This window comes from Syngnathoides biaculeatus, chromosome 16 (genome assembly GCF_019802595.1).
Source record: "Syngnathoides biaculeatus isolate LvHL_M chromosome 16, ASM1980259v1, whole genome shotgun sequence".
In the NCBI taxonomy this organism is placed as follows: Eukaryota; Metazoa; Chordata; class Actinopteri; order Syngnathiformes; family Syngnathidae; genus Syngnathoides; species Syngnathoides biaculeatus.
The window spans coordinates 15055451-15168185 of NC_084655.1; the positions used below are offsets into that span (position 1 = coordinate 15055451).

The window sequence follows — 112735 nt, forward strand, 5'->3', positions numbered from 1 at the left end:
AGCTGAGAGTAGCACAAGAAAAATATGGTTTTTGGGTGGGGAGGAAGGAAAAACCCATATATCAATATATATACTGTACACATACTGAATGATAATGAGCACATATTTACCACACATACTCTAAAGGCCCAATGGGGAAAAATGTCTGTTTGAAAAGAGAGAACAGATTTTGACCTTGGACCTTCAGATATCCAGCACCCACCTTTAGCCATTTTTTTAAATTTCCATTCCCCCCCCCCAATTATCTGCCATCCAATGAAAAAGCAATTCATTGTTGTCCCTTTCTCTATATGTTGCTGGCATAGATCTAGTGAAGAAAACAAGTATTTGAGCACCCTGCGATACTGCAAGTTCTCCCACTTAGAAATCATGGAGGGGTCTGAAATTTTCATCGTAGGTGCATGTCCACTGTGAGAGAGATCATCTAAAAATAAAAATCCAGAAATCACAATGTATGATTTTTTTTTTTAACAATTTATTTGTGTGATACGTCTGCAAATAAGTATTTGATCACCTGAGAAAAACAACGATAATATTTGGTACAGTAGCCTTTGTTTGCAATTACAGAGGTCAAACGTTTCCTGTAGTTGTTCACCGGGTTTGCACACACTGCAGGAGGGATTTTGCCCCTCTCCTTGGCCACACAGATCTTCTCGAGATCAGACCGGTTTTTGGGCTGTCGCTGAGAAACACAGAGTTTCAGCTCCATCCAAAGATTTTCTATTGGGTTTAGGTCTGGAGACTGGCTAGGCCATGCCAGGACCTTGATATGCTTCTTACGAAGCCACTTCTTGGTTTTCCTGGCAGTGTCCTTCGGGTCATTGTCATGTTGAAAGACCCAGCCACGACCCATCTTCAATGCTCTGACTGAGGGAAAGGGGTTGTCCCCAAAATCTCACAATACATGGCCGCGGTCATCCTCTCCGTAATAGAGTGCAGTCGTCGTGTCCCATGTGCAGAAAAACAACCCCAAAGCATGATGCTACCACCCCCATGCTTCACAGTAGGGATGGATGCGTTCTTAGGATGGAACTCATCATTTGTCTTCCTCCAAACACGGTAAGTGGAATTATGACCAAAAAGTTCAATTTTGGTCTCATCTGACCAGAAAACGTTCTCCCATGACTCCTCTGTATCATCCAAATGGTCCTTGGCAAACTTAAGATGGGCTTTGACATGTCCTGGTTTAAGCAGAGGAACCTTCCGTGCCATGCATGATTTCAAACCATGACCTCTTAGTGTATTGCCAACAGTCACCTTGGAAACGTTGGTCCCAGCTCTTTTCAGGTCATTGACCAAGTCCTGTCGTGTAGTCCTGGGCTGATTCCTCACCTTTGTAAGGATCATTGAGACCCCACAAGGTGATATATTGGATGGGGCTCCACTCCGATTGAGGTTGACTGTCATGTTTAGCTTCTTCCATTTTGTAATGATTGCTCCAACAGTGGACCTTTTTTCACCAACCCGCTTGGCAATTTCTCCGTAGCCCTTTCCAACCGTGTGGTGTTGAACAATTTTGCCTCTGGTGTCTTCGGACAGCTCTTTGATCTTGGCCATGTTACAAGTTTGAGTCTTACTGATTGTATGGGGTGGACAGGTGTATTTATGCAGCTAACGACTTCACACAGGCCCATCTGATTCAAGATAATACATGGAGTGGAGGTGGACTTTTAAAGGCGGACAAACAAGTTTTTTGAGTGTCACAATTCTAGCTGATCGACAGGTGTTCAAATACTTATTTGCAGCTGTAGCACACAAATAAATGGTTAAAAAAATCCTACATTGTGAATTCTGGATTTTTCTTTTTAGATTCTCTCTCTCACAGTGAACACGCCCCTACAATGATCATTTCAGACCATGATTTCTAAGTGGGAGAACTTCCAATATAGCAGGGTGTTCAAATGCTTATTTTCTTCACTGTCGGTGTACAAAGATATTTTCAAATTCACCTGTAAAACTGGATCATACCCGATGAGCTCTCTCGGCACACTGGTGTGAATCACACTTCCAAGTAGATAACCATTGAGAAATCATAACAAAAATGACATACATGCATGAAGGTAAACAACGGGTACATTTTAGTATTCAGCCTTAGCGCAGGTCTCTGAACTCTTAAGATTTGAATGTTTTTAACTGATAACAAAGATAAATGAAGCAGGCTAATGTTTACGCTCAAGTTAAAGTGATCATTTGGCAGCGTCTGCTCGTTTTGGCCACAGCGCTCGATTCCTGGGAACCGCCGTCAGGTTCGCACTTGTCGTTTTGTTCCCTTCCTGGCGGGCTCGCCGCATCTTTGAGCGGACTGCCCCTTTAATCATCAGTGGACTCCATTTTGGCAGCCTTGTAATGAAGCCGCTGGTGGTGATAAAATGGAGGGAACTTCATCTTCCTGCGCCGGGCTGCAAGAGGGACCGCAGGAGACGCGTTTTCCACCGCTGACCCTTCACGACGTGAGTGTGTGTTTGTCTCTGCACCTTTTGGCTCATTAAATATTTGCTGACATGGTGTGTGCGCATGCATGTGGCGACGCAGAGCAGATCCAGTTTCAGTGAGAGTGCCGCAAACCCAAGGTTCTGAAACCTTTCAGTTCCTGCCCGAGGCCCGACATCAGCATAACATCAGCACCTGCTGGAAGAATCTTCTCTTCGGACATAAACACACTCAGGAAGTGTATTTCTAGGTTGCATGCACACTGTCTCTTCCTCTCTCCTGTTTCAGCAGCACTCCCTGCCCCTGAGTGTACACACACACACACACACACACACACACACACACACACCACACACACTTCTGTGGGTGTGTTAGCAGGAAGGACTGTTATTGGCTCACATCAGAAGAACAGAGATTTCCCATTGGCTGACACTTCTTACTCTAAGGGAGGTGTGAGTATGTGTGGGTGCCATTTCTGGTTGGCTCACTTCATTTTTTTTTTGTGGGGGGGGAAATAATTTTTGCCTCCATCCAGGCAGGTGCGTGTGTGTGTGTGTTTCCCAGGAGACAGGTGTCTAAGTGAGAGGGCGTTCAAACGAAGCAGTGCGCAAACAGTTGAAAAGCTTTATTGTAGCGTATATTCTGACTTCCAGAATGTCACAGCATCAGACGGGGTTCGTCCTTATGTTTTGTCACAATGCGGGGGGGGGGGGGGGGGGTCATTGACAGGTACTCTCAACATAGCAGTTGTCATTCCGCCTGTCAGTTTATTAGGCAAACTGACACCTAAAAAAAAAAGAAGAAGAAGCACCTCAAAAGGATGTACAAAACTGGCTGCCGATCTTCACGTCACTGTCAGGTGGATTCAGTTTTTCTGAAATGGAGCAAATCATATCAAGCCAGCTTGATGCAAATGACTTTTCTGATTCGGATGGTTTGTTTATCGTACATGTGCAATTTTTGGAACTTGCGGTTTCATTCTAGATGCTCAAGTATCAACTAACCCTCCATATGTGTTCTTCTGCGCTTGTCCTCACGAGGGTTGCATGTGACCTGGAGCTTTTCCTAGCTGACTCTTAAGTGAGACTCAGAGTCCATTCGGATCTGGTCCCCAGCCAATTGCAAACATTCACCGCCACATTCTTAACCATGGACAATTTCAAGTCGTCATTCCTTTCCATTTTCTAAGCCGCAAAGCAGGTTTTTGTGGTAGGAAGCCATTCAGAGTCCAGTACAAGTACCCGTAGAACACAATGGCAGCCATGGGGTGGATATGCAAATTCCACACATTCTGTTTCCAGGGCCTGAATCAACATTTGAACCCAGAACCGGTCCACCATAAGGCAGAAATGCTGTCCACTAGGCTACTGTACTGCCATATAAGTAGAGCTATAAAGGAATCAACTTTTTTTGTTTTGTCAGGCTTGGGCATCAGGTTAGGATCCATCCTGGACGCCTCCCTGGGGAGGCATTTCCCACTCGGATGCCCTGTCTCTCAGCTAGCCTTGGCCCCTATAACCCCATATCAGGGGTGTCAAAACTCACATTGTCGGCATGGAAAACCGGCCCCGCCTTTGTGGAGTTTCGTGCCTGCGTGGATTTTTTTCTGGGCACTCCAGTTTCCTCTCACATCCCAAAAACATGGATTTATTGGACACTCTAAATTGCCCCCAGGTGTGATTGAGGGTGCGGTTGTTGTCTGTCTCCATGTGCACTGCGATTGACTGGCAACTGGTCTAGGGTGTACCCTTGTGAGGATAAGTGGCTCAGATAATGGATGGATGGAAAGACATTGTTTTTCCTCAGAGGGCTGTTATGACTATAAAACCATATACAGTAGTAAATGTTTCATTGCCCCATCATAGTATTACAAATACGCAACAAACAAGTTTTGAAATCAGATTTTTTTTCTGTAAAAAATGTATTTGGTCATGGAAATATGCTCCCAATATCTCACTATTATTTAGTACTCAGGAAGATTTCAAATTTTGTGGCAGGTTTTGGCAAGAATGGTGAACGTAATGATTTAATTTCACAGGCAACATGAAGTGATGCAGTGGGCCAGATCTGGCCCCCGGGCCTTGAGTTTGACCCCTGTGAAATAGATTGTGTATAATGCAGAGAGATTGTAAATAATGTTGTGAATGAAACATTGCAGTCTTTTAGGCATGTTTACTGGTCACGCTGTCTCTAATAAAAACATTTGTGCCAACTTGGGCTTTTATCACCAAAGTAAACATGCGCATGATTTTTTTATGACTGCGGAGAGGCAGCGCAAAGGGGGAGATTCATGGACGTGATGAAAGGCTTGCACATAAGTGCGGTTGGAACAGAAGATGCAAGAGGACAGGGAGAGATGGAAGATGACTCGCTGCGATGACCCCTGAGTACTCAGGGAGGGGGAAAAAAACATTCTTTTATTTTCCTACATTTTAGGCACAGGTGGCAAAAATACTCTGTACAGAGTCTTGTGGGAGGGGAAAAAAAACATTCTTTTATTTTCCTACATTTTAGGCACAGGTGGCAAAAATACTCTGTACAGAGTCTTGTACAGAAAGTGACAATTTTTTTTGGTCACACAATTAAATGGCCAATGTGCTGCTCGTGTTCCCACGTTGACCACTAGAGGGCAGTATATGACAAAAATTGATATACAGTACTATTCATTGAGGATTAAAATCAGTTCATGTCATTTTTCACAATATGACGTGGCTCTAGACTACGTTTATACCGTCTACATGTGTCGCCGCTACTTTACATTGCTCAAATCTGCGCTTTGTACCTGACCGAGCGGCTAATATCACAAAAAAAAAAAATAATAAAAAGAGTCACTCGTATCATATCAAGGCTCCACCACTGCAAAAACCCAAAGTAAAAATGCGCTCTTAGTCAGTTATGTACATTTTTGGCTAACTTGGCACAATTAAAAAATAAGCACACAAAATATTTCCTGTCTGATGAACTTACAAAGTGCTGTGATGAGGAAAAAAAAAACCCGTTTCATGATAAAATCAACATCTGCGTACCGCTCCCCTTATTTCGATCTCTGTACATCCCGTTGGAATATAACACATATATAAATATGAGAACTAAATAAAGCATTTGGATGACATCTCCATTCACGACGTGCCTTTCTCTGCACGTCCGCTACTGAGCACCTTCGTGCAATGGGTGTGCCGCCCACCCGCCGTGGTAGGAGATCACTGCGCGATAGCGACGCTCCCTTCACAGCCCTCCTTGCCCTCCTCCTCCGAGTGCGTCTCGGCGCAGGCGGCGGGGCGCGCCGGCTCCGCGGGGCCGTCGGCCGCCTGCCGCCCGCGATGCGCGCCGGCGAGGGCCGAGTAGTAGAGTCCGCTGGAGGACTCGATCATTTGGATGAGCATGAGGCTCCGGTGAAGGCGCTGTCCTCCTCTCTGGCGCCGGGAGTGCTGCAGTTTCCCCCACGAAGTGAAATAAATCCTCAAGGCCTGGGCGCTTACCTCCATAACTGTTGATAGCAAACCAAAAAACATCCATCTCGGTATGTATTAACACAATAATTCAGTCGTAACAATATTTTAAATAATAAATAAGACACAATTATTAATAACAATGATAACCTCATGCAGTTTCCTTACCTTTAGTGCCTGGCGAAATTTCCCATCAGCGGAACGCGTTCGTCCGCTTCGAGCATTTGCAAAACGCGCTCGTCACACCACGTACGTACGGATGCAACTCACCTTTTAAACTTTGAAATCCAACGCGCCCTTGTGACGTCATAACTGATCTGGGGGGCAATGTGACGCACGCGCATTCAGCTGTGAAGTATGTAACTCGGCCCTTTTCGGGTGACTCCCGCTGGCGGGTGGTTTTCCACTTTGAAGTTGTACGCAGGATAGATGGCTCGCGTTCTTGAAGGAGAGGCACTTCTTGGCTATACTCAGTCATCGTTACCCACTTCTGAAGTAAATAATTGGCTCAAAATAGCGTGCATTGTTTAAAAAAATACAAGACGCTAAATTCTCCCAAAGATTCTTAATATTTAATCACTACAGGATAGGAAACACATATACTGAAACCAGAGGTCTACACCACATAAAACTACAAATATCCTTACTCTCGTGGTATGAGACTGACGAGAGAAAGATTTTTTTTTTTTTTTTTTTTCAAATATAGAAGTTTACACTCATTTCGTCAGTAACACAGTCCCGTTGTCTTTAAACTGTTTGACTTGGGCCAAACGTTTTTGGATGTCCTCTCTCGCAGCTCCCAATTTGGCCCATTTCTCCTGTCCTGGCTGAATTGCTGTAAGTAACCGAGTCAGTTTGTAGGCTGCCTTGCTTGCACTTGCCTTTTCGTGCCTGCCCGTAAATTCTCAATAGGGTTGACATCAGGGCCACTCCAAAACGCTGACTTTGTTGTCCTTGATGGACTGTGCAACTGGTTTGCCAGTAAGACCAATAATAGCCATTCTGACAGCCGCATTGTCTTAACCCCTGGCTTGACACGCCCCTCTCGCTGTATTGTCCCACAAGCAATGCTGGTTGTCAGTACCGTGCGCTTGGAAAAGTTAATGTTACGAAGAAAATGGACCTCAGATGCGCTTGGGGAACGTGCAATTCTGATGAAAGATATCCTGCCAGGTTACAAGGGGCCCGGTTGATTCATTTTCCAAAGCTTAAAACACGGTCGACGAACTGTCTACGATGGATTCAAGGCTCGCGGAAGACTGTACGTGCAACTAAATATGGACGATATCAACAAACACAAGGCTGTATGTTCGAAGGTAAGAGAAGTGTCTTCTCTGAGTTTGATTGAATTATTATCAGTGCTTTATACATTGCAGGAGAACGACTTTCACTTTGTTAGCATATCACTGACCTGCTGAATGAAGTACGTCATGTGTTATGCCGAAGAGTCGGGTTAATGATACATAAATGCGCCATGTCATGCAAGAGAAAAGTCTAGTTGCCCATTTGTATCACATCGGACTTTTAAGAGAGTGCACTGGGTTCCATTACGAGCCAAGTCAAATGAATACACCCACTCACTTATAAAGACTACAATGATATTACTCGTGATCTTTTCAAGTAAAAAGTACTCATCCTGCTTTACATGCACAGTACGATTCCACTATTTTATCCGGTTGGATTTCAATATTAAGTTTGTGAGGCGTCAAACTTTTTTGCATCGATCGCTGATGTTTCGCTATAACTCTGACATTGTGTCCTGCGCCGTCCAAAGTCTTAATTCCGTGTACATATCCTTGCGTGAAGTAGTTGAGACCTCCCTGTAGAACTCTCTTGGACAAGTCTGACGCATTTGGCAAAAAAAAAAAAACAAAACAAAACATACAGCAATATCTGGAATACGCGGTAGAGAATTGACTTCAAACCTGTTCTGTTCAGTCGCCACTTTGAAAGCTTGTGGGACATGGCTAAGGTTCATTGGCGCCCAAGCTTTAATGAAATGCACCAAGCCCCCCTGGAGCAAAACAACCCCAAAACATGATTCTTCCATCCATTATATTTCAAATTTGTCAGGCTTGCAAAGTTCCCTCTTTTTCCACCAAACATAACAATGCTCATTAAGGATGAACTGTTCAATTTGAGTTGCATCAGACCAAACGACAGCTCCTAGATTTAGAGGTTTTTTTTTTTTTTTTGCCCCTATGTGCATTTGGGAGCTGTAATCAAAGTTTTTTTTTTTTTGGGGGGGGGGGTACTTTATTGTTTCTTTCGGAGCACTGTAATGGCTTCTTCCTTGCAGACTGGCTTCTTCAGTTGATGTGGTCGTCGACACGCACGCTCTGACCACCTTCAGCCAGCATCTCCATAAGATCTCCTGCTCTTTTTGGGTCGATATGCACATTTCGGGGCTTTCGGTGTATCGGAAGAAGCCTGCCACTAAACTCGACAAGCGGAGGTAAAGTCGTAATTACCATGAAACCCCCCTTTCGGCCATCAATATATAAAATAATCCAATGAAAAGCAGCGGGTGGGGCGGTACATGAGGGTGCCTGTCGTCATCATCGTCAGTTGGAAACACTTGACGGTTGTCTTCTTCAGTCCCATGCTGCCCCCTAAAGGCTTATACTCAAATAGCAAACAGTATTCCATTTGATTCATATTCATATCCACTATAGTAACAGTTCACCTGTTAGATACAAACCTTCAAGACGGATTTGAAAGCTTTTATCATTGAATGCTTTTGTCAAGGCAGTACACGGATGTGATGACGAGCTTTCATTGGGCCCCCAAATGACAAAATCTCCCTTTTTAATATTTTTTTTTGTATCCCAGGGAAGTGTTTTAAGCCATTAAGTCTCCTCGATGAAAAAATGTTGTAACCAAGATGGACACTGAAAAAAATGTTAAGTTTTATACAAACAAGCTGGTTTGCTTGAAAGAGGAGCTGAAATGCATTGTGAGGCCAATGGGGTTGGTGCAAATCACACTTATTACAATCACGCATAATTATTTCCATCCATCCATCCATTTTCTTAGCTGCTTACCCACACAAGGGTCGCGGGGAGTGCTGGAGCCTATCCCAGCTGTCAACGAGCAGGAGGCAGGGTAGACCCTGAATTGGTTGCCAGCCAATCGCAGGGCACGCATAATTATTTTTGACAATAAAATAATGAATAAAATGGAAACTTTTTTTTTGGTTTAATTTGATATTGTAGATTTCACTCGAGAGTAGCAATGCCATTATATATTCAACTTTTAGCGTATTGTACATACTTTCTTATTGTTCCCAGCACTAAAAGAAAATTAACTTAAAATAATAAATGCACACACACAGGCAAAAAACACACGAGACGGCAGCAAAGATCCAAATGAGAGTTTAGACTCGTGTGCATATTTGAGATATCTTATATATACATATATGAGATATATATACATTTTACATATACATATATCACATATCTTATTTGGTCTTAAATCATAATTCACTTCCTGAGTCAGATTTTTTAAAATTCATGTCCCAATTGGGTATGTGACCCCCCCCTTGACACGACCTTTTCCATCTTTTTTCTTCCTTTTTTTTTAATGTGTCATACTGGCATGAAACAAGTCTCAATTATTTTGCACTCGCTCATGACGTCATGCTTATGCTGTTCCCAGCCACCAGGGGGCACGTTATCGGGATATCGGGGGATGTTTACAACGTGATTTTTTTCTTTTTCAGTGTTTTTGGGTGTTCATTGCCAGCCGTAAACAGGACCAGATTAATTTGATGGCTCGCAATAAATTGCAATGCGGGGTTTTCTGCATTCTCACAATACAAACGCATCCTTACATTTGTATCTAATGTCAGATAACGAAATGAATTATGAAACTGCCCTCAAACAAAAAGAGACCCCTCTCTTAGGTTCGGATGGAAATGAGTTCACTTCAAATTCAAATGAGTTTATTTGCACAATAATACTATGACGTTATGAAGCAGCTGCAAACTTCATTTATATTGTAATCTAAATGGAAACTCAATTAAAATGTTCATATTTAATGTTTTGTCAAATTCAGTGTCAACGTTGATTTGTTAAAACCCAAACCATAACAATCAAAAGCAGTCCGGCGAACACATTCTTTTTTTCTTACAGTTAACACCCAGACCGCAAATGAAATACAATTAGAAAGACACGACATATTTTTGGATAATATTTCTTGTATGCTCAGTCTTAGTGAGTGCCCGTCAGCTGTAGAGCTTTGCCGACATCTACAAAGTGCGCGCTGACTCTCATCTTTTTGTGCGCAAAGACAAATAGTCCACAAAACCTCAAAAGTACTTCAGAGAGAAAACAAAACACATCATTAAACCAACAAAGCTTGAATAAAATGGAAAGCAGAGAAGGGTAACGAAAAAAAATGGATTCAGCAAAAATGGTTTGAAATGTTCCTTCATTGAATGAAGGATATTTTCATAACTGACTTAGATTTGGTTGAAATTGGCTAGACAGTGACAATCAATTCTGACCTGACCAAATGGCAACAATGTATTTTTTTTTTTTACATTGATGACAAGTGAGATTAAAAAATAATAATTTTCAGGAAACACAAGGAAGGGACTGCATCTTTATGACACAAATAGGAATAAACTGACAAAAATATCATTAGCCCTGGTATGTAAACATCTCCTGAACACAATTGTTTGGTAGCGCTGATCCAGTTCAAAACAATTTCTTTTTTCTTAGTCTCCTTAAAATCTTTCGAACAGTGGTCACCGACTCTTTGGACGATGAGAGCTACTTTTTTTTTTTTTTAATACTGATTAAAATGAAGGCCTACCAGTTTGATACAAACTTCTGCAATAACATGCACAAATTAGCCTCATGTTACGATTACTAATCAAAGATATTCATCTTTACCACTGTGTGATAACAAAAACATTTTGGTTGAGCTCAAAATTGTACAACATTTGGAGTGTTTGACTTGAGAGGTTGCACATTTAAGTTAGAAATGAAAAAAAAAAATCAACATTCACTACACGAAGAACACAGAGCAGAAGCTGTCGGTCACAGATGATCAATATTTTTTTATGAAGAATTTACAGCATAAGGTCAATGTTGATCCACTTCGTATCCTGCTAATTTCATTAGGGTTGTGGGTGAGCTAGAGGCGGGGGTCCGCCCTCAACTGGTCGCCATGGCAACCGCACCCTACAGGTAATCATACAATCTTCAATGAGCTGACGTGCATGCGGGAGTACCCGCGCAAACTCCACATGGTGCAGCCGAAGTCAAGATTCAGACCTCAGACTTCAGAACTGTGAGGTGGCTGTGCTCACCACTTGGCCCACGTGCTACACCAACAATACTGTATGCACTTGAATTGAAATGTCGTCAGCTTCTCACTTGACAATAACAAGTTAAGACAAACTGACCGAAAAAACTAAATTGTAATTTGTATTTTTGTGCTGTGAGCAAAATGTCACTGTCCAGATTTCATCCAAACAACATTTTAAGAGTCATCTTCAACATTTATCTACCGTAATTTCCGGCCTACAAGCCGTGACTTCTTTCATACACTTTCAACCCTGCGCTTTATGCGGTGATATGGCTAATTTGTGCATTTTTTTTCTTAGGCGCAAGGGGGCACTCGAGCGGAAAAGGTAAGACTGAGACCGGTGGAATATATGTGCAGAGGAAGTGACTTTTACCGACCCTGTTAACGCTGCGCTAGCGTCAGCGCTGTGCTAGCGTGTTGCTGCTGTGTTACTGGCGTGATATTTACCGGTAAGTTTTATTTTAACTGGCCCTCTTAGCGTTAGCAGTAGCACGGCGCTAGCTTTAGCCCGGTGCTAGGATTAGCACTAGCGTTAAACTCTTTCTGTGTACCGTCTTTCTTTGAAACACGAGATATTTACAATGTGGGTTTCAATGTGAGCACTCGCAGCTTTAAACAGGTGCGGCGTATATACTGTATGTACCAAATGGTATTTCCTTTACAAATTTACTCAGTGAGGCTTGTAACTCTGTAGGCCGGGAATTACGGTATTTGAATCCCCCCACATGATCAACACAGGGCAATTTCACCTAAATCATCTCGAAATTGTTTTCAATGGTGCATTCAAGGGACCGTGGCCACGAACTTTCCCCAGGTACACAAAAAAGACGTAGTAGTGAACGAATGCCAGTACGTAGAAAATCATTTGACATTGAAAGCCTCCAGAGGAAGGACCACCACTGAAGAGTTGTGGGGGTGGGGGGAGTTCCCATTGACATCCTTGAATTCTTCACTCATCCTGGCTGGAGGACGGCATGATGCTGAACGTGATGCTACATCGCTTCCTTGAAATGGGGGAACGTCACCTTTTCCCGCCGCTGGTGTGACGACATTCAGAATCCCGTCGCGTTGGCGTGTAAGTTGAGCGCGAAGAAGCCCGACTGTGGAGGGGCGGTGAAGCTGTAAGCCGCGTACGCCACCACGGAGCCCACCATCAAGCCCGTCATGTAGGAGACCGTCATCACGTTGCCTGCACACACAAAGACGCCACCTCTCAAATACTGCAGGATTGTACAAGAATTTGTTCTTCTCATGACTTTTGACTTTCGCTCCCAACACCTAAAAGTGTTGAATAACAAAATTAGTCAAAGGACAGAAAATTTGAGACCAGGAGAACAGGAAGGTTGGAGCTGGGTATCAAACCCTGCCCCTCACATCTGTGAGGCAGATACGCTGACCACTCACTTGCCCTCCTCCTCACGAGCCCGACTTGAATGAAACGTGACCCCGTCTTACCTGCCAGCTCCCTCTGTTCCGGCGCCACTTTGCCAGCCGCCTGAATCATGGGCACCGACCCAAAGTAGCCGTTGGTGACGCCCATGAGCAGGGAGAAGAGACACGGCCAGGCGGGGTGGGCCAGGGTGGGGGCGTGTGCCGGGTACACGCACATGATGAACAGAGGGATGAAGACCACTCTCAGGCAGGAGAAGAAGAGCAGGCGACCTCCAGACCAGTCGTAGGGCAGCGCTGCCAGAATCTGAATCAACACATGTTGACGCACAATAACTTTTTTTACATGTTTACCACAAATAAAAAAAAAAAGCCCAAATTGCTGTTTCATAACAGGTGATGCAGCTGTAAAGCCTTGGCCTCACAGTTCTGAGGCCCCGGGTTCGATCCCGGCCATCCCTGTGTGGAGTTTGCATGTTCTTCCCGTGCTTGGGTGGGTTTTCTCCTGGCGCTCTACCTTCATCCCACAAAAACGGTACTTTTATTCTTGGGGTGCCAAAATGGACGTTAAAATCCTCACCTTGCCGACAAAATCCGACATGTTGAAGGTGGCCATGATGAGGATGGGCAGCCACTCCTCTAAGGTGGGGTTCCTCATCTCTGACTCCAGGCCGGGGAACAGGCACAAGGTGATGCTGTAGGTCACCGCTATGGACACCATGTAGGTCCAAATCACACGGGACACCACGTAGCGGTGAAGAATCATGTCTGTTTGGACAGGATGGTGAACATTAACAACTTGAAACACGCAACGTGGAAAAAATTGACCACATGAGATGCGTAGTACAAAGTGTTGAACATACCGCGGACACCAGGCCAGGTTCTTCTGATCTTGATTTTAGGCGCATCAAATCTCACGTACGCCCCACCGGCAAAGTCTTCAATGGCATCTTCTGTTGTGGGTGGCCCCACTCCACCGTTTCCCTCATCAGAGACAATAAACACCTTAAAATTGTGCACTTTTGCAGATTTGGCAGACCGGTTTGCGCTAAGCTGGGCGTTCCAGCACATTGTGGGTGTGTCCTTAGAAATGCACCTGGCCGAGAGACAATTTGAGCGCAAAAAGCCACAGGCTAAACCGCTACTCTAGCACGATTTTGGTGACTTCGGTCAGGGCACAGGCAGACAGACACTGAGCTAGTGGACATACAAATTTAAGTCGCCAGCTGATTCTGTAGACACGCTCATATAGTCGGTTGCCCCACCATGGCCACTAAAGCGACAATGCTCCACTCATTGAGCGTGAGTGCAGCACATTTAAAGGGAATGGGAGGAGCCTTTTTTATTGGCACCAAATGAACCGGGCCGTAAACACACCCACAGATGCTCAGCCAACCCGCTGTCGGATCTGCCGTGCACTGGTCGACACAATGGACCTTTCCGACTGGTGATCTTAAGCTCCGCCCCCCTCATTTAGCTACATTTGCCATGTCCCACAAGCTTCGATAATGGCGACTGAACAGAACAGGTTTGAAGTCGATTCTCTACCACGTATTCCAGAGTGACATGTTGGCGATCGATGCATAAAAGTTTGACACCTCACAAACTTCATATTGAAATCCAACAGGATAAAATAGTGGAATCGTACTGTGCATGTAAAGCAGGATGAGTACTTTTTACTTGGAAAGATCACGAGTAATAGCATTGTAATCTTTATAAGAACGTGAGTGTATTCATTTGACTTGGCTCGTAATGGAACCAAGTGCTCTGTCTTAAAAGTCCGATGTGATACAAATGGCCAAATAGACAAATGCATGACGCTTGCATGACATGGCGCATTTACGTACCACTAACGCGACTCTCCGGCATAAAACATGACACGCTTCATTCAGCAGGTCAGTGACACGCCAACAAAGTGAAAGTCGTTCTCCTGCAATGTATAAAGCGCTGATAATAATTCAATCAAACTCAAAGACACTTCTCTTACCTTCCAACATACAGCCTTGTGTTTGTTGATATTGTCCATATTTAGTTGCACGTACGGTCTTCCGCGAGCCTTAATCCATCTTAGACACTTTGTCAGCTGTGTTTTAGGCTTCGGAAATTGAATCAAGCAGGCCCCTTGTAACCTAGCCGGATATCTTTCACGCAAACGCATCTGAGGACCATTTTCTTCGTAACATTAACTTTTGCAAGCGCACGCTACTGACAACCAGCATTGCTTGTGGGTCAATACGGCGAGAGGGGCGTGTCAAGCCAGGGGTTAAGACAATGCGGCTGTCTGATTGGCTATCATTGTATGAGTGATTGACAGGTCGGAAAGGTCCGTTACTGAGATCGGTCCAACCCACCCCTGGTTGCACAGTTCTGTCGCCCGCTCGTAAAAATACAGCCCCCTGCATCCCGCCATGTATGAAATCCCACTTAGAGAACGTTTCTCACCAGGCCTGTTTGTTTTCTTTCCCTCACACAACATGCTTGAGAAAAAAAATATATACAATGAAACTCGTTACTGTCCAAATGAAAAGAATTTACCACCAAAGTTTTTTTTCCCTTTGTCCCCACCATTTATTGACACAACACCAAAGAAACCAATAACTCACAGTTCATAAGTATACTACTTTACGAGGATCTGTATTTTTGTCATTCATTACGACGACACCATATTGGCTGCATGACTTCACGGCCACAGCTATTAGTCGATCAATGCGAGTGACTGCACACGCACGGGCGCACCCGCACACACAAACAAACTAATCCATTAGTTGATTAAAGGGTCTTGGGAGCCAGAAGCAACCACTCTTCCTGATTACAGCCATAACGTGAAGCACTGCCTTTGGTTCCCCTGGCAACCGACACAAAGAACTCCCTGAGTCATCCCCCGCATGCAGAGGCAAAATGCACACACACACAAACACACGCATCAGTTTGAAGACACAGTCAAACAAAAGTGGGACGTCCCTCTCATAACAGGACAAATGGACAAATACGCGATAAAAAAGGATAGCCCGAGGCAATGCGCGCTCTTTACAAGGCGGCGCATACCTACGTGCACACACACTGGTGACACTTGCGTATCAGCTTGTCCACAGGCGCAAGATGCTACTTCATAAAAAATAAAATGGGAAAAAAAAGCACTCGTTATGAAGCTTTCTCCTCGTTCCTCTTTGACCTTTTCATGTTTATTCATGAGGGCGCTTTTACTCCATGTCGACACCTCCGCCTGCTATCAGAGTATTAATCATCCAAGAGACCCCTACCCCTCATTTCTACATCTTGAAAGCTACATCTGTTTGTTTTTTTTTGGGGGGGGGGCGCATCCAATACTCCAGTGCACCCCCCCCCCATTTCTGGCTCCCTTTCAGCGTTCTTCCACCTGAGCAGCAACCAAAAAGCAGCTGGAGCATAAATTAATTACTCTGTGAGACCCCCGCACCTATAAAGATGCTTGCAAGAGATAAGATCCATCCATTTTCTTTGTGGCTTATCCTCACAAGGGTCACAGGGAGTGCTGGAGCCTATCCCAGCTGTGAATGGGCAGGAGGAGGGGTACACAGTGAACTGGTTCCTAGCCAATCGCAGGGCAGGTAGAGACAAACAGCCGCACTCACAATCACACCTAGGGGCAATTTGGACTGTCCAATTAATGTTGCATGTTTTTGGGATGTGGGAGGAAACCGGAGTGCCTGGAGAAACCCCACGCAGGCATGGGGAGAACAAGCAAACTCCACACAGGCGGGTTTTGAACCCGGGACCTCAGAACCGTGAAGCCAACGCTTTAACAGCTGATCCACCGTGCCACCAAGAGATAAAATACAAAAGAAAATATTTTGGTTCGACGAGTTGTCTCTTTTTGTCATTCCATCGTATATGCTAAAGCAGAGGTCTCAAACTGGCGGCCAGTGGACCATTTGTGGCCCGAGCAATGATATTTTCAAGCCCCTCACCTTATTATGAAAGTTTGTTAGGACGTCCCTCAAGTTTGATATAAATGGCACTTTGAGGTGCTGACGAACCTTCCAATCACGGTGGGGTTTCGGAATCTCAGGGGCATGACATCGACTGGGCTTGATCCAGGCGTAGAAACATTTTTCGATAGGGAATTGGCAACATTTCGGCTTTTTGATTGTTAAGTGATTGGACATTCTCAAAAACGAAACTCGAACCGATAACGCGGAGTTAGATTAACACGCCATTATGAAAAATTCATGCTAATATCGTAGCGGGTGTGGCTAATGTCCGCTATGCTATCTTACAACCGCTAGCACTGCTAATTTATCAAAAGCTGATTCTGCACAAAGATTCTGTGAGTAAATTGAGGTATCATTTCATTTCAGGAGATACACTTTGTGACAATTTTTTTTCCCCTCTCAAATATCTTCCTTGGTCCGACACGGTGGAGCAGACGGTAAAAAGTTGGCCTCACAGTTCTGAGAACCCAGGTTCAATCCCGGCCCCACCTGTGTGGAGTTTGCATGTTCTCCCCGTACCTGTGTGGGTTTTCTCTGGGCACTCCGGTTTCCTCCCACATCCCAAAAACATGCAACATTAATTGGACAGTCCAAATTGCCCCAAGGTGTGATTGTAAGTGTGACTGTTGTCAGTCTCCATGTGCCCTGCGATCGGCCGGCAACCAGTTCAGGGTGTACCCCGGCTCCTACCTGTTGACAGCTGGGATAGGCTCCAGCACTCCCCACGACTCTCGTGAGGATAAGCGGCGAAGAAAATGGAAGGATGGATATGTTCCTTGGTTTGATGAAAAGAAGCACATTTGGAAGTGTAAACACAAGGCCACAACTTACAAATTTAACCTCCTCCGCAGTGACGTCATGATGAACCCTGTAGCCGGTGGAGTTGCCGTGCGGGTCGTGACCTTTGCCCGGGCCTTTTCCCTGCCCGTGGCTGGTGTAGTAGCGGATGAAGCGGGAGCGACGCACCAGCAGGTGGAGAAGGAAGCACAGCATTTCCATGCCGATGGAGATGAGGAAGAAGATGACCGTGTTCCTCCTCTCGTCTTGGATCAGCAGCTTGGTGAAGATCCGAGACAAGGAGATGATGACGCCGGCAGTGCCTGGACGAGGGAGAACGATGTTTAGGTGTGTAGCGACGCTTTAGGGACGAAGATAAAGCCCGTTTTGCATCAGTGGTAAAAAAAAAAAAAAAGAACACATGGATATTTTTGTACTCACTCTCTCCAGTCATCACCCCTTGCGTGTACCTCTTGGGCAGCATCCCCATGTAACCATAGAAACTGGACTGCTGCACTGGAAGGGGATGAAGAAGTGGTTAACGTAAATAGGTGGGGGTTGGGGGGGGGGTTGTTTATGGTCGACCAACGGGGTGCGTTTGACACCGAGGCATTCAGGAGGAATTTACCCGCCTTAATCCATCTCATAATAATACAAGCAATTTCAAACGTGTTGTATTTGTAGCCTTTTGTCAACATGCAAATAGGATGCAGCGGTCGTTTCGGCGAGCGTTTTAATTAAACATCAAGCCACACACTAAACCTTATTGAATATTCATAAGAGGCCATGTTTTCGATCATATCTGATGATTAATAAGTCATTTTCGCTAGCTAGTGTATTAGTTGTGACTTTTTGACACAACCACACAATTGACGCCATGATGGATTTTTAATTTACTAATTCACTATACAAAATGATAGATATACTTTATGGATCTATTTGCGTCAATATGCATGCAATATATGCATAGATATTTGCAATTCAGTCGGGTTTTTCTTGCATGATGCGGGAAAAAAATGTAATCTCCCCATTGTGGGACAAATAAGTGTATTTATACTTTTCTAATCTGGTAGGAGGGGCACAGTGGAGCAGCTGATAAAGCGTTGGCCTCACAGTTCTGAGGTCCCAGGTTCAATCCCGGACCTGCCCGTGTGACGTTTGCATGTTCTCCCCGTGCCTGCGTGGGTTTCCTCTGGGCACTCCGGTATCCTCCCACATTCCAAAAACATGCAACATTAATTGGACACTGTAAATTGCCCCTAGGTGTGATTGTCAGCGCGGCTGTTTGTCTCTATGCGCCCTGCGATTGTTTGGCAACTAGTTCAGGGTGTAGCCCACCTCCTGCCCGTTGACAGCTTGAATATGCTCCAGCACTCTCCGTGACCCCTGTGAGGATAAGCGGCAAAGAAAATGGATGGACGGAAGGATAGTTTGCTTACCTGTACATCCAAAGGCGACCACCCCTACTGAAACCAGGTTGATGATGTAGGCTTGCCTGGTAGTAAATTTTGACAGCCAGACATCAAATACGCCGACAAACACCAGAGGACCCAACGCTAAAATGTAGCCTGCGCAAAGAAAATCGGATACATAAATATGTCAGTATTTCATTTGGGCTTTATTAAGCACTCGAGGCTGGACGCGTCCACAAGGATTTGAGTGGACCTCATTTAGGCTGCAGAGGGCACTGTAGTGCAAGACTGGTGTGGCCAATTTTTGGTTTTGTTTTGTGATGGATTTATTTTTATTGAAAGAAACGGTTTATTTGGAGCACAGGTGTCAAACCCAAGGCCCGGGGGCCAGATCTGTCCCGCCACATGATTTTATGTGGCCCGCAAAGCCAAATCGAGTGTCAATTTCCACGATTCTTGTGAAAACCTGCACCAAAATTCCAAACTGTCACATATCATAAATGATAAAGTTGACATATTAAAAGGATTTTTATGTTACCAAACGTGAATAGTCGAAAAACACATTACCCTTGATTTCTGATTCCAAAACTAGTTCATACATCGATGATTTAAATATGATGAGATGATTAAATATTTTTGTTCCACAGTCTTAACGGCCCTCTGAAACTGGAACGACAATTCGGCCCGCAAGAAAAATGAGTTTGACACCCCTGACTTAGAGCATTGTACTCTGTACAGTTGGTCTGAAAAGGATTCAGGTAGAAGCTTGGCAAAGCTAATATTACGAGGCAGCATCTATTCAGTTGTTATTTTAATATTTAACACACTATATCGGCACCCTGATGGACCGCTAAGTGAGAATTTCTTTTTACAGGGCAATCACGTTTCCTGACGGTTGATCTGATAGCAAAATCTAATTTCGAGCAGCACTTGTGACGATCAGAGATGTTTCTGTGTCATTTCCTGTGTGAACCCACCCACAGTGATCCTGGTGTGCATGCTGAGCCTCTCCACCAGCACGTTGTTGAGGAGGACGGCCAAAAGGGCCACCAGGATGTACGTCAGACTCATGTCAAACACGATGGACGTCCCTGGAACACGCGAGAGGTAAAACTTTGTGTTTGCGCGACGGGCCTAAAACTTCATTCCCGTCGATTTTGTACCTCGGAACTTGTGGTGAAGGTAGTCCACGTCGGTGATGAAGCTGTTGTAGGGCAGCAGGAACCCGACTCCAGCCAATAGCATTGCAAAGTAGATGCCATGGTAACGGTCGTCAGGGATCAGCTCCTCAAAGTCTGAGCGCGAAGGTAGGAGACGAGCGGTTATTAAAGATGGGAATATGAAATCACGGTCGGGGGCCCCCGCACCGCTAGATCTTCATTAGAGTTAATTAAGATGAAGGATGTACACAGGAACAAACAATCTGCTGTATGTTTCATGATGTTGGGGGGTTTTCTATCTTTTATCCGTCTTATAGTTCATCCATACTTCCATTTTCTTTGCCGCTTATCCTCACTGGGGTCGCGGGGAGTGCTGGAGCCTATCCCAGCTGTCAACGGGCAGGAGGCGGGGTACACCCTGAACTGGTTGCCAGCCAATCGCAGGGCACGTCGAGACACACAGCCGCACTCACAATCACAAAATGAATCTTGTTCTTCCTCAAACATCTTTATTGCATTATTTACCATAAATCAACCAATCAGCTTTCAAATGTGATAACAGAATATTAAAATGAACACGGGAAGAAAACAATCGCTCTCGTGCCCGCTCCAAGGGTGCCAATGCCGTTTTCAGCAAAACTGACAGCGTGAATTTTCCCCTCTGACATTCATATTTAGAGGAGCCACAGGGTTGACTGCATTTGTTCGCTTGGAATTCTGATTTTTTTTTCCTCCCCCCCTCTGGCATTCTAGTGTGTGCGCGCGTTCGTATGAAATATGAAGTAATTGACAGCTCGCGGTGGTGTAAGGGAGGCAAATGGAGGTTATCTGATGAGCGTGCCATCGCTGCAATGTCATTAAACAAGCAACACTGCAGTTTCCCGTTAACAAGGTTGCTCCTTCACATCTGCTCGTGCTCATTTGTGTCCTTAAATTCTCTGCTATTTAACGACTGGAGCGAACGGCGAAGTTGAAAGAGAGCCTCCTTTAATGCGTCCCCCCCAGATTGTTACGGCTCTTGTTGTGCTTCGGTGTTCCTTCGTATATATTCAGCCGTCTTCATCCTCATCAGGGCTGCGCTTCAGCTGGAGTCTTTCCCAGCTCACTGCAGCCAAGATGGATGGGGGGGGGGGGGCTGACTGATTGCCAGTCAAGACAAACAACGATTGACACTCACATTCAGCATGTGCAATTTAATCTTGAACCTAGCGTGCATGTTTTCAGGATGTGGGAGGACAACACGTACGCTCCATCCGAATGACGTTCCAACAGGGACTTTGAGGCCCATGCACTTATCCCGATGCCACAATGCTGCGCTACTCAACACTCAACTCATTAACCTGCAGGTTCCCATGAGAATTCTGCGGGACTTCATACAAAAACAAATTCCATTCCTTTTTCCAAGCTCCTCATCCTCACAAGGGTTGTGGCAAAAGGCTGACTACACCCTGAACTGGTCGCCAGTCAGGCGCAGGGTACATATCGGCACTATCGCTGAGCAGGAATCGATCCCACGCTGCCCGCACCAAAGTCATGTACAGTGAAGAAAATAAGTATTTGAACACCCTGCTATATTGCAGGTTCTCCCACTTAAAAATCATGGAGGGGTCTGAAATTTTCATCAGAGGTGCATGTCCACTGTGAGAGAGATCATCTAAAAATAAAAAACCGGAAATCAGAATGTATGATTTTTTTAACAAGTTATTTGTGTGATACGTCTGCAAATAAGTATTTGATCACCTGAGAAAAACAATGATAATATTTGGTACAGTAGCCTTTGTTTGCAATTGCAATTACAGAGGTGAAATGTTTCCTGTAGTTGTTCACCAGGTTTGCACACACTGTAGGAGGGATTTTAGCACACTCCTCCACACAGATCTTCTCTAGATCAGACAGGTTGCTGAGAAACACGGAGTTTCAGCTCCCTCCAAAAATTTTCTAATTGGATTTAGGTCTGTAGACTGTCTAGGCCACACCAGAACCTTGATATGCTTCTTACGGAGCGACTCCTTGGTTTTCCTGGCTGTGTGCTACGGGTCAATGTCATGTTGAAAGTTCCAGCCACGACCCATCTTCAATGCTCTGACTGAGGGAAAGAGGTTGTTCCCCAAAATCTCACAATACATGGCCGCGGTCATCCTCTCCTTAATACAGTGCAGTTGTCCTCTCCCATGTGCAGAAAAACACCCCAAAGCATGATGCTACCACCCCCACGCTTCACAGTAGGGATGGTGTTCTTGGAATGGAACTCATCATTCATCTTCCTCCGAACACACTTACTAGAATAATGAGTAAAAAGTTCAATTTTGGCCTCATCTGACCACAAACCTTTCTCACATGACTCCCCTGTATCATCCAAATGATCATTGGCAAATTTAAGACGGGCCTTGACATGAGCTGGTTTAAGCAGGGGAACCTTCCATGCCATGCATGATTTCAAACCATGACGTCTTAGTGTATTGCCAAACAGTCACCTTGGAAACGATGGTCTCATCCCTGTTTTCAGGTCATTGACCAAGTCCTGTCGTGTTAAAATACTGATTTGCATCTGCATCACACAAATAAATCATTAAAAAAAATCATACATTGTGATTTCTGGATTTTTCTTTTTAGATGATCTCTCTCACAGTGGACATGCACCTACAATGAAAATTTCAGACCCCTCCATGATTTCTCAGTGGGAGAACTTGCAATATAGCGGGGTGTTCAAATACTTATTTTCTTCACTGTATGTGTACCAGTACACAATCAGCTCCCTTACAAAAACTAGTGTCCGGAAATTAGCAGGGAAATGTGGAATTTAATGTATATTGATTGCTCACGGCCAATGTCTTTGGCAAGGTTGTTCAATATTTTGAACTAGAATTTCGCCTATATTGCCGCATATCATCCGGTTTACTTGTAAAAAATATCTTTACACATTTTCACATTACATTCTTTCAGTAGTACGTTGAATTATATGACTGACTGTCTGCGCGAGATAAGCAGTGGAAAAGCCACGGAGCGTATTAAACAATGACCTCTACTGGACTTCAAAATATTCTGTTTTGTGTCTGCACAGTCCGATAGTCACGTACCAGGCTCAGACAGCGCCAGAACTCCTCTCTCTGGGACGTCTTTGCTGATCTCTTCCTCCTCAAGCTGGTAGGAGTCAAAACTGTAGCTCTGCACCACTCCGCTCTCCCGTCCGTCCCTCCATCCCTCCCTGCCTACATCCCTCCATTCGGCTCTCCCTCCATCCTTCCACACGTCCCTCTCCTCGGGCGTCTGCACCGGAGTGGGCCTGCGGCGCTCTGCTCCCGCCACGTCCATCTTCTGCAGCCGAGTCAGACGCTTCGGGGAGCGCGCATGTTGCGCACAATTCCCGAGAGACCGGCAAGCGTGTGAGGCGGAGAGGCACGAAAAGTCTTTCGAAGACGGAGGCGCTGCAAGGAGGCTGAAACCATGGGAACCAAATGTCAAGGTAGAGAAGAAGAGACATCCGTCATGAGCCTTAATAAATGCAGACAGTCTCAGACAAGTCAAGGTTATGTGAGAGTTGCAAGCTGAGTATATGTGTGTGTGTGTGTGTGTGTGTGTGTAGGTGTGTGTGTGTGTGTGTGTGCGAGAAGCCTATTTACTGAGTTCGACAGTCGACAAAGGATGCATGACTGTGTAACAAGTGAACTGAGGTGAATGTGATGCATTCAGCAAATCATGGAAGCATAAAAGCCACAGAGAAAGTGTGTTATGAATTAAATATTGAGCTAAAAATTAACAATCTCATGTCGAGTATTTGCACTCGCTCCCTTTTCTCTTTTTACGGTTCAGACGGGAGGTAGATGCGGTGTATGGATATGGACATATCATGAGGCTATTTGTTTTTTTGTTTTTTTTAGCGGATACAGTATTTGGAAAGTGGATATTAAGTTGAAATTAAATTAAGACATAAATATAAGGTTAAACTGAAACAAAAGGAAAACATGAATTTACAAAGGGGTGAACTTTTGGGTCAATCCTGCTTACTGAGCTCATGTCACAAGAAGTGTACAATATTATATATTAAGGCAGACGGAAGCTCAATGAAAGTGATTGCAGATGATTCCGTCTGCAGTTTATTACCTGCAAACAAAATATAATGTGGACACTCAACACCCCGACCCACAGCACGCCAGCACCTTGCTAGTGTGGCAGCTGGCTTCCGTCTAGCTGAGGACTGTTGAGGAAAACATTACAAGGCAGATGTGCGCCACTGATGTGAGACACGCTCCTGTGTGTCATGTACACACAAACGCTTGCGGGCAGCTGCACAGTCTGCACAGGAGCCGTCGCCCGTTTGCAAGCAGACGGTGCAACGACGACACAAGCAGCTCACTTCGTTTGGCCATGGGTGAGGTGGAGTGTGTCTGAGCTGACGTCCCGAGAGGTGTGGAACACCCTGGACTGGTCGCAAGCCAATCACAGGGGACATGGCGACAAATGACTATTCATATTGGCACCTATGGACATATTAGAAAACTGGCAAGCTCAACAAACAAAAGGGGGTGTCACCTTTCAACAAATAAAGGGCATCTTTATTGCAGCATTAACCATTGCGTTGTCAAAGAGAGCAAAGCAATTTTTTAAGTCACTTTAGATTGGTCACTAATTTGTAAAAAATAACAGCCACATAATGACCAATAGTTTCGATTTGTGAAAAAAACTTGGAATTGATCAAATTAGGTTCGGGACATATTTCAATCTTGACAGCCAAAACACAACATATATGTGCAAAACACTCATTTAGGCAGTCTTTTTGACTAGATACTGTTAAGTTTTGATCCCTTTTCATTTTCAATTCGATATGTGCATTTTGTGCTTCTATGTTTTATGATATTTTTTTATTGTATGATGCACCGTCAGACCTTTTTGTAAAAAGTGATGTTTGAATAAGATTGGCCAACTTGCTTGCTTGCAGTTTAACGACATCAAATAGAAGCTCTGCTTGATAAATTGTGGCTTTCCAAAGATAATAAGAGGCGCTTTTCAAACATTTTGACAGCTCTCAAACCAAAGTGCAACCACAAAATACTGTTACAAGAATATCTATCTGACGTACTGTACAAATGTAGCTTCGATATGTCATAAAAATTACAACAAAGAAACCTTGAAGCGCCATCCCTTGAAATAAGAGGCGAAGTTAGGTTTACTCCCCGGAGACTTTGGTTGGGTTAAAAGATGTTTATTTGCAGCTGGAAAGCCATTCTAATGACCACCAAACGAGGGCGCTCGCGAGCTTTTTGCTTTAAATTTAAAGGCAAGCCTGTGACATTAAATGAAACGCACTGGAAGATTTGCATGGATTTTTTTTTTCATTTCAAATCTTTTCTAACCGTGTTTTTCTTGTTCGTGCATATAGCATATCGTGCATATATATATATAAACACGATTGCTGTTTATTTTCTCATATTTCCCCTCCAGCCTCTCGCGCTCCCTCCAACAATCATTCTTCTTTCACTTATTGTGCTTTTTGACCACCCCCCCCCCCGAACCTCCCACCCGCAAAAACTGCAAAGACAATACCAACAACAGGTTACCTCTGTGCCGCCGATACCCACCGTCTGACCGCCCCTTCTCGCCGGCCCTGGTGCCTCCTCAGTCGGTCACCATGCAGACGGAGCCTCGCTCCTCCTGACGCAGCATCCAGCGGCTGAGGAGCAAGAGGAGAGTGGTTGGATGGGTGAAGGTGAAGCGAGAGAGAGAGAGAGAGAGAGAGAGAGAGAGAGAGAGGGCGAGAGAGAGCTGCTTTGTCGCTGCAATTATTGGAAGTCCTTAAATAAGATTTCAGACTTTATATCATATGTGCATTTGACATTATAGTTGAATTCGCAAGCAAAAACTTGACCATAAATTATGCTTATTTTAAAAATGCATTTTTGTTCCCCGAAAAATCAGTGGCGCGTTGGGGACACTCAACACAATTCCGCTACTGCAGTTTGTCTCACTTTAATCAATGCTTTTCAATATGTTAATACTCGGTGAGTCCACCACCCATGCGTGGGTCGGGACATGTCTTGAGAGGGGAATAATTGGGAGACGCTGCGGCTTCATTCAACCAGCCCCTTAGTCTTTGATTCAATATGTATTTATTCATTATGTTTGAACATGATTTTTGCACTTTGCATAGCCATGTTTTCCACATAATATGTACTGTATACCTCTCCATCCGCCTGTATGCCCATCTATGATTTTTTTAATTTTTTGTTTTGTTAAAATCTTACCAAACCTGGGGTTATACACTACGTTGTTTATAAACAATGTAATTTTTTTTTTTTGGGGGGGGGCACTGTCAATATTTGGGAAGGTACACTCCCTTGGGAATTTCTAGGCAGACTGTCTTCTCTCTCTCTCTCTGGTTTCCATATTTTTTTTTTTTGTTAAAATATTACCAAACCTGGGGTTTTACACTAGGTTGTTTATAAAAAAAAAAAAATTTTTTTGGGGGGGGGCACTATCAATATTTGGGAAGGTACACTCCCTTGGGAATTTCTTGACAGACTGTTTTCTCTTTCTCTCTCTCTCTCTGGTTTCCATATTGTTCATGTCACATGTAGATTTCCGTAGGGTCACTGAACGCCCCACAGCAGGTCCCACCGCTCTCATGAGATTGTTGTGGAAACAGGAGACAGTCCGATAAAGCGTCTCGGTCTGACTGATATGTCCCATGTTGATTGGCCACAGGGGAGGAAAAACAGACATTGACAAATGGAAAGGACACACAGGGGTGGGGGGAAGATGTGGTGCATGACAGACGGATGAACATGAAGTGCATATTAGAAAGCTGCCTTGTCTTCTTTATCCTTCCAGCTTTTCCCCCTCTTGGTTGAGACTCTACCATTGCTTTCTGTATTCCTTGGCATCCTTTCCCGCCCCTGTCTCCTCTGCTCCCAAAATTCTTTCCTCCCATCTCTTCTTATCTGACCGAGCGCTTCTCCGGCCTCCTCTTCCCTCCACCTCCATCTCTCTCTCCATCAGCTTCAAAGAGTTGTCTCTGTGGCAGACCCGCAGGGCACCAGCCTCTTCGAGTGAAATCAAATCATTCGTCTCGCACTGCTTTCCTTTTGCACTCTGTGTGTGTATCCGTGCGTGTGTGAAGTGCACTAAGCCCCAAGGCGGAGCTGCAACAAACAAGTCAAACATAAAAGCGGTGAACAAACGCGTAAACCTGGACAACATGTTTATTTCTTCTTCTCGGTTTACCCTAGAAATGCTTGTAAGTCATGTTGCCTTGCTTCTAATGTTAACTGCCAAAATCAAATGTGTTTTTTCTTTTTATACTTTGGTGTGTGTTCTCGGGGATGGTGGCAATGTGGAATTTTTTGCATTTTTGATATTGCTTCATTTTATTTTTTGATTACACTGTATAGTGTTTTGTGGTGCTCACAAGGCAGTGGGGAACAAATGCACTTTTATTTCATAAGCAGAAGCACAAGCAGACCAATGTGAACTGGCCTAAACCAGTTTGAACCAGTCCAAATGGGTTCGAACCAACTTTAACCGGTCTGGACCAGCTCAAATCAGTTTTAACTGGTCTAAACAAGTCTGAACCATTCGAAACCCATTTAAACCAGTCTGAACCAGTTCCAAGTGCGAGTTATGGTGGCAAAAAAACGTGGTCAATTCGTGACCTTTTTTTGGTATGGGAGGGCGAGGAACGTAACACCTGCGAATAATAAGGGAACACTGGCGCTACGGTGGAGCAGCTGGTAAAGCGTTGGTCTCACTGTTCTGAGGACCCGGGTTCGATCCCGGCCCCGCCTGTTTGGAGTTTGCATGGTCTTCCAGTGACTGTGTGGGATTTCTCCGGGCACTCCCACATCTCAAAAACATGCAACATTATTTGGACACTCTAAATTGCCCCTAAGTGTGATTGTGAGTGCGGCTGTGTGTCTCAACGTGCCCTGCGATTGGCTGGCAACCAGTTCAGGGTGTACACGCCTCCTGCCCGTTGACAGCTGGGATAGGCTCCAGCACTCCCTGCGACCTTCGTGAGGATAACCGGCAAAAGAAAATGGATGAATGTTATTAGAGAGCTTGTCAAAGTTCCCCTGCTAAGTTTACCCAGTTAATCTAAACCTATTTACCATGCTTTGCTTCGAGTAACTTGTTTACTAGTGACTGGTTTAGAATGAAAAGACCAAAGGGTAGGAAAGGACAAATACCAAAATTGGCAGGATGGTGGAAACTAGTTCGATGTCTACCCCACAGTTCTGTAGTTTGCCATTGTTGAGTTTAGAAACTTTTCCGGGTGTTTCCCCCCAGGTACTCTAGTTTGCTCCCACAACTGAAAAACATGCATAGTCATTTTATTTATTTATTTTTTTAAGACTTAGAATTTCCCCATGAGTGTGAATGTGAGTGTTCGTCCATATGTGCCCTGCAATTGGCTGGCGACCAGTTCAGGGTGTTCCCGGCTCCTTGCTCAGAGTTAGCAGACATAGGAGCCAGCGTGCCCGCGACCCTGGAGAGGAAAAGCGGTATGGAAAATGGATGTATGGATGGAATTCAAAGTCCATTTAATTATAAACAGAAGGCTGGGTGTTGGACATTTACAAGTCTTCCATATAATTAAAGTAATTACGGAGAAGATGGCAAATTACTCTAATAAAGGCAAGGGAAACAGCTTTGGATGAAGGCCAAAACCACTTCTGTGCAAAACGTGTGAGTGTATTGATCTGCAGTCCATCTCGCACCCTTCCTTCGTGCCTTGCATTTGACTCACAGGCGACAAAAGTAGATCTCTTCTATTTTTGCAGGTACGATAGCTTATGTTCAACACCGCTGCGGACAGATTTGCTGTTCTTTGATTGATCACTTTCACATCGTTTTCACACCATTTGAAAGTACAATATATTGATTTATTTTTCATAAAAAGCCTTGGCACCCTGTTTCGAATGTCTCTTGTCCAAAGTCAACTAGGATTAAAAAAAAAAAAAAACAAGTTCAACCTAAAAATTAAAAGTTAAAGTACTGTAAACTAAGAAACTAAGTAATCAAACCAATAAACTAATAATTACCAGTTTGCATCTTCTATCGCATTACCGTACTTTGACTCCAATTTGAATAGATTTCACTTTTGGTGTTTAGCGATTGTGCTCGCCCAAGCTTGATTTTTATCCATGTTGCCGTGGTCTAGCGGAAAGACTACAGAACTACATTAGCTCCCACAATGCACCTCGACCAGTTCCCAACATTCTCTGCAGCTCTGCCAGTCGATTTCGACCGGTCAAGATGGCGGACAGACCAGGTACCGTCGCGTGTCCTCTCATTTTTTTTCCACAATCGTGTCAGTTTTGTGGGCTTTATTTATGAGACAATGCGGTATTTGTGCACGTTTGACAGGTTTTATCCGGTTAACTGAACGTGAACGAGTCGGTTTTTTCCCTTATGTGCTTGTTAGACCAAAGGCCTCAGTGGAGTCATGTCAAGGACTTTGCGTGTCATTGCTACAAAACCAAAATATGTACATGTTTTTGGACCCACTAATAGCGCTGGTAGATTAAAATAAAAAGAGTCTAACTTACGACTTGGCTCAAAAGATTTCAGTTATCTGGCGAATTCATGCATTGGTGTCATGGCAGACTTGCATAAAGCCAGGTTTTAAAGACTCGCTTAGTTTAAATCCTATAAAAAAAAAACGAGAATTAGTCTTATTTTTTTAATTTGTGGTACAGTTTAATGCGATGCCAAACTCTAAAAGTAATGTGTGAAAAAAACCAAAACATTCTTTTGCAGTTTTACCATTTCATATCCCCCTATGTAATTTTTAATTAATCAAATTAGAAACTGCCGTTAAACTGACTGAAAATCTTAGATATATTGACACAATCCTGAAATTTGGGGAAAAGTGGGGTACAAACAGGTATTTTTTTTTTTTTAAACATTGTTCCTTGTGATGCTAATTTTGTCCTCAGTGTGTTAATACAGCTGAAGTTTGTGCAGACGGCACTTCCGGGTATGAGCTGATTTCAACAGGTTTTCTAATGGTTTCCTCACCCTAACAGTTCCCATAGCTGAGAAGCGTCTCATGGATGTCAAACTGGGCGAGTTGGGAAGTTGGTTCGGCGCACGCGACTTCACCCCTAATGGCGTCATCTCTGCTGTGCGCAGAGGTACGCGTACCTGCTTTGACTAAAAAAAAAAAAAAAAAAAACACTGCTCACTTTAATTTTACAAATGTAATTTTATTCCCTTTTTGTCACATCATTTAGGCCACGACAGATACTACAACAAGTACATTAACGTGAAGAAGGGAGGCATTGGCGGTGTTGCAATGCTGCTCGTCGGTTATGTGGCTCTCAGCTACTTGTGGGAATACGACCACATCAGTAAGACTCAGCTTTCTGTTTACTTAAAAAGATATTAGCGCTTAAACAAAAAAGTTATCGCGAACACAAGACTACAGTATGCAAAACAGTCAGCGTGGATGAGACTGGCGAGATACAAAAAGGGAAGATGCAGAGTGAGGCTGCAATGATGTGTTGTAGCCAATCAGCTCATGGGATGAATCCCCTCATGCTCTCATTGGTCGACGTCATGCCACGAACAAATCACACGCCTTGTGTCAACGCGTCTTTCTGCAATAAAGCTGTATTTTTGTTTTTGATAGTGTATTTTGGAAAAACACGAGCCCACAAAATGCGAAGTGGCGTGGCAACACTGTATATACAGTTCTATATAAATTGCATACAAGATTATTTCTTTGGCAGCGATGTAACCTTAGTAATCTTAGTTCAATGTTTCCAAACATTCATTGACTCGAGGCACAAACATTTATAGAAATTTCACCCAAGCTTTACTGAATTGTTTGACTTGCAAACCAAATTGATTTTATTGCAATTTACTCACAAATTCACGTGTCAAATCTGGGCCTGCTGTTCAGTCGCACCGAAATCTGCTATTCTGTTATGTATGGAAATTGGTTTGTTACACAGGTTATTTGTATCTTCATCAATTTGGTTCAAAACCATTGAATTGTTCTCAGTCTTCCATAGATGAACAAATGTGTGCAGTATATAGTTTTTGGACAGATATTTGAAATGGAATCCATTCTTTGCCGTACATTAGTTGTTGGGAATGAGTTGTCCACCCTTGCAATTCACCCTCGTAATTTCAAACCTTTAATAATTTATAGGGGAATTTTGGCGGTTTGCATTAACAATGTATTCAGTAGGTCATCTAATATGTACTTTATCTTGACAATGTGATGTTAAATCCTCTCTCGTGTTTTGAGAAGATTTTTAGCGGCAATTATGAATTTTCAGGGGCACTGCCATTTTCATGACCTACGTAGGCGGATGTGACGTGTTACGTGCCGTTCCAAACGCTCAATTACATGGGAGGACACCATTATGCCCAGCGCTGCTCGGCTGTAAATAATGTTGAATAATGCGGGCCGGCTCGTCAGACACTGCGGCATTCCGCCCGAAGAACCATCCAAATATTCACCATTATTTACACCCACAGGTTCAAATCTGTATGGAAGTATTCCTCCGTCACATCTGCCAAAGTAGGTCATATGACTCACAAAAATTGCAGCGCCCCTGAAAATCTGTAATTGTCAAAAATCTTTTCTAAACACTTTTAAATGAGAGAGGATTTAACATCACATTGTCAAAATAGAGTACATATTGCATGACCTATTGGATACAATAATGCAAACCACCAGAATTCCCCGTTAAAGACACTGAACATGTCTGATGCCACATGACATTAAGCATCTGCGCAAACAAGTTCATTGTGTCCTTTTCATGCGCTCACTTCCGTACAGCACTTTGTGCAGAGCAGCCCACTATAACTAATTTGCAAACAATTTTGGGGGAAATCCCGCTTTAATGTGAGCATTGTTTTCTCTTTCCTCGCAGAACATGATCGCTGGAGGAAGTACCACTAACAAGCTCCATCAGACCTTCTGCGATGGACTGTTCAGCTCTTCCGACCCTTTGCTTTCTCAGCCCGTTGTTGAATATGTGACCGTTGTGACCAATAAACAATATTAACAGTGTGGGTTTTGTTTTGTCCCCCCTGAAAAAAAAGACATTGGATATTCTTGTGTAGAATTTCAAATACAACCCATTTTTGAATTGAACATTTATTTACATATTGAGAATGTGTCCTCACATGTCACCTGAAGATGGGCTTCATTTATGAAGTTATGAAACCAGTACTGATCGCTGTGGCTTCTGCTTCTTGTAAGGAGTGATTGCTGGGGTTTGATTTATGAAATAACTGCAAATCTTTAGTACAAAAAGGCTAACAGAAGCACACCCAGTAGAACAAATAGACACAATTTCCAAGAATTGCAAGTATTCCACATGACAATGGTGTCATATTTTTTTTCGCAATGTATAAAAGGCAAGAATACAAAGTGTTGTGAATCTATCTTTGCCTGTGTATATGAGTAGACTGATTGGGAGGGGGGGGGGGGTAATCACAGGTTCTAGGGATTTGAGTTGCGAGGTCAACCTGTAAAATGTCCATCTTCCCTGTTGTCTCATGATACCATGTGTAAGGTCACTGTCCAATCAAGAAGGCAAGATGGCCCTTGTTACACTTGTTGGCGTAGTGGCCTTTTTCTCCGCACTGCACACAGGGGGGTAAAACAAGTGTTAAAAGGTACAATTTGTTTAGCTGCCAAAGCAAATGACCCCGCCTCAATCTCAACTCAATATTTCCCGAAGTGCTCAAAACGGCAAATTTCACGATATATGAACATGGAGATGCACACGATTTGGGTCACCTTGTAGCAGGTAACCTGGTCCAGAGGCCGAGGCCCTCTGATGGGAATGACGTGATTCTGTTGAGTGACAGGCACGGAAGAGTTGTTGTGTGACCGCTGGCCTGGGCTGGCGTTGCTCAGGTGGATGGCTGAGAATGACGAGCGACCCGTGATCGACCCCGTCTGCGGGAGGCAAAGCAAGGAAAAATGATTTGAGGTCGGAATGTTAACTAAAACTGACACGACCGTGATGGCCGTCAAAGTGTGTGTACGTATGCGTCTTAGAGCGCGAGTCTCACCTTTGTCTGATTTTGGTTTTGTAGCGGCAGCGGCGGCTGCTCGGGGGCTCCCATTGGCAATTCAAAACGAGGACTAACAAGAACAAAACAAGCCCCCCCCCCAAAAAAAAAACGTAAATTTCAAGCTAGACAGAGCGGTGACAAACATCTTTTGTTTAGCATGCAATTGACCCCTCCGTGGATATTGCGCAATCTGCGTCACTGACCAATCAGAGGCCAGAGATCTGCATAAACCACGCCCCTTTTTGCTCCCGCCATTTTCTCTGACAACTTTGAATGGTCCAGTCTAGGTTTTGTTAGCGTTTTATCGCGTATTTGGGTTATTTAACAAAAAATATGGTTAAGAGGTGTAGTCACGGACTTTGTAATAGTGACGACAGGTATCCTGAAAGCCCAGTTGGTGGAGTTCGATTCGTACCCTTTCCAAAACCGAAGACCCAGTACGAAAAATGCTTTCGATGGATCAAACTTTGTGGAAGACCGCACCATCAACTAAATCCATCTAATATCAACCGGAACACATATGTTTGCACAAAGGTATGCCTTATATTTGATTTTTAATACACGTCTCGTATAAATGAATGAGACGTTCTCCGCTAGCATAACACTGCTACGTGTGAACGATTGACACACTTATTCTTTGTTGAGCGATATTTAGCGATGATCAGACTGCACAAACGTGTCGCTTTCTTGCCGGCTCGTGGCCGAAGCTTAACCAGACTGTGATTGCACGAAGATATGCCCTATATTTGATTTTTAATACACGTCTCGTATAAATGAATGAGACGTTCTTCGTTAGCATAACATTGCTACGTGTGAATGATTGAATGAAATCAGAAGCATGGCGTCTCTCTCAGTTAAGAATGTATTGTATTGTATTTGCCATTTTTACGAATTGTCTTACGTCAGCGCACGTGGCGTGACGTCACTCCAGGAGGCGTGGTTAAGTGCCCTGTACAGAGGGGTCAATTGAGCCAGTTTAATATTGAATGCAAAATAGATACGTACTGCATAAATTTGCAAGACTTTCCTTCTGGACAGAAACCCAAAAGGTAGTTAACACAAATCACCCGTCTTGTGTGTCTGTGTCTGCAGTCAGGACCTGAAACAGGAAGATGGCCAGGATTTAGCATGACGTCAGGACAGCCAATCATTTTCTTCGTTTATCCCGTTACAGGTTAGCTAAAACCCTGCTATATTGTATTTCTGGCTTTGTGGTCTCGCTATTAAGCAAATTTTTCATGATTGACCAATATATTTTTTTAAACCAGTCAAGGCAATTGACATAAGTAATCTCTTCGGGATCTAAAAAAATTTTCTTGTACTGCATGCATTAATCGTTTTGATAGTTTCACCATTTGTTATCCGTTGCTCTTCCTCTCTTAAAGGTCAAGTGTCATCCCCATAAACATTCTAGAATAGATATTGAAATGAAAAATACATATAACATTATTCACTTCAATGCCTATGTGAAAAAATAAATATGAGCGGAGAGCGCGTCATCCATCCACAAAGTTGCGAAAGTGTCATTCGACATCCAAGTGGTCGCCATATTGGCTGCATCTCCTGCCAGTGACGTCACCCAAGACATTCGCCAGTGAAAACACGCTGTGGCCCCTACTGTGGGAGACGAACACGCGCCTTTTGACATGGAAGCTCTTTTTGAAGAAGAGAACATCTCACAAACGAGTGAAGTGTCCGGGCGCAATATTACCCTATTGTTTCGAGCTAAATTTAGATGATATGCAGATCACGGCCAACCCCCGCCATCCACCTCCGCGCTGCGGTGATAAAAGCAACGCCGCCGTGGCCAAACCGCCTCCCCGTCCGATCCACTTCCGCGGTGGCGATGAGCAGCCGGGCGCCACGACGAGCCACCCCGGCCAACAAGGTCGGCGGCCGGTTCGGCCTTGTTGACAAGGGCGGTGGCGATTCACAAAGCCTGCTGAGGCCTTCCTTGAGCGGCTGCTGCACTGAAGCCTTCCGATGCGCACATCGACACATTTAGGACCCTTGATTTACGGATTATGCCCTCCCCCCCAACCATTATTTTTTTTAGTAGCTCTATACACACTTACCTGTCTTTTGGAACCCACAAAGCCCGTGTCCTTTGCACCTGTGCAACTCATTTTTCACAATGAACCGGATCTTTTGGAGAAGTATGAAGAGCGAATCCATCCTCCCGAGTGTTCGAGCAATATCCAGCAATGCAACGAACCGGCATTTTGGCTAACACGAAGGAACAACGAGCTATCTTCCCATGGGTAAAACTAATAGAAAGAAACTAGTCCGCTTGAACGCGCTACTGCCTCCAACGCCACTTCCTGCTTCTTCTCGAAAACAAATCCCCCGAGAGGATTTTCATGGCGGGAGTTACAAAAAGCTGTACACGTCAAAATCACGTCCTGTGGTGAAAAATCAGATGGGTCCATACCGGCTGCCGTATTTTTCATGAATAACATACTAAAAATCATCCATTTCATGACACTTGACCTTTAACATGTTCTGTTTAAATGTGTGTATTATTTTAAGAGTGTTTGAAGAGACTAAGATAACGTCAAGAAAAAAAAAGTTCAACATTTTCCCCTCTATATTTCTATATTAGATTTTCAATTATGAAAGACTATCTGGAAGACAACCCCCACAGTGGTCATTTTCTAGCTTCTGTGAGATATTGTGACACTTTCATTGGCTGTATATATGTGTTGTTGCAACACTGCTCACTTGATATTACATTTTTGGAATCACAGCCAAATGAACAATTCACAGTCAGCAACTCAGAAAAAAATTGTTGCAGACACTATATAATGGTGTATGTGTGTAAGAGCATACCGTGTTTGCAGAAGCCTCGGTCATACCATGGACAGTCCTTGATCTTGGACTCAGGATCAATGTGAAGGAATGGACATTCTTTGTTGCTACACTCACCTAAAGGAGGAGATACATCCAAAGCATATATATCAATGAAAAAAAAAATCATCACATGGGCTCTTCTGTGCAAGAATGGTCAAGTCCTGTGAACACACCAAATTTGGAGTAGAAATAGCATTCAGGCATCTTCGTCATGTCATACTCGTGGAGGAACTCGCATTGGTCTCCTTTTTTGCAAAGTCCTCTGAGCCAGTGCTTGCATACGACCGTTTTCTCTCCACTGATGTGACGGAAAGGACACATCCCACCTAGATATGCAGAGTTAAAAAAAAGCATGATAAAAATGCATTCAGAAACAGGCAAATAAGATGAAAAATGGAGAGATGCAATACTTGTGGTCGCTGTTGGCTGCACGAAGCACAGTGCTTTATTTTACCTTTCATGCACGCAGCTCTCATGAAGAACTCACACACAGCAGACCCGGATTCTAAGAGGGTGGTTAGGGGGCAAAGCATTGGGGGAAAACAAAAAGCATCAGTCTGAAGTGGTCTGGATTGCACTTGTGCCGATGTCACAAAGCTAGCAGTTAGCATGTGAGAACTTACTGTCCATGCCGGGGAAAGGCAGAGGCTGAGCCCCCAGCTGTTGCTCCACGGCAATCTCCAGGTCGAACTTGATGTGGTCCGCGCTAGCCAGTAAGTCCTGCATGCTTGAATGCGATGAGATCGTCGATTCCCACTATGAAACAAAATGCCTCGGTTAGCTACGTGCTATCGCGCTAATTAGCCGGTCATCTCTCTCCCGCCAGCCGACAACCGAACGCTCGCCAGGTTAGCCCTTAAGGGGCCGGGTAAATTCCCCAAAGAAATCGTAAAACACTATTGTATTTTGTAGATTGGAACACGTGCATCCGGGATTGGTTTTAAAGTTTGTTTTTGTTCACAAGACAACTCCTATCCTAGCCTTAGGCGCGCACATTGACCTTTGACCAATAAACGTCACTTCTGTTTCCTGTGAGTGACGTTTCTTTGTTGTGGGAGGGATTAGCGAAACATCTTAAAGAGTATTACCGCCACCTAGTGGGCTGGAGAAATCATCAAGCTCCACAAGATCTGTCCTGTGGCAGAACCTCTGAAAAAAAAAACATTTACTTTTCTTGACAGGGACCAAACATTGGAATTTATATTTTGTAATCATTGTTGATTGCTTCTTGACAAACATAAAACACTGGATGACACTAAAAATGAATGTTGTTCCACAGTTTGTACTGTGGCAAATTACTTTTTTTTTTATGAATGAGAGGAGATAAAATCTTGGCTCCGGCCTTCCACATGTGTGGAGTTTGCATGTTCAGCACTTGCTGGTGTCGGTCTTCTGCAGGTACTCTGGCTTCGCCCCAGGTTCCAAACACATGCATGGTAGTAAATCTGACAAATTTTATTTGTGTACCTGAGTGTGAATGTTTGCTTGTGTGTTTCCTAAGGTGTACCCCACCTCAGCTTTGGTATGTAGTTCAACATTTATAACCCCACGTGACAATTATTTTCTCAAAGTGCTTTCATACGGCAAATGTTTAGGGGGCATGGATCTCTAAATATAAAATACATACATATGATATTGCTCATGTTTTGTTTAAACTGCAGCAGGGAAAAATCATACCTCAATTTTGAAGCTCTTGTTAGTTTTACATTACATTTAATGCCAGTTGGTTCAAGTTAGATTCAGTATATAATAAGATAGAATAAATAGATAATTCATTTTTCTTCTTTTCCTTTCAGCTTGTCCGTTAAGGGTCCCCACAGCGTGTCATCTAAACAGAATAAAGAAAGAGTGTGGAAATTTCTACAGGCTGTTGGGCATGATCAACACCCCATTCTGCACAGCGACAGACCTTGCGCTTTTCTTTCAGCAATGAATCCAGTTTTAAACATGTTTGCGGATTCGGCTGCCATGATTAAATAAGTCTGATCGTCGTTGATGATCCTGAACGAGGTGTGACTGCGCCCAATGTGCGTAATACTGAATGTACAATGTTAGTAATAAAAATGTTGCTGAGTGCGTGAAATAAGAGGCTAGGCTCCTGAGAAAATGTAGGCAGCCCCTCCTCGCCCCAAACCTACATCAAACCCAGCCTCGCCTGTGTGGAGTTTTGCATCCTCCCCCACCCCCCCCCCCCGTGTGCCTGCGCGGGTTTTCTCCGGTTACTCCGGTTTCCTCCCACATCCATAAAACATTCATAGAAGTGTGTGGACTGTGGACTCTAAATTGCCTGTAGGTGAGAATGTGAGTCCTGCGAACGGTTGTTCGTTTGTACAGCATGTGCCCTGCGACCAGTTCAGGGTGTACCCTGACTCAAAAGACAGCCGGGATGGGCTCGTGCATGCCTGCGACCCGAATGAGGATAAGCGGTTCAGAAATGAATGGATGGATGTATACGTGTATAGAGAGCAAGAGACAGACAGACAGTCAAATAGGCTTTAGGCGGAAATATTTTCATTCAAACATTGAGATGTGTAGTTATGAGAAAGGTGTGGTACTTTATTTGTTGATTTGATTTTAACAGCCAAGTGGGTGTGTTTTCAGCGCATTTAGCAAACGCACAAACAGCATTTCAGAGCAGAGTCAAATGCTCGATTATTCACATTTGTGAAGCCTCATTTTATACATTTGGTGTTATTTTTTTGTAGATCCAAATTTGTCAGGGTTGTTTACAAGGCTCAGTGCTGTGGGAATAACAGAAGACTCATATTTCATCTATTCTACCCACCCAGTGTTGTTTATTTGTGGCAACAACATAAATAGAAAAATAATCCCAGAATGAAAATCCAACCTCATTTGAGGGATACTCATAAAAGTAAGTTTGACATCCACCACCAGCTGCTCCGGGGCGGAGTTAAATTCATCCACACAAGCAATCTTTTCCCAAAAGAGTAACAATTTTATTTGTAAATTAGATGTGCATTAAATACAGAATTGATTTGTACTTGTATTCTGAATATATACGGGAGGAAGACCGCAGTTCCCCCGGGTTTTCCGGATAATGCTAAGGCCGCACGTGGTCTGAGTAGGCAAAAAGTATCTCTCGTATCAAATCTACTCTCCCATAGGAGGGCTGTGAACAGGCTTTTGAAAAGGAAGCAGCCAAGTACTCGAACCTCCTAAGTGATTGCAGGGAGGAAGGATGTCATGTATGGCAATTCCCGAAGAAATTTGGCAGCAGAGGATTCATTATCCAATCAATCTGGAGAATTCTCACGGCCCTTGAGATGACAAGAAAGGGGTGAAAGGCACCGGCTCGTATAAAGAAGAAGGCAACGGAAACAGGAGCGAGCGAGATCGAGGAGTTAAAATGGAAAGCAGGAGATGGAGACGGGCAGTGATTTTGGACACCGCCGCTGACCCGCTATCCGCAGGGTGTGAGGGTTCACAAGGGTCAAAAGACCCGGTGAATAATCACATGACGCCCAATGCCATCGACCCCTCCTGGCCGAAGCTGCATTCGCCAAAGTCGACGAAGTGTGAACAATCGTTTGGATCTACAGTGGAACCTCGATTTAATAGACTTGGGATAGATGGAATTCAGAATAACTTAAAATCATACCTCCCATACAAAGCTTTTCTTTAAAATATATATACGTATTTACAATAATTTTGTACAGTACTATTTTTTTCTATAAGCCACGAAACACAGTAATCTAAAAAGAATTATGCTTAATAATGAAAAAAATAGATAGATACATGGCGCGACAGTTGTCAAAAATGACGATAAGGCAACGTGTAAGTAATAAATTTGTTACAGTAATTCAGTGAACATTAAATGTTAAACGGGTGGCACGGTGGTGCAGCTGTAAAGTGTTGGGCTCACAGTTCTGAGGTCTTTCTCCGGCACTACGGTTTCCTCCCACATCCCAAAAACACGCAAAATTAATTGGACACTCTAAATTGCCCCGAGGTGTGATTGGAGTGCGACTATTTGTCTCGATGCGCCCTGCGATTGGCTCGCGACCAGTTCAGGGTGCCTGTTGACAGCAGGGAGAGACTCCAGCACTCCTGCGACCCTTGTGAGGATATGCGGCTAAGAAAATTGATGGATGAATCAAATCTTAAACGCAAATGAAGCATGGAAAGCTGCAGTAGACAAAAATGCTGTAAGGATATTGAAATTGTGACTGTTAATCATGGTCTAACCAGTTCTGTAATGCACACAAAATTCCTCCCCTCCAAAATTACAGGCAATATTTCCCACAATTATCAGTCCCAAAACATCCATCAGTGTCCGAGTCGTCGCTTTCTACACTTCAGTGTGACCTGGCATGGGGAAATTACCGGCGAAAGCCTCCACTTCTGTCCTGATCTCAGTCACGCAGCGCTGGAACTTCTTGTCCTGGGCCAACGCCAGGATGAAGTCCTTCAGAGTGGCCTTCGGATCCAAACTTCTCTGCACCTCCAGGGTAAGCTCAATGCCTCGAGGACAGGAAAGAAAATATTAAAACCCTGATCCAGACACACATGAGTAGATTATAAACTCGAGGTCACCAACATGCTCCCCACTGGTACCAGGTTTAACTCAAGAACCTTATTACTAGTCATTTGTTAGTCATTAGTCATCCATCCTGCAACCCTTGTGAGGATGAGAGAAGATCGATGGACGGAAGGATTTACACGGCCATCTTTTGACCCTCTGTGAGGCTTTTTGGTGGTTTGTTGTGAAAATAATACCTTGATGAATGAAATCTGCCACCTTCCTAAAGTCGTCTTCCTCCAAGCCTCTGGATGTGAGCGCCGGAGAACCGAGTCTCAGTCCACTGGGGCTCATTGCACTTGTTTCCCCTGCACAAAAAAGTACAATTAGATCCAGAAGAAAAGGGACTATAACCATGTTTATTTTAATTTTTTTTGTGTGATGATTGATGATTTTGCATTTTTACACCCACCCCAAGGATTTTGAATAAAACTCAAGATGTGCAGAACAGAACTATTGTCTGCTTTCAAATTGTTATCGTACAAATTTGATGTGATATTCTGTTTATACATCTTGATTATGTGCGACAGAAAAGTCATCCAAATCAGTCATTGTCCAACTATTGCATTTCTGGACCAAACCGCTGGTGTGATCATTACATTCTATAGAAGCAAGGCATGTAAATAAAACACCAAGCATCATCACTTGTAGTCAACAATACCTGGGCAGGCGTGCTTATTGCAAGAAATATCACAGGCTTCCAGAACTTTCTCGGCCCGTACCGCATCTGTTCCTTTACTGCGCAGGTCCAACAGGATAAGATGATTGTCAGAACCACCTTAACATGAAGCCGGAGTAGCAGAGCACAGAACATGACAGTTAAATAATAAAGAAGTAATGAAGTACAAATACTTTGATTTTTACTTTCACACCCGATATGTGAAAATGGACTTATGTACTTTCTACGCCTTACTTTGTGAGTCTTGTGACTCTTTTCAACCTCCACTAATGGCGCCCCAATGTCAGATTCAAAAGCAAAATACAGTGCCTTGTGAAAGTATTCGGCCCCCTTGAACTTTTCCACCTTTCGCCACATTTCAGGCTTCAAACATAAAGATATAAAATTTACATTTTTTGTTAAGAATCAACAACAACTGGGACACAATTGTGAAGTGGAATGAAATGTATTGAATATTTTATACTTTTATTTAAACAAAAAAAATGAAAAGTGGGGCCTGAAATATTGTTCAGCCCCTTTACTTTCAGTGCAGCAAACTCACTCCAGAAGTTCAGTGAGGATCTCTGAATGATCCAATGTTGACTGATGATGATAAATAGAATCCACTTGTGTGTAATCAAGTCTCCGTATAAATGCACCTTCTCTGTGATAGTCTCAGGGTTCTGTTTAAAGTGCAGAGAACATCATGAACACCAAGGAACACACCAGGCAGTTCCGAGATACTGTTGTAAGTAGAAGTTTAAAGCTGGATTTGGATACAAAAAGATTTTCCAAGCTTCAGTCACTCCCATTTGACGTGCGCGACTGCGCCTGCGCGCCTCCGTGCTCGCAAATCTGCACAGTCGAGCACGAAAAATCACGTGCGTAAAATTTGTTACGAGTAGAAAAAATAGATATTGAAAGACGTCGCTTATTTTGTGTAGTCAAGACATTCATTTACGTTGTTAACGAAACAAGCCTGCCCCAAAAACAACCAGTATTCACCCGAAAACAGGAAATACGAGTTAGCCGTACTGAGCATGTACGGATGTTAGGCCGAAAGCACATGTTCAGAGCTACTTCACGTACTGCCAGCGCATTTACGTCGAAAATCATCAACATCATGAGCCATGTCAAGGGAAATTCAGTTACACCAGGACTGCACATTGCGTCAATTGCGAGGCAGTGTGACGCCATGCCCCCCCAAAGAAGACGTTAGACTATCATCCACATCGTCGCTTGATTCAGGTGTGGCCAATACGTCGAGTGCATGCACATAAAGGCGTGTTCTAGCACGCCAGACTCCTATGTACAGCAGTCCCGCGATGCGTAACCCCCCCCCCCCCAATAATACATCACGATTGCCGACAGGAATGTTTTTTATATGTATCGCTAGCTTGTTCCCACTAACGCCAATTATGTTGAACTAAACTTTCAGCATCTTCAAAACATTGCGGGTATAGACCGTTCGTGTTTATTCCTTGACAGGCCAGTGCATTGAACTTTTCTTCAGATAAAGTTTGTCAGATCAAGAATTTTTATTGATGAAAATTTTCAAATACCGTTTTATATCATAATCTACTAATATCGGTTGAAATTGGAAATGATCATTTCTGAGTTTTAAATTTTAGTTTTCTATTTTAGTTATGTATTTGTTTATTTTATTTTTAATTTACAGTTATGTTATATTAATCCAGTAAATTATTTGAAGGTCTTGAGATTTCATCCCTAATCACACCCGCAACTTAATCTGCGAGGATGACTGACCACACCCGTACATTTTTCAAATGTGAGCGACTGAAGCTTTAAACATCTCAAGGAGCACTGTGCAAGCAATCATACTGAAATGGAAGGAGTAGCAGACCACTGCAAATCTACCAAGACCCGGCCGTCTCTCGAAACTTTCACCTCGAACAAGGAGAAGACTGATCAGAGATGCAGCCAAGCGGCCCGTGATCACTCTGGATGAACTGCAGAGATCTACAATCAGTCGTACGCTGCACAAATCTGGCATTTATTTATTTACGACCAGGAGGCGGGATACACCCTGAACTGGTTGCCAGCCAGCCAGTCGCAGGGCACATTGAGACAAACAGCCGCACTCACAATCACACCTAGAGGCAATTTAGAGTGTCCAATTAATGTAGCATGTTTTTGGAATGTGGGAGGGAACCGGAGAACCCGGAGAAAACCCACGCAGGCACGGGGAGAACATGCAAACTCTCCACAGGTGGGCCCGGGATTGAACCCGGGGCCTCAGAAATGTGAGGCCAACATTTTACCACCTGCTCCACCGTGCCGCCAAAGTTTAAAATATCCAATAAATTTTGTTCCACTTCATGATTGTGTCCCACTTGTTGTTGATTCTTGACAAAAAAAAAAAAAAAAAATATCTTTATGTTTGATGTCTGAAATGTCGCAAAAGGTTGAAAAGTTCAAAGAGGCCGAATACTTTCACAAGGCACAGTATATTCCCTATTCTCGGAATGAGTTAAGTGACTCGTTTGATGTTGTCGGCTCCAAGAATGTTTTGTGGCGAGTGGGTTTTGTCTTGCGCCTGACTAGAAAAAAGAAAAACACACGAGCTTCTAGTGTTCAAACACCCCCGGTCTTATCTCAGAAAACATACCAGATGGGTATTTTTTTTTAAATCAATTATCATTGACTAAATTGGCATTTTGGGGTATTCAGTTCACAACATGTTTTCATGAAATAAAAGTGGAGTCAAGAATACACAGCTATTAACATGTGACATGTCACATGATTGTTTTTTTTTCCATTCTTGGTATGAGAGCTACACAAAGTAAGTAAGAGGGAAACTATTTTGTTGGCAGGGGAGTGTTTTCGTTAATGCAACTGTGCCAAGTTGTGAAAATTGGTATTTCGTAATTGAGAGTAGAAAACGAGTCTTTCATTTTACAGGAATACATAAAAGAACATGTGTGTTGTGTTGTTACAGGGGTCACAGGGGTTGAATCAGTGCTTTGCTTTTACAAGTATCTGTTCTTTTGCTTGAGAACAAAAAGTACAAAGGTGATAACTTTTGCCACCTCAGCAGATGACCCAAAATACAGAAGATAAGAGTTCATTTAAATGCTTCGCTGACAACACAATAGACGGGAAGAAGTTCTTAATGTTCAATGCCAGTTACCGGTCACAATTTTGTAGCCGTGCTCGATGAGGGCAGTGCAAAGCGCTTGGCAGTTGAGAAGAACCTGCATCTGGTACGCTTTAAACTCTGGCGTCATAGCTTGTCTGAGAGCCACAGCAACGCCTGGGGATGTACAACAAGAAAATGTACATGTGAGTACAAGTAGAATGCAGTCAAACGAGTAGCTCTTGACATAAGTCAGAGAACAAAGTCTTTATTATGGGCTGATGAGTTGAAGGACCTGCGATGGAATGGTTGTGAGGGCCGCCCTGCAGCCCCGGAAAGACGGCTTGGTTGATTAAAGACTCGAGATTGTACATTGTGGTCTCCTTCCCGTCTACACTGTGCACACCTGCAGACGAAAAGCCAGGATTGAACAGAATTCTCGAGAACTGCGAAGGCTCGATGACGAAAGAGTTGACCTTTCCTGAAGAATATTAGTCCGGCTCTGCAGCCGCGCAGCGTCTTGTGCGTCGTGGTAGAAACTATGTCGCAGTAGTCAAAGGGGGAAGGCACGACTCCGGCCGCCACCAGTCCACCGATGTGCGCCATGTCTCCCATCAGATGCGCGCCGCTCTCTCGAGCGATCTGCTTCATACGGGCGTAGTTGATGTTGCGGGAGTAGCAGCTCGTTCCTGTGAACGAAAGGAAAAGAAAACATACTTGTGAATTTTCGCTCGTGTTCAAATGCAAAAGGTTTTCCTGAAGAATCCCAATTAATTTCACACGGGTAAGTATGGGTGAAATATTGCAGACTTCATTTAAATGTGATCTTTCAATTTCCTCCCTTAAAAGGACAAAACTGTAAAGACAAACAAGTTGGGAGAATATATGTGAATGCGTGATAGACCTGCAATGATGAGTTTGGGGTGGAAAAGCTTTGCATTTTCTTGCAGTCTGTCATAATCGATGTAACCAGTTTTAGGATTCACCTGAAACCAGAACACGTTTTCTCAACATCTACACACCAATAACAGTTTCATCTGATGTGTGCAGAGAAAGAATAATAATATTAGACTGAAGTGACCAACATTCACTTAACGAAAATGTAGACGAAGAATGCTAATAGGGTCATCTAAATTTCTGCTGGGAAAACAAGGGGAGTATTTTTGGATTGGCGGGACCTGTTTTTAAGAAGGAGGACCGGAGCGTATGTTCCAAATCCAGGGGGATCTGCTCACCCTACCTGGGAAAGCCTATTCTGGAGTACTAGAGAGGAGAGTCTGTTTGTCTAACCGTGGATGTGAGAGGTGGAATTTGATTATTGTTCCGGTCCTGAAACTCTGTGCAAGCTCTACAAGAGTGCATGGTACTTTGCTCAACCACTGCACGAGTGTTTCATGAAATTGTAAACGGCAAGACTGCGATTATCCCCATAGCTCAGTGGTCAGCGCATTGGTTTGGTAAACCAAGGGTCGTAAGTTTGTATCTCACTGGGGCCTCTACTCCCCTAGAGGGGTTGTGTCAGGAAGGGCATCCGGTGTAAAAACTGTGCCAAAAAAATATGAGCGTTCATCTGAGATGTCACGCTGTGCCGACCCCTAACGGGAGAAGCCGAAAGAAGACAGTAGAAGGCATAAGGCAGTGTTCCTAATTGGATTCTGCCAAGGATGTGCTTTCTCAAAGGGTGTATTTTAATTTATGGAATACCAAGACCGCGATTGACTGGCAACCAATTCAGGGTGTACCCCGCCTCCTGCCTGAAGAAAGCTGGGACAGGCTCAAGTCCACCCTTATAAGGAGAAGCGGCTCAGAAAATGGATGAATGGAATACCTATGAACACCCAAGGCATATAGAGGGTGTCCAGTTTGATGGCCTAAAGATATTCATGAAAGATGCGGTCCTCTTAGCCCTTTATCGAGGATTTAGCGTTTGTCGGGCCAGTTCACAGCTGGCTGTCGGGCCTCTAAATCTGAGGCTCGTGTCTGTGGCCAACAGCTGTGTTAGGAGTGTGCTCATCGAGTTGATCTGATTTACTGTTCTCCTGGGGTTCAATAAAGGACTGACAAATGTATCTGCAACTGTCTCTCCTTTTCCCCTTTTAAGGGTTTTACACGTACTTATATTGTAAAAGCCCATTAAAAAACAATTGCTTAAAACATCCTGGATAAAGCGGGGGGAACAATGAATCACAATATGGTGGGGAAACACTGTAGCCAGGTGAGGTGAGTCTGTCGGTTCCTGCATGTGCCTGACGAGGACCTTGGGAGAGACCCAGAATATGCTGCCTTCCAACTTGTCTTAGATCTCAACGCTAGTTTGATTTGGGAAAGCCTCTCTTCCTGCGAACCTGGATATCAATGAGATTTTTTGTTTTTTTTTGGTGGGGGGGGGGGGGGGATTCTCTCCCAAAAGTATTGGAGTACTTACAGGATGTTATTTAACTAATTATTGAAGTGCATGTGAACCAATATTTGTGATCAACCTTGTACGGCATGGACTCAAAGAACATGGACGTTGCAGAGAATTTTTTCTTCTCCGTCCTGAAACCATGTGTCAGGTGACCTCCATCTGGAAGGTCCAAGCCCATGATTCGGCCGTATGGACCCACGATAGCAGTGTAGACAGCGAAGTTGGCAGGTGAACCTTCATGGAGAAGCATTGACATCCGTGAATTGACAGTTCGCAAGGCGAAATGAGGAGTGAGGTGAAAGAGAACATTGTGAAATTAATTTGAGAAATTAGACGACATTAGTTACCTGAATACGATCGCACGTTCACGCCCCATTTTTGAGAGTCCAGACCATAGGCCTCCAATGCTCGCTTTTGACAGAGACTTTCCAGCTCGTCAACATGCTCGGATCCACCAAAGTGGCTGACATTGAGAGCATAAGAGGTTGAATTTCATTACACCTGATCTGATGCCGTCATTGACCGTAGTTTCCTGAACCACTTTAGAAAACTGTTTTATTCTTACTTATGTCCAGGATTTCCCTTGGAGTACTTGTTGCTGAGACAAGATCCCAGAGCCTCTAGAACAGCTCTGCTGATGAAGTTCTCTGAAGCAATCAGCTCCAGCCCATATGTCTGCTTTTCCTTCTCCTTTTTTATGATGGAGAACACCTGAAAAACAAAATTGATAAAACTCAGATTATAAAGGAAACAAAATAACAACTTGATACACAGGCAAACACTACAGTATAGATGAGAGCAGGTTATTATTGCAAAAAATTGAGCTAAATGTAATTGATTCAAGTTTAATCCAATGGGTTCTCTTCATTGAACCCATCAATGAGGTTTAGTCGGCGGCAATCACCTCGCGCTAAAGGATAGAACCCATATTTGACGTTAGAATCTTGGTCGATGAAGCTACAATAACTGGATATGTATTTTGTTTCTGAAATTGAATCAGAAAAAAAAAAAAAACAAAACCCATGCAAGAAAAGGGAAAAGGAAAATCGCAGACCCCGCCACCGTTCGGCTGAAATCGAGAGTGCTACACAATTTAGTTTACTGACCTCAGAGTCGTTGATGGCCAGAGGCTCTAACATCATCTTGTGGTGCGAGTCCCAAGTCTTCTTGGTGACATATTGGCCGTTTGTTAAAGCCACACTTGTTGTTGTTCTTAGACAGTGGCGCACTGAATAGGATAATCAAATAAAACACTTTGATGGAAAATTGTGTACCTTAAATGTCAACTGATTTTTAAAACTCGGGAGTGAATCGCAAATTTCGAAACTTTTACTTTGCTTGATTTAAACGGTTGCTCTTTGAAACAAATGATTAACTGCATTATTCTTATCCGACAGCTTGGTCCCATCCAAGTGGTGGAATTTTTTATTTTCATTTTTTGGTCCAACAATGTGAATAATAAAACACTGAGGGGCGGTTATCAATGGATACTGAAAATTATGCTATTAAATATAGTGATGGGGGATTTATTTAGTCTTTAACATTTCTTCTTATCACTTTTGAACATGATTATCAAGGATCCTATCATACGGAATCTATCTATCTATCTATCTATCTATCTATCTATCTATCTATCTATCTATCTATCTATCTATCTATCTATCTATCTATCTATCTATCTATCTATCTATCTATCTATCTATCTATCTATATCTATCTATCTATCTATCTATCTATCTATCTATCTATCTATCTATCTATCTATCTATCTATCTATCTATCTATCTATCTATCTATCTATCTATCTATCTATCTATCTATTATTTGCTATAGTCTTTGGAATCCAAAAATTATTTTTATTTCCCGTTAACAGCCCCCCCCCAAAAAAACCCTCAACCAGATCAGACATTCTTAACTTTATCAGCTAATTACATTTATTAGTTTGCATTTTCCCAAATTATAGCTTATACGGTCCAACTTTCACCCCAATTTGAAAAACGTGGATTCAGGTTACAAAAAAAATTGTCATTCATATCTAACGTGTCTAATGTGTTTCTGCTTAACTAGTATAAAGATCAGACTTCACAGCTAAAGACTGAATTCAAGTTTATCTAAATACAGTTACTACAAAAAGAAGCTATATGTATACTCGAAGTACATACTGTATATTAAGTCATGGACTGGCAAAAACAGTAAAAATGATTGTATCTGGATTAAAACGATTCATAGTTAATATTGAATAATATATATTCACATGCATTAATAATCAATGCAAAATTTGATGGACTGACGGAAAACAGAAACTCAATCTGTTAATCACATTCTATTTGTGCTGCGAATCGTGATAGGTACTGCATTGTTTTGAGGTGTCAGAGCTTGTCGAGAAATCCAAAGTGGATTTAGTGAAGCCGAAACAAAGATGTGCCACAGAGAGTTGGGTTTCAGGCTTGTGAAAGGGAGGGGCGTCTCCCTCAGGGGCACCCAAGTGGAGAAAAGTAGAGAATATCTTTCTGAAATAAATAACTCAATTAGGAATCCTTTCCAAGTTATATATTTTAAAAAAAAAGCTATTCTACTTGTGTAGCTTGTGTAAACCCGGCGATTTATTACAAATTTCTCAATAATTGCACCCGATTTTCCCAAATCCTAAATCAAATTCTGTCATTAGATCACAATCAGTCATCCATTTTTGGAATTATTATTTTAAACATTATCCAAGAGGCAGCACGGTGGATCAGCTGGTTAAGCGTGAGCCTCACAGTTCGGAGGACCTGGGTTCGATCCCGCCTGTGTGGAGTTTGCATGTTCTCCCCTTGCCTGCGTGGGTTTCCTCCGGGCACTCCGGTTTCCTCCCACATCCCAAAAACATGCAACATTAACAGAACACTCTAAATTGCCCCTAGGTGTGATTGTGAGTGCGGCTGTTCGTGTCGATGTGCCCTGCGATTGGCTGACAACCAGTTCAAGGTGTACCCCCCTCCTGCCCGTTGACAACTGGGATAGGCTACAGCACTCGCCGCGAACCTCGTGAGGATAAGCGGTGAAGAAAATTTTAATGGCTCCCTCACATTCCCAAAACATGCATGTTACGTTAAAGGGGAGTTTGTAATTTTTAAAACTCCATTTTTTTAACCCTTGGTTATCAACTCCCGTGAGGATAAGCAACTGAGATCATGGATGGATGGATGTAAATAACATTTTTACTTATCCAGTACATCCATCCATCTATTTTCTTAGCTGCTTATCCTCACGAGGGTCGCAGGGAGTGCTGGAGCCTATCCCAGCTGTCAACGGGCAGGAAGCGGGGTACACCCTGAACTGGTTTCCAGCCAATTGCAGGGCACATGGAGACAAACAGTCGCACACAATAATCACACCTAGGGAAAATTTAGGGTGTCCCATTAATGTTCCATGTTTTTGGGATGTGGGAGGAAACCGGAGTGCCCGGAGAAAACCCACACAGGTACGGGGAGAACATGCAAACTCCACACAGGTGGGGCCGGGATTGAACCCGGGTCGTCAGAACTGTGAGACCAACGCTTTACCAGCTGCTCCACCGTGCTGCCCTCTTTCATTCAATAACACATATTTTTACCCAAAACACTGATTAATTTTGAAGTCAAGAAAGTCTAGATAAAAATAGAAATTGTAGTTCCATTGCTTAAAAGAAACAAAAAATAAACAAAAAATCGGTTTGGCAACAGATTCTAGTATTGTATTGCAATAGCGAGCGTCACACATTACTTCATTGCTAAAATACAACAGCAATAAAAAAGGGATGAAAAGTGACATTTGTTTCCACACTTGTGTGCCATTCTCATTCGGTACAAATCACACAAAGATATCACAATTCTGAGTATGTCAGTCTTCAGACATCAGCAGTGAGGGCAGTAATAGGTGGGTGGGGAGGAGCCGCGATTGTTTTGGTTTTTATTGTCTTGTATTTTCTTGAGTAATCTTTGTAAATACCACAGGCTTTCTTTGGTATCGGGCCAGTGGTGAATGAAGCACGCAAAGCGACAATACGTCAAGGTGGTCCATTTGGCTGACTGACAGAAAAAGCAGGTGCTGAGGGAGTTTATCGCGCTTTCACTTCCTGAAGACGCGCACCGTGTGTCGGGGTTTTCGTCACCCGGTGCGAAATGTGCGCGGTTGACTGAGACGGAAAGAACACGTTGGAAAAGTCGGGAGGCTTTTGCCAAAGTCAGTGAAGACATGGCGGAAAGCGCTCAGTGGAATTTTCCCACTGCCAAGCCTTCTTTTTAATTGCAGAGACTGAGCTCGGAGACCATGAGAGTCCTCCATAATTCGATAATGAGATAGTTGAGGGCTTTAAGGTCAAATGGCACCATAGTGGCACTCTGAAATGATCTGAAAGTAAGAAATAAATGTCATATCAGTGTGTTGCCACGATGCAATCCTCGGACTATATCTTGAAATTAGCATTTAGTTCACACCACTGTTTTTTTCCCTAGTCAGTCAGTTGCCAGGAAAAAGCACAAACAGAAATAGTTGCAAAAATTCCAGCCACTTCATAAAAATGTGACAAAATCACCCAGATCAAGAGTTTCATCAAATGAAAGGGGGAGGCGGAGTGGCTGATAAGGCAAAAGTGAGGAAAAGAACCACTTTTAAAGGCACCACACACTTCAGGCGGAGTTAGCATTCATTGCACAGCGAATTTACTTTCTTCCTGACTTTATTTTGCACATCTGATTGCAGTTGTTTATCTTTGCGGATTTTACAGAAGAGACAGTAGAGCAGTTCCACGGTGATGTCAACGTCTGCCTTGAAAGCCTCTTGACGAATGTTATCTGGCTCCGCTTCCTGGCACATTTCGGCTTCAGCGCGCCTCTCCTGATCTCTTCTGTGCTCGGCGCAATCCGCACGATAGGATGATCGCTTGGTGGAGGTGGGAAAACCAGGATGGTGCTGGTGGGCGGATGCTTTCTTATGGCTTTGCTATCTTTGTCCCTCTGGTCTCTCTGGACTGCTATACGGTGTTACTGTCCTCTATTGTGGTTTCAGCGAATTGCTGATTTTTTTCTTGTGCGGTACTTTTGCGTTAATGCTTTCTTATTTTTTGTTACACTAACCTGTTGTTGCATATTCACTGATATCCAAACACATTTTTTGCAGTATTTCATGTATTCATGGCCTTAGCCGTTTAGTGATTTATAGACCAGTAGCAAAACTTTAACGTCCGTCGTTCTGAAGCTGACTGTGAGCCAGTGTCCAGACTTTAGAATTGCAGTCATAGCTCTATGTTCTGATCTCTTTCTTCTTGTCAGAAGCCGAGTCATTTTGAATGAGTTGCAGGTTTTCAATGCCCTTTTGAGGGAGTCCACCCAGAAGACCGTTACAATTGTCAAGTCTACTTGAGATACAAGCGTGGATCAGTTTCTCCTGGTCTGCTCGGCTCATTGTAGTCTTAACTCCGGTAATGTTCTTCAGTCGGTACAAGGCTGTTTTAGTGAGTGATCTGCTGTGACTGATGTCAGGTTGGAATCTGTCACCACACTTCAGGGTTGTGGAGGCATGCAAGTCTTCCTATTACAAAAAAAATGCTGTTACATCCTGGAATGCGAATTCCCCATTGTGGTCCCTTCTCAAGGGTTTTTGTTTTTCCTAGCCAGACTGGAAGGTTTTGAATTGCGGACGCCATCACTCATTGTCAACAGTGAGCCTGTGAAGCCCTTCCAGAGTGTTTTGGGGATTAAGGGTTATACAAATAAAGTCAGTGTGAGTTGACTTCACCATGAGACAAAACAAAATATCAATTGTGAGGGGGGCTTCACGTGCATGAGGCAGATGACAACTGCCTGCTTATGCGTGTCGAAATATGACCTAATCTAAGGAGAAAACAGGGGAAGAGGCCCTGTAGCTCAGTGGTTAGAGCACTGGTTTGATAAACCAGGGGTTGTGGGTTCGTATCCCACTGGGGCCTCCACTCCCTGAGAAGGGTTGCGTCAGGAAGGGCATCCGGCGTAAAAATTGTGCCAAACATATTTGCGTTCATCTGAGATGACACGCTGTGGCGACCCCGAAAGGGACAAGCCGAAAGAAACTTTGAGGCCCTGTAGCTCAGTGGTTAGAGCACTGGTTTGGTAAACCAGGGGTTGTGGGTTCGTATCCCACTGGGGCCTCCACTCCCTGAGAAGGGTTGCGTCAGGAAGGGCATCCGGCGTAAAAATTGTGCCAAAACATACGTGCGTTCCTCTGAGATGACACGCTGTGGCGACCCCGAAAGGGACAAGCTGAAAGAAACTTACTTTCTAAGGAGAAAACAGGGGAGCCATCGGATTGGATGAAAGTTTTTCTTCAATTGCATCTCTCATTATTGTCAAAGTGCTTTTCCTGTTTCTGATCTGCTAAAGTTATAAATACATCCAGCCATTTTATTTGCCGCTTATCCTCACTGGGGTGGCGGGGAGTGTTGGAGCCTATCCCAGCTGTCAACGGGCAGGAGGCGGGGTACACCATGAACTGGTTGCCAATCAATCGCAGGGCACATTGAGAAAAACAGCCACACTCACAATCACACCTAGGGGGAATTTAGAGTGTCCAATTAATGTTGCATGTTTTTGGGATGTGGGAGGAAGGCGCCGTGCCCACCCGGAGGAAACCCACGCAGGCACGGGGAGAACATGCAAACTCCACACAGGCGGAATCGGGATTGAACCCTTGTCCTCGGAACTGTGAGGCCAACGCTTCACCAGCTGATCCACCATGGCACCAAGTTATAAATATATGTTATTGAAAATACCGCTCACTCTGAATCACGACTGGAATCCAAATGAGAATGCAAATCCAAATTCAATCTTGAACACAGAGATAGAGGACAATATTTTTTTTAAATTTGCCTGTCCTGGCAACAACAATATTCAGAAGCCAAGTTTAGTCCAGGACCTGCAACTTATGGTTAGCATTCGTAAGAGAGCCACATGGGCCAGTGCCCCTATAACAATGAGCCTTATTTCTTCATGCTATTTATTCATTTTATTAACAGGACTCATTGTTTTCTAAAACATGACGACTGACCGAGGAACATAGACATGTTGTGTATTACATTTTCAGCAATTATAAAAGCAATGCATCATCCCTGTTCAATAAATATTAATGTTGTCATTAAAATAAATTTAAAAAAAAAGTAACACTCGTGCACATTTATCAGGCATTTTTGTGTTCAAGATTACAAGTCTTCTCTGTGTCCCCATGTGTCTTTAGCCCCCTAGATTCAACCCCCCCCCTTTCTCTCTCGTTCCTCTCTCGCTCCTTCATCTTTTCGCTCACAACATCAGCCATATATTAGTGGTCGAGTTACATTCAAAGTCCCCGTTGTTTGGGGTCTTCATGGTGCAGAAATATCAAGTGCAGTGTGATAATTTCCTGAGCGCGCGACTTTCCGCAATCTATAAATAACGTGTTTTATGAGGCTACTGTTAGGTGCTCGCTTGGGTTAGCTTGCTCGAAGCGGGTTGCATGCGCATCTTTGACAAAAACCTTTCACCAGACGCAAAGCCCCTTGGCAAACGCGTCCTCGGGCCCTATCTGGACTGTTTTTTTTTTTTTGACGTTTTTGTTGTTTCTCCATTTGTCTTTTTCTTTTTCTTCTCTTATTGTCTCGAAACCGGCCCCACCCGTCCGCCACACCCGAGCCGGGGGGCACCAGGGGGTGCTAAAGCTATCCAAATGGCATGCTTTTAAACACCGAATGCTATAATTGGTACTGTATGTACTACAATGTAACGAGATATTTATTCCCACCCCCCCCCCGCACCTAAACCAGACTCACTTCGACAACTCCCCGAACATAAACTCAACCCAAATAAAGCAAAAATAATCTAGCCTTGGAATAGCAAATATTTAATTAAAGACATCGTTTGGTTTGACAACTCACCCCAAAATGTTGTTTTGCTTCTAGTAGAGCTGTATTTCACCATTTTGGAGAACATTTTCAAAGGTGTGGCCTGCCCCGTTGCATAAACAATCCTCAGAGCGACTCTCTCTCGCTTTCAGTATGACTAGAGGAACTTGAACAGCGGAACTTCGTAACTTCCACTTACGTACTTGCAGCTCTGGACACAGATGAAAAACACGTTCATGCATATTTTATGCATTTGATATTTTCGGATGTACTCTTACAGCAGTTTCAAATTATTCCGACGTTGCAAAATTGAAGATGTACCACGGACGCCATCGACTTAGTTATTGCAATAACGTTTTAAATATAGGGAGGAAAAAAAACATCCTGACTTCTGCGAACGCCGTTTGATGTTCACTTTAAAAAAATAATAGACGATACATTACCGATTTTAACTACTTTTTAAAAATTCGCATAAGGGTGTGCAGTGCCTTATTCTGTTATTTGATCTGTAAACCTTGCCCATCAAAGTCCGTAGGGTTGGGGTGATCCAAACACCTGATCCATTACTGCACACCAAGTCGGGGCAAACCTAAAAATGCGAAAAATAAAGAAATCGCAACCCTGCTACCCCGTCGGTGTTAAGTGCAGCACAAAAAAAAAAAATACTTTTTTTTGTCCTGTACACCTGTTACAGTATGCCAGACAGACAAGAGCATCTCTTTCCGTCTGTACATGCGGTTCTTTGTAATCAGATTCTTTTTTTCTGAAAATTCAAAGGGAATCAAATTCTAACGGAGAAAAAAAATAACAAGAAACTGGAAAAGATACTTAAATATAAGCGAACAACAAAAACAAACAGGACATTAGTTGTAAGAAAGATGAAAGTACAATAAATCATTCCATCCCTAGTACAATGAGACATTATACAGTAGTGCTGCATCTTGTCAAGGAAGGACAAGACAATACGGGAAGTGACAGGAAAGGACAAAAACTGAAGGGTAAGCATGTAGGACAGAGGCAATAGGCCTGAAGCATGGTGGGAGTGGCTATGTAAATACTAAGCACCTATTAAATCAGGGTGCAAGTGAAAGGATACCCAGTGGGCTCGCATATGTATGAGTTATTGTATTCATCGCAATTAGCGAGGGGCCCCAAACTAAGCGAATAAATCCCACAGGGGACAATCTGCACACTTGCACGTCAATTGATACCATCTCGCACACCCAATAATATTCAGAAGTGATCTGTACTTGCTGCCCCTGCACTGGTGAGGGATGAGGACCCATCCCTCCCAGTCCCACCGCCCCCCAGAGACCAGTGTATGTCATGCATTAACAAAGGAGTCAGGTGTGTTCAATGCAGTGAAAGTCTTTTAATGCAGGGAAAAAAATAATGAAGCTCCTTACAGAAACTCCTACGGCTCAGTTTGGGCAGTTACTTGTACAGATCGATCGCACCAGGTGCATACAGCTCACGCGCACATTTCATTGACAAAGAAGTTGCATTAAAAAAAAAACAAAAACAAAGCATGGATCCCTGGTGTTGACTATTGTACATGATGCGAAGTTAGCTGGGATAGACCCCAGCACTCCTGCGACCCCAGTGAGATAAGATGCTTGGAAAATGGATGGACGGATGATTAATCTCAGAAAAGGATAATCATACTTGGTACACCAATCTGGACAACACATAAGGTATGAAAATCTTTTTGAAACTGATCAATTTGATTTACAGGTTTTAATGAAACATCCAAAGCAGCAGTGGATGGATAATTTAGAAAAAAAAAAAAAAAATGTCTCCTTGATCCAAAACATCTTGATCTGGTTGCATAAGGTGTGTATAACCGTATCAAATATACACATACAAATTCACACACTTCAAAACCGTACTTAATTCTTTCCATAATAATCAGCCCGACAACAACAAGCATCTACAACTCAGGGAGGCCAGGCATGGCAAAATGCCCGGCAAAAGCTTCGACCTCGCTTCTGATCTCGGCCACACGCTGCTGGAAAGTTTCTTCCTTGTTCAACGCCTGGATGAACTCCTTCAGCGTGGCCTTGGGATCCAGACTTCTCTGCATGTCCAAGGTCAGCTCAATGCCTGGAGTAGAAAAAAATTAAAAGGTTAAGGAGATTTTTTACATTGAAATTCTACACTAGACATATGCTATATATATTTTTCTCTTTTTAAAGCAGTCATGGACTTAATTTGACCTTTATAAAGAGCCAGAAGGATTAGCATAGCGAGAAATAAGTACTTTCAGCAAGGAAATTACAAAACTGGGTAGTGAATACAATTTAATAGGAACTGACAATTTTTAAAAAAAAAAAAACTGAGATAACTTAAAATAAGTTAAATAACATTTTATATAACTTTTTACAGTACCACATAGCGCATCACTACCATTATATTGCATTGTTTACTAAAGGGATGCATCAAATTTTGTCAAACTATTTCATTGCAATTGGAGTAAGTTGCATCATAGTTTTATTGTGATCGTATGATATCATTAGCAAATAATTTCCTAATTATAACACCCTCCATGATGGAGCCGCACATCCCTACCTCTGTGAAGGAAGTCTGCGACCTTCCTGAAGTCATCTTCCACCAAACCTCTGGAGGTTAAAGCTGGGGAGCCAAATCTCAGTCCACTGGGACGCAAAGCACTTTTGTCCCCTGCATGAAAAGATCAAACTATAAAAGAATTCTTATATGTGTGTGTATGTATATACACATGCACATCAAACCATACCTGGACAGGTGTTCTTATTACAGGCAATAGCACAAGCTTCCAGAACTTTCTCAGCTCGTCCTCCGTCGGTTCCTTTGCTGCGCAGGTCCAGCAGGATAAGATGATTGTCAGAACCACCTTAAAATGCAAATATAATCACGACGTTCAACACTCAAATTTAAAGCCTTCTGGCCTACTGACAAAGACAAGTGGCATTAAGAATTTCCAATTAATGGTTACCCCTCTGCCCCCATGGCGGCCCCATTCTTCCACCCCCTTCAATTTTCTGTTATTCTCCACTGTTTTTTTTTTTCCTGTTTGAACTTTCCAGTGGTTGCCAGTCGGGCACAGAAACACCTACCAGTGACAATCTTGTAGCCATGCTCGATGAGGGCAGCGGACAGAGCTTTGCAGTTGGCAAGAACCTGCCTCTGGTAAGCTTTAAACTCTGGCGTCATGGCTTGTTTGAGAGCTACAGCAACACCTAGGGGACATACAACAGATACAAACGTGAAATGAGCCGATTCACAGTATCAATATTTTTTCCCCCCACAAATCAAAAAATATAAACGGGACCGATTGTTTTAATTCATTCTAATTCAACTAAATATGACAGATTTTTTTTATAATCTTAATCTTTGATCAAAAATACAAAATTGAAAAGAGGTCCAAAGGACTGAGTTTAATATTTAATTGGACACGTTTACTAGTGGGCGGCACAGTGTAGACATGTGGTCAATCATCCTGGCAGGTCTTATTTTTCCAAACAAAATAAATAATAATTAACACCAGTTGCCAGTTGGTGGCACCGTGGAGCAGCTGGTAAAGCATTGGGCTCACAGTTCTGAGGAGCCGGGTTCGATCCTGGCCCCCCCTGTGTGGAATTTGCATGTTCTCCCTGTGCCTGCGGGGGTTTTCTCGGGGCACGGTTTCCTCCCACATCCCTAAAACATGCAACATTAATTGGACACTCTAAATTGCCCCTAGGTGTGATTGTGAGTGCGGCTGTTTGTCTCTATGTGCCCTGCGATTGGCTGGCAACCAGTTCAGGGTGTACCCCGCCTCCTGCCAGCTGGGATAGGGTCCGGCACTCTCCACGACCCTCGTGAGGATAAGCGGCAAAGCAAATGGATGGATGGATGTTTACTAGTTAGGAATTAAGCATTACTAAAAATACTTGTTAGCCAGCACAATTTAACAAATCAAATGAGATGTACTGTAGTATGTACACAGTACCTTACGTATAGTTGCATAAAGATTGAAAAAAAAAAAAATTTTAAATAATGGTGGTTTTGAAATGATTTGCCTGGCAGTCCACATTTGGTGCGCTGTGCGGATAGAAATGAGTTGAGAAAAATATAAATGGACAGACAAACGGCAATGGAATTGGAACAAGGAAAGAAGAAATCCAGCACTGATTGAACAGTTGCAAAGATTAAATAAAGAACAAAGTGGAACGTCGTGGAAGACCTGCGATGGCATGGTTGTGGGGCCCGCCCTGCAGCCCCGGAAAGACGGCCTGATTGATTAGTGACTCCAGATTGTACAGAGTCTCCTTCCCCTTGGCGTCCATGCTGCGCACACCTGGAGAAAAGCACATGACAATCAAACAGAAAGCTTGATAACTGCAAAGAGTTGATGACAAGAGAGTGTCGACCTTTCCTGAAGAATATCAGTCCGGCTCGGCAGCCGCGCAGCGTCTTGTGTGTCGTCGTGGAAACAACGTCACAGTAGTCGAAGGGTGAAGGAACGACCCCAGCAGCGACCAGTCCACTTATGTGCGCCATGTCCCCCATCAGATACGCCCCGTTCTCATTAGCGATCAGCTTCATGCGGGCGTAATCGATGTTACGAGAATAGCAGCTTGTCCCTGCGAAAGAAAGCAAAGAGTTGTTTGATTTCTCATTTGTGTGTTCATGTGCGAAATGTTGCTTCCACTGAACGACAGTTAAAAAAAAAAAAAAAAAGACAAAACTGTTAATTCAGCACCAAAAACAATAGAAAATTTCCAGTCAACATCGAATTAGGAGTTAGACTAAAATTCACTGTAATATACATTAAAAATATGACATGGGCTGAATAGCACAACAATCTTAAATAAGGACAATACATGGGAGTGCACGTGATGGACAACCTGCAATGATGAGTTTGGGGTGGAAAAGGCGAGCATTTTCTTGGAGTCGGTCATAGTCGATGTAACCAGTTTCAGGATTAACCTGAAACAGGACACAGATTTTTTTTTTTTTTTTTTTTTTAAACAGCCACAACAACAGTATATCTGACATATACAAGGAAATAATAAAGATACACTTAACTAAGCAACGCTTCTTTATCATTTCCAACTAGGCGAATGTGGCTCGAGTGTATTAAATGTAGAGTGAATATTTACACTTCACTACTATTACTACTAAAGCAAAAATCAAACACTGTGTAATTGGACAATAAGTTCTGGACCTAATTGTTCTAGGAAACATTTTTTTTCTTCTTTTCTTAGTACATCACCAGTGCCGACTTGAGATCTTGCTCGTCTAACTAAATATTCATATGTATTCCAGTCAATGTATGTGATCACCTTGTACGGCATGGACTCAAAGAAGATGGACGTTGCAGAAATTTTTTTCTTTTCAGTCATGAAGCCATGCGTCAGGTGACCTCCATCGGGGAGGTCCAGGCCCATGATCCTACCATGCGGTTCCACAATGGCAGTGTAGACAGCAAAGTTGGCAGGAGAACCTTCATGCAGAAGCATTGACATTTTTTCTTACTCAATTTGAGAGACAAACATCAATTTTCTGTACTAGGGTCATGGGCTATCTGGAGCCTTTCCAAACTGTGTTACAGTCCCCACAGACTGGTCTCCATTCAATAGGAACGTTCTTATAAAAAAAATTAGACACCTATGGACAATTTAGAGTCTTCAATTAAACATGTGGGAGGAAGCTGGCGTAAATAGAGAAAACCCCACACAAGCACGGAAAGAACACACCATGCACACTGTGAGTCAAAACCCAATTTTGATCACTGTGGACCAGAGGTGCTAACAACTAGTCCACTGTGCTGACCCTAATTTGAGATATGAAACCATTTTTGTTACCTGAATATGGCTGCACGTTCACACCCCATTTGTCAAAATCCAGCCCATAGGCCTCTAGCGCCCTCTTCTGGCAGAGTCTCTCCAGCTCGTCCACGTGCTCGGTTCCACCATAGTACCTAATTTGAAACCATTATCAATATCAAACACACAGACACACGAGGAAAACTCATTCTCACTGCTTTCCTTATTGCATGCCGTCCAACTGAATTTCATAAATCATTTGACAAACACCTTTACTGTCATACCTCTGACCAGGATATCCTTCAGAGTACTTGTTGTTCATACAAGATCCCAGAGCCTCTAAAACTGCTCTGCTGGTGAAGTTCTCGGAAGCAATCAGCTCAAGCCCGTACGTCTGCCTGTGCTTTTCCTTTTTAATTATAGAGAACACCTGATACACAGACAAAACAACCTGAGTCAAATGCCACTCAGAAGGATGCTTTTATTGATGCGAGATGTAAATGTATGCATTATATTTAATATTAAGCCTGTGAACATTTTATAGATTACAGAGCTGTAACATATAATTTCAATTATTCAGATGACATAAATTCACTTCCAGTCTGAAATCCACACACAAAATGTATGATCTGATTGACAAAGTCACAGAACTGGAGTTTACACTCATGTAAACGCATCAATACATAAAAAGGGTCAGAAAAATATAAACAGCACCAGTTAGTCCATTAGACAGATACATTTGCTGTTTCTGAAGTCACACATTAACACTATATAATGGTTAACCTCTTTTCTAGTGGTGTCTGAGTACTTATTGATCGAATTCCGTGCCCTTCCGTGCATTCAAAATTAGTCACAACGCCTAGCGAAAAGTAGTGACTAACAGATATGGTCACTCATCAAGTTACAGACAGAGAGAATGAACATTTTGTATGGATCTAAATCACTTTTTAACAAAAAAAAAAAAAAAATGAACAGGACACATTTTACAAAAGAATTTTGTTTTAATAATGTGTAGCTTTATTTTTTTTACCCAGCACAACAGCTTAGTGTGTGAACGTGCAGCTGCTGTGACATCATTAATAGACTCCCGTATACTGTCTGAAAACTGTTGTGAATGGGATTACCGTATTTTCCGCACTATAAGGCCCAACTTCAATGAATGACCTATTTCAAAACTTTTTTTCATATATAGGGCGCACCACATTATAAGGCGCATAGAATAGATGCTACAATAGAGGCTGGGGTTACATTTTGCATCCATTAGACGGAGCTGCACTAAAGACTCAATATTGATCCGTATATAAGGGGCACCGGATTATAAAACGCACAGTCGGCTTTTGAGAAAATTAAAAGCTTTTGGGAGCGCCTTATAGTGCAGAAAATACGGTACTATAAAGTTCACTGTATACATACATGGCCGACATGGGGAGTAGGGAGTAATGAGTGAGTGAACGATTACGGACACAAAAATAGTCGCAAGAAGGTAGTATTGGAATGTCACAGTAGTAGTCAAACATATTTACATAATCACCAACCTCAGCATCACTGACAGCCAGAGGTTCCAACATCATCTTGTTGTGAGAGTCCCACATGTCCTTCGTGACATTATCTCCATTTGTTAAAGACATAGTTGCTGTTGTTCTCGCTCAGTGCTGATCTAAACAACAATCATTACAATTTTTATGCAATCTTTTGAGAATCAGACAATGTGATTTAATCATGCAATACACTGCATAACAATGCTAACCAGGGAAGCGTTGTTGTGTGGAAGTCGATCAGTACCGATCATGCAACATGTCCTTCTTCCGGTGATTGAGAGACTCTCAAATGTAGTCTAACTTGTACATATGGTAGCCGTGAATGGCTTTGTGTCTATACAAGCCCTGTTATTGACTGGCGACCAGTCTGGGGTTCAAACTCAGCTAGGATAAGCTCCAGGTCACCTGTGACCCTAATGTGGACAAACACTACAGGACGAACCGATGAGCATAAGTAGGTTTAGGTTTTTGGTCTTCGTTCACACAAGGTTTTATGTCAATGGCCAAAGTACAAAAGCTCCTGTCTGACGGATTTTTTTGATTGGCTGATTTCACGCCTGACAATGAAGCCAACCATGAATTTCACTGTATTGTTACAATATAGACAAAAGCGTTATTTTAACTTAGAAACGATTCTGCAAGTTTAATATGTGTGTGTTTGTGTGTGTGTGTGTATTGATTAATGACCAAAAGCTTCAGATGAAAAGTGTCTGTTCCAACACTCGAGGCTCCGCTGTGTAAACTTTGGATCATTGCAAGAGCAAATACACGAGTGAAATGATTTTTTTTTTTAACTCCACACAGTCTGGTGGCTTGTGTAACTTGTTTTCAGATCACCAGATGTTTACACTAGCAGAAACAAACAAACAAAAACGGAGACTTTCTGGAAGAAGAAGAGAGAAAAAAACACTATTTTCTTTGCTCACCCGACCTGGAAGATCAGCGAACAAACAGCTGGCCAAAAAAAAAAAAAAAAAAAAAAACTCAAGAAAAATATTTTATTTGCTATATTCGTTGAATTAAACGTTGACCAAGGCGGTTTCCTAAACATGTCAACCTATTTCAAGAGAAGTACTGCAGTCCTCAAGTTGAAATGTGTTCGCGCAGTCATTGCAACACATTCAAAGTTCACGTCGCGCAGGCAAACGGAGACGCTCAAAATGCAAAACCCGAGGGCTGATTATTTTATACGAATTATAATTACAAGCATGAACTCGCAATTATTTCCAGGATGCAACCCAAATGTCTCGTCAACGCTGAACTTACCCAACCAAAAAAAAACGGAACGTGACCGTGCTGTCAATTACAAAACAGAACCCGAATCACGAGGCAGCCACGGGGAACTTCGAGGAAAAAAAAAAAAAAAACGATGACGAAAGGCAAAAGTCCGCCAAAGTCCAAACCAATCAAATGCGTCATCTTCTTTGTTTGTTGTTGCATGTGTACTAAGCGCTCTTGAGCGCCGTCCTTATCTTTCCGTGTGGCCAAAACTGTGACCCGCTTCCACTGATCCCCCCCAAAAAAAGACTGGATAGCGCATACACATCCGGCAGTATGTCGATTGGTTGAAGCCAGTTGGCCGCCATCTTCCAAAACGTGTGGAAGACGTGCGTGTTTTTTTCCTCAAAGTTCGGCATGAAGAATTCAAACTGGTCGTGTGAGTTCGACATTTTTTTTTTTTCAGTTCCGGTAACACGAAGGATTTTTAATACGACTCACGGGATTTTTCTCACTGGTAGGCAAAAGCAACAATGGCGAGTATCAACAAAGCGAATTATTGTAGCATGAAATCTCAACAATGCTCCGATTATGTACGAAATCTACCGTTTGAAGTCCGAAAGCGGTACTTCGAGAAGCTGGGATATCGTGACGGTACGTGTATCTTGCCGGATCCTTACAATTTGAAGAATGGATGGGTTGACGATCCGTCTTTGTGGCCGGACATCACTTTCACCGATATATATTTTTACCTCGTCGATGCGCCCGGACAGTTCACTCACGCTAGTCTGAAGGCATACAAGTCCCTCAAAGCCTACGAATACGTCGAAAGTGGACAGATGCATCCCGTGTTTTATTACAACGTAGAGCAGTCGCCGTATTGTTTTTTGAAGACAAAGGTCATCCCTTCTCAGCGACCTCGGGACAAACCTCATCAACCATGGACGTGCTTAAACAAATCCGAGGGGACTGTATACTGTACACACTGTACATGTTTGGAAGGGTAAGATGGTTTATTTCAATTTATTTTTGATTGTGTATACATAGACAAAAATGTTAGTAATGTGGATTGATGATGTTATTTCAGGATACCATCTGCAATACTCCTCATCTGACAGGGACACACAAATTTTATGACATGTGAAAAATTATTTAATTGAAATATTGGATTTGTACCTAATTGTATCTTTGACAAGGTCTTGTATCTTTATTTTTTAGTAATTTTAATTTTTTTTACATGAATAAAGTTGAATATCCATTTTTTTCCCATGTGATTTAACACCGTTGACTTTTTCATTTTGTCATTCCAGTCTAGGTGAGGTATGCAGTCATGTTGCAGCCCTCTTATTCAAGGTTGATGCAACTGTCCGCGCTGGTCTTACATCAACAGCATCCACAGGTGAAGCTTGCAAGTGGAATGCATCATACAGAAAAGAGGTATCAATTTCAACTTAATGTATTTCAGTATAACCGGAAATATTTCTTAATGATGTCATTGTATGAATCCTGTGTTATCTGAACCTGTTATCTGTGTTTTACAATAATGATTTGCTTTTATTTCAGCTCAATCCAATCCCAATTAGTGACATTAATATCATGGGAAGTCGAAAGACTGACATTTCAACGACATCAGCAAGGGGGAAAGCTCTGCTACCAGACAGGAGTACCCTCCAATCACTACGAGATGTTTGCCCTAATGCAGTTTTCTTCAAAACCATTCCTTCACTGGATGATGAAGAAACAGACACGGCAGAGGAAGAAGAAGAAACGAGGTCCTTACCGCCAACCATCACAAGTCTTATATCTGAGGATGATATCACAGAGGATAACATCACATCTGTTTGTGAGCAACAGTGGAATTCCTACAAATGTACCGAGGACCAAATTATTAACCTTGAAATTGTGACAAAAGATCAAGCTGTAAGCCCCATTTGGTACGAACACAGGAAAGGTCGAATAACGGGAAGTAAGGCTCATGACATCTTAGTCATGAAGGCAACAAGTGACCCAAAGAATAATATCATGAAGGTAATGGGATACAACAGTCGGGATATTTCAAAGAAGGCTGCTGTGGCATGGGGCACAGATAACAAGGCACGTGCCAGACATCTTTATTTAAAACAAGCGGCGAGGAGTCATTTCAACTTTGATTCCACGACAATCGGATTGTTAGTCTGTCAAATCAGACCCTACATGGCAGTTTCGTGTGATGGAATTGTTTCATGTACATGTTGTGGGAAAGGATGTGTGGAGGTGAAATGTCCCGACAAACACAGGAATAGTAATATAGCTAATGCTTCAAAAGACAATTTATTTTGTCTTGACAAGGACTTGCATCTGAAAAAAGAACACAGGTACTATACACAAGTGCAATTTCAAATGTATGTCCAGAAAGTATCTTACTGTGATCTTGTGGTTTATACAAACTTAGACATGGCAATTGTAAGAATTCCACGAGATGATAAATTTATATCAACTCTTTTGTCGAAATGTGATACATTTTTCTGTGACCATGTCCTTCCTGAAGTTGTATCTAGAAAACTCGAGAACAGCAGACCAGAACTTAGAGACTTTATTCCTGATAAGGAGCTAGTGGAAAATGTGTGGTGCTACTGTCAGGAGGAGGCGCATGGACGTATGATCATGTGTGATGGTGCTGATTGTCCATACACCTGGTTTCACTACGGGTGTGTAGACATAAGAAGGAAGCCAAAAGGATCCTGGTTTTGTCCAAGTTGTGTGATGGGATAACCAGTGTTGTGTTCTTGCCATTTCACAAGGAAAATTGTCTGTTTTCATTTGCAGTTATGGACAACAAAAACTTACTCATTTTATCATTAATGTATATCACTGAATCTGTTACGAACAGACATATCAAATGGATGTTTACCATTAAAATATTGGGATAGCAATGATGTATAATTCCTTTATATATCATTTCTCACAAGTTTTTCAATCAAAAAAACACAATCTGCCAAAAGAAGATCCCCATGTACTAACGGTGTCAGAAATCCAGACTGCTGAGTGATGACCTTGTCTGAGCTAATTTCTAATCCTATCCAACCTGCTCACTCCGAGCGAGAACCTCAACATCTTCATTTCTGCTCCCTCAAGTTCTGCTTCCTGTTGTTTCTTCAGTGCCACCGCCTCTAATCCGTACATCATGCCCGGCCTCACCACTGTTTTATAAACTTTGCCCTTCATCTTAGCAGAGCATCTTCTGTCACATAGAACACCAGACAACTTCCACCAACTCTTCCACCCCACTTGGACCCGTTTCCTCACTTCCTTACCACTCTCACCATTGCTCTGTATTGTTGACCCCAAGTATTTGAAGTGGTCCACCCTCGCTATCTCTTCTCCCTGGAGCTTCACTCTTCCTCCTCCGCCCCTCACATTCACGCACATATATTCTGTTTTACTTTGGCTAATCTTCATTCCTCTCCTTTCCAGTGCGTACCTCCATCTTTTTAACTGCTCCACCGCTTGTTCCCTGCTTTCACTACAGATCACAATATCATCTGTGAACATCATGGTCCAAGGGGAATCCAGTTTAATCAGCCTATCCAGTACTACCGCAAACAGGAAGGGGCTCAGCGCGGAACCCTGATGCAGTCCCACCTCCACCTTAATTGTCCTGTACTATTCTCACAAATTTCTCCGCCACACCAGACTTGCACATCCAGTACCACAGTTCCTCTCTTGGTACTCTGTCATAGGCTTTCTCTCGGTCTACAAAAATACAATGTAGCTCCTTCTGACCTTCTCAGCAGGTTGGTCTTCTTCTTCGCCTTCATTGTCCCCATGTTCCCCTTCTTCTTGATCAATGTTACTGGTACTGCTAGATAGTTCCAGGAGAATTGATGCAGCGTTGCTTGTTTCTTGCTGTCCTACGCTTTTCATCTTCCCAACGTTGTACTCGCTGATACCTTTCCTTTGACTCATCAGGAATTAACATGGCTGAAGGTTTTATATCCCATATTAACATGTGTGACATAATCAGGATCATTTGGATCATTGCTAGCAAATCCTGCGAATGTAAGAAATTATAAAATTTAGCAACATAATTTCTGCATACCTACAAAACAATCCAGTCATGGAAATCAATTACTACATAGACTTGGCCTCTTATACATTTAGGAGACACTGACAAAAGAATCATGTAATAAAATAAAACTATATTAACTCTTATGATCGTGCCAGGATATTATACTTGTACTTGGTGAATGAACAGTGAAAAGGTCTCGTTGAATATGCATGCAATGCATCAAGTTGATCCCAAAAAAAAACATTCAAATCTTTCTAGACACAATTATATATTTAAGGAAAAAAACCTGAAGAAAAATGATCTCCACAAACCCGATCTCCGCTATGTTCCGGTGCCCAATTCTTTCAGTTGATAGCCTGAAGCCATGGCTGTTTTTGTCCTTCCACGATCAGTATTTGGTGAAATTTTAAGCCTGATCCTTTCACAAAACTGTTTCTACAGCCAACTACTACACACGATATAACCATTGTACTAAAATGCAAAGACTTTCATTCATCAAAACCGAAAAATTAAATGTATAACCTTACAAACCAATGATCGCACTCGCTTACACCTGCTGTGTTTACTTGGCTTTCTGCCTACCGGAAGTTCTCGTCCGATCACGTGATCATAACAAACGACGTCACACTGGCATATCCTATTACCTAGGGCCCGATTTCCGTGACATGTTAACTTTTCCCAAAATATGCTGCGAAGCACTATCATCATAACACAGCAAAAGAAAAGCATTTTTTTTGTCATAACAACATTACATTTTAAGTCAATCAGTTAGATGTTTTTTTTGGAAATAAGGAATCACAATGGGGAAAAAACATGCAAAAGGCATTGTTCATTTGTTGTCTCTGCAATGTCCCATTTCAGACAAAACTTAAAGCTTGTTTCCTCGCATATGAAAATCAAATTCAAGTTGCAGAGTTGTGAATTCTGAAATTCATCAAAAATTTCACAGAAAATTTTTTCTTGCTTATCCACTGATAAAGTTTGAGGCCCCGTAGCTCAGTGGTTAGAGCAGTGGTTTGGTAAACCAGGGGTTGTGGGTTCGTATCCCACTGGGGCCTCCACTCCCTGAGAAGGGTTGCGTCAGGAAGGGCATCCGGCGTAAAAATTGTGCCAAACATATATGTGCGTTCATCTGAGATGACACGCTGTGGCGACCCCGAAAGGGACAAGCCGAAAGAAACTTACTTACTATCCACTGATAAAGTTTGGGAAAATATTTACGTCGCTTTTTCGCGAAGAACCGTCGGCCTATAAGGGTAAAGCAGAGTGAATAGTGAATGACAACAACCGTAAACAAAACTTTGTTCGAGTGAATTAAGCTCATCAGAAAATAAATAAATAAAAAAACTTTACAAACTTTAACAGTGTCAAAGTAAATCTTTCTAACTTACCTGTGGAATGTTTTCTCAGCCACAAAACTGGCAATTAACGCAGTTAATAACTGTCGCTGCACAGGTCGGCATGGTTGTTTTGAGAGTATCAAGATGGCGGCTTCAGTTTTTTTTTTTTTTTTTTTAAGATCAGTCCCCGCTTCTACTACTCCTACTCCTGTACTACTCTCCTGCTTTACGTATTAATAAGATCAGATAGCAGAAACTGATGGATGGCACATCTTTAACTGTATGATTTAGGATTTTCCATCAAGCAGACTGGAAGATAGTCAACAACCTGCAAAAAATGCACTTACCGGTAATTACAATAAATGTACAGTACTTCATTACTTCACAAAATTATAGACTACAATGCATTCCAACATACTCTACGTACACATTCAGTTATCTTACCAGCACTACAACTTTGTCATAAACGCAGGACCTCATTATTGAAATAAAATATTTGCCTCTGCTGTTTTGATCAACAATCAGAAGGGCATATTTACACTATGGTTATGTATTGCACTACTTTCTTTTAGAAGTGCTATTAAAAGCACCGTGTGAGGGTAAGAGGCTCAGAAAATGGATGGACTCATCATACTGTATATTTCTATTATAATAATAGAGACTCTAACTAATATAATGACTATGACTATAATGAATAATAACCAATATAATACAATATGTTCTAATATTTGGCCCTCACATCAGGCTAACTAGAAAATTAAAAAACTAAAATAAAAATAACAACCCTCTAAGTATGACTGCTTAATATGAATGCTATCCATCCATTTTCTTAGCCACTTATCCTCACAAGGGTCGCAGGGCTGCTGGAGCCTATCCCAGCTCTCAACGTCTGAAATATTATTTATTATTATTCTGCACTACTTTTGATGTAAGGTTTTTATTGTTTATTTTTAAGGTTACACGTGAGAATATACAAATTACAATTTAAAATTTGACTTTAAGGTAATCCAATCATCGAAAATGTTCATAATTGAAGTGAAAGTAATCGATGAATTAACTTGACCTGGATCTAGCTTGCTATCTTATAAGAGGAAAAGGACTTTTTTTTTTTTTTGCCATGGCAAGAGGCAAGCAATATCTTCGGAGAAGCTATCATTTCTGGAAAAACAAAACAAAAAAAAACAAACAACAAAAGCACCAACTGCTGTATTGACATCACATTCACACCAGGTGACTCCAAATGAAGGAATAAATGTTTTAACATTTATAGCAATCTGAAAGTTTGTCATGATTCAGTTATGTACAGTGTAAAATCCAAAAGAAACATAGCGCCAATCCTCCAAAACCAAAAGTGGACATTGTAAAATTATCAGTTGGATTCACATCATGTCAAAGCTCATAGCTTCATTCCAACAGGATGTAAAGCACGAGCACCCCTCCCAATCCGGCTCTTTTCCCATGCCAAAATGCACCACCAGTATGGTCAATACTCTTGGTATCATTTTTTTTTTTTTTTAAATAGTCTCCTTTCATATTTTGTCAGTTTATAAAGGTGGTAAAATGGTTCTGATAAATACTCTGCATCATTTTAGTGAGAGGGAGTTTAACCCTTTCCTGGCTGCCGCTGCTGCTTCTTTTGCTTCTCTTGCTGCAAGAAAGAAAAAGAAAAAAAGTATAGGTGAGCGTGTAAATGAGCTCCATATTGCATTTAACATTTTTAAATTATAAATACACTGATGCACAAGATACCAAGTTTGTTGTGTGACCACGCTCATATCTCAACTCAGACTGAAATGCTCAAACAGATGAACTGAAATCCTTTCAATGTCAAACCTTTCTTCTCTTCTTCTTTCTTTCTCGCCGCTTCCTCTCTCTGTTTCTTGATGATGGCAAGGCGGGCGAGGTCAGCTTTGGCCTGGTCCGTCTTCCCCGCTAAATGCATCTTCATGTAGCGTTCCTTTGCTTTCTGCTTCTCAATCTCTTCTCTGTGTGCACAAAATAAACACGTTGGTATTAAACTACATGTTGGAAAGAAATTAATTCTACAATGTTCACATATAATACAGTCATCATAGTCTTGAACTGAAAAATGATAATTTCTTACAACACAAACAGTGCTCCAAGATCTGTATGTCGGCCATATTTGTATACTGCAATATAACAACACTTGGGTCCTTCCAGTATGTTTAAAGTAGGGTTAAGAAGGCATGGTTACTTCAAGTCAGAACCCAACACTCATCCAATCCAGTTACGCTTTCTTAGTATGTGAAGTCACGTGACTAAGAAAGCGTAACTGGATTGGCTGGTTGTTAAACGGTGAATTTCAGACAGCGAATTGCAGCCAGTTGAATCTCAGGTGACTGAAAATATTGCGTTTCAATTTTAAAGGCTGAAATTTTTTTTTATATGGCGAATTTTTCAACATTGAAAAGTTAAACTGAAATACAGCTTTTGGAGATGCGATCACTTTGAAACAATGTGAATTTTACAACATCAAATTTTCAGTGGCATTTTTAATTCAAATCCTGGTGGCACATATTTACTTCCATACATTTATACTTGATCTAAAAGAGACACTGAAGTTAAACAGTTGAAAAGTCAAATATTTTCGGGTTAATAATTCTGGCATATTTTGCCAGAGCTCCCACAGTTTGTGATACAGTACATGGGACATTATTGACAGATATTTTTTTCTTCTCAAAAGTATAGATTTAAAAAAAAGCATGTTCAAAAATAAACAAAATAAAGTTGTAATAATGAAATTAATAAAATTATCTTTAAAAACTGGGATTGGCCTGCAACCAGTTCAGCGTATACCCCGCCTCCAGCCTGTAGACAGCTGTTATAGGCTCCAGCACTCCTGCGACCGTTGTGAGGATAAGCAGCTCAGAAAATGGGTGGATCTTCCATATACCAAGTTTAAATGATTCTTCTTCTTTTCCTTTCGGCTTGTCCCGTTAGGGGTCGCCACAGCGTGTCATCTTTTGCCATCTTAGCCTATCTCCTGCATCTTCCTCTCTAACCCCAACTGCCCTCATGTCTTCCCTCACCACATCCATAAACCTTCTCTTTGGTCTTCCTCTCGTTCTTTTGCCTGGGAGCTCCATCCTCAGCACCCTTCTACCAACATACTCACTCTCTCGCCTCTGAACATCTCCAAACCATCGAAGTCTGCTCTCTCGAATCTTGTCTCCAAAACATCCAGCTTTGGCTGTCCCTCCAATGAGCTCATTTCTAATCCTATCCAACCTGGTCACTCCGAGCGAGAACCTCAACATCTTCATTTCTGCCACCTCCAGTTCAGATTCCTGTTGTTTCTTCAGTGCCACTGTCTCTAATCCGTACATCATGGCCGGCCTCACCACTGTTTTGTAAACTTTGCCCTTCATCCTAGCAGACACTCTTCTGTCACATAACACACCAGACACCTTTCGCCAGCTGTTCCAACCTGCTTGGACCCGTTTCTTCACTTCCTGACCACACTCTCCATTGCTCTGTATTGTTGACCCCAAGTATTTGAAGTCGTCGACCCTCGCTATCTCTTCTCCCTGTAGCCTCACTCTTCCCCCTCCACTTTTCTCATTCACGCACATATATTCTGTTTTACTTCGGCTAATCTTCATTCCTCTCCTTTCCAGTGCATGTCTCCATCTTTCCATTTGTTCCTCTGCATGCTCCCTGCTTTCACTGCATATGACAATATCATCTGCGAACATCATGGTCCAAGGGGATTCCAGTCTAACCTCATCTGTCAGCCTATCCATTACCACTGCAAACAGGAAGGGGCTCAGAGCTGATCCCTGATGCAGTCCCACCTCCACCTTAAATTCCTCTGTCACACCTAAGGCACACCTCACCATTGTTCTGCTGCCATCATACATGTCCTGTACTATTTTAACATACTTCTCTGCCACACCAGACTTACGCATGCAGTACCACAGTTCCTCTCTTGGTACTCTGTCATAGGCTTTCTCTAGATCCACAAAGACGCAATGTAGCTCCTTCTGACCTTCTCTGTACTTTTCCACGAGCATCCTCAAGGCAAATAATGCATCTGTGGTACTCTTTCTAGGCATGAAACCATACTGTTGCTCGCAGATACTTACTTCTGTCCTGAGTCTAGCCTCCACTACTCTTTCCCATAACTTCATTGTGTGGCTCATCAACTTTATTCCTCTATAGTTCCCACAGCTCTGAACATCCCCTTTGTTCTTAAAAATGGGAACTAGAACACTTTTCCTCCATTCTTCAGGCATACCAAGTTTAAATGATTAAATTGTAAAAATAATCAATTGGCCCACCAGCTCTAAAATCAATGTGCGAATGAAATACCTGTAGATTGCACAGTAAATGTATGGTAAAATGATAAAAGTTATTTTACTCAAAGTATGTAGGATTACAGAATTAAGGAATCTAAACACAAAACATGCATAAGTATGTCAGAAAAATTCTGAAAACGCTGTAGCATAAAAAACCCAGAGTACAAATGGTGAATTTTCCAAAGAAGTTGTTAGTTTGAAACATTACCAAAAACACTTTCAGTAAACCTAATTGGTAGTATAACATGCCATATATTTAAACTGAAGTGACATGATGGGGGGGCAAAAAAATGTACACTGATTTTTATGGAAACACACAAACCTCTCTCTCCTCGACAATTGCTTGGGCTCGTCCAACTCTATGTGAGTCACCTTCTTGGACTTCTGAGCGATTCTGTTGGGATTTTCAATTTCTATCAAGCCCTCCACACCTACCCTCTTCCTCTGCAAACACATCACAACAGCTCAAGTTGTGTATTTTTTTAAATTAAAAAAAAAAAAAAAAAAAAAAAAAGAATGACTGTGATAGGCTTGTACCTGTGAACTGTCATCATCACTATCATCTGATCCTGATGCTTGTAACTTTTCCGTAATGTCATTCTGTGCTGCACCTTCATCCTCAGCCTGAAAAAAATATATAGGAAGTCATGCATTTAGCCCATAAGTAAATATTGATATAGACACATTGAATCACGATTGTAAATGCAGTGCATCATCGTGACTGGATTTTACATGACTACAGACAGTGCAGACCTCCATCAAGGTGTAAACAGTTGTTACCTGCAATAAATGATCAGTGGTTTTCTGAACCAGTATACACAGGTGAAAATCTCTTCGAATTATATGATTTGTTTAACTCATTATTAGCAATATTTTTATATTTATTTAAATAATTTGAGGTTTGCTAGACCCTTTTAAAAATGGCACATTCTATAATAATATGTCAATTATATTGGAAAAACAATTATTATTATTCTGTATCAATGCCAGTACCCAGGAACTCAAACACAAATACAAAACTAACAGTAAAAAAAAAAACAAAAAACATGCTCATTTAATACAGGCACACACAAGAGGTCCACATGAGGACCTTGTGTCACATTCATTGTACAAAAGCATCAATATTTGCTAGTTGATGGATTAAAAGCCTCACATTTTCTCCAGATGCCATTTGGACATTCACCACACCCACATTACCCGAAAGGCCACCAGGATTTCAAGTAACCCCCACTCACCCATCCCACTGCCTCTTCAGACGGCTGCCATCAGGGAGGAGACTGCAGAGCCTTCGGAACAAAACTAGCAGGTTCAAAGAGGTTTTTTTCCCCACCAGGATGTTCAACTCCCTCTCTGCTTTGCCCCCATTATCCCTCCCTGGAGCAACCACCACTGATTGTAGACCACAAATTCAATTCGTGCACAAACCACATTTCAAGCACTGTATTTACTTTGCCCTTGCAGCACTACGTACATTACCCAACTGATTATTCTGCTGCAGTTCATAAATGTCTATAGTTTAATACAGTCCACAGCACTCAACTGAATTGTACGTGTGTGAATATATGGGAATTGCAGTATGTTGCATGTTATGCATGTACAACACATCTGACAATAGAGCTACTTGAACAAAGCATGCACGCCAAATGGTATGTAATGGACCCTGGAAGGGGTCTATGGCATTTTCTTTTATAAGACATAAGACTTACCGTCTTCCTCTCCTCCTCCGCCTTCATCTGGGCGTCGATCTCCTCGGGACTTGTGTAGGTCCGTGTGCGACCCTTGTGGCCACCTTTCCTACCTACAGTGAAGATGACAAGCGTGAACAGATTTACCCTGTTTACGACTCATAGTGGAGAAGAACAGCAATATTAGACACATGCAAAGCGTACACGTACATCGGTGTCATGTTATAACGCCACCAAAGCAATCACAAGCGTAAATTGATGCGACTCTGCATGTTCTTAGAGGCATAAATTGTTAGCCTAACGAATGCTACTGCTATATAGAAACATGGAAATTTACGAAACAGTTGACATTTTACACAATCTTCTTACCTCCCTTGGGCATTTTTAGTACGAAATACTGTATATCGATATATGACTAACAATATGGATATATTTAGAAAAAAAAATACACGGCCGAAGTGACAGCTGGCTTCTAAAATTGCAGTGGAACAAAATACAGAACTGCGTTTTGGCCAAAGATTTGCCTGTTCAAATATCTTCAAAATGAAAAACAAAATGATAGGGGCTATTTAAAAAAATTCTCCGAGTAAAAAGCATATATTTTTAAACTTTATCATCTGTATCTGCCATGTTCTAAATGAATAAACAAACAAACCAAAAATCCATTTCGGTTTTCATACCGGCGTTCAATTTATGGCCTAAAGTGATGCAATTTCAACAGAACGACTGAAGGCTATTTACGTCAATATTGTGAAGGAAAATATCTGTAAATATGCCCAAATTTACGTTTGGGAACAAATGAATACCAGGTTAATCTGAAAAATGATTTTAAAAAACATTAAACAAAGACTATTCATACACGCATTGTTATGACGTCATATGTGAGACGAGTTTCTAATGGACCCCAATGACGGCTAAATTAAAGGCCTGAAACGTTTTCGATATCCAAGTAGGAAAACATTAGGTGCATTTGTTCATCTCGGGACAAAGTGTAGGGAAATGCCGAAAGTCAAGAGAAGTCGTAAGCCGCCTCCAGACGGCTGGGAACTAATCGAGCCTACTTTGGATGAGCTGGATCAGAAAATGAGAGAAGGTAAGATGAAACAAGATAATTTGGCCCTTGCGCGCTTCGAGCATTACCGTCTTCTAACGAGTGATCACAGAGAGTTTCTTTGCAACTGTCATGTACAAAACACAGTTGAAACATTTCACTTTGGAAATGGGGTCAACCTGTTAGTTGCTTTCTACCGTTCGATATGGAGGAAATTGATATCCTCTTTGTATGTTTTGCTTCTTCCTAGCTGAAACTGAACCTCATGAGGGAAAGAGAAAAGTCGAAGCTCTTTGGCCAATTTTCAGACTGCATCATCAGCGGAGTCGATACATCTACGACCTTTTTTTCAAAAGAAAAGCCATCAGCAGAGGTAAAGGAGGATGATAATTTATCAGTATTATTTCTCTCTTGACGTAATTACTTTTCCAGTTTACCCAATACAACCTTTTACCAATCGTGATTATGTTATCCCGTCAATGTACTTTGTACACAACTTCATATATCAAATTGTTATAGTGTGATAGATGCCAACTGAATGTTTGTTTTTCTTTGTGCGTGTCCTGTCAGAGCTGTATGAATATTGCATAAAGGAAGGCTATGCTGACAAGAACCTGATTGCCAAGTGGAAGAAGCAGGGCTATGAGAACCTGTGCTGCCTGCGTTGCATTCAAACACGAGACACCAACTTTGGGACTAACTGCATTTGCAGAGTTCCAAAGAGCAAACTGGAAGTTGTAAGTCTCAATGAGTATCTGGAGTTTCACTCATTATGATACAGTAATAAAATAATTTTGATAGTTGTTCTGCCATTTCACTTTTCAGTGTTCATGTCATGAATTTGAAACACGTTTTTAATACTGAACCAGACATAGGGAAGCACAAAATTATCTTTTATACATTTCAGAGACCCACCTGCGTAGACTGAATTTTAACAAACATTTTCAGTGGGTTGCTACTGCTTCATTGTATTTACAGGATGATGTGTAGAAAAACGGTTCTAACCCAATGTACCATTTGTGACATTGTTTCTTTGTAGGGAAGGATCATTGAATGCACCCACTGTGGATGCAGAGGATGCTCTGGTTAGATGTGGAACATCAAGACTTGCCTGGCCTCCATCGTTGCTATCGCACGTCTCAGTCACCTGCTACAGAAACTGTTCTTTATTTTGATCAACATCATTCCCAGCAATCATTTTAGGGCTCTGAAGTATACTGAGAGTGGCCTTTCTGTATTCATTAGTTGCTTTTCCCATGTTCTACTGTCTAAACTCATCTTCAATTCCTCTGAGGAGGAAGTTGTCTTCATGCTCTTTAAGTTGTGATGTATGTTTTATTTCATTCAGAGGGTTAGGTAGTGTTGTTGGTTTTTTTTTAACTTCTTGTAATAATTGGAATAAAACAATTCTGATTGACTTCCTATCATGTTTGTTCACATTCAATACTTGGTAATCTGTCACTTATATAGCCACAAAGAACTGGTTAGAATAGAGGGATTAAATTGTGCATTAATTAAGCCTCTACAGCAAGATTTAAGATACATTTACAGCAAGTATCATGCTAATAGCATAATTTATTCTAAATGAAGTTACTGTTGTCGCTCAGTGACTAGTCATAGTATGTTTTGATGAAAGAATTAAATTGCCTTGCCTACTACTTGGCGGCACGGTGGATCAGCTGGTAAAGCCTTGGCCTGACAGTTCTGAGGACCCGCGTACGATCCCAGCCCCGCTAGTGTGGAGTTTGCATGTTCTCCCCGTGCCTGCGTGGGTTTTCTCCGGGCACTCTGGTTTCCTCCCACATCCCAAAACCATGCAACAACGATTATTATTTTTCAAGTAATGCTACATCAAACACTATGTTCATCATCACAGAAACAACCCACGTGTTTTGGAGCATGTCATGTTTAATGATGTCGGCTATGTTAGTTGTTCACAGTGTCCGGATCATCAATGACTCCTGTGTGCACCAAACATAAGTGCAAAAGTGGGAATGGATTTAAATATTTTAATTGAATTTTTTTTTTTTTTTTACCTAAAAGCATTGATATGTGATATATTCAAAAGAAAAAGTCAATACCATCTATCTGCACCACGTAATACTGCCCCAGTCATGAAGTGATAGAAAATGTACAATAATTATTCAACTGTAAGGACACTGAGTGTTCACGTTAAGCACAATGTGGTATGGCTTGGTCAGATTACATTCACGATTTTTTGCATTCCAGGGAAAAATTGCTAAAACCCCTATGATCAGAAATTGTTTAATAGGTCACATGCAACAAGTGGGGTTTTAAAAAAGTCAAACAAAATTAAATGTTTTTTTAATTTTCCCAAAATAAAAATTTGACACAGCTGAAGAAAGCAAAGTCTTTAAAAACAATGTCGATTGCTTGCAGTAGAAAAAGAGCATCCACAGTCCCACCATGACTATTCGCCCCATGCAGTCACATGTGCCGTAGTGGATACAGAAGTACAGCAACAACACAAAATTAACAACGGAAAAAAGTGTAATATACATGACTGCTGTGGATTTGTTTCACTGGCCGTTTTGTGATTACATCCAATAAAGACCACTGATCAGGCAACAGTAAATCAGATATAACACCCCATTCCTCCTCACCCAAACAAAACTCAAGGATCCTGTCTGTAACAATTCTTTCACCCACCGTAGAGCAGAAACATTCCGCATATAATAATTCAAGGTAGTACAAGACGGTCACATGCTGACGCCACAACAATCTTACACCTTTAAGACAATAGTGAAATTCAATAGATTAAGGTTAAATAGCTTTGTTTCCTGACTGAGAGTCAAACGCCACAGAACATCCACAACAAAGGCTCACAACAGCAGCTTTTGTTTTGCTGTTGTGTGAACGCAGATTTCTCAGGACATGCACTATCATGGGAGCAGAACCGTGTCAAATTCAACAAGGCTGAAACAGCCTCTCGGAATGTTTACTCCCTGTTCTCAACAGCAAAATCCACTTTTAAAAGTCCACTTTTGCGTGTACATTTGGAAAAACGAGGACAATTTTACTACAGGAATGCGTGTTAAAGAAGTCACGCCCACTTCAGGATTCAAATGAACTGCGGGTGAAAAATCAAGAATGCTTTAGCTGAAAAAGGCGGAACAAATTTGCATGGTGCTCATGACGTTTGATAGAAAGGAATATCATCATAAATTCAAGTTCGTCTGAGACCAAATGAGCTATTTCTGTACATGAACAGCAGTGTGAAATTAATTTACTGTAATTAAAAAAATAAAAATACTGTACATATTTGAGTAGGGAGTGATCCTACAACATAAACAGTAATATGCAAATATCCACCTTTTCTCTGTTGAGTCAGGATTGCAGTGTGTGTGCATATTTGAGTCAACATACTTTCATAACTGAACCACTTATTGACATTCACTAGTTTCCTTCATCCTGCGCGCGCACACATGACCAGAGAACAAGGCAGATATGCAGAGATAATACAATAAAATCAGTACAGTTTGATCAAAAATTAACATGATCATAGATCAAGTCCATTAAAAACCAAAAGGGTGGAGTCTCTCTGTAAAAGATCAAATTTTGTATAAAACGCTGGTGGTGTAGTTAAAATTAAAAGGCGCTGCTGCTGCTGCACTGCGGCCGTCAGAACTGTGCAGGTAGTGCAGAGTGATCAGCTGGCTGAGGTAGAGCACTATCTGGCTGTCGTCCTCTCCCAGCCCCAATTGCTCCTGGAGGAAGCAGCGGCGTCGGGCCTCCACGCCCTCCGGCCCCTCTGTTATGTTGACCGGCAGGTGGAGATGATGGGTGAAGGTGAACAGAAAGGCCTTGGCCACCAGACGACACAGTATACTCTGCACGTGAAGGAAGTACGTGGAGCCACGGCGGACGTATGTGCGGTGATCGGCCATGTTGGTGAGGAGTTCGCCACGATAAGGTGGACAGCGCAAGGTCTTCTGGTCGACATCCAGAATGGAAATGTAGCGGCTGTAGCGGGACAATGAGTGCAGCATGCTGGAACCAACAGGAGACGCCAATCTGAAAGACAAATACTGTATATGTTATATACATATATATATTTGTAAGTTGCTCTAGCCCGAAAATACTGTAGCTTATTACGGGAAATCCAATGATCTTTTTTTTTTTTTTTTTTTTCTTCCAATGTGCGATTTTCAATGACTGTTGGGCATTTGTGGTCAAAACAAAACTGGGTGAATTTTTGGCTTTTCATTTTTGTTTGATGTGCCAGTATTCGGTAAGATTTTGCTTTTTCACATTTAAGTATGTCCATATTGTCAAGTAGGGCCTCACCTGACCCTGATTGTCTGACTCAACACTTTGAGAGGCTGCTGGCAACGATCGATTGTCCCACAGCTTGCCAACTATTTGGTGCCTAGCTGGATTTTGCCCATGTTTAGAAACAGGGGTCGGCAACCTTATACGCTGAGAGAGCCACAAACGGCAAATATTTTAAAACGTAATTCCAAAAGACCCATCCAATATTTTTTAAACTAAATACAGGTGTATTCATGGATTTTATGCAAGACCAACACTTTAAGGGTGCAATAAGTCTCTAAATTTATTTAAATAACACTATGCTGTGGCTGACCAATGATGACAAAAGTACTTTTTACCAATAATGCGACTCTTTTGCTGATGGCTTAGTCGTCTGTTTCATACGTCATTAAATTAGACTTCATGCAGCCTTTGAGAGTTCCATCCGTTATTCATGAACGTAGGTTGGTCTTAATATTTTTTTTTTTTAAATGTGAGAAAGACTTTTCATATGCATAGGTATAATCAAATGTTGTCACTAGAGCAATATTGACACGTTGCACTGTGTGGTATGTGACTGGAAGTACGTTCCATGTTTTCACAATCAGCTGGTCTGTAAGTTGAATTTTTTTCATTTGTCCTCACTTATGTGCGCTTGCCAACAATGCTTGCCGACAGAGGCAAGTCTCTATGTTAAAAAAAAAAAAAAAATTCCAGTGGTGTGCAGCGCATAAGCACTCTGTCATTATAAACCACATTGATAGGCTGTTTAAGGACTGTAACATATGTAATTATGAGTGTACCCTTTTAAGAGCAGAGGAGGGGGCGGTGCAAGGTAAACTAGGAAGAAGAGAGTGTGGCTGTCATTGGGGGCCAAGCATCAGGTCGTTGTTAGAGAAAGTTACGTGTGGTGCTAGAATGTTAAAAAAAAAAAAAAGTCAGGCTGACATCTTTTTTTTTTTGGGCCACGCAGTCACGCGATCAACCAGAACTTCCTCGCGATTGATCGCGATGGACACATTGAGCACCCCTGTTGTATACAGTATGTCATTATGAGGACTCTGTGAGACATATGCAACCACCAAAAGAGCCAGGTGTGGCTCGCAAGCCTTAGGTTCCTGACCCCTGGCTTAGAACATGGAAATGCCTTTTTTTTTTTTTAATAATTTTGAATCACAGACTGTCAACCACAAACTAGTTGCCAAACCCAGAACACTGTACGAGTTCAGTGACATCTTTCAGTGTGTGGTAGACCTTAGACACACATTCAACAAAAATGACTGTCATGGGAACGTTGTTTGAGTAAACAAAAGGAGCATTGTTAAATCATCTTTACGCATTAACAAATCAACAAAGAACCCTTTACTGAGAGATTATATTAAATTAATTTTTGCTTGAGTGCTTACCTCTGCAATCCAATAAGTTTCCAACTGTACAGGTCAGTGAGGGTGAAAGGGGAGCACAGCCAAGCTTGTACTCGCTCACCACACTTCCCCGGAGCTGGTACAAACAGGGCCAGAGCTGAAACCAGCCGACGAACTCTCGTCTCATCGGTCCCAAGCACCACCAGGGTCCTGCCACCTAGCAAACACCAGAGAGCCTGCATAGCGAAAGGATACTGTCGCACGAACCTCAAGGCCCCTTGTCCAGCCTTCTTCTTCTGACGCAGGGTCACCTTCCCCCCATTGCTTAGAGGAGAGGCAGTCCAGTCAGAACCAGTAGATGTACTCATAGTACAATCAGAGCCATCTTCAGCAGAGGTATGGGAACCTGCATCTCCTGGGAGTCCAGCTATGTGGTTCTCTGAGAATGGGGATCCCACAGCATAGTCATCCTGGAGTGGAAGTAGGGCCTGGGGCTCCTGGTTGACCACCAGGATTTGAGCATTCTGACGATGGACAGCGAGATGGGGCGCCACATCAGGTGGATTATTGAGTAAACCTTCATGAGTCATACAGCATGCGGCATCCATTGGAACAAACTTGGAGTCCTTCTCGCATCCTTCATCTCTGGTAGATTCTTGTAGCAAAGTCTTGGGTCTCCGGTCTTCAACACTAGCGGCCTCTACCCATTCACTGTTGCTCTCACCATTTAGATACGTTTTGTAGATGCAGTCTGGGGTCAAGTCAGACTCTTGATCCGGAAAGTCTGGTTTTAGACATGTTTGGCTGCTACAGTTTCCATTAGGTTTCTCTGAGCGCTTCTTGGCATCCAGTTGTTGGTCAAAATAAGAGGTCTTGAGATTGTTGTCTTCAAGGTTGAGGTCTCGAGTATGGTTGGTCTCAGAGGCAGCATCAAAAGGCTTTGGATGTTCTGATCCAAGTAAGATAGGGACTGGATGCAAACGTTTGGAGTCGTCCACAGCGTGATTCACAGCACAAAATGGTCTTAATGTTCCCCTTCCATCAAGATCCTCATAGTCGTCTTCACATAGTTCCTCCTCAAAGAGGAAGTTAATAACTCTCAGCTTCTTCCGTAGGGATAGGTCCAAGCGTCGGGTGTGCAGGTAGCACAGGTCACCACGGAAACTCCTTTCTGTTTCCTTCAGGAGCTCCACAGTGGCCTCGTAGAACGTGTTGTCACAAAGTTCTTGGAGGGTCTTGAGGCGCTTGTCAAAACACTTTGCAGACTTCGCTTTGATCAACTGCGGCGTGTAGGACGGCCTGCGTTTGACATGCTCATCTTCATCGTCACCCACCTCCCTTTCGCTTCCGTGACCGTTACGTCCCTGAACATCATCCCCTTCTTTCTCCCCACCATTGGAACAACTCAAGGGTTTAGCTAGCTTGGAATACTTGACAAAGAGCTCCTCACACTCACTCATACACTTCTGACATGCAACGGCGTGAGGGTCTCGGCGGGGACGATGGGGGTATGAGCTGATCTGCCTTAGAAGGTCTCTGTGTTCGTATATGCTCTTTTCCACATTGGCGAGCTCATTTGCCTTTTCCACAGCATGAGCGGAGTACATGCATTGTGGTCCCGCCTCTCTCTGCAGCCCTTCTTCCCTCTGCAGAACAGAGTGAGTGTACCTAAGGGGGCGATGGGAGGAGAAACTTGGTCATCAATCAACACATATACTTTGCTCTATAACTTCTGTTTTTATGAATTAAATGTTAATATGAGGGAATTCACACAGAAAACCCTGGATAAACATTTTTAGCAGACATGTGGGAGGCATGCTTCAAGGGGAAATTCAGTGGTTTGCATTAACAACGTATCCAATAGGTCATGTAATATGTACTCTTTCTTGACAATGTGATGTTAAATCCTCTCTCATTTAATAGTGTTTTGAGAAGATTTTTATCGACAGTTATGAATTTTCAGAGGCGCTGCCATTTTCGCAAGTCACATGACCTACATGGGCGTATGTGACGTGTTACGTGCCGTTCCAAATGCTCGATTACACGGGACACCATTACACCCAGCGCTGATTTCTCGGATTTATCCTCATCTGATGAAGAAATAGCAGTATCGGTTGACCGGGAAGACAGAGCAATACTTCCATACAGATTTGAATCTGTGGCTGTAAATAACGCCACTGAGCGGCTCGGCCGTGAGCTGAGCTCCGCGGAGCAGTGTGAGCGAGCTCCGCTGCTCAGCTGTAAATAATGTTGAAAATTCGGATGGTTGCTCGGGCAGAATGACGTGGAGTCTGACGAGCTCGCTCTGCCAAGCGGTGGAGCCGTGAACTCGCTCCACCGCTCTGTATGGAAGTATTCCTCTGTCTTCCCGATCAACTGAGATGAGAATAAATCCGAAAAATCAATGCTGGTCGTCATGGTGTCACATGTAATCCAGCGTTTCGAACGTCACGTACGCCCACATAGGTCATGTGACTCGCAAAAATGGCGGCGCCCCTGAAAATTCGTAGTTGTTGATAAAAATCTTTTCAAAACACTATTAAATGAGAAAGGATTTAACATCACATTGTCAAGATAGAGTACATATTACGTGACCTATTGAATACATTGTTAATGCAAACCACTGGATTTCCCTTGAAGCGCGACAAGCATAACGTAGTCAAACAGTGATAGACCTTCATTTTTAGTATTAATTAGCAGTCACCACAAACATTTATTAATTGAGACCCATCTCAAAAGGGGCTATTTTTGATGCAGTATCATTACTGAAGTATTAGTACTATTTTGTATTAGTATTTTTACTGGGAAAGTAAACTAATGGTTAAAATGTATGTCCAGTCTTTCTGCATGCAGTTTGAATTTTGGAGTAAGGGTGAACACCCAGTGCTTGCTGGATTTTCTCCAAGTACTGTGGCTTCATTCATTCATCCACATTGCCCTTGTTAGGTTTACTGAACCTCTGAATTGTCCATAGGTGTGACTGTGAATGCTTCTTTGTCTAAATGTGCCCTGTGATTGACCGGCAAACAAATGAAGGTGTACCCCAGCTCTTGAAAAAAATTCAGATGGGATAGGCTACAGTAAATGTGATCTTGAAAAGGTTAAATAGTTTAGAAACTAAAGTATATAGTTGAAGGAGGGCTGCTGGGACATGCTGTCATTTATAACCATTTCTAGTTGTCCAAATGCTAAAGAGTATTCACACATACTTTGGCACAGTTATATTTATCATTATTTCTGATATTTTTTTCCCAACACGCTACACCTTTCTCAACTGAATGAAATTGATCCAACTTCAAAATATGCACAAAATTCTGGACATCTTCTGAATTACTTCAGCAGATTTACAAAATTTGTACTTTTCCTAAACCATTTCATAATTCCATTTGAAAACAATAATAAATTTAATTCACCCTTCTATGTATATTGCTCAAACGATTTCACCCATTCCAACTTCAAACCGTAAAGATCATTCTGTATATCTTGGGATGTTTTAGACATGTTCTCAAAATTACCATATTTTTAGTATTTCATGTTTTCAATGACAATCTGAAATTATTAGCTATATTTGGAAAAATCTACCTTTATTATTTAAATTGAGATTTTCTTTCAGTGTCAAATTCAACATTTTGTTTAAACATGTTTAAAAAAACCCTCTCTGGACCAAATGAAATTTTGCAGAGAGAAAAATCTGATACTTTCAGAAAATGATACTAATTTTCGATTATATTAAACCTGCTGCAAATTTTCAACCCCTGCCCGGAAAGGGTTCAATTAATTGCACAGGATCTCAGTCAGCATCAGCCTTCTACAGAAATTGTAGATTTTTCATTTTCATTATGAAGTAGAATAAAGTCCAGTGTAAGCATGAAAGAGAAGGCTCGTCCATTGACTCAAGACGGGACTTACTCTAGATCTCGAAGCTTTCGCTGAAGTTCTTTGGCAAAAGCTTTGCGGTTCCCAGCCTTCAGGCACTCCGAGGCTTTTGAGAAGTAGGCAGACAGTTCCTGAAATTGTAACATGATCTTCCTTTCATCTACTGAAATGTATGCCATACAGAATGGCCGCACAAAGCCTCTCGCCTCTAGGTCGTAGAGTGTAAGGTGATGGACGTAGGCAAACGCGCCCTCTTTCGAGTCACCCAGTACAACCCTTGAGTCCTCCACAAAACTGAGCCGAGGGTATCCGCTACCAGGGGGGTGCCCAACGAAGGAGGCCTGGTAGTCAACCGACATGATGCGTAGGGAGAAGTAGTTGAGATCGAAGGTGCCACAGACTGTGGGGTCATCGGGAATGGTGAGGAGAGGCTGGGGGCCCACCTGCTCAGAGAACTCCGAAATGAGGATGAAGTCTTTAGTGAACTTGGCATAGGAGGTTTTGGCCCAAGGGTTGGAGTCAGCTGGAGGATGGAGGGGAACGGAGAACTCCTCTGGAATGGCCCACGGGTCAGGCGTGGTCTGACCATCGTCATCCTCTTTTGTGAAAGCCACCACGTCAGGTGAACCTATCATAGTGCTATTGTGGAGCAAGGCATTAGAGACCACACTGTGCGGCTCATCTATCAATTATGAACAAGCTGGCAGGGAGCAGAGGTTAAAGCCAGATAAAGTTAAGTCAGAATGATTATAATAATCACAAAATCTGTGGAAATTTGATCTCAGTGTTGAATTGTGGAGGGGGATCCAGTCCACAGCACAATAAGATCGATATTAAAGGAGTATACGACATGCACGCAGATCAGCGTCCTGCTAACAAAAGTCATTACATAGCGTCAATCCCAGCATCCGGCCAAGCATCAAACCTTTCATGCATTGAACGAGACAGTGAAAAGCAGCTGTTCTCTCAGTCCTCTCTTCACGTCTCCATTACCATCACGTCGCCTTGTTTAATCCACAGATGCGCCCAGGGATCGCACCACTAGCATGCAAGAGCGACATAATCATCACACCGTGAGACTGACGCCATGTTTACCCAGCTGCTGGAGTCGAGTCAGGTGACTCTTCCACCAATCCAATACAAGAATTCCACAACGAAACATTAGTAGCGGTGAAGCTCGATTTTAAGACATGAAATTGTTGTTTCCTCTATTTAAATCGAGTTCTTGTAGTGATGACATCTATGGTGGAGACTGCTGTTGAGGAAAACGTTAATAAAAGAAATACTCAAACTCCTTTCACTGGTGATTATATTGTATTTTTTCCTACAAAAACAGATATTATTGGAAAAAACGAACATCACTGATAAAGTGTTGTTTGTTTTCGGATAGATATCCTCGTTCATTCCACGTGAATCGATTTGTGCCTTAAATTCGTTCGGTCGAAAATTTACAATTACTGACTTTACGACACCTCAACAGATTACGGCAAAATTTGACGGGCGGGCGCGGAGTTTGTAAACAATACAAACTTTCTCTCGTAACAGTTGAAAACACCATCAAGACCTTTTTTGTCTGGGGATTTATTGGGTTACAACGACATTTACGGTAGCCGCGCAGGAGTCCTGAAGTTTTACACAGTGACAAGTTTCATTCTCCAAAGGGTTATTCAGTCTGTATTCGCGCTAGCTAGCATTGTTAGCTAACATGCTAACACTGTGGAAGGACAGTAGCGGGACACTGTGGAGAACAGGCTGCTTTTTGTGAGTAGCGGCAAGGCATGCAAGTAGTGAAGCTCCTGGGAAAACAACTGCTTCGACTGGGACAACGGAGGCCGGGTATCCAGCTGAGGTGTTGTTCTGCGGCGAAGGACTCGGAAACATTAAACGTGATGCCCAGGGGTCAGATCAAGCGGGTTCTCTGCGTAGCCGAGAAGAATGATGCTGCCAAAGGAATCTCCGAAATCATGTCCAATGGCAGGTCCATGAGGGTAACCAGCTTGTTGTCATTTTATTTCTAGACAATTAACTTATTATTACTGCAATATCGGCAATACGTAGTTCCTTGGCGTTTTTAGACAATTTTTGGGGGTGCTCAAGCACCCCTAAACTAAATCCAAGTTGACACTGGCCACGCTATGTCCACAGATCAAAACGCTGGCTTCCAGCGATGTAGGTACCTAATATCAACAAGGATAGGTGTAACGTTTTTCTTATACCTCCCAATGCCAACAAATGATAATAGTGTGTTCCCTTCCACTGTTTATTTTGTTAGGTAGGAGTTAGCTGATGTTTTATCTAGCTGGGAAATGTTTCAGTTGATAAGCGATAGCACCACGTTCCTGTTTGAATTGGAAGGAGAAAGGCTAGAGGATGTAATGTCCATTTGTTAGTTCACACCACATAAAGTGTTAAACTGTGCTTGTTGTAATTTCGTGACTCCACTTGTTAACGGTAATAGCAAAAAACGAGCCATCCTTATCATCTGTCTCTTTATACTTTCATGCACCCTCAGTCTTGTTTGAGAGCTGTGTCGCTGTTTGCGGGGCTCTAATGACCTCTCTCTTTTATTTTTATTTTTTTTTTAAGAGGGAAGGACTGTCCAAGTTTAATAAGATCTATGAGTATGAGTGCCATCTCTTTGGTCAAGTATGTGAACACAATGAAATCCAGATTCTTTTGCATCTTTTTATTTGTTTTCATGTCCCCCCTGACTTTATGTCCACGTCTGTCTCTAGAATGTGACGGTAGCAATGACATCAGTCTCAGGCCATTTACTGGCTCTTGAATTCAAAGCTCCTTATAACAAATGGTAAGTTTGAAAATGACACATCTACAACTTGCCTGTTACACACTTTGGGCAGTACCTCGATTTGTTGATTTTTTATATTTGTATTTTCTGCCCAAAGGCTCAGCTGCAATCCAGTACTGTTGTTTGATGCTGAAGTTGAGAAGTATTGTCCAGATGGCATGATAAAAATTAAGGTATGTCTCGCCAAATAATTACAAAAAAGTTCATTCTTTTCATTGAAATAAATCAGGCACCCTTTAACTCTTTCCTTCTTTTTACGTTCTGTGTGAATTTGATATTTGTTAGTAATGGTTGTTGTGAACTCAATTCCTCTCTCCCTGTCCTTTCTCTGCAGCATACATTGGAAAAGGAGGTGAGACAGTGCCAGGCCTTAATTATCTGGACTGACTGTGACAGAGAGGGAGAGAACATTGGTTTTGAAATAATCAATGTCTGTAAAGCCGGTAAGATTGAAATGGAGCTCAACAATGCAAAGAAGGACCAAGCGATGTTTGGTTGTTAGACTGCTTCATGTTTCAATAGAAGTAAACTTTATAGAATATTGATCATCTTCAGGTACAGTTGTCTATATGCTCACATCTTTGATTAGTTTGTATAAATACTCTCTTTTTAGTGAAGCCTAATTTGCCAGTGTTTCGAGCGAAGTTTTCTGAAATCACCCCCAACTCCATTCGGAGAGCATGTGAGACACTATCACAGCCAGACATCAACGTCAGTGATGCTGTTGATGTCCGCCAAGAACTCGACCTTAGGATAGGTGAGGGGGCAGAGACAAAGATCCTTTCAAGATAATGTGATTCCTCATACGATGTCAGATTTAAGTAGTTATTGGACCGGAAAAATACATTTCTCTCTGAACACATGCAGGTGCATCCTTCACCCGCTTCCAGACTCTTCGCCTACAGAAGATCTTCCCATTGTCTCTGGCCAATCAGCTCATTTCTTATGGCAGCTGCCAGTTTCCCACTTTGGGCTTCGTGGTTGAACGTTTCAAAGCCATCCAGGCTTTCATTCCTGAGACATTCTACAAGATCAGGGGTGCTTGGACACACACAGATTCAATATGGTTTTGGAGGTTTATTCGCTGAGAATTTAAACTAATTTAGAATGTGGATTCATCTGCTTTTGTGTTTCAGTCCTACATGATGTGGAGGGGGACACGGTAGAGTTTGGATGGAAAAGACACCGTCTCTTCAACCACACCGCTTGTCTAGTGCTCTACCAAATCTGCATGGAGGTACAGTACTCTATACACCTGTTTATTAAGGGTTGGACACAATGTTGAAATTTCGATGTGTTGTATGAAATATCACAGTTAGGGTTGGGCATTGAAAAGTGGGAAAAAAAAACGAAAAACATTTTGGTTCCTGGTCCGCTGCCCCTAAAGAAGTAGAAGTGAATACAAAGGAAGAACACGCACAAAGACATGCTTGTGCCCAAAAAAAGCTCAACATTGAGCTAAAACTTCACCGTAGCACCTTTACATTGCAATGAATGAGGACAAAATTCACAGAAAAGTCTCACACTATCACAAACAATTAACCTTGTGCCTCATTGATGGGTAGGAAAAGGAATCAATCTTTTAAAGCATTTGCTTCCATTCATAACCCCCTCAAAAAACAAAACATGTTTTATTAAACATTCATTTTAAACATTTTGCGGACCCTCAATGGACCACTCCTTTTGAGGAGATGATGAGTTAAGATTCAAAACGTTTTGAATGGTATGGTTGTTACTTTGTTCTACTAAAAATTGCACGCAACAAGAAAATTTATGTTTTAAGTTGATGGTTCACAAAATTATATTTTCTCTGCATTGACTGATGCACGTAGGTTTAAGTGATTAGTGATTTTGCCATACATTAATTCCACTGAACTTGAGATAAAATATAAAGGTGATGTTTGTATAACAGTGGCATTCTGATATCTATTTTTCAAAAGTTGAGAATATAATTTGATAATTCCCATCTTGTTTGGCCTTTCTATTTGTGTATTTGTACTATAAACACAAGTTGTGGATTCCGGGTTTAAAGCATGTCTAATCTCAGTATCCGGCATTGATAAACAACAGAGCTGCCATCTGAATTTATGACTGCTTGAGAAGAACACTTACTGTGCATGTGGTGTTTGCCAAATTACTCAGAGCTGATTTGAACATAATCATCAAAGCTCCCTATTACGCCGAGCACACTGACTAGGGTCAGAGACTCAGGATACAACACCCAAATAGCATTTATTTTCATTTTTTAAGAGTCTCAATGTAGCCATGACTACCTTTGTGAGTTCAGCAGTCAGACACACAAACATATTGTCAGCACGCATTAATTTTATTTAATCATTTGCCTCATAACAAAACGTCAACAAATTGCATAGCGAAAAACTCACAAATGGTGTGGGCGGCAACTGGCTGGGCACCGCAGTGCAGGCCCACTGGTCTCTGCCGAAATGCTAACCGAAATTCTTAACAGACACACAAAGTGACATTTTTATAAAAGTAAAAAAAAAAAAAAGTTAAAGTTGTCACACCTGTCACGGCCAACGCACTCGACACGCATGAGCCGCTCCACACCTCTCTCAAACCTCACTGTAGCCAAAGGTAAATCACGCTCTCACACATACAATAAAATTGTACTTAACAGTGTTGTGATATTAACCTGCCATCAAATGATGACTGTTAATATACATGATACAAGTTATGAGGGATACTCCTTATTTTAAATACTGAAATCTGATGCCGTTAACTTTGGAAACAAAATCAAAGTGTGACCCCATGAATCAACTTATTGACTCATTTATACTGACATTTGTAGATTTGGTTTTGTGGAATAATTTGACAACAGATATTAATAAATACTTTTCAGCAAGTACCTTCTACAGAAGGGCAGGAAATGATCAAACACTTCAAAACCCTGTTAAAAGTTTTATAATTTAGTTTTTACTTCGTACAACTAAGTTGTGAACTGAGAGACTATAGAAAAGTAATCCGTTGTTTATTCAATACATTTAAATGTTTGTGTTGAGGTGGTTATTGCCTGGCTGTATCTAACCACCAAGGCATCATGATTGCCGCCCACTCTCCGTCTTCCTGTATGCAAATATGCACATACCGTAATTGCCTATCTGCACCCTCCACTTTTATTGTAGCATAAAAGAAACTACATTTGAATGAAATTTGTTTATAGCTCAACACACTGGTCACAACTTTAGGTACACATGCACATCCTAATGAAACCCAAAACAAGAGATATGTCGAGATGATGATGATGATGATGCCATGCAGGACTAAACCACTGATTACTCCAAATACACAACCGAACATGTGGTTAAGCCACCTGTAAGTATACGCATAACTATAAACCATAATATGCTTGTAATTCCAGGATCCCATAGCAACCGTCACCTCAGTAACCAGTAAGCCTAAGAGCAAATGGAGGCCGCTGCCTTTGGACACTGTGGTAAAGTCAAGCATCCCCCACGCTTGCCTGTTCCTCTTTCATCTTAACAAGCCAGATTTTCTCTTTTCCCGCATCAGGAATTGGAAAAACTGGCTTCTCGAAAGCTGCGCATAAGTGCTAAAGAGGCAATGAAAACTGCCGAAAAACTTTACACACAGGGGTGAGTGTGAGGTACCATTTTTGAAAACACATACTGTAATATTCCCTTTTGTGCCGACAGCATGGAAGCCTTTTACTTTGCTAGTTAAACATTACTCTGAATACAGTGTACCTCATGTTACGAACAACCCTTTTTTTACAAACATTTTAGGTTGCGCACAAACTTTTTGGAGAAAAACAACCTCTATGTACTATATTTAAGTTGCAAACAAACTTGGCATAGGCAAGTGTTCACGGAACAAATTCAATTCATATCCCAAAGTTTCCATTTTATTGTGAAATTTCTTGATGAATTTAACAGAAATATCACATTCTCTTTCTGTGAAGGTTTATCAGCTACCCTCGCACGGAAACAAATATTTTCCCAGAATCCCTTGCTCTTGCCCCCTTGGTGGAGCAACAGATGCAGAGTCCTGACTGGGGGGCATTCGCCCAGCGAGTGCTTGACCAGCCTGGGGGTCCCAACCCGCGACGGGGCAAAAATTCTGACCAAGCCCATCCCCCTATCCACCCCACTAAATACACAAACACATTGCAGGTAGGCACAGGCTGTTTGTTCTTCACAAAATAATACAGTTTTTAAAACCATTGTTGTTTTTCTATTTCAGGGAAATGAAGGGCGTCTGTATGAGTTCATTGTCCGTCACTTCCTGGCTTGCGTATCCCAGGATGCTTTGGGTCAGGAGACTATTGTGGATATAGACATTGCTCGAGAGACGTTTTCCACTTCGGGACTCATGATCATTGCAAAAAATTATCTTGATGTTTATCCCTATGACAAATGGAGCGCTAAGGTAAGAGGAGTGATTGTTTGTGTGTGTAGCATCAAAGATCAACGTATGGAATTTAACTATTAAAGCTACTTTGTTTGTGCTAGGTGATTCCAGTATATGAACAAGGCTCCCAGTTCCAACCCTCTGCCATCGAGATGGTGGACGGTGAGACGAGTCCTCCACAGCTGCTCACTGAAGCCGACCTCATATCATTGATGGAGAAGCACGGCATTGGTACAACAGAAACAGACTCAAGCACGAACAAATAAAGAACATCCATCCATTAGTCGAGCCGCTTATCCTCACAAGGGTCGCGGGAGTGCAGGAGACGGGGTACACCCTGAACTCATCAGACAATCGCAGGGCACAAAGAAGAAAACATTTGAGCACATTATCACATATATGAGGAATTTAAAGTCTCCAATCAATGCATATTTTGGGGATTTGGAAGAACATTCAAACACGGGAGGGGCTGGGTTTTGAACTCTGGTCTTCAGAACTGTGAGGCAGATGCTCTAACCAATCTTCTTCTGTGCTGCCTTTGGGAGAATGTGTTTTACTAAATGGAGACCGTATAAAATATTTATACAGGTTTTTGCAAGAGGTGCGTTGCAGTCTCACATACACTAGGTTAATATTGGTAAGAAACACAGATAAAGGTCGCCAGCCAATCACCGGGCATATCCAAACAAAGACCCATTCTCACTCACTTTCATAACTTCAGGCAATTTACCTACCGTGGATGTTTTTGCAATGTGGAATGAAACCAGAGTACCTGGACAAAACCTACGGTGGCACAGAGAGAACATGCAAACTTCATACATGAGAGGCAGGATGTGAACCTGGTTCCCCAGAACTGTAAGGCAAATGTACTAACCGGTTGGTGTGCCGTGCCGCTGTTGTAATTATATTGAAACTTATTTTAACTCAGTTTTTAAACGCACTGTAAGTGTATTTCAACGGCAAAAAAATGCAATATAAAGGGGCCACGATAGAGAAGCTGATAAAGCAATTACAGGATATTCATTCTCCTAAAAATTGTCATTTGTAATACAAAAAAGAAATTGAAAAAGACTTTTGATCTACCGTAGAGGTATTTTAAACACATCTGTCTAAATGTCGTGATTCTGATCAACAGGCACAGATGCAACACATGCAGAACACATCGAAACCATAAAAAGTCGCATGTACGTGGGCTTGACAGCTGACCAACGGTTTCTCCCCGGGGAGCTCGGCATGGGACTGGTGGAAGGTATCGAGACAAACTGACACTCTCATACTCTTGTGTTGAGTTTTTAATCTACCACAGTTCGTGCCGTCTCTGCCTAGGTTACAACGCCATGGGCTATGAGATGTCAAAACCCCACCTGCGCGCTGAACTGGAGGCAGACCTGAAGCTCGTGTCAGAGGGGAGGAAGGACCGAGGGAGCGTGTTGCAGCACCACATCCAAAAATACAAGGCTGTCTTCGTTGAGTCGGTCCGGAAGGCAAAGAAGTTAGTCACATCCAAGATGAATATCAGCGAAAATTGGCCACCAAATGTTGTCTGAGCTTCATCCAAATCACAAGAACAGAGTTTGATGAAACCAGGGGTGTCAAACAAATTTTTCTTGCGGGCCACATTGTTGTTCCAGTTTCCCTCAGAGGGCCTTTATGACTGTGGAACAAAAATGTTTAATCATCTCATCATATTTACATCGTAAATGTATGAACTAGTTTTGGAATCAGAAATCAAGGGTAATGTGTTTTTCAGCTATTCACATTTGGTAACATAAAAATGCTTGTAATATCTCAACTTTATCATTTATGATATATGACAATTTGAAATTTTGGTACAGTTTTTTACAAGAATCATGGAAATTGACACTAGAGTTGACTTTGCGGGCCACATAAAATCATGTGGCGGGCCAGATCTGGCCCCTGGGCCTTGAGTTTGACACCAGTGGATTAAACTAATACAATGGTATGTTTTCACATTTTTACAAAGCAAACATTCACAGGATAGGGAGGAAAAATGAATAGAACACTTGAATTTAATAAGTGGTTGAACCTAATTTGGCAGCAATAACCTTAACCAAACATTTCCTTTAGTTGAAGATCAGATTAGGCAATGATTGATGCCATCTCCTAATCGTAACCCCAGCCCCTCCCCACAATGGGATGACCAGGTCGGAATGGATGTCGAGTGGGCTACGTTTATCTGCCTGTTGCTGTACAATGTTCGTCACAAATACATATTTGTTTCATCTCAAGTCATTCTGTTGTTGATTTTCTTCAGTGTTTTGGACACATCCTCTCCTGATCTTCAACATTTGGACAGTTGGCCTCGCATTCATTTTTTTTTTTTTTTTTACTGTTCAACTATTATTAATATTAGCTCTGCTGAGAGCTCTTTTGAGAAGGGCGTTGTACATATTAAGTAAGGCTTCTTGATATGTGACAATTCTAAACTGGCGTCTGTATTCTAGTCCCCAGAACAGCTTTAAGCGACCACTCCAACCTCTTTTCATTAATTGGACTTATCAGCTCTGGCAGAGTCACTTACTTTTTCTTCCCTGTCCTATGAATTTTCACGTTATTTTCAATGAAAATATTAAAACATAATGGTGTGTGTCTTATTAGTTTACGCAGGCTGTTTATTCTTTTGATTTAGATGAAGATCAGATGATATTTTATGACCAATTTATCCAGAAATGTAAGGAATTCCTCAGGGTTTACAATTTACATGCAATTTTTTTTCCTCCCACTGTAGCACTACTGCGCTGTAACCTAAAGCGTTAAATTTCTGTTTCTCCCTAGGTTAGATGAAGCTCTGTCGCCGTATTTGGGTGCTGCTCAGGAGATCCATGAAACCGAGCAGCAAGACATGGAGGTTCCACTCCCTGTCAGGAAGTGCCCCCACTGTGGTCGTGACATGTTGCTGAGGAAGCGGAAGGAAGGAAACGGGTGAGACGATAAATTCAAGGAGCTCATGAGGAAACAAATGCCCGATAAAATACAGAATAATATAGACGTTTGTCTCTGTCCACTGTGAGTACAACAAATATTTGATTCATTAAAATGTTCATATTCAATGCTTTTTAGTAAGTTCCTGTCCTGTGTGGGCTTCCCAACCTGCAAAGCAGCTGTATGGTTTCCTGACACGGTGCTGGAGGTCAGCCGAGACGACAGCATTTGTTCCACCTGCCAGCCGCAGCCCGTTCACATGTGAGTACTTCAAACTTTATTTTCAAACCCTAGAAATTGTAGGTGCCTTCTGCAAAATGCTGTATCTGAGGCAAAGTTACAGGCATGAATGAGGCTGCAATCAGGAAGGATATCGTCAGAGCAATCAGGCAATTTATTATTAATTGAGCTCTTTGGCAATGCCGTGGCTTTCAATGCTGCATTATTGCAGGAAAAGTGTTTGGATTGCTGTTTTTTGAAGCTTTTTAACGCTGCAGGGTGTATGAAATACTGGTTCATCTGGCTGAGAGCCTGACAAATAATTATTCGTCTATTGCGTAAATTGTGACCATGTCTGAAGGTCAAAGTATTTATAGCTGTGAAGAACAGCTTTCAGAAAGTCATTGAGATGGCTGAGAACCAATGAGTGCTGAATTGTAGGTAATGATGCACATCTTCTTTGTCTTGATTAGCTAACCATGGGGGGGGTGGCTGTAGTTGATGTATCATATAATGTTCTTTTATGCAAAGCACTAACTCAGAACAATATACGTAAGATCTCTGTAAAAACCCATGATGCAACACGGCAATTATAGATTTCCGTGGAATACATTGACTTGAGATCCACCGCTATGTCAAAATGTCTGTCTTTAAAAGATAATATTGACTGACACTGTCAGAGGGATATTGTTTTATGTTTCCATCCATTTTCTTTGCTGCTTATCCTCACGAGGGTCACGGGGAGTGCTGGAGCCGATCCCAGCTGTCAACGGGGAGGAGGTGGGGTACACCCTGAACTGGTTGCCAGCCAATCGCAGGGCACATAGAGACAAACAGCCTCACTCACAATCACACCGAGGGGCAAATTAGAGTGTCCAATTAGTGTTGCACATTTTTGGGATGTGGGAGGAAACCAGAGTGCCTGGAGAAAATCCACGCAGGCACGGGGAGAACATGCAAAGTTCACACAGGTGGGGCCGGGATCGAACCCGGGACCTCAGAACTGTGAGGCCAACACTTTTCCAGCTGATCCACCATGCCACCTATTGTTTTACGTTTATTATTATTTATTTGGTTTCGCTTGTGTTTTACAACATGGAAAAAAAACACCTGCCAGGATAATTGGCCACATTTCTACACCGCTGCAACACCACAATAAAAAACATATAGTTAAATTAATACCCCATCAATGAAAACGGAGCATTATTCTCTTTTGTAAAAGCAAGGCTTGTTTTAGACCTGACAAAAGTCCCAGCATCAGTGGGTGTTAACCCTGTGACCACATGCCAGTGCACAGTCCAAATATAGGGCGCATTTGGCAAGCAGCAAGCCATAGTGCTTCACATGGGTATCTGTTGCCACAGCAACTCTTCGGATGCACAGACCTAAAAGCTGAACCATAACACTTTTTTTTTTTTTAAATTCACATTTCACCCAGAAACTAATTAGAAAATAGAAAAACTTTGAATGTAGCTTTCTCCTATCACTTTACTGATCACCATGGTAACTTTCCATGTTATCTAAACTTTGTTGTTGTTGTTGTTTTTGTTTTTTGGGGGGTAAAGGTGAATTTGTAAAAGCAGATGTATCTTGCAGCTTAAGCTTTACTGTATTGTTAAATCTTTTAGTAGCAGCTTTATTTATTTATTTTTTTTTCAGCATTTCGGGCGATACGTGTTATACAATGATAAACTCACTAAGAGAATTATTAGGACCTCACCTACATAAGTGCCTGACGGTAAAATAGTGATGCTGTTTAAACCAAGCAAGGTCAGTTCTTTCTGATGTTGCTGGTAAAGCGAGCTGTTTATCGCTGCGGCTATGTTCCAAAACCCACCTGCAAAAGGTGAAAATGCGTGATGTGATAAATAGATAAAATGGTTTTTACCTCTCCCACACATTTCAATTTATTAAAACACACTTTTGAAAGTATTCTTTAGTGCCTGGCCTCATGCTCTTTATCGTACCGTTCCCCAAACAACAGGCGTAGCATTTTTGCATCGAGCTCTGACAGGTTAAGTGATAGAGAATAAAATATTCAAGCACAAGTATATTTTAATGCCAGTATGTTCAAACAAATCTAGCAGAAGTCTGTTAGCTTAATGCAAAAGTGTAGCATAAATGTGAAGTAATGTGAAACGCCTTCAGTGAGCTAATGTAATTTATATAGGTGTCAACAATACTGGAGTTTAGTTGGAGACCTTCTCTGCCTCTCCCTCTTGCATGGTGCATGTTTTCCAGTTGATCTCTCTTCTACCAGGTATCTTGTGGCATAACTTGGTACTACCCCCAAGGCACAACTCAAAATAGAGTCCTGCCTGTACACTGTAAAAACCAATTTAAAAAGCTGTGTACAGGGATGAGAATTTTCAGCGGATTTCAGAGTTTTTTCAGCTGAAAATGTCATTTGTGAAACGTGTAAATTGAGAAAATTTGGGGGGGGGTTAGGGCTTGACGCGGGACGGGGCTGTGATCGAGACCAGCCGCCACCACCTATCGGCAACTCGCGTCGTGAAATTAGTCACAGCTGTGATAGCGGAAAATGACATTGCTACACGTTTGCATTAAATTTGGTGTTTATAATAACGACACCATTCCGATTTCCGGCAGCATTTTGGTGGTATTTCGTCTGTATTTTCACTCTGGTGTTAACATTTCAGAGAGAAGAAATCTGTTTACTACGGCATAGTTTAACTTATAGACGTACGTACGCATATTTTATTGAGCAGTCTGCACGTTTGCCGTTATTGCGAAAGTCTTGGAGCGGAAAGATTAAGATCGTCCCAGGGAAATGAATAAAAACCACAGGGTAAAAAACTGTTTCAGACGGGCATGGCTTGAAAAAAGTGTAACCGTGCAGATAGGAATCAAAACGGTATCAACATGTCTAACCGAACACATACAAAAAGTGGACGTTCCCGGCAAAGTGCTGTGCACTTTGTGTTCTGATGGGACAAAAAAATATCCGGGACCATATCCAAACCAGGAAACACAAAGGTAAGTTGGACGTAAATTTCTCAAATATTATATAACTGATAACTGTTATTACGATTAGCCCTATCTGTCGCACTGGCCCAGTTGATCACACATTTTATCGCTCACTTTTATATTTCAAGATCTCTCTTGCTCATATAATATATATATGTATAAACAATTTACTTGTGTAAGTGCAGTAGCCCATTTGATATAAATTTCACTCAGCCTACCTTTTTATGTCTGAAGTTTGGCAGCATTATTTTGGTTGGTTTGGACTCATATTTTAAGTTTTCAAAATGTTATGATTGTCCTGTATTTAGACTGTTAGAAGTAACCAGAGGTCACCATTTAACAGTGTTTTATAAAAGAAAAAATTGTGGCCAAAGGGGGGCGCACCTGACATTAGATGCACCTGGACAATAAGCTTTACAAAGAACAAAAACAAACAAAAAAAAACATGTAATATGTGTTATTGTAGCTGTAGTTTGTAGTAGGGATTTCATTAAATGCGATAACTTGTGTACAAGTAAGTTTTGCCATTTGCCTTCTGTTGTGTCCTTCAGGTTAAAGTTCAAGTTCCGTCGGGGCAGCATTCCCGCCATCTTGCCTTTAGAGTTTGTCGGCTGCATCGGCGGATGTGACGAGACTCTCCGAGAGGTGCTGGACCTTAAATACCTCAGAGGAGCAGGACAAGGAGGAGTGGCAGCAAGAGAGGACCCCCATCAAAATGCCTTGAGGCCACCACAACCTTGGGCGTCGAGTTCAAACCCGACGCCGTCCGCTCCGCCCTCCGCTCCTTCTTGGAACCCACAACCTCGTCCACCACCAGGGGGCAATAGTATCAGTGCACACAACAACAGCGATGGCATTGTGTGTAACTGTGGTAACGATGCAATCCTGCTAACTGTGCGCAAAGAAGGGCCCAACCAAGGACGGCAATTCTATAAATGCAATTCAGGAGCTTGTAATTTTTTTCTGTGGAAGGATGAGCCGATGCAGCAGGGGCCGCTGCAGAATCATTGGCCTCCACCGCCACCTGCGCCACCGAGAATCTCCCAGCTTCCCCAGCAATCCCTGGGGTGTAGGAACACCAGAGTTGGCAGTGGGCCTCAGGGGGGCACAGAAGGTATGATGTGTAACTGTAATGAGGCCACAGTGACCCGCGTTGTGCAGAAGGATGGACCGAACAAGGGGCGGCTGTTTCACACGTGCGGGAAACCAAGAGACCAGCAGTGTAACTTCTTCCAGTGGGCGGATGAAAACGTCTCACCACAAGGCAAGACACACACATACACATGAGTTTTGTTTGGGGTCTTTTTAAAAAAGATTTTAAAGTGCTCACACTCCTTTTATATATGGAATATACTGGAACCCCAATTCTTCCCAATTTTTACCATTACCGCAATTCCCGGCCTACAGAGCGCACCTGGATACAAGCCTCACCGAGTACATTTGTAAAGGAAATACCGTTTGGTACATACATACGCCGCAGTTGTGTAAAAGCTACAAGTGCCCACATTAAAACCCACATAATACACGAGATGTTTACAAATAAAGACTCTACACAGAAAGAGTTTAAGGCTAGTGCTAACGCTAGGACCGTGTTAAAGGTAGCGCTAACGCTAGCTCTGTGCTAAAGCTAGCACTAACGTTAGCGCCTCGCTAACACTAACAGGGCCGCTGTGACGGTCTGAGTGCTCCCCCGTGCGGAAAAGTCCCCTTGTGATCAATGCGCATGCGTTACTAACGGGGGAACTCAGAGTACGTAGTTGATACTTACTGGGAAATTCCCCGCTCTCATTGTTCCCCTTCTTCTACATAGAGCGAGCTAACATACGTTATATCCTAACCTAAACTTAAAACAAAAGTATACACATATCTGTACGTTCGCTGTGTTTGTCTTTTTGAGACGTCCATACTGAACATGAACACTCGGCGACAAGACGTTGTAGCATGGAGTCGGATGTTCCAGACTGGCCGGAAGTTTACAAAATATATGCGCATGCGCATTAATCACAAGAAGACTTTTCAGCACTGAGAGCGCTCAGACCATCACACCGGTTCAAATAAAAGTTACCGGTAAATATCACTTAGACACGCCTGTAACACAGCAGCAACACGCTAGCACAGCGCTTACGCTAGCGCACCACTAACAGGGCCGGTAAAAGTCACTTCCTCGGCACATATATTCCACTGGTCTCACGTTCTTACCTTTTCTGCTCGAGTGCCCCCTTGCGGCCGTGAGAAAAAGGGCACATATTAGCCAACATCCCCACATAAACCTCACGGTCAAAAGCGTGTGGAAAAAAGTTGCGACTTGTAGGCCGGAAGTTACGGTAATTTGTCCCTTGAGGCAGCCGTCAGCTCACCATCAATTGTATGTGACAAGCATCCTGCTTTGGACAGAAAGAAAAGCTGTCACGACACATCTTCCTGCTTAGAATTAAAGGCAGCACACCTCTTCTGCTCTCTGTCAGGTGCCTTCGGAGGCGGCGAGTTGAACAGCAACAGAAACGGCGTAAAGAAGGGAAGAAAGATAACGGGGGACAAACCAACCGTTGCCAAGAAACCTCGCTCCTGCGGAATCTGCCACATGCCAGGACACACACGGGTCACTTGTCCTCAGCGGTGACAGCAGCACGCGGACGTTTTGCACTCTGTGACTCGACTGTTGGCGTCTTTTCACGTACAGTCCAGAATCTCCTCAAAAAGCTCTTGTGACTTTACGTTTGGCAATTGCGTGCGGACGACAAAGTCAAGTGAAGTTAAGGGTTTTGGATGAGCTGATGAGCAGCGATCATCTCACAATTCCCAGAAGGCAGCAACTAAATGTAACATTTTCAGCACTTAGCATGCTGGCCATATTAAAGTCAGGTCCAAGAAGGAGTTACGGGTTGAAACCCTTTGCGTGGAGCCGCCTGGGGCTGGAAGTTTCAGAAGAGGTAGCAGCTGCCCTTGGCTGGAATTAAACATCCATTCATTGCATTTCTTTTTATTCCTCATTCTGTGAGCATCTTGATTGAGAGCAGTTCCAGCTGCAATTTCTTTTCTTTTTTTGTTGTTTTTTAAAAAAAATAAAAAATTCTATTCAATTTCATTGCCAAATGAGTGTTAATAAATGTGAATGTTTTGCTTAATTCGATTGTTACAGACATTGTTACTGCTACTGAGTTTTGGTTTTGGTTTTATTTCTTTGCACTTTTCTCTGGAAATGATTCATCTCAAGTTTGGTTTCATCCATGACTCATTTGCGTCGTCGACCGCAAGCTCACAGCTAAGCATGTGGACTTAGAATACTTGGAAAAATACTTTTTATCCCCCGTTCCGAATTTGATTAAACTTTCAAGAACTCGTAAAGTGAATTCAGAGATTTTTTTTCCGAGAACATTGTACATGTTTGAAGATAATTACTGAAAATATGAAAACAACAAAAGATTGAACTACTTCGTAACTGAGTGTTAAAATTGCTTTCAACAATTTCAGTTTTAAAAATGTTCTTGGGCATGGCAAAAACTGCACCCAGTGATGCACTTTGGAGCCCGGTATGAGTCAGCCTTCACTCACTGGATTTAGAACTTGAGCTGCTCAGTGACATGAGTCACATCTTCCCCACGACATAATTTCTAATACCGAGACAGAACCCCCCAAACCCCCCAAAAAGTCATTTGACACTACAATTAGCAAAATAGCTTTCATTTCAATTACCAAAGTGAGGAGTCGTGAATGTCCAGAGGAAGCTCGGAGGCCCGTTGGGTCGCAGGCTAGCCGGTTGGTAGCGCCAATTGTCGCGGCGTGGAAAGCCCCGTCGCCGACCCGGCTCAAGCATGCAGCGATGTGTAGGCATAAGAAAGCTGCTAAATAAAGTGGCATCCATTTTTTGGAGGGGCGTGGTGTCTCGCATTCAGCTGACACCCCCGACGGCGTTTGACAGCAGAGACACTGGCTTGATTTTGCATGATTTTCAAGCCTCATTTTTATGTACTTGTCCATTTTTTTTAAAAAAACATTCAAAATGGACATGGATGTTCAAAACTGTGGTGTTTTCAATTTCATTTGTTACTCTCCCTCAGAAAAAATAAGTAAGTCTGTATTGGTTTGTTACTTTTTTTTTAATGAAGACTTTTGGGTGGGAGACAGAGTGAACCTTTCAGATTTGTATTAGAAGTTTTTGATGTGACTCAGAGATTTTCAGTGTGTGTTGTTTTTTTTCCATTATTTTTTTTAGCACATTACAGTAAGAAGAAAATCTTAGTTTTCAGCCTATACAACACCTCACAATTCTGGGACAGCCTTTATAATTTTTATTTTACATGGGGTTTGTTTTAATGAAAAGGGTTTTGGGTGAATTTTTTTGTGTGTGTTTCCTGTGGGTGACGGGCATGAGAAAGGTTGATGGTGAGTATGAATGTCTTGTGTAAGTCAGTTTTTTTTTAGTGAGTGGAGGATATTTTGGTCGGAGTGGGAGATGAAAGGGTTATTTTTGGCTTCATATTTAGGGGATAGATAGATAGTGCCAAACAGATATGAGCGTTCATCTGAGATGTTACGCTGTGGTGACCCCGTAACGGGACAAGCCGAAAGAAACTGATAGATAGATAGATAGATAGATAGATAGAAAAATCAGTTTTTACAATGCTTTGCATTTGAAATGATCTCGGCTGCACTCACTGAAAGTACCGAGGCGAGCGCGCCTGAATCGTATGACGTGTATTCATGGTGTCATTCGAACGTAGAAATGACAAAGCACACTGCGCTTTGGGATGTCACCGGAGTCACGCGTGACTCAGTGGTCGTGTCTCGCGAAGTTTGTGCAGCGAGCTGCAGGACCCGCGGTGTCGTTCGAGATCACGTATAATTATAGGGGGCAATTTAAGGAGAAACGCACGGATTCCCGGTATGGGAAACTGATGCGCTTTATTTTGTTGATCTTCCAAGGAAGCTGCGCTGATCTTACTGGCACGTTCGGTGAGTCACGCGTGACTCATCACGAGTGGGCGCTAATGGTCCTGCAGTGTTGTTGTTTTTTTTTTTGTGTGCGTGTGTGTGTGTGTGTGTGTGCTCCATTCTGCACACACACACACACACGTACAGACACACACACAGTGTCGGTATCCGGGCAGATAACAAGTCATGTGATACGCGAGTCTTTTTATTTTTTCCCGAATAGCAGTAATAAACTCCTTCTTACGGGAAGTGTCAGATCGCTACCTTGTAAGTGTTCTCTGCAGGGAAGCGCGTTAACGTCACCCTAACCCCCATAAAAGTCTCTAAACCGGAGCATTAACGTCATTCAATACTTGCAGAGGAGAACTTGAATGTAGTTGCTCTTAAATGAAGAAAAAAAAGTTTTCTCTTGACTTCTGTTCATCCATCCATCCATCTTCTTAGCTGCCAATCCTCACAAGAGTCGCGGCGAGTTCTGGATCTTATGCCAGCTGTCAACGGGAAGAAGGCAGGGCTCACTCTGAAATGGTTGCCAGCCAATCGCAGCACATGAGGACGAAACAGATGCACTCAAAATCACACCGAGGGGCAATTTAGAGTGTCCAATTAATGTTGCAAGTTTTTGGGATGTGGGAGGAAACTGGAGTGCCCGGAGAAAACCCACGCAGGCACAAGGAGGACATGCAAACTGCACTCAGGAGGGTCCGGGATTGAACCCAGGACCTCAGAACTGTGAGGCCAACGCTCTACCAGCTGCTCCACCGTTCCGCCGTTTCTGTAGTCTGTTTTTTATTTTTATTTTTAATTTTTTGTATTAACAGGAACAGGTGAATGGCCCACAGGCCAACCCCAGCACCTGGTGTTCCCAGGCAGTCTCCCCTCCAAGTACTAACAAGGACCAGCGCCGCTTATCCTCTGAGATCGGAGAAGATCCGAGAGGATGTATAGGGATCGGGCATCGTTTCCACTGTACCTGCATTTGAACTTCTCTTACCTTGTGAATGCACATCCAATGTTTACTTTTTGCACAGCAAGCCGCTCCCTAAGAAGGGCACGAGCGACAAGCGACAAAATTCACAACATTTTCAGTAAAGATGTTGAAATATGAATAGTGTCGAGAGGACTGTTTAGATGACAATTCTAATTGAACGAGAAAATATACATAGGTTTGCTTATGGAACGAGCTGCTGGTTTATATTTTGGCACTTATTCCATTGTTCTGGACTTAAAAATGATGTCTGCAGGGGGAAAAAAAAGACTCAGAAGTGCTTTTCAGGCAGGTTTTGGCCCACCCACATTTAGGTCTTGAACCTGCGTGATTGACACATCAACCTGCTGACGTCAGCCAAAGAATGACAAGCGCATTGCCTTGCACCTTTTCTTGCCTCACAAATCGAGACTATTTGTCTCAATGTCGACCAAATAGCTTGAGAAGAAATCCGTAAATGCTTACAATTCTAAGAGATATAAAATGTGAAAGTTTGGATTTTTTTATTTTTAAACGTTATTGAGTGACAATAATGATGTTTGATATATTTGAGTAGGCTTTAGCTGTCATGTGCAAGGCTGGACCACGGCCAAGAAGGGCGTAGCCTGACCGCCGCTCCTATGACACCCGTCGCCGGTCACAGCTGTTTCACATGAGGCATTGTGATTAGACCATGTATTTAAAGGGGAAATTCACTGGTTTGCCTGAACAGTGTATCCAATAGGTCATGAGATATGTACCCTATTTTGATAACGTGATGTTAAATCCTCTCTCATTTAATAGTGTTTTAGAAGATTTTGATCGACAATTACGAATTTTCAGGGGCGAGTCACATGACCTACGTGTGCAGCTCTGCCTTGTTACGTGCCATTCCAAACGCTCGATTACGTACGACACCATTACGCCGAGTGCTGATTTCTCTGATTTATCCTCACCTGATGAAGAAATAGCGATAGCAGTATCGGTTGATCGGGAAAACGGAGGAACACTTCCATACAGATTTGAACCTGTGGCTGTAAATGTTGACTATTCGGATGGTTCTTTGGGTGGAATGACGCGCAGTCTGACTACTCGGACGCCTAAGCGTGGGACATGAGTGCGCAAACAAAGGCCCCCGGAAATCCAGGCCCACTAAAGACCTCTGGTGCCGCCGCCCAAGCTCGGCTAACGGCCTACCCGCACATCAGAGCTAGGCTCGCGGCCCGCCGACGGAGCTCGCGGCCTGCCTTCAGCGGCGGCGGAGGCCTTTAGCCTAGCTTTGGCGGCAGCGGAGCCGAACTCTGGTGGCGGGGGGAGGCCTTTACCTTAGCTTCGGCGTCCGGGGCGAACGGCCTCCGCCGCTTGGAAGCTCGGCTCGCGGCCCGCTGCCGAAGCTCACTCGTCAGGTTCTGCGTCATTCCCGTCCGAAGAACCATCCGCGGCTGCCAGCCTGGAGCTCCCCGGGGCCGGTGTTTATGCACCTATGTCGTGCGTAGGCCTCCGAGTAGTCAGAGTCCGCGTCATTCAACCGAAGAACCATCTGAATATTCAACATTAATTACAGCCACAGGTTCAAATCTGTATGGATGTGTTCCTCCGTCTTCCCGATCAACCGATTGCACCATTATAGTCCAGTCAAGCTTTTGTTATGCTCTTCACTTGACTCATAGTTATCGGACATTGTTTCTTCTTTTTTTGGATCCTACCTTCTTGGACTGCGTTGTCGTGCACAACTTTAGTTTATAATAAAAGCCACTGAACATCATGCCTTTGCCTGGGAGTCCTGCATTTGGGTCCGCCCCCGCACCGCTGGCCTTTGATAGTGACGCTAATGTACACCATCGTTGAGCCACACCACATTTTCAAGTCGACAAGTATTAACCTCTTAAAATAGATTAAGATGAATCATGTTTACTTGGAAATCCTTGTTTGCTTGACTCATTGACATCACCAAACCTTTGCATTCTTCATTCGCGACGCTTAATATACTCATGATACTGTAATTTGTCCATCTTAGAGTTCAACGCACACGGTACACAGTTTACATCACTTGTGTCGCACCAAACACGTCAGGCATTCAAAGAAAGAGCGTGCAAACATTGCTGTGTCCTTGCCTTGCTCAAGGGCACCTCACAGCAGTCGGGCAGCAGACCAGCATCTCCCCCACAGCTTTTTGTCTAAATTGTGAGGCTCCGTTCCACAGCACAAATCCTTACAAATGAGCTACTAGTGCTCATTTACTTTAGTTACTCCCTCCAGTCTCCTCTCGAGTAAGTTAAGTGCACGTTTTTTTCCTGGGGTTTATGTTTAGACATTGATGCGGCTGGTCCAAAACCTTTAACCTCGATACTGCGCTGAACTTCTGAACCTATAATTTTGTGGCAGTGTGATTTTTCTTTGAAATAGGGGACAGAATGTTTTCTGTCGACATGTGAGCAGGGGGGCAGTAAGGGGGAGAAAAATGATGACAATTCCAGAGGACCGTGACAAGAGTGCTGGAAAATTGTATTTTCACTTTGCGGCATTAATGTGGTTGGGCCTAAAGTGCTATTTTTTTTTTTTGCAAGGGACCTCAAATTTCTGGCGGTGGCCCTGCTTCATTGTAGAATGTTATATGTTCCCTCCTGCCCTCTGGAGGCTGTTGATGATGTCACTGTCTGTCAGGATTCAAGGGGCTTTTTGAAACTCTATGATTTAATTTGATGTATTAAACACATTAAAAACAATATATCAAGCAATTGTATGTTTGTATCCATTTTCTGAGCCACTTATCCTCCCGGCTGTCATCAAGCAGGAAGCGGGGTCCACCCTGAACTGATTACCAGCCAATTGCAGGGCAGTTATTAATATTATTATTAGTCGTATTCGTAGTAGGAGTAGTTATCGTAGTTGTTGTCGTAATTATGGGTATCGGACCCAGGGGTGATGTAAGTGACGCGTTTTTCTGAGACCCATACTTTTCACGCTGCTGCCCCCCTGCAGGCCATGTCAAGTTTCATTTTTAGTACCGTAATTTCCGGCCTATAAGCCGTGACTTTTTTCACACGCTTTCAACACTTATGCGGTGATGCGGCTAATTTGTGCTATTTTTCTAACGGCCGCAAGGGGGGCACTCGAGCGGAAAAGGTAAAGGTAAAAGACCAGTGGAATATATATGCCAAGTAAGTGACCTTTAGCGGTATGCTTTTTTTTTTTTTTAACCAGCCCTGTTAGCGGCGCACTAGTGTTTGCGACTCACTAGTGTTAGAGCCACGTAGCGTGATTTTGCTGTGTTACTGCCGTGTCTCAGTAATTTAGGTATGTTTTTTAACAGCCTCTGTTAGTGCTGTGCTACTGTGTTGCTATGGTGTAGCTGCCAAGGCTGTTTTTTTTTTTTTACCAGTATTTTTTTTTTATTGGCCCTGTTAGCGCTGTGCTAACGTGTTTCTGTTGTGTTACTGCCGCGTTTCAGTGATTTTTACTGTTATGTTTTTTTTTTTTTAAACGGCCCTGTTAGTACCGCGCTAGTGTTAATGCCGCGCTGGTGTTAGCAATGCGCTAGGATGTTTCTGCTGTGTTACTGCCGCATCTCAGTGATTCAGGTATGTTGTTTTTTTTTTTACCGGCTCTGTTAGTGCTGTGCTACCTTGTTGGTACTGAGTAGCTGCCATGGCTGTTTTTTGTTTTTTTTACTGGTATGTTTTTAATTTTTTTTTTTAACCAGCCCTGTTCATGCTACTGTGTTATTACTATGTTAAGCTAAGCTAAGGTGTTAAAACTTTGAAAACTCAGAATTTCTGTGTACCGTCTTTCTTTGTAAATATCTCATGTTTCAATGTGGGCACTTGCGGCTTTTACACAACTGCGGCTTATGTATGTACCAAATGGTATTTCCTTTAACAAATGTACTGGGTGAGGCTTGTAATCAGGTGCGCTCTGTAGGCTGGAAATTACGGTAAATGTTGAGTTGCTAAAATACAGATGGCGGCCTCCAAATGGCACCTGGGCTGCAGTTTGGACACCCCTGGTCTCCAATGTCTGTCCTTATTGAGACAGGGTACATAGTGTGTTTTACATTTAAATAACAAAAAAAACTCCCACCACCAAACTTTCACAAAGTATGTCCTGTATACTGAAATACTGTCCTGAAGATCTGATTTCAAATTTATTTTTTAAAATGTGGGCCCGTTTATTTGAACACAGAGCTATTATTCAGTTGTCTGACTGGCAAACGGTGGATACGCAAGTTACTCGTACCTTCTGTCATCTGCAGGAAAAACATCATTGTTCTGCTTGTCACTCTACGTTGCTGGCATAGACAGATAAGCAGAGATTCATTATTTGTAGAAAAAATAATTATTTTTGGACCAAGAGTGAAAATTGGATAATGTACCGTGGAATCACCGGTGTAAGGGAATGCTGAAAAATGTCTGATAGAATGCGAAGTTAAAGTCGAGCAATAGTAGCTCTCTTGACAAATATTTTACACATCTAAATTATGTGATTGTGATACCAGTACATTCACTGGGTTCTGTATAACTGCGCTTCTTCTGTTCCGGTTCTGATCCAGCAGTTTTGCCGGCTCTCTGCGCAAAGGTCACTTGTATTTTGCCATCTTATCTTGCGGCACTTTGAGGTCAACGGTTGGAGTAAACATGGATCACCGTTCATCCCCGGGAGCTTTTTATCAACTCTTGCTGCTGGCTCATCATCATCATCATCACCACCCAGCTTTTCAGTCGTTGCTGTAGAAACAGTTGCCACGGCGACCAGTGCCCGTAAGTGATGCAAGCATTCCAGGTGCATGCAGACCATGACTGTAGACCCTGCGTGCGTACGGCCTCACTTTTTACTGTAAATGATCCGGATCCCTCACGGGGAACAGGCCGTGTATCTCGCTGGGCCTTCAGCTAGCGTACATCATGTCGGGCTACTCCCGGCGGGGGTGGGTGGGGGTAGGGGTTCAAGTATAAAGTTCAAGTTGGTCCATAATGATGTGAAGAATCTGTCGATTAACATCAAAATGTGCGCACTGTTTAACAGCAGTCTGTTTTCGCAATGTTGTATGAAGAAGCAAGATTCTCGAGCACTTCTAAATTTGGATCAAACATGGCCGGAGGGGTGAAGGTTTTCGCAAGAGTGAGTGCAACGACGCTTTCCTTTCAATTGCACATTGTGATCTTTCGCGGGGACAAAGCTAGGAGGAGTGCGACTCCCTCCACGTTTTTGTGCTCAGGCCGCTTGACAGCCTTGACAGCCACAAACGTTTACGTCTCAATTGCCTAATTAGAAGATGCTCTCATGTAAGCAGAAGTTCTATAGAATAAACAAAAAAACTTGATGACTAATATGTTGACCGAAAGATAATTTCGCCGCCTTTACACAAAGTAGGCCATTCAACCATTTTCTGTAGCAATAATCATTTTTCACAAGGTCACAACACCACCACCGCCAATTAAATACTAAAAGTAATTGTACCAAGTATAAACAGCATGTAGCTGAAAGTGTAAGTGTAAGGAGACCCTAGTAAGCAAACGGCACATTTTATCTGTGGTAAATGGAAAATAACAACAAAAAAATCCATCCCGAGCAATTGTGTTGAGCATCAATTATTATAACTACCTAACTATAACACGACACAAACCACAAAGTTCATTAAGGTCGGATTATGAGGACTGATTCAGTTGGTAACTAATACAGAGTGAACCTGGTTATAAGGCTCACCGAGTACATTTGGTACATGCATACGCCGCAGCTGTGTAAAAGCCGCAAGTGCCCACATTGAAACCCACGTTGAAACAAGAGATATTTCCAAAGAAAGACGGTACACAAAGAGCCGCACTAACGCTAACACTAGCGCCGCGCTAACAGGGCCAGTTTAAAAAAAACATACTGGTAAAAATCACTGAGACGTGGCAGTAGCATGCTAGCGCAGCGCGAACAGGGCCGGAACGGTAAAAGTCACTTCCTCTGCACATATATTCCACCAGTCTCACTCTTACCTTTTCCGCTCAAGTGCCCCCTTGCGGGCCTTAGAAAAAAATGCACAAATTAGCCGCATCACCACATAAACCGCACGGTTGAAAGCGTGTGAAAAAAGTCGCGGCTTATCAGATGGAAATTATGGTAATTATTTCCTATGAGAAGGTGTTCAATTTCTAACTATGGAGCAACATGAATGTTTGCCAGAAACAAATTCCATTTAATTGCCTGAAACAATATTTACGTCCATCCATTCATTTTCTTCATTGCTTATCCTCACAAGGGTCGCAGGAGTGCTGGAGCCTATCCCAGCTGGAGGCAGGCTACACCCTGAACTGGTTCCCAGCCAATCACAGGGCACATGGAGACAGACGGCCGCACTCACAATCACACCTACGGCCAAATGTTAACAAACATCATACATTTAACACAAGAAACCCAAAGAATTATGAATCAATCAACAATGAAGTGTTACAAGAACGCCTGCAGAAATAAATGTGTTTTTAAAAATGTCTACAGAAAAGAGGCAGGTCTTATCTGAAATGGAAGTGCATTCCACAAGTTGGGCGGGGGGGGGGGGTAAATGGGCTTCAAGGGCTTTCACTTTTGGTTTGTAATCCTTCGTCATGGACAGCACATGAAAGGCAGGCAGTGGACTGCAGCGACCTAACAGAAATGAAAAATGAAATGACGACCAAGTATGGAGGAGCCCGACCAACTTTCCAAGAATTTTGGACCAAGTTTTAAAATGAACAGAGTAGACCGAGCCACAGTGCAAGAATGACAAAATGAGACTGATTTCAAAGAGATCTCAGCCTGGTGGTGGTATTCTCAACTACATTAGTACCTCGACTTACGCATGGCCCATTTTAGGGGCTTACAAGGACCATCCATCCATCCATCCATTTTCTTTTTCCGCTTATCCTCACGAGGGTCGCAGGAGTGCTGGAGCATAACCCAGCAGGGTACACCCTAAACTGGTTGCCAGACAAACGCAGGGCACATGGAGACAAAGAGTCGCACTCACAATCACACCAAGGGGCAATTTAGAGTGTCCAATTAATGTTGCATGGGGGTTTGGGGGACATGGGAGGAAACCGAGTCCCTGGAGAAAACCGACACAGGTATGGGAAGAATATGTAAACTCCACACAGGCGGGGCCGGGATCGAACCCAGGACCTCAGAACTGTGAGGCCAACACTTTCCAGCTGAATCACCGTTCTGCCTTACAAGGAACAGGATTACATAACTCAATTAGAAAATGTACGGAGTGACGCATTACATTACCGTGTTTAATTTAGTAGCTTTAGTTGTTTTTGAAAAATAAAAATACAGTAGTTTTTTTTTCCCCCATATCACTTCCTCCTTCCGAAATTATAATCAATGCTTTTAATCCACATTTAAGAGGACATGTAAAATGGTCTGGTACATACATTCAAAAGTAAGAAAAAATATTAAAATGTGTGTTACTTATATCCCTCTCAGAAAGGACTTGACACAGTTGCTCTAGTATCACATTTTCAACACTAATTGATAATTATGGTAAACAACACAGCTGCTGGCGGCACGGTGGCTCATCTGGAAAGTGTTGGCCTTACAGTTCTGAGGTCCTTGGTTCAATCCCGGAACTGCCTGTGTGGAGTTTGCATGTTCTCCCCGTGCCTGCGTGGGTTTCCTCCCACATCCGAAAAATATGCAACATTAATTGGACACTCCAAATTTCCCTTAGGTCTGATTGTGAGTGTGGCTGTTTGTCTCCATGTGCCCTGCGATTGGCGAGCAACCAGTTCAGGGTGTACCCCGCCTCCTGCCCGTTGACAGCTGGGATAAGCTCTGACGCTCCCCGCGACCCTCGTGAAGATAAGCGGCTAAGAAATTGGATGGATGCCCTGAAAGATAAAGCATAAAAAAATGGTGTCAGCAAACAAGACGCAGTACTGCAGAGTATTGCTGAGTGTTTTTGTTTCAGGTTTCTGATAAAAATGGTCTTCTTAGTTTTTTGTTATTGTGTTTGACATTTCCAGCAGATGAAGATATTCAACAACAATGGATCATCACTATTTGCATCAAAACTTCACCATGACACCAGTCAGCATAAAAAATAAAATACAAATACAAATAAAACCAAGAGCATAGTGTCCCCGCACGCAACACTGTGAAAGGAAAATTCGCTACCCAACACAAAAGGTGAAACAGCTGATATGGAAGCAAATTTTCAGCATTCATTGTTTTGTGTCCTCGGCGTCTTCACCAGGTCTGGAAAAAGTCCCGAGCAGTCAAACTATGGCGGCAACTAATGATTAATTTAACAGTCGTGTAAGCGCTCCATTATACATTTATTTATTTTTGTACAATGAATTTCAATTGAAAAAGTCACTTCATTCAAATGTAATTCTAATTGAAATACATAATTCAGTTACTCTCATGTCTTATATTGAGTGATTTCATGAAGGACTACAAAAATCAGAATACTGTACTACTGTTTAGTGCCTGAAATTCTGTTGATTTGGACAATTTCATTTTTAACAATATCTGAACGATTAATTGATTACCAACATAGTTGAAGAGTCACTGAAGGTGTCGCGCACAGGTGTCAAACTCAAGGCCTGGGGGCCACATGCAGCCAGCCGCATGATTTTATGTGGCCCGCGCAGGCAAATTATGTG

General features: G+C 42.6%; 10 protein-coding genes and 1 long non-coding RNA gene across 16 annotated transcripts; 5 read left to right on the forward strand and 6 right to left on the reverse strand.

Annotated features, from left to right (window-relative positions):
• Nucleotides 1–6156: 6156 nt before the first annotated feature.
• On the forward strand, nucleotides 6157–23104 carry LOC133514802 (uncharacterized). 3 transcript variants are annotated; one of them, XR_009798854.1, is made up of 9 exons: nucleotides 6157–6716; nucleotides 7053–7195; nucleotides 8179–8334; nucleotides 11009–11074; nucleotides 11494–11644; nucleotides 17407–17527; nucleotides 17612–17680; nucleotides 19728–19851; nucleotides 22966–23104. It is a non-coding gene; the product is annotated as an uncharacterized LOC133514802 (long non-coding RNA). The 3 variants fall into 3 exon arrangements; XR_009798855.1 differs by lacking the exon at nucleotides 11009–11074; XR_009798856.1 differs by lacking the exon at nucleotides 11009–11074 and having other exon boundaries at nucleotides 11494–11520.
• On the reverse strand, nucleotides 11640–23216 carry slc29a4a (solute carrier family 29 member 4a). Its single transcript, XM_061846778.1, has 10 exons — nucleotides 22982–23216; nucleotides 19908–20039; nucleotides 19722–19835; nucleotides 18772–18900; nucleotides 17774–17848; nucleotides 17387–17655; nucleotides 13448–13568; nucleotides 13165–13352; nucleotides 12651–12891; nucleotides 11640–12384 (listed from the first exon to the last, which is right to left on the reverse strand). The coding sequence occupies exons 1-10, from the start codon at nucleotides 23214–23216 to the stop codon at nucleotides 12248–12250; spliced, it is 1641 nt and encodes a 546-aa protein (XP_061702762.1). The 3' UTR covers nucleotides 11640–12247.
• Nucleotides 23217–28550: 5334 nt separating this feature from the next.
• atp5mf (ATP synthase membrane subunit f) lies at nucleotides 28551–31926 on the forward strand. Of its 2 annotated transcripts, none has more exons than XM_061847007.1 (4): nucleotides 28551–28678; nucleotides 29927–30034; nucleotides 30134–30250; nucleotides 31787–31926. In XM_061847007.1, the coding sequence occupies exons 2-4, from the start codon at nucleotides 29950–29952 to the stop codon at nucleotides 31813–31815; spliced, it is 231 nt and encodes a 76-aa protein (XP_061702991.1). In that variant the 5' UTR covers nucleotides 28551–28678; nucleotides 29927–29949; the 3' UTR covers nucleotides 31816–31926. The 2 variants fall into 2 exon arrangements, with proteins under 2 accessions (XP_061702991.1, XP_061702990.1); XM_061847006.1 differs by lacking the exon at nucleotides 28551–28678 and adding an exon at nucleotides 29043–29169.
• Nucleotides 31927–32064: 138 nt separating this feature from the next.
• On the reverse strand, nucleotides 32065–36822 carry cpsf4 (cleavage and polyadenylation specific factor 4). Its single transcript, XM_061847005.1, has 8 exons — nucleotides 36416–36822; nucleotides 36247–36297; nucleotides 35966–36118; nucleotides 35772–35867; nucleotides 33948–34041; nucleotides 32940–33012; nucleotides 32662–32823; nucleotides 32065–32504 (listed from the first exon to the last, which is right to left on the reverse strand). Exons 1-8 carry the CDS (start codon nucleotides 36516–36518, stop codon nucleotides 32436–32438), a joined length of 801 nt encoding a protein of 266 aa, XP_061702989.1. The 5' UTR covers nucleotides 36519–36822; the 3' UTR covers nucleotides 32065–32435.
• A 1495-nt stretch (nucleotides 36823–38317) lies between these two features.
• LOC133514953 (serine hydroxymethyltransferase, cytosolic-like) lies at nucleotides 38318–54630 on the reverse strand. The gene is made up of 12 exons (XM_061847079.1): nucleotides 54395–54630; nucleotides 47601–47722; nucleotides 47060–47205; nucleotides 46842–46957; nucleotides 46568–46728; nucleotides 44992–45073; nucleotides 44564–44776; nucleotides 44383–44493; nucleotides 44142–44264; nucleotides 40994–41110; nucleotides 40530–40640; nucleotides 38318–40274 (listed from the first exon to the last, which is right to left on the reverse strand). Exons 1-12 carry the CDS (start codon nucleotides 54447–54449, stop codon nucleotides 40102–40104), a joined length of 1530 nt encoding a protein of 509 aa, XP_061703063.1. The 5' UTR covers nucleotides 54450–54630; the 3' UTR covers nucleotides 38318–40101.
• A 1083-nt stretch (nucleotides 54631–55713) lies between these two features.
• Nucleotides 55714–63089, reverse strand: LOC133515123 (serine hydroxymethyltransferase, cytosolic-like). Of its 2 annotated transcripts, none has more exons than XM_061847428.1 (12): nucleotides 62955–63089; nucleotides 61686–61807; nucleotides 60435–60580; nucleotides 60190–60305; nucleotides 59668–59828; nucleotides 59230–59311; nucleotides 58753–58965; nucleotides 58566–58679; nucleotides 57457–57579; nucleotides 57117–57233; nucleotides 56930–57040; nucleotides 55714–56464 (listed from the first exon to the last, which is right to left on the reverse strand). In XM_061847428.1, exons 2-12 carry the CDS (start codon nucleotides 61776–61778, stop codon nucleotides 56292–56294), a joined length of 1449 nt encoding a protein of 482 aa, XP_061703412.1. In that variant the 5' UTR covers nucleotides 61779–61807; nucleotides 62955–63089; the 3' UTR covers nucleotides 55714–56291. The 2 variants fall into 2 exon arrangements, with proteins under 2 accessions (XP_061703412.1, XP_061703413.1); XM_061847429.1 differs by lacking the exon at nucleotides 62955–63089 and adding an exon at nucleotides 61898–62623.
• Nucleotides 63090–63439: 350 nt separating this feature from the next.
• LOC133515122 (uncharacterized) lies at nucleotides 63440–68164 on the forward strand. The gene is made up of 3 exons (XM_061847427.1): nucleotides 63440–63909; nucleotides 64217–64343; nucleotides 64470–68164. The coding sequence occupies exons 1-3, from the start codon at nucleotides 63440–63442 to the stop codon at nucleotides 65655–65657; spliced, it is 1785 nt and encodes a 594-aa protein (XP_061703411.1). The 3' UTR covers nucleotides 65658–68164.
• A 397-nt stretch (nucleotides 68165–68561) lies between these two features.
• pdap1b (pdgfa associated protein 1b) lies at nucleotides 68562–75131 on the reverse strand. 2 transcript variants are annotated; one of them, XM_061847431.1, is made up of 6 exons: nucleotides 74979–75131; nucleotides 74320–74411; nucleotides 73151–73237; nucleotides 72936–73057; nucleotides 70128–70279; nucleotides 68562–69942 (listed from the first exon to the last, which is right to left on the reverse strand). In XM_061847431.1, exons 2-6 carry the CDS (start codon nucleotides 74344–74346, stop codon nucleotides 69878–69880), a joined length of 453 nt encoding a protein of 150 aa, XP_061703415.1. In that variant the 5' UTR covers nucleotides 74347–74411; nucleotides 74979–75131; the 3' UTR covers nucleotides 68562–69877. The 2 variants fall into 2 exon arrangements, with proteins under 2 accessions (XP_061703415.1, XP_061703414.1); XM_061847430.1 differs by lacking the exon at nucleotides 74979–75131 and adding an exon at nucleotides 74668–74915 and having other exon boundaries at nucleotides 69129–69942.
• Nucleotides 75132–75176: 45 nt separating this feature from the next.
• bud31 (BUD31 homolog) lies at nucleotides 75177–76771 on the forward strand. Its single transcript, XM_061847432.1, has 4 exons — nucleotides 75177–75391; nucleotides 75600–75722; nucleotides 75920–76086; nucleotides 76389–76771. Exons 1-4 carry the CDS (start codon nucleotides 75298–75300, stop codon nucleotides 76437–76439), a joined length of 435 nt encoding a protein of 144 aa, XP_061703416.1. The 5' UTR covers nucleotides 75177–75297; the 3' UTR covers nucleotides 76440–76771.
• Nucleotides 76772–77600: 829 nt separating this feature from the next.
• smcr8a (Smith-Magenis syndrome chromosome region, candidate 8a) lies at nucleotides 77601–86044 on the reverse strand. The gene is made up of 3 exons (XM_061847425.1): nucleotides 84895–86044; nucleotides 81028–82653; nucleotides 77601–79384 (listed from the first exon to the last, which is right to left on the reverse strand). The coding sequence occupies exons 1-3, from the start codon at nucleotides 85494–85496 to the stop codon at nucleotides 78922–78924; spliced, it is 2691 nt and encodes an 896-aa protein (XP_061703409.1). The 5' UTR covers nucleotides 85497–86044; the 3' UTR covers nucleotides 77601–78921.
• Nucleotides 86045–86338: 294 nt separating this feature from the next.
• On the forward strand, nucleotides 86339–101289 carry top3a (DNA topoisomerase III alpha). The gene is made up of 19 exons (XM_061847424.1): nucleotides 86339–86849; nucleotides 87448–87507; nucleotides 87597–87670; nucleotides 87768–87843; nucleotides 88005–88113; nucleotides 88284–88427; nucleotides 88538–88708; nucleotides 88807–88907; nucleotides 91050–91124; nucleotides 91202–91284; nucleotides 91611–91821; nucleotides 91892–92077; nucleotides 92161–92290; nucleotides 93195–93308; nucleotides 93386–93551; nucleotides 94856–95002; nucleotides 95141–95263; nucleotides 98761–99473; nucleotides 100675–101289. The coding sequence occupies exons 1-19, from the start codon at nucleotides 86640–86642 to the stop codon at nucleotides 100827–100829; spliced, it is 3048 nt and encodes a 1015-aa protein (XP_061703408.1). The 5' UTR covers nucleotides 86339–86639; the 3' UTR covers nucleotides 100830–101289.
• Nucleotides 101290–112735: the final 11446 nt, after the last annotated feature.

What these genes read in the sequence shown, in the direction of transcription:
- slc29a4a (XM_061846778.1), bottom strand. Translation starts at nt 23,216, where the DNA reads ATGGACGTGGCGGGAGCAGAGCGCCGCAGGCCCACTCCGGTGCAGACG. An exon ending in AGGGGTGATGACTGGAGAGA is followed by an intron (nt 17,656 to 17,773) that starts GTGAGTACAAAA and finishes TCCCTCGTCCAG; the next exon opens with GCACTGCCGGCGTCATCATC. An exon ending in AACCTGGCCTGGTGTCCGCG is followed by an intron (nt 13,353 to 13,447) that starts GTATGTTCAACA and finishes CTGTCCAAACAG; the next exon opens with ACATGATTCTTCACCGCTAC.
- atp5mf (XM_061847006.1), top strand. An exon ending in CATCTCTGCTGTGCGCAGAG is followed by an intron (nt 30,035 to 30,133) that starts GTACGCGTACCT and finishes CACATCATTTAG; the next exon opens with GCCACGACAGATACTACAAC. An exon ending in GTGGGAATACGACCACATCA is followed by an intron (nt 30,251 to 31,786) that starts GTAAGACTCAGC and finishes CTTTCCTCGCAG; the next exon opens with AACATGATCGCTGGAGGAAG.
- cpsf4 (XM_061847005.1), bottom strand. Translation starts at nt 36,518, where the DNA reads ATGCAGGACTTACTGGCTAGCGCGGACCACATCAAGTTCGACCTGGAG. An exon ending in GAGAGCTGCGTGCATGAAAG is followed by an intron (nt 36,119 to 36,246) that starts GTAAAATAAAGC and finishes CTGCATATCTAG; the next exon opens with GTGGGATGTGTCCTTTCCGT. An exon ending in AAAACCAAAATCAGACAAAG is followed by an intron (nt 32,824 to 32,939) that starts GTGAGACTCGCG and finishes TGCCTCCCGCAG; the next exon opens with ACGGGGTCGATCACGGGTCG.
- LOC133514953 (XM_061847079.1), bottom strand. Translation starts at nt 54,449, where the DNA reads ATGTTCTCCAAAATGGTGAAATACAGCTCTACTAGAAGCAAAACAACA. An exon ending in TTGAGTCCATGCCGTACAAG is followed by an intron (nt 45,074 to 46,567) that starts GTTGATCACAAA and finishes TTCTGGTTTCAG; the next exon opens with GTGAATCCTAAAACTGGTTA. An exon ending in CCCCAAACTCATCATTGCAG is followed by an intron (nt 44,777 to 44,991) that starts GTCTATCACGCA and finishes TTTCGTTCACAG; the next exon opens with GAACGAGCTGCTACTCCCGC.
- LOC133515123 (XM_061847428.1), bottom strand. Translation starts at nt 61,778, where the DNA reads ATGTCTTTAACAAATGGAGATAATGTCACGAAGGACATGTGGGACTCT. An exon ending in TGGCTGTCAGTGATGCTGAG is followed by an intron (nt 60,581 to 61,685) that starts GTTGGTGATTAT and finishes TCTGTGTATCAG; the next exon opens with GTGTTCTCTATAATTAAAAA. An exon ending in CCCCAAACTCATCATTGCAG is followed by an intron (nt 58,966 to 59,229) that starts GTTGTCCATCAC and finishes TTTCTTTCGCAG; the next exon opens with GGACAAGCTGCTATTCTCGT.
- LOC133515122 (XM_061847427.1), top strand. Translation starts at nt 63,440, where the DNA reads ATGGCGAGTATCAACAAAGCGAATTATTGTAGCATGAAATCTCAACAA. An exon ending in CACTGTACATGTTTGGAAGG is followed by an intron (nt 63,910 to 64,216) that starts GTAAGATGGTTT and finishes TTGTCATTCCAG; the next exon opens with TCTAGGTGAGGTATGCAGTC. An exon ending in ATGCATCATACAGAAAAGAG is followed by an intron (nt 64,344 to 64,469) that starts GTATCAATTTCA and finishes CTTTTATTTCAG; the next exon opens with CTCAATCCAATCCCAATTAG.
- pdap1b (XM_061847430.1), bottom strand. An exon ending in CGGAGGAGGAGAGGAAGACG is followed by an intron (nt 73,238 to 74,319) that starts GTAAGTCTTATG and finishes TATTTTTTTCAG; the next exon opens with GCTGAGGATGAAGGTGCAGC. An exon ending in CAATTGTCGAGGAGAGAGAG is followed by an intron (nt 70,280 to 72,935) that starts GTTTGTGTGTTT and finishes TTGTGCACACAG; the next exon opens with AGAAGAGATTGAGAAGCAGA.
- bud31 (XM_061847432.1), top strand. Translation starts at nt 75,298, where the DNA reads ATGCCGAAAGTCAAGAGAAGTCGTAAGCCGCCTCCAGACGGCTGGGAA. An exon ending in AAGAAAAGCCATCAGCAGAG is followed by an intron (nt 75,723 to 75,919) that starts GTAAAGGAGGAT and finishes GTGTCCTGTCAG; the next exon opens with AGCTGTATGAATATTGCATA. An exon ending in CAAAGAGCAAACTGGAAGTT is followed by an intron (nt 76,087 to 76,388) that starts GTAAGTCTCAAT and finishes GTTTCTTTGTAG; the next exon opens with GGAAGGATCATTGAATGCAC.
- smcr8a (XM_061847425.1), bottom strand. Translation starts at nt 85,496, where the DNA reads ATGATAGGTTCACCTGACGTGGTGGCTTTCACAAAAGAGGATGACGAT. An exon ending in CGAAAGCTTCGAGATCTAGA is followed by an intron (nt 82,654 to 84,894) that starts GTAAGTCCCGTC and finishes TCGCCCCCTTAG; the next exon opens with GTACACTCACTCTGTTCTGC. An exon ending in AAACTTATTGGATTGCAGAG is followed by an intron (nt 79,385 to 81,027) that starts GTAAGCACTCAA and finishes TTTGTCTTTCAG; the next exon opens with ATTGGCGTCTCCTGTTGGTT.
- top3a (XM_061847424.1), top strand. Translation starts at nt 86,640, where the DNA reads ATGCAAGTAGTGAAGCTCCTGGGAAAACAACTGCTTCGACTGGGACAA. An exon ending in AATACACAAACACATTGCAG is followed by an intron (nt 91,822 to 91,891) that starts GTAGGCACAGGC and finishes TTTCTATTTCAG; the next exon opens with GGAAATGAAGGGCGTCTGTA. An exon ending in GATGGAGAAGCACGGCATTG is followed by an intron (nt 92,291 to 93,194) that starts GTACAACAGAAA and finishes TCTGATCAACAG; the next exon opens with GCACAGATGCAACACATGCA.